The 144,179-nt window shown below is 41.8% G+C and overlaps 1 pseudogene; it reads left to right on the top strand.

Annotated features, from left to right (window-relative positions):
• Nucleotides 1–47,751: 47,751 nt before the first annotated feature.
• On the top strand, nucleotides 47,752–141,359 carry LOC115474645 (annotated as a pseudogene).
• The last annotated feature ends 2,820 nt before the right edge of the window (nucleotides 141,360–144,179 follow it).

Genomic DNA, 144,179 nt, shown 5'->3' with positions numbered 1-144,179 from the left:
TACAGTTAATCAAGATATAAGGGACTCGTCTAAGCTGCAGTGGGTGTAGCAAGCTAGTCCAAGTGCAGAATGGGTGTATAAAGTCTAGCATGCAAATTTTTGCACGAATAACTTACAGAATAAGGTCAGTTGCTCATGTAAGTGAATGAATTATCTGCTAATTGACCTAAAAAGCTTCAGTAGCTGGATAACAAGGCCAGTACCAGGCAGACTTCTATGGTCTGTGCCCTGAAAATGGCAAGGATAAATCAAGATCAAGTATACACATGTAATATCACATCAAACCTTATGCTATGAGGCAGATTGGATGGACTGTACAGATCTTTATGTGCCATCATCTACTATGTTACTATTGAGCTCATTTTCAAAAGAGAAAAACATCCAAAAAGTGGCATAAATCTGCATTTGAACGTTTTTCTCACAAAAATGTCCAAATTGGTATTTTCAAAACCAATTTTTAGACGTTTTTTCTATGAAGTCCATCAGAAGTGCATTCATATCACAAGGGGGTGTGTCGGGTGTGTTAAGGGCGTTCCTAACACTTGGTCATTTTTTTTGAAAATGGACTAAAAATCAAAAATGTCCAAAGCACAAAAACCTTGTTAGAAACAGTATTTTCGAAAACAAAATACGTTTTTCTTTTTTGAAAATGAACTTCTTTCCTATTCAGATTGTGGATGTTTTTTTGCAAACTGTCTAAAGTCGGACTTAGACGTCATATCGAAAATGCCCCTCCACATGTTACTATGTTACAAATCATGTGACTGTGGAAAGCATGCAACCCCCAGATAGTGCTGGACAATGATGTCCTATGTGGTGATCACCCAGCTAGTGACCCCAAACACGGGTTAGACCTACCCTGTCACTTTCCTTCTACCTGCAGTGTATGTGCGTGTGTGTGTGAGGGGGGGGGGGGGGGGGAGGGAGAGCAACTTGTAGCATTTCCATTCCTGTGAAAATTGCTTTGAAAATTGCTCCACAGATTTTGCAAATACTTCATTCTCAGGTCAAATGTATGTAGATTTTCCTGCTCACTATTTCTTATGGATATTTTGAAAAACTGGGTTGTGCACCTCTGCTGTAGCTACTGGATCACATGACATCAATACTGTAATCATGTACAAACTCTCTGAAAGTGTTAAGCAATTTGATGAATGTAGAAATATATCAAATTGTTCTGGAATTGTTGGTCAGACTTTTATTAGAAGAAAATCTAAAGTGGATAGAAAAATTGGAGATGTGCGTGGAAAGATTTGTGGTTTGCTTTTGGTTCATTTTGCAATTCAAAATACAGAGTGAGGAATAACCTCTCTGTGATCAAACAACATAAAGGAATGACGGGGGAAAAGTCCTCAGGTGACTATGGTATCCTTTCAAATACTGAAATAATATAATGTCACAACATCAAAACCACAGTTCACAGCTTCTATCATCGGTCACAAAACCCCCCAGCCAAACCAGTAAACAATTTTTAATGTAAGAATTATTATTGGTGCAAACAATTTCTATCAATAAAAGTGTAAGGTGATATATTTAGTTTTCATGTAACAAAGTCCAAAAAAACTGAAAGTTGAACTTAGCTTTTGTGGCAATCTGGGGCAATAAAATCCTGATCACAGAGAGGTTATTCCTCACTCTGTATTTTGAATTGAGTTTTGACATTTGAGTGAGTTTCTGTTGTTTTTTGTTATTTTGGTTCATTTTGGCCATTTTAGACAATTTTCAGATATTTTGTCAGTTTGTTTCAAACTTTTTCACACATCTTTCTGATATAAATAAAATCATTTTAACATATGGTAATGTCTAGGTTAACATGTTATATCTCTTTTGCATACTCTTTTTTTCATAGGTTAAATTAAATGAACTGAATGTGTGAATCCGTATGAAAACTCAGCTTGGAATTGTCCAAAAAAATAATCCCAAAGTAAATTTCATAGACTCCACTTTTAGGAATGTTTGAAAACCTGCTTTGTGTTTTAGGATTTTCTCAGACTTCTTCCAGATTTTCATGGGGAAAACCTAATTGATTTTCCAGGCAGATATGGGTAAAATCCCAAAATTCAGTCACACTTGACCCAGGCTGAAATCCACGAATACTCTCTTTCTGCCATTTAAAAGTAATACAAATAATTATAATAATGATTTAATATCACATTTTTGTCTTCCAAACAGGACCTCTGCACGCCTTGCAGCAGGAGCCCTGCACAAACAGATGTGCAGTGTCCTTTCACAGCTGCAATCCAGCCTTCAAAATGAGATCAGTGTCACTGAGTTGATAACATCAGAAGGCACCCCCACTTCTCCATCTGATATCATGGGCAGACAGGTTTGGAGTGGAGGAGTAGCCTAATGGTTAGTGCAGCAGACCTTGATCCTGGGGAACTGGGTTCAATTCCCACTGCAGCTCCTTGTGACTCTGGGCTAGTCACTTAACCCTTCATTGCCCCAGGTATAAATAAGTACCTGTATATACCATGTAAACCACTTTGAATGTAGTTGCAGAAAACCACAGAAAGGCAGTATATCAAGCCCTTTTCCTGACTTCAGAAATAGAACTGGGGGAAAACCTGATTGATTTTCCAGACAGATATGGGTAAAATCCAAAATTTCAGTCACACTTGAGCCAGGCTGAAATCCTCCTGCTTCTATGGTCTGTGCCCCAAAATTGGCAGGGAGAGATAGAGATCAGTATACCAGTGATAATGACTTAGAACCTGTGCAGAGTGCCAGATTTAACTCTGGCCACCTTGTTCGGCAGACCAGATGGACCATACCTGCTGACATTTACTAGGTTACTATCTGAACTTCATATTCCTTTGGAACTAGGACATAGCAGCAGGAGATTTACGCATAGTAGCAGTGATTACGTTACTTGAAGTGGATTCTAATCAGCAATCCCTGGCACTCCCTTCCAGTCATTGATAATATAGACAGTGGTTCAACTTTCTATTTTAAGATAAAGTATTGTGATAGTGACTGACAGGTAACTGATATAAAGGATACGGATGTAAGTTATTCTGAAGGGAAAGGGAGAGACAAAGCACTAGGAAGTGACATTTGTAGAAGTCACTCATGAATCAGCCAACTGGTATGCATTCAGAGATTAGCTACGTCAGCCCAGGGATCCAGCAGCACATGTTCATGTGGATGCTGACTCACTTGCATGTAGGCATTCTGTAGTCCAAGTATCTGTTCTGAACAGTTTTGCAAAAACTCACTGAATTTGATTCCTATCCTAGTTTAAAGGCAAGGAAGCGCATGATCCCAAATCCAGGGCTGTATATTTCTCTAGTGGGCTTTAGTTGAACATAATACTAAGTTGGGAAAATCCATATAGAGGGGCATAATCAAACATGGGCACTCATCCCTAAGGACGCCCATCTCCGAGGACGGCTCCGGGAAGGGGCGACCCCAACCGTATTACCGACCAAGATGGGTGGCTATCTTTCGTTTCGATAATACGGTTGGGGCCTGCCAAATCTCAACATTTAGTCAACCTAAATGTTGAGATCGCCGGACTTAGAGATGGGCGACTTCGGTTTTCGACGATAATGGAAACCGATGCCGGCCATCTCAGACCCGGCCAAATCCAAGGCATTTGGTCATGGGAGGAGCCAGCATTTGTAGTGCACTTGTCTCCCTCACATGCCAGGACACCAACCGGGCACCCTAGGGGACACTGCAGTGGACTTTAATAATTGCTCCCATATACATAGCTCCCTTTCCTTGGGTGCTGAGTCCCCCAAATCCCCCCCCCCCCAAACCCACTCTCCACAATTGTACACCACTACCATAGCCCTTATTATTATTATTATTAGCATTTATATAGCGCTACCAGACGCAGCGCTGAACACCTGACATAAAGAGACAGTCCCTGCTCAAAAGAGCTTACAATCTAAATAAATGGATGAAGGGGGGCACCTACATGTGACTCAAACATGATCTAAATGAAATCACCAACGAGATCAACCAAAGCCTTCAAATAATGCACACTTGGGCAGATGCATTCCAACTAAAACTTAACGCAGAAAAAACACAATGTCTTGTACTCACCTCACAACATAACACAAAAAACTTCACCACCATAATCACACCATACTGCTCCCTCCCTGTCTCAGAAAACTTGAAAATTCTTGGAGTCACCATTGATAGAAACCTCACTCTTGATACCCACGTGAAAAACACGACGAAAAAGATGTTCTACACCATGTGGAAACTCAAAAGAGTAAAACCTTTCTTCCCGAGATACATCTTCCGTACCGTGGTACAGTCAATGGTAATAAGTCATCTGGACTACTGCAATGCACTGTATGCTGGTTGCAAAGAACAGACAATCAAAAAACTCCAAACTGCCCAGAATACGGCCACCGGACTCATATTTGGAAAAACTAAATATGAAAGTGCAAAACCCCTAAGAGAGAAACTTCACTGGCTCCCACTTAAGGAACGCATTGCGTTCAAGATCTGCACGATTGTACACAAAATCATCCACCCAGATGCCCCAATCTACATGCTAAACCTCCCAGAAACGCCACAAGATCATCCCGCAAATTTCGCAACTTGCACTACCCCAGCTGCAAAGGACTTAAATACAAGCTGATGCATGCCTCTACCTTCTCTTACATGAGCACGCAGTTATGGAATGCATTACCAACAGACTTGAAAGCAATCAACGAAACAACTATCTTTCGAAAATCTCTGAAGACATTCTTCTTCAACAAGGCCTACAATGAGAACCTACAGCCTCACTAAGTCACCTCACCAACCCACTCAATTATGAATGCTTACCTTCTATAACTACCCTAATCACTCTCTTCCTTCTTCTTTTTTCCCTTCCTAATCACTACACATTACTAACTATCTGATCTGATATACTGAAATGACAATGTTAACAAATCTATGTAAGCCACATTGAGCCTGCAAATAGGTGGGGGAATGTGGGATACAAATGCAATAAATAAATAAATAAAACTTACCACCACAAGTGTAACAGGTGGGGGGGAGGGGATGGACCTGGGTCCGCCTGCCTAAAGTGCACTGCCTCGAGAGGTCAAATTCACTCCGGATCACCCGACCTTTAAGAAGCAACTCAAGACCTTCCTTTTTGGCAGAGCATATGCTGCGAGCCCTTCTGGTGCCACGCTCTTTTAACCCACGGCTTTCTCTGTGATAACTTATCACCTCCCCTCTCTTCCTTTTCCTCCTCAGTTATTTCTTTCTCCCTCTTGTGACCTTGCATTTTGTACTATTGTTTGCTTATTAACTATTGTACGCTACATTGAGCCTGCCCTGGGCGGGAATACTGTGGGATATAAATGTCATAAATAAATAAAATAATTAAAACTGCTCCAGGGACCTGCATACTGCTGTCAAGGAGCTGGGTATGACATTTGAGGCTGGCATAGAAGCTGGCAAAAAAATGTTTAAAATTTTTTATTTGGGTGGGAGGGGGTTGGTGACCACTGGGGAGTATGGGGAGGTCATCCCCGATTCCCTTCGGTGGTCATCTGGTGAGTTGGGGCACTTTTTTAAAGCTCGGTCCAGAAAATAAATGGACCAAGTAAAGTCGGCCAAATGCTCGTCGGGGCCGCCCTTCTTTTTTCCATTATTGTCCGAGTTCGGCCATGTGTTAAGAACGCCCCCGTCCCGCCTTTGGTACACCTCTGACACGCCCTCTTAAACTTTCGCCGGCTCTGCACTGCACTGCAGTTGAGGGTGGCCAAAATCGGCTTTCGATTATGCCGATTTGGCCGGCCCTGAGAGAAGGGCGGCCATCTCCCGATTTGTGTCGGAAGATGGCCGCCCTACTCTTTCGAAAATAAGCAGGATAGGTGTCTCCACTTTCACCCCACTGCTACCATCTCTTTTTACTCTTCTGGATTCTTCGATTCCTTGCCTTTTGTATTTAGATTTTACTGGAGCCTGCTTTACGCCTTTATTGACAGCTCCTCCATCTTGCTGCAGTGTCCAGGGTTTTCATTGTTAAATAATCAAAGCTATCTGGGCCTGCCCACAAATCAACAAATCTCCAGCATAATTAGTTTTACTTTCTCCAGCTACTTCTCTCTGTTCCTCAGGACGTGCCCTCCCCAAACTGTATGTTTTCTATTGTCACTCCTCAACTCTGGAATCTGCTTTCCCAAGGTCACTATCTTTTTTTCTTTCTTTCTTTATTTGTTGCACTTGATATACTGCTAATTGACCTAGACATAGGTATTTTGACAAAACAGTGGCGGGGGTTTAAACCTGTAAAACTGCCTTAATTCTTGAAGTGTATTTCTCTAGTTTGGCCAGCAGGTGGTGCATGTTTATACTTAAAACTGGTACAGCGAACTGACCTTTCCTTCCTTAGTTAACACAGATAAGAGGAAGTACCTGCAATGATGTGGCCAGCTATTTTCAAATGTTGTTGTTCTGGGCTCTGATTGGCCTGGAGTTTGAAGTTGCCCAGGAGTTACTGGTTTTGCCTCCAGTTTCAGCCAGGGAGGAGAGAGAGAGAGAGAAAGAGAGAGAGAGAGAGAGAGAGAGAAAGAGAGAGAGATCTTTGCTGAAGCCAGGAGCGGACTGACCATTTGGGCAACCGGGCAGTGCCCGAGGGCCAAGAGGCTCTAGGGGGCCCAGAGGCTCTGCCCGGATGCCCACCACACACTACAGCCCTCTCCAGTCCTACCTTTAAAGGCACGCCGCTGGTGATCTAGTGACCTATGTGGGGGGGGGGGGGGGGGGGAGACATGTTCTTTCCTGCCTGTTGTGCTACCGCTATTCCCCCTGCCCGACAAGCAGAGTTTATTGACTCTGCTCATCAGGACTGACTAAGAATTCTGGTTGTTTGTGTGTGGGGTCTGTGAGTGCTTTCTAGGAACTGTGGGAGCTCTGGGAGTGTGGCTTCCAGTAACCTAGAAATCACTGGGAATGCTTTGAGAGCAGGAGACTCACCCAGAGGTGGATAAATCCCAGTCGGTGGGAGGAGGGTGCTAGTGTACAGCACAAGCAATAGGTGCAGGCGGACCTGAGTTGTGCTGGAGATAGACCCTCTAAGTAGCCGCAGGGTAGCCCTAGGCGTTTCGTGACAGGCATTAAAGTGGTTAACAAATTAGAAGAAAATAAGAATAGAGGAGGAGAAAAAGACAAAAGGACATAAGATCAGAAGGTGAGAAAAGAGAAGAGAAGAGAGGTGGTTATGCAGGGGATGGGGTTATGGGGAATGATCATACGAAAAGATGGGTTTTAAGTGCTTGCTTGAAACAAGCGATGGATGGCTGAGTTCTGATATTACATAGCAGGTCATTCTAAAGTTTTGGTCCAATGTAACGTAAGTAACATAGTAGATGACTGCAGAAAAAGACTTGCACGGTCCATCCAGTCTGCCCAACAAGATAAACTCATATGTGCTACTTTTTGTGTACACCTTACCTTGATTTGTATCTGCCATTTTCAGGGCACAGACCATAGAAGTCTGCCCAGCACTAGCCCCGACTCCCAACCACCAGCCCCGCCTCCCACCACCAGCTCTGCCACCCAATCTTGGCTAAGCTTCTGAGGATCCATTCTTTCTGAACAGGATTCCTTTATGTTTATCCCACGCATGTTTGAATTCCGTTACCATTTTCATCACCACCTCCCGCGGGAGGGCATTCCAAGTATCCACCACTCTCTCCGTGAAAAAATACTTCATGACATTTTTCTTGAGTTTGCCCCCCTTCAATCTCATTTCATGTCCTCTAGTTCTACCACCTTCCCATCTACGGAAAAGGTTAATTTGCGGATTAATACCTTTCAAATATACCTAAAGGCAGAATCTTGTGATAGTTTGAGATGGAGAATGGAAAGGGGAGGTAGGATGAGTAAGTTGTGGTCAGCTGAGCAAAGGCATCAGAGGGGTGTGTAGGGGATGAGAAAATTATTGAGAAAGAGGGGAGCACAGGGATGGAGGGATTTATAAACCAGCAGAATAATCTTGTATTTGATATGTGTGACAATAGGAAACCAGCGTTCATAGCGAAGGAGGGGAGTGATGTGGTTCATAGCGGCTGGAATTGTGGAGTAGTTTGACAGCAGTCAATTAAATAAGTTGAAGATATTTGAGTGAGAATAATGGGAGGCCTACATAAAGAGAGTTGCAATAGTTGAGGTGGGATATGACAAAGTTGAGTATAAGGGGGCAAAGCATCAAAGAGAAGATGAGTGAATGAATGATACAGAGACAATGAAGAGCAAAAAAGGAGGACCGAATGACAGCCAATTTGTGGTTTGACGCGTGTTGTATGCACATAGGTGCTTACACGTCTTAGTAAAAGGGCCCCTATATGCGCATAATGAAAGCGAAAGCAAAGGGAAAGAATGTGCCTGGCGCATGCTCACAAGAGCTGCGCTTCTCACAAAACACTTGTGCGCATGTGCCAAGCAAGACTGGAAGTGCAAGCACACGTCAGCGCTATTCTTCTGCTCCTTTAAATATAAGCATTTTAAAAATTGTTTTCACTTGTGAAGCTCATATTTAAGCGCAGAAGAATGGCGCCGATGTGCACTTGCACTTTCGGTTTTGCTCAGACTCACACACATTTGTTTCTCACTATCAATGTTCATAGGCTGCACGGGCTTCCTTCCGCTTCTATAAGAACACAAAACTGGCAGTTTAAAGTGAGAAATTCTGAAGAAATCCTCTCTCGAAAACCTTCAACACCCCCCTGAGCTGGCAGTAAGTTTCCAGCGTCAAGAGCAGCATTTGTTTCTGCACTGTTTTCAGAGCATTGGAAGGGAATACCAAAGGACCTTATTAACATCCATTTGAATACATTTAAATACAATTTGCGGCCATCTTTGGTGCAGACATTGCTTCCTGCGCAAGAACCCTCTGAACATTCTGCACACAGTAACGTGTGCTCTAGTCCAGCGGTAATTGCCTCTAACACTGGTGTTAGTTTTTAAACATCGGTCCCTAGGAGCCTTATGTTGTGAATGGACTGCCATTGCCCTCAGGGTGAGTTTGTTCCTATAAGTGGGTGTCTCCATTACCCTGTCGAAGCCTATTCTATAACTGCATCTTCTTATAGAAATACCCCCCTTAACCGTGCATTGCCTCAGGTACAAACTCAGAGGTCAATGCAGACAGTCATAAGTACATAAGTATTGCCATACTGGGACAGACCAAAGGTCCATCAAGCCCAGCATCCTGTTTCCAGCAGTGGCCAACCGAGGTCACAAATACCTGGCAAGATCCCAAAAAAGTACAAAACATTTTATGCTGCCTATCCCAGAAATAGTGGATTTTCCCCAAGTCCATTTAATAATGGTCTATGGACTTTTCCTTTAGGAAGCCGTCCAAACCTTTTATAATCTCCGCTAAGCTAACCACCTTTACCACATTCTCTGGCAGTCACACGGTACATCTGCACGTGGATGGCTGAGCACGCAGCTTCTACCATGAAATTAATAAGATGATACCTTTTTTTATTGGACGTAACTTAATACATTTCTTGATTAGCTTTCGAAGGTTGCCCTTCGTCGTCAGATCGGAAATAAGCAAATGTGGTAGCAGATAGTATATATAAGAGAAACATCAAAGCATTACTTTGACAGTCTGACAGAGTGGGAGGGTGGGGGTATGCATGGGGACATCAAAGCATTTCATTGATATTCTAACAGGATGGATGTGGGTAGTCATAATATAGTGCTACACTCACACAAAAAATATCACTTTCTTTTTTTTAATCTTTTGCTCCTTCACTTTAAAACCCTGACCACCACTGCCTGAAGTAAAGATTTTACTAGGGGACTGAGCTGATTCCAGTTGCAAGGTCCTGATAGTTTGCTGTTCCTAAGAAAAGAAAATTGCTCCCCCTTTTCCTGCTATATAATGACATAATTCCTTCTGCCATGAATGCTGATTACAAGAGCACTGCTCACTGCACAATAGAAGAGGACATTTTGTCCTCTTTGATGACTAATTCTGACTGTGTTCAGTGTGAAACTTCCACTAGACACCTGCAATTAGCAAACAAGAAAGGAGCAAGAGTGAAAAGTGTTTTGGATTAATTACAATTTGTTAAATAGCAATTCAAAAGACAGCAAGAGACTTTGGACTCTTCCTCCTATTTATTAAAAGGTACATATTTTTTCGATAATGAAGTTTTACAGATTCTCCCCTCCACTCTCCCAATGTTGTGACTAGCTTGAACCGGATATGTGGTTTTCTCATATTTGCAATTGCTTCTGATGTAACACACCTTTCTGTAGCAAGCCACAATGACATCACAAGACAGCACATTTTGTCAAGGGTCATTGGATGTAAGGATTATAGCACACGAACATCAAACAATGAGTTGGGTGTGATAATGTCAATGAGGAAATGAAATAGGATAAAATATAAAGCGGAATGTACACAAATGGTTCTGTCTTTCTCAGAGGGGTGTAATTCAATTCTAACACTGTTTCAACACATGCTATAAGCTATAGCAAAATGCAATAAAATGGCAATTTTGCTGCAAGAGAAACTTGAATGACGTGGCCACCTTTGTCTTAATGTGATCTGCCATGTTTTTGAAGTTAATGTTATCTATCCTACCTATAGTTTCTTCGTAGCCTAGTACAGTGTTTCCCAAGTCCGGTCCTGGAGTACTCCCTGCCAGTCAGGTTTTCAGGTTATCCACAATGAGCAAGCATCATTAACTAGTTGCCATAGAGGGGCATAATCGAAAGGGGCGCCCAAGTTTCCCTGAGGGCGTCCTCGCAGGATGTCCTGGCGAAGGGGCGGGGAAACCCGTATTATCGAAACAAGATGGGTGGCCATCTTTCGTTTCAATAATACAGTCGGGGACGCCCAAATCTCAACATTTAGGTCGACCATAGAGATGGTCGTCCCCAGTTTTCAGCGATAATGGAAACTGAGGACGCCCATCTCAAAAACGACCAAATCCAACTCATTTGGTTGTGGGAGGAGCCAGCATTCGTAGTGCACTGGTCCCCCTGACATGTCAGGACACCAACCGGGCACCCTAGGGGGCACTGCAGTGGACTAACGGATGCACTAACTGAACGGAAAAAGCCCTTCCCTTACCTATCCCTTAGCGATTTGGAAAGGAACGGGCATGCATGAAGGAAATTGCATGCAAATGAGCTGCTCGCTGTTAGCTCATTTGCACATGATTTCCTTCCTAAGGAGGGGAAGTCAGTGCAGAGCAGCCAAGCATTATGCATGGCTGTTCTGCGCATGCCAAAGACGGCTTCATACACGCAGACAAGCTGCGTGTATAATAGCCGTCTAGAATCTTAAAAAACACAAGTCCAGGTGAAAATGTCCAAGTGCTTGTCAGAGACATCTTTTTATTTTTGAGGATGTCCAAAATGTGGATGTTTCTGTGAGAAGGATGTCCATGCCTTTGCTATGCCTCTGACACCCCCTTTATTTATTTATTTGGATTTTGGATCACAGGTAGCAGCAGTGGGATCTGAACCAGTCACCTCTGGATTGCAAGACCAGTGCTCTAACCACTAGGCCACTCCTCCGCACCCTTGAAATTTGGCTGGTACACCCAGGCCCATCCCCCCCACCTGTTACACTTGTGCTGGTAAATGGGAGCCCTCCACACCGCCCCCCCCAAACCCACTGTACCCACATGTAGGTGCCCCCCTTCACCCCTTAGGGCTATAGTAATGGTGTAGACTTGTGGGTGGTGGGTTTTGAGGGGGATTTGGGGGGCTCAACACCCAACGGAAGGGTGCTATGCACCTGGGAGCTCTTTTACCTTTTTGTTTTTTTTTTGTAAAAGTGCACCCTAGAGTGCCCGGTTGGTGTCCTGGCATGTGAGGGGGACCAGTGCACTACGACTCCTGGCCCCTCCCACGAACAAATGCCTTGGATTTATTCGTTTTTGAGCTGGGCGCTTTCATTTTCCATTATCGCTGAAAAACAAAAACGCCCAGCTCACAAATTGTCGAATAAAACATGGACGTCTATTTTTTCCCAAAATACGGTTCGGTCCGCCCCTTCACGGACCCGTTCTCGGAGATAAACGCCCATGGAGATAGACGTTTTCGTTCGATTATGCCCCTCCATATAAACTAAAAGACACTTTTATATTAGGCTAATATCCTTAATACTATAGCAAGTTTTAAATTATTGAAAAACTCAAAAACACTAAGATGGAGTCAGTAGTCCAGCAGCGAGAGGGGTGCTATCCAGTCTTTTGCATTGAGTGTCACATGTATGATTATCTCCCAGTTGGTGAGATGTCATATGTGTGTGCCCGATGCAAAGAGCTCCTAGCTCTCAGAGAATGTGTCTGTTCTCTTGAGGCTACAGTAGCAGACTTGGTGGAGCTGAGGGAGACAGAGAGGTACATAGAGGAGACCTACAGGGATGTTGTAGAGAAGTCCTACCTCCAGTCTGGTAGCCCCTGTGCTACCTTGGAGGAGGGAGGTCTCCTAGAAGGAGAGCATCACCCTGGTGAAGTAGGAAGTAGTCCTGTAGCCGGGACCTGCCCACCAGGGGATGTACTATCCTCTTGCACCGAGGAAATGTCTCCAAGTGTTGCCCGGGAGGGAAGGGTTAGGACAGCTGTTGTAGCTGGTGATTCGATCATTAGGCATATAGGTAGCTGGGTGGCTGGTGGACGTGAGGATCGCCTGGTGACTTGCCTGCCTGGTGCAAAGGTGGCGGACCTCACGCGTCACCAAGATAGGATTTTTGTTAGTGCTGGGGAGGAGTCAGCTGTTTTGGTACATGTGGGTACCAATGACATAGGAAAATGTGGGAGAGAGGTTCTGGAAGCCAAATTTAGACTCTTAGGTAGAAAGCTCAAATCCAGAACCTCTAGGGTAGCATTTTCTGAAATGCTACCCGTTCCACGTGCAGGGCCCAAGAGACAGGCAGAGCACCGGAGTCTCAATGCGTGGATGAGACGATGGTGCAGGGAGGAGGGTTTTAGATTTGTTAGGAACTGGGCAACATTCTGGGGAAGGGGGGGCCTATTCTGAAAGGATGGGCTCCACCTTAACCAGGGTGGGACCAGGCTGCTGGTATCAGCATTTAAAAAGGAGATGGAACAGCTTTTAAACTAGAAATGGGGGGGGGGGGGGGGGGGGGAGGGGGAGGGGGGAGGCCGACAGTCACTCGAAAGCATATGGTTTGGGATAAGGTATCTTTCAAAGATATCACCAAAACAGGAAAGATAAGGCATCCTGATAATGAGGATGCAAAAGAGACCGTAGTAGATAAGGTGTCCTGAAATAAAAATAAAAATCAGACAAGAGATTGCAAATTAATACTGTCAAGTACTAAACATGATGTAAATAGGAACAACAAACATAGTTTGAAATGTCTATATGCGAATGCCAGGAGCCTAAGAAATAAGATGGGAGAGTTAGAATATATTGCATGAATGAAAAATTAGATATAATAGGGATCTCTGAGACCTGGTGGAAGGAGGATAACCAGTGGGACACTGTCATACTGGGGTACAAATTATATCGTAGCGATAGGGTAGATCAAATTGGTGGAGGGGTAGCATTGTATATTAACGAGAACCTTGAATCAAATAAGTACATAAGTATTGCCACACTGGGAAAAGACCAAGGGTCCATCGAGCCCAGCATCCTGTCCACGACAGCAGCCAATCCAGGCCAAGGGCACCTGGCAAGCTTCCCAAACGTACAAACATTCTATACATGTTATTCCTGGAATTGTGGATTTTTCCCAAGTCCATTTAGTAGTGGTTTATGGACTTGTCCTTTAGGAAACTGTCTAACCCTTTTTTAAACTCTGCTAAGCTAACCGCCTTCATCATGTTCTCCGGCAACAAATTCCAGAGTTTAATTATGCATTGGGTGAAGAAAAATTTTCTCCGATTTGTTTTAAATTTACTACACTGTAGTTTCATCGCATGCCCCCTAGTCCTAGTATTTTTGGAAAGCATGAACAGACGCTTCACATCCACCTGTTCCACTCCACTCATTATTTTATATACCTCTATCATGTCTCCCCTCAGCCGTCTCTTCTCCAAACTGAAAAGCCCTAGCCTCCTTAGTCTTTCTTCATAGGGAAGTCGTCCCATCCTCGCTATCATTTTAGTCGCCCTTCACTGCACCTTTTCCAATTCTACTATATCTTTCTTGAGATGCGGCGACCAGAATTGAACACAATACTCAAGGTGCGGTCGCACCATGGAACGATACAACGGCATTATAACATCCTCACACCTGTTTTCCTTACCTTTCCTAATAATACCCAACATTCTATTCTCTTTCCTAGCCGTAGCAGCACACTGAGCAGAAGGTTTCAGTGCATTATCGACGACGACACCCAGATCCTTTTCTTGGTCTATGACTCCTAACGTGGAACCTTGCATGATGTAGCTATAATTTGGGTTCCTCTTTCCCACATGTATCACTTTGCACTTGCTCACATTAAACGTCATCTGCCATTTAGACGCCCAGTCTCCCAGTCTCGTAAGGTCCTCTTGTAATTTTTCACCATCCTCCTGCGATTTAATGACTTTGAATAACTTTGTGTCATCAGCAAATTTAATTACCTCACTAGTTACTAGATACGTTGAAACCTTCTGCTCAGTGTGCTGCTGCAGCTAAGAAAGCAAATAGATCCTGTTCTGGAATCTTGCCAGGTATTTGTGACCTGGATTGGCCACTGTTGGAAACAGGATGCTGGGCTTGATGAACCTTTGGTCTTTCCCAGTATGGCAATACTTATATGTACTTATGTAATATGCATAAAAGAGATTTGCATATAATGAAGGCAGTATATGGAAATCAAGTTCATGCATATTCATTATGGATATGCTGAAAACCTGACTGGCAAGAGGTACTCCAGGACTGGATTTGGGAAACACTGGCCTAGTATACTCAGGTACTCAGACTTCTTCACTAGAATCATCATTTACCTTCCTCAGAAGTTAGAAATGCGTTGCTCATGATGTTGACACCTCAACCAGCAAGACAAAAAAGCACAAAAGGCCTTCAAGAACAGCTTAGCATCGAGATGTGGCTTAATTAAAAGTCCCAACATGGTCTGTATTTTGGTACTTGCCTGCATCAGGAGTCTTAATAATAACTAAGGGTCATCTGCTATGGTCCAGTAGGTCAGAAGAGAAAACCAATCTGAATTCTTTCCAAAATGTAACAGATGCATATATCAGGGGCATAGCCAGACCTTGAGGTGGGAGGTGGCCAGAGCCCAAGGTGGGTGGGCACATTTTGGTTGCCACCCCTCTCCTCCGCTGCCCCCCGCCTTGCCGCTCCTCCTCTTCTGCCTCGCCACCCCCCCTCCACCGCTCACTGCCGCTGCTGTAACATCTTGGCTGGCAGGGGTCCCCAACCCCCCACCAGCTGAAGCACCACCACCGCAAATACCTTGGCCGGTGGGGGTTCCCAACCCCTGCTAGCTGAAGACTTCGTCCAGCGCTGGTCTCCAGTGCCGCCGCATTGCCTGCCCTGCTGTATCTTCCCCTCATGTCTGGCACACTTCTTTTAGTGAAACTGAGCATGCTCAGTTTCACTAAAAGGAGCATGCCTGACATGAGGGGAAGAGAGAGCAGGGCAGGTAATGCAGCAATGCCGCCACAGACCAGCGCTGGATGAAGTTTTCAGCTGACAGGGGTCCCCAACCCCACCAGCCAACCAGGGGCCCAGAGCAAATTTGGGGGGGGGGGGACCAGGCTCCCGTGGCCCCACCTAGCTATGCCACTGGCATATACAGCATCCGGTGTGAAACTGTAGCAACTCAGGGCAATTTGTTCAGTGCGTCTATTGTTTTGATGACACAAACTGACACTAGACGCCGTATATGCATGTGTTACATTTTTTAAAAAATTCATATTGTTTTCTCTTCTGACCTATTGGATCATAGCAGGTTGGTCCGGTCCAGAGGAGGTCCGGTGGCTGGGGAAAAGCCTAGTGGGATAGCTTGCCTGCTGAAGGAGCAGGAAGCCACATCCTTGGATTGTTCTGCCAGAAAAGATGGGTAAAAGTGGGCTGGATGGTACTGTAAATACATATACACTCTAGGATTTTCTAAATACATCAACTCAGTTATTATAAGCTCTCACCAATAGCATGGACTACTGTTAAGGAATAAGTTGAAGTTTGAATTCATAGATTGCTATTAAATGAAGGTAATGAAGTTTGGATATCTGCTTGATGCAGCGTTCTAGTAAAGGTATTTGAATTTACTATAAATCCTGACGTGGAGAGTTTCTTTGGAGTGTGAGTGAAGTTCCTTTGCTCAGAGACTAAAAGAGTGAGAAAATAATTAACAAGAGTGGCTATGGCTTACCGGGATCAAACCCAGCTTAGTTCTATAGTACTTTTGTTTGTGGCCCTGGTTTTGGGTACTTGACCCAAAGAGCAAGCTGGTGCCCAGGACTTGTGTGAGAGACCAGGGTTACACAAATTTTATTAAAACAGCAAAGAAAGTAAGAAGCCTTAAAATAATTGAATTGTAGCCAAGATGATAAATATTTGTTTCTACAGGTCTTTCCCATTACAGTATAGCTTAAAAACAGTAACAAGACAAGATTATGTTGTGTTGGGTATTTACGAAGTATGAAAATGTGTGGTTGCATAGCATATGTGCAAACATTAGATATTATTATTATCTAATGTACACAAGTTGCCTTTACTGAGTTAGAGAATATGGTGGTGGTAGTTCAAGAACTTTGAAGGGACAAAGAAATGCAGATATTTTCCCAGATATAATAGACCTATACTCTTCCAAGCTTTATATCCAAAATAAAGATTTCAAATTTAACATGATATGTAACTGTGAACTGTGCAGGTTTCTTAATATGAGAGTGATATGGTCATAAAGCTTGCTAGTAAATAGTCCGCTTGCAACTTCCTCATAATTAGAGCAGACGGTTGGAAGCAGAAGAGTTATGGTAGTGAATCTGAGGTTAGACAAGAGCATGGATTTTGATTCTACTGCAGAAAAAGCCAGTGTGATCCACTGTACAGCAGCAGCTCCGAGGGGATGGCAATGAACCCAACCTCTTCTCGCATCCTCCCCAAAAAAGCCCTGCTGGTGGTCTAGCAGCCCTCTCCCCTACCCCCTGTACCTTTGTTGGAGGAGGGAGGTAGTACACTTCCTTATATGGTGTGAAGCCCTGTTCAGCGCATCCCAGGATGCACTGGGCAGGGCTGGGCACCACCATTTTCAAGGTGGTGCTGAAAGAGGAGGTACAAGGGGCAGGGAAGAGGGCCATCAGATTGGAGGGACTTGATTTGAGGCCCACTGGGCCACCAGGGCTCTTTTTGGGGGGATGCAAGGGGGGTTGGGGAACTGGAGATCTACCAGATCTCTAGCACCCATGTGAACTTGTGTCGAGGAGGGGGTGTCAGGGGGACTGGAGGTCTGCTGGACCTCCAGCCCCTGTACTGCTGGCTTGCGGTGGGGGGGGGGGGGGGGGTCAGGGCTCCTGCTCCAGCGAGGGGACTGTATTGGGGGGAATGGGGGTCTGCAAGCATGCAAATGTATGCAAATGCATGCTGGACAGGACTCACCATTCCTCCCTAATGTTCTGCAAACCCTAATGCCAGCTCTGCTGATCATTGGGGAAGAATGCTGTGCCCTGTTTAGCATGCATTTGCAGTGGCCCTAGCTTATTCTCTTTTTTCCCTCTACTTTCCTTTATAGTATAGGCTCCAACTAAGTGCCCCTTAATATAATAACCCTCCACAACTATGACTCAAAATATCCCTCTCTCACTAAGGCCCAAATGCACTAAACTTTAACGACCCTTTAACGACCCTTTAATGAAGAATTTTTGAACCGTGGCATGCATTAAAGGCCATTTTCTGACGATGGTAGCAGAAAACGAAAACGGAATGCAGATGAGCAAATTGTGTAGAAACCCTATTGAAATGAGATGCACTAAAGTTTTCCGCCTGCCCTAACGCTGAAAAACTGCCGGAAAGCTAATGACAGGTCTGTACCTGTCGTTAGAGCTGTCCGACTAAAATCTTCAATGTAAACCCCCCCCCCAAAAAAAGCGAGGGGGTCGAAAACACGCGTCAGGGGCATCCTTTATTGACGCCTGAGGTCGCTGCTTCTCCCCGTTCCCCCTGCATCAATCTAAAAGTGAAAAAAAAAGGATCGGGAGGGGGCAAAGGCGCCTGTCAGGAGCGTCCTTTATGGACGGCCTTGCCCCCCCCCTGCCCTGCACGAGTTCGCCGCTACTCCCGCTTCTCCCCCCTTGAATTAAATAAAAAAAACAAAACAAAATTCAAAATGTTAGCAGCCCCGAGCCCCCCCCTTCCTTTCTCTCAACTCTTTCTCACAGCTCCGCCTCCGCCTCCCGCCATCCTCCGCCTCGTGCCCTGCCGTCACCCCTGAGGTCGTCGCCGCCGCTCCCCCCTCCACCGGTCCCCCCTCCTCCTTACTGGGCCCACGCAGTGCCTCTCACCTCTGTGTGAAGGAGCTGCATGAGCAGAAAGAACAGCTGATGCCTCCAGTCTTCGCGTCTCTCCTTTCCTCCTGGACCCGTCCCCGTCTGACGTAGGTTAATCCATGTAATCAAATAATTCACATAATTAGACCAGGCCTATACCAGCAGAGAGACGGGGAAATCTCAGGGGGAGGGCCAGAAGGAAGTAAGGTAGATCAGCTGGTGACTCATATCCCTCTATCTCTTCTCTCCTTTAGGTTATGCATATTTAGATCACTAGATCTCATCTCACAGGGTGCTTTGAGTGGATCTTCTTCCATTCAGGGAACTCTTTTTTGGACCACTCTTTAATTCATCTGCCTTCTTCCAAACTTAGATGCAATATCCCAGATACAATCTTATAAAACGTGTAGAAGCATTGCTTCCCCTTTCTATGTAAATCGATTTGTTATTTTTTTTTAACAGAAAGAGTAGCCTGATATGACCACCATGTCTGCCAGCCCACTCTGTAAGTATAGCCCATCTAGTACCTTTCAAACCAGTTTCATTCAAATTTATGGCACACAAAATAGAGTGGCCAGTGACCCCAGCTGACATGATTCATCATCTGTGTTGTTTTTCAGCTGTGCATTTGCAGAACAGGATTGCCAAGCATCTTGATTACTTTGGACTGAATAGATGTTTGGACTGTAGTGAAAAAAGTGGGATATCTAAAATGTTCAGAACATTCTGAGTTTAACTCTTCACCTGTAGCTTAGTATCCAATGCTTCCCTGTGATTGATCTTCACCCAGAATGACCAGCCCTCTTGAGCTCAGTCAATATCTCAGGACCACCAAAATCCAGTCAGACCCCAATCCAAGACCCAGTCTCATATCCTGGAGGTTTCTGGCACCCTTCTCCGGGTATATATCTTTTGCATGATATTTGCATACTATTAACATATATTTAGCATTACTTTTATATCCTACCACTACTTTTGTTTTAAAGAATATCACATTCAAATGGCACACTGATGATATGCAGATGCTATGCAAATGATTATGCTCAAAAATATACACATCTAAGCTACCTAAATTCCACCCAATTGAAGATTATTATATGCAAATAGCAGGGTTCATGATTATGACATGCAAATGAGATACAACACTCACATACCCACAGATTGTATCAACATGGGCAGATAGGAAATAACCTCATCAAAGCAGTGTTTCTCAAGCCAGTGCGGAGTACCCCACAGACAGTCTCATTTTCAAAATATCTTCAATTCAGTTTGTTTTCAAGCTACATTTTTCAAGATTGTCTTTTAATTATTTTGGAAGCTGGACCTTTCAGGTTGCACAGTCCTGGAACCTTAGCCTGAAACTGGACGTCAATACTGTTTCCCTGTCCTTAAGAGTTGTGCTTTAACCTTCTAGTCCTAAATTACAAGCAGAAGTAAATACTATCACTTTATATTGCATGCAAATTAATTTATTACCTTTGGTGAAACAATAGCAGTCTGTAAGGGCTACTAACTCTTAACAGAAAGAAAGACATTTTAAAGCTGCTTTGTCTGTTGACTAATTAACAGATTAAAGTTTGCTATCAGCTAGCAATAACCAGCTCCACTTTTACAAGCTTCAGCTTGTTTTCCTGCAGTGCTTCAGCTCTTCATAAATATATTGTACTGGAAACCTAAGAACAGTGGAAAAGCCATGTTGAGTCAGACCAAGATCCATCGAGCACAACTCTGTCTCTGACAGTGGTTAGCCTGATTCACAAGTACCCGGCAGATCCCAAAAAGTTGATATTTTTCTTATAGCTCATTTCCAGCAATGGCTTTCCTAAGTCTATTTGGCTATAATTTTTAATGGATTTTTCCATGTTAGTTGCCTTGATCACAGATTCAACGACTTAAATATGTACTGCCTGCCAAAAAACTTTTCTACTATTTGTTTTCAATCTGATGATCATTACTTTTGATAAGTGTACTCTTGTTTTTGTGTTGCATGAAAGTTTAAAGAACCATTCCATATTTTCTCTTAGGCTTCTGCGGCTGGTGTTATGATTGTCGCAGTTGCCCGGGTCTTATCATGTCTGAATAAGTGGAACTGACATGGAACTGACATTTCAGCAGCAGCCACTGCATGATGGCTGAAACATCAGTTTCATTTACTCAGACGTGGTAAGATCTGGACAACCGTGACAATCAATCATTCCATATTAATCTTTACTTGCTCCACATGATTTTATAAACTTATATCATAATCCCTTTCGGTCTTCTTTTCTCCAGGCTGAAGAGACATAACCAGGTCAGCCTTTCTTCATAAGGGGTTCTATTCTCTTAATTATTTTTGGTGTACTTCTTTGCACATTTTCAGTTCCACTATAGTCTTTGAGATGGGGCAACCAGAACTGAACACAATACTGAAGGTTTGGTAGCACCAAAGACCTCTTACAGGGGAACTTTAAATAGCACTGGAACAGTGTGGGGCTTTACTGCCCCTATGATCAGAGATAATAGCATGCAAATGTATGTGTGCTATTCTCTCTGGTCATAGGGTAAAGTGCAGGAGGATTGTGCCTGAGCACATCCTCCCGCACTTGATTGACAGGTTCGGGCTGTCAAAAGCTCAGACCTGTCAAACACTGGGGCTGGAGGACCGTGGGATCACCAGACCCCAAACAGCAAGGCCCTGGTGGCCTAGTGCCTGCACCAAACCCCCACCCCAAGCCAGCGGACCTCCAGTCCCTCTCCTCGCATCCCCCCCCCAAAAGCCCTGGTGGCCCAATGGGCCACAAATCAAGCCCCCCCCAACCTGGTGATCTAGCAGCCCTCCTCTCTGCCCCCCTGTACTTTGTTGGAGGAGGAAGGTAGTACACTCCCTTATATGGTGTGAAGCCCTGCTCAGCACATCCCAGGATGCACTGGGCAGGGCTGGGCACCACCATTTTCAAGGTGGCGCTGGAAGAGGAGGAAATGTACTATCTCCCTCCTCCAACAAGGGTATGAGGGGGCAGAGAAGAGGGCCACTAGACCATCAGGTTGGGGGGGGGGGGACTTGATTTGAGGCCCACTGGGCCACCAGGGCTCTTTTGGGGGGGATGCGAGGGGGTTAGAGGGACTGGAGATCCACCAAATCTCCAGCACTATGTGAACTTGTGTTGGGGGGGGGGGGGGTTGGGGGGACTGAAGGTCTGACAGATCTCCAGTCCCCATGTTGCTGGCTTGCGATGGTGGAGGTCGGGGTTCCTGCTAATGATGTTAGATAGGCTGGTTCTCCCTGATAGGGGATGTGCTTTTACCAAGCTGAGGGAAAAAGGGCCATTTTCCCCTCTCACCAGGGCCCTTTTTAGTGCAGCAGATAAAAAAAGCCCCCAGACACACATGGCTATTAGGTATGAGAACTCTTACTGCATGGCCATGCAGCTGAGAGTCCTTACTGCCACCCACTGAGGTGGAGATAAGGGCTACTACTACACTAACCTGGCAGTAACCAGGCAGCACGCAGCGATGCCTGATTACTATCAGGTTATTGCCATGCAAGCCATTTCTAGGGGTTTTCTTTTTCCCCTGGAAATGGCACGCGCTCGGGGTGGGACTACCCCTGGCGGCTGCGTTGGGCAGGCATTAGTCCCGGAAGAGCGAGCGGTAAGCCCGTGTTGGGCTTACCGCCGCTCTGTAAATGGTCTTCAGAGTACCTTGTGAGTCAAAGTCAGCGAAAATACAATGTCGATTACCGCCTGGTTAGCGCTGCATGCCGGAAAATAAAATATCATTTCCGGCGCACATAATGGACGCACATAAAAAATGAAATTACAGTCCGAGCCATGCAGTAGCTGGGTGGTAGTTCCGAATTGGCGCGCGTTGGGCGCACGTAGGTGCCTACGTGGCTTAGTAAAAGGGCCCCTAAATGAGGAATTAAGGGAGCCATTCTCCTTAACACCCCCCCAATTGTTTATTTTTGCCTCCAAAATGAAACCAAATTAAAATGGCAGCACTTACATGTGTAAGCTTGTAAAATGGGCAGCTGTACCTGGATGTGATGCCAGTCTTGTGCCATTTATTTTATGCATGTGTACGTTTCTAAAATGGCTGCTCCTGCTGTACATGCCAGCAAATAACTGTGCATTTCTGCAGGTATTTTAGGTTATCAATAGAAATCAAACAAAATAAAACATGGAAAAGAGAATAAGATGATACCTTTTTTATTGGACATAACTTAATACATTTCTTGATTAGCTTTCGAAGGTTGCCCTTCTTCGTCAGATCGGAAATAAGCAAATGTGGTAGCAGATAGTATATATAAGAGAAACATCAAAGCATTACTTTGACAGTCTGACAGAGTGGGAGGGTGGGGGTATGCATGGGGACATCAAAGCATTTCATTGATATTCTAACAGAATGGGTGTTGGTAGGTGAGAGGAGGGTAATAAACAGAGAAATAAACAGAGAAATACAGCTTATGGTTTATAATGGGTTAGAAAACCGAGATCCTTATTAAGTCCTGTTTGTTGTGTGTCAAAATATTCAATCATTCTTATTTCAAAGGTCTTACGTTCCTGTATTGTTTTAAAATTACCTTTCAGTATTCTTACTGTGAAATCACTGGTGCAGTGTTCTGGTCTTGTGAAGTGTTGGCCCACAGGGTTGGGGGCTTGACTGGCACCAGCTATTTTCATGTGATGTCTGTGCAGATTGAATCTTGTCTTAAGCATCTGGCCTGTTTCTCCAATATAGCATCCTTTGTTACATTTTTTACAGGTATTTTAAAAAGTACCACCAGAATTGGTTACATCCTGACTGGGGCTCTTAAATCTGGACTCTATGCTCTTTCTAAAATTGTGCTCCACATGTGGCATAAGCACCTCATGGAACCAAAAGATGAGCAAAGGACACATACAGTGGCATTTAAACAGCATAAGAAATTATGAGAACCAAAGCAGCACAAATAGAAGCGTGAACATTTCAAAGTTCCAAAAGAACAGCAAAAGAGCACACATGGTGGAATGAAGACCACATGGCAGCAAAAGAGGGGAAAAGGGAACCAACAACAACCCAGGCCACTAAAAGAGGGAGAAAGCAGCACCAACAGTGGCAGGAGTAACCTAATGGGTAGGACAGTGGGCTGAGAACAAGGGACGCCAGTGTTCAAATTCCACTGATGCTCCTTGTGGGCAAGTCACTCAACCCTCCATTGTCTTAGGCGCCAACCTGGATTGCACGATCTCTGTGCAAAGGAAAATCCAAGTGATGGTGGGAAAGGAGATCTTACAACAGGTATCTTTCCTTAAGATCATAGGGGCAATCTTAGAAGAGGATGGGATTGGGCAACAGCAAATGTCCTAGGAGATACGTCAGGTGTATGTTAAATTGAAATTTATTAGGAAACAGGCCATATTTGAAAGCAGATTTATCTACAGCAGTGGTGCATGTGATTATTTGTTCATTACATTATTGTAATGCACTATTGGATAAAATTTCCACTTGGAACTGCTGTTATAGAATACTACTGTAAGTCCGCATCTAGGTACATAGCATTAGGCACAAGCACTTACGCCAGCTCAAAGGCAGGCATAAGTGGTCACACCTACTGAAGACAGTTCGGCACATATATGACAGTATGATATAACATGCGCATCTAACTGCCTGACAGACCCCTGACACACCCATGCCCCTCCCATGTCCACACGACTTGAAGTTGTGTGCTCTGGAATTTGAGCACTTAACATAAAGATTAGCGACTAAGGGCAGTTACATGCATAACTGCTATTTGGTGCCAAATAGCGTCAATTAAGGCCAATTATAGCCAATAATTGGCTATTAACTCCCATTAGCAGCCATTTATTGACTTAAGTTGCACATGCAACTGATCTTATTCTATAAATTGCATGTGCAACTTTGGGTGCTAACCTCTGGATTCTATATAGCATGCCAAGTGATCTGTGCCAAAATGCAAGCACATTCTATAACAATGCATGTAACTTAATTGGCTTAACAAGTTAATCAGCGTTGATAACAGCTCTTAAAAAACAATAATGAGCACTAATTGGCACTAATTAGAATTTATGCACACAACTCGCTAAGCGCATTCTATAATGCAGTGCGTCTAACTTCTAATGTTCATGGGCAAAAAGGGTCATGGTTATGGGTGAGGAAATGGGCGCTTCATGGGCATTCTGAAATTTACATGCGTAGTTATAGAATATGGCCCAGTGTGCCTAAATCTACGCAGCGGAATTTATGCCACATTTTCATTGGTGTAAATGGATGCGTGAAGTTTTAGACACTAGTATGCCAACTAAGCATATTCTATATACTGCATCTAACTAGGCGCCACTTATAGAATACGCTTGGTCGGCACTGATTTCTGTACCGATCTCTTAGGCGCCATATATAGAATCTGGCCCTAAGTGTAAAGTTGGATGCCCAACTTTATAGTAGTAGGGGTTATATCTAGGTATTTCTGGGAAGTTGGCGCAAAAGCTTTAAGTTGCTAGATTTCTAACCACGAGTAAGAGAAGGACTAGAGCAACACAGCTACTGTCTCAGTTACACTGGCTCCCTATACGAGAGCAGTGTGTTTTAAAAATGTTAGTTTTAACTTCTAGGAGTCCATTGCATTCCTCACGAAAGAATTTACTGGTGGTTCTTGATAAGCCAGTTTTGGGGAAACCAGTGTGGAGAAAGAAAGCTTTTAGATTTGTTGCTGTGGACTGGTGTAATAGACTATCAGAGGAATTAAAAATTACTTCACTTATAGGATTTAGGAAAGTTTTTAAATGTTATCTGTTTCCTAAAGAGTAAGCTCGAGGACTAAACTCTTATTTTAATCTGATGTAATTTTTCTGGATCTTGTACACCATCTTGATTGGTATATCCAATTATCCAAGAAGAGGGTATGTAAAATTTTATAAATAAATAAATAAATAAATAAATAAATACTGTGCCTGAATATAACAGTTTTTGAGCTACAACTGAAAAAAGGTGTGAGCTAAATTGCAAATCCCTTTCCCCTTCCATTACCAGGAACCAGTGGCGTAGGAAGGGGGGGCGGTAGGGCGGTCCGCCCCGGGTGCACGCCACTGGGGGGTGTCGGCTCCACTGGTTCCCTGCTCCCTCTGCCCCGGAACAGGTTACTTGCTGTTCTGGGGCAGAGAGAGCAAGGAACCAGCAGAGCTGACGCAGCTCACAGCGACGTGCACTCGGGGGCGGATCGGCCCTCTCGCCCGCCCCTCGCTTCCTAATTGAAGTAAGAATGCGCTCTGGGGGGGAGGGTGTGCTCCGGAGGGGGGAGGGTGCGTGCCGAGGGGGGGCACCATGCTGCACCCGGGAGGGTGGGTGCGCAGCGGCGACCCGCCCCGGGTGTCAGCCGCCCTCGCTACGGCACTGCCAGGAACACTCCAAAGTGCTGTGAAAGGGGCAAGCAATAAGAGAGAGACTAAAACCACAAGACACTGAGCACAGAGCAAGGCAGTAAGAAGAGTGGCCGGCAGGGCTCACTTTGGAGTCAGGGTCACCCAATCGACAGTAGCAACACAACTATTGAGAAGTGAAATAAAGGTAGTATCAGTATCTGTACTGCCTTGTGCCCACCCATGTTAATCTCAGGCCCCACCAAAAAAGCCTTGGCTAAGACACTAGCAAAATGAAGACTGGCAAAAACATCATCAATAATCTCAAACTTACCAATACAACCATGCATCAGAGTTATGGTTTTTACAATTACTCTTGGACATGGCCTAATAAGAATGGGACATTGAATGATCTGCAGGACAGAAAGAAGGGGGATGTCAATGCAGCAAGGCACTGAACCAAGAGGATTGCAGGGCAGTAAGAGTAGGCTGGGCAGTAGGTGCTACAATAGCAGCAACAAGAGTGAAATGAACAGCCCAAGACACCCGCAGAGGGTCAGAATAAAAAGAAGACTGAGATGAATTGATCAAGGAACCAGAAGAGTAGTAAAGCAACACTAGCAGTGGCATAAGTAGCCCAAGGTATCATGAAAGGGGTAGAACAACACCAAAAGTAGCTTAAACATTGGAGCAAGAGGAGTGGCATTAATATAGCAAGACACTGAACTAGGAGAGCGAGGCAGGGCAGAAGGAGAGTTCAAGCAGCAGCAGCAAGCTTCTAAGATTCTTAGATATCCCCAGAGGAATGCATGAGTAGAAAGATTTTCTTTTTTTTTTATAAAAGGGGGAGGGGGGGGGGTGGCAGGGCAGGAGAGGAAGGCAGTGGCACAACAATACAGCAAGATACTGAGGCCAAAAAACATTGTTCCCCTTCCCCCATAGCTGAAAAGGATTTGGATTTTTTGGAGGATCTTGTCCAATCAGTTTGGAACCACAAAACCAAACCAAAAATTGTCTTTTTCAGATTCATTTCCCACTTGGGTCAATCCTATTGTATACCCCTAAAAAATGCCTCTTTCCATAGGAGTGAGCAGAAAAGATGAGTGACTTTTGCTTTGTATTGTTGCAACTCGGCAATGTGATATGTTCACAAGGAAAACAGGAGAAAACCTCTACGAAGAGCACAAGATGCAACATAAAGTAGAGGGTGACTCACGACTCTCAAGATAGGAGCAGTAGATGAACAGTCTACAGTAAGACACCGAAGTAAGACCTGACACAGGTCCATGTTTCGGTGGACTTGCCACCTGCCTCAGGGGTCACAGGACTTGGTTGAGCCACTATTCTGTGTATGGTACCTTATGCCAGCAGAGGGCAGTTCCATCAAAGAGTAGTAAGGTTCCAAGGCAATGTCGTCATTAGACGGCCCTTTTACGTTTGATGATGACATTGCCTTTGAACCTTGCTACTCTTTGATGGAACTGCCCTCTGCTAGCAATGTAATATGTCTACACATAAAGGCTACAGTAGAAGGAGGAATGGTGAAGGCTTCACCTGGCTATGTTAAGGTCATTATAATCAACTAGTTTAAAGAACTAAATATGGGTTTCTGCTAGATACTTGTGAACTGGATTGGCCACTGTTGTAAGCAGGATACTGGGTTAGATGGACCACTGGTCTTACCCAGTATGGATATTCTTATGTTCTTAAGTACCAATGAGAAATAAGGGTAATGCTATATCATAGGCCTTCTATTATACTCCATTACTGGAACACAGACCTGCAAACATGGAGACTCTTGGTTGATTCTGCTGTGTAGTATATACTGTGTGACCTTGAGCTCAAACTGCATTGAGTGCTCCAGCTCAAACTGTAAACTTCTTCGGGAATGGGACACTGGAATCGTGTGATTTACCTTGCAGAGCACTGGATATTCAGACCGTGCTGTATATATAATAAACACTAGTGTTATGGGAATCTGACACTTGTTGAAGGATTTGTACTGTGCTGGTAAGCTTTAAAACATTTTATGAGGACACACAAATCCATAAACCTTTCGTGTATTTTTTATAATTAGCCTTGACATTTCTGTTAATTATTAAATAGATTTATGTTTAAATGAGGACTTTATCCTTCATAGGCCATATCTTTTTCTCCTGGTCGATTCTGAAATAAATTCATAAGGCTGAATCTGTGACTTCACTATCATTTCAGCGGCAACAGCCTTGTACCTGGAAATGAAGAATAATATCATCACTTCACCCTGTGGCGCCTCAGGTACTTAGAGGTTCTTTTACTAAGTTGGTGGTAAGCAGTGGCATAGCTACATGGGGCCACAGGAGCCTGGGCTCCACCAGGGGCATAGCCAGACCTCGCGGTGGGAGGGGGCCAGAGCCTGAGGTGGGGGGGCACATTTTGGTCTGCCACCTGCTGCCGCCCTGCCGCTCCCCACCCACTGCTGCAGCAAATACCTTCCCAACCCCCGCTAGCTGAAGCCTTGTCCAGCACCAGTCTCCGGTGCTGCCGCATTGCCTGCCCTGCTCTCTATTTCCCCTCATGTCTTGCACGTTCCTTTTAGTGAAATTGAGCATGCAAAAACAGCCCCTCCCAGGTAGACAAAAGTCACGTTAAAATGGGCCCCTGTTGGACCCCTTCACCTTTACCCCCTACTCCCCAACCTTGACTTGGCATGGCCCACAATTGCTAGCGTATCCATGGTGGTTTGAAGAGCATTATCTCACTGGGGATCAGGTAACCCTATTTTGAAGAATAGTGAAGCAGAATCATGGTTTCAATCCCAGGGAACCTGCTAGTCCTTTTCAATTGAAACTACAATATTGCTGCACCACCCCTCATGGTCCATGGACTAGACTCCATGAAGTCCAGCAGCTTCTTCTGAGTCCAAGATGATTCCAAATAGAGGGAAAAAAGGACTAAAACACTCCTTTACAAGAGGTTGTATATCTTCGCCTTACATCATCATCTGTCCCTCCCACCTAGGGCAAGGAAATCTGCTTAATCACACCCTCCATCTCCTGTGTCTACTGCTACCAGACTATGTTAAAGTTCTGAAGCCTCTATGGGGTAGATATTCAAAGCAATTTAAACAGCCAGAAGAGGCTCCTCACTGTTTAAATCACCAGGGAAATTCACTGATAATTAACTTGACAGTGTCATTGAATATTTCTGCTAATCGACTATTCCCAAATTGGCTAGGTTAGGGTCAGACCGGTTGCAGAGTAGTTAGGCACAGTGGCAACTTAGTTAATTAGAAGCAATATTCAGTCCACCAACTGGCTAAACAGTTGCCTTATTTTATGTGCCAAGTTATCTGGGCACTGGTCTAGATATTGACTGTTGCCCAGTTATTGGTGGATATATCTGGATAATCAATGCCAGGAGCAATGCATACTTCAGCACTGAATACCCACATCTGGAAGTGGCTTGAAAACTGCTCACTGCCTTGGGCTGAATATTAACCCCTGCATGGATCCTTTCAGTATATTTGCAGTTTGCACACTCAATGCCTGCCATGGCCAACCCAGGGCCGCTGAGGGGGGGGGGGGGGGGGGGGGCAAGATTCCTGGGGCCCGGCCTCTAAGGAGGGCCTGGCGCCGGTGATCAGGTGTAAGCGCTATGATTCTATAAATTTACACGCACAATCAGTGCATTACTTAGAATGAGGAGGAAAGTCGGGGAAAAAAACCTTGTGCGAGTAGTAAGTACTCAGCATTGGTGTAGCCACAGGTGGGTCTGGGTAGGAACAGACCCACCCACATTGGACTGAGGCCCACCTGGCAGTGGCATAGCAGCGATGTTGTTGGTGGGGATCGCCAAGTCCCACCAACTGAAGACTTCTGGCATTTCTCCCCCAAGGAAATTGGGGGGTCACTTAAATTCACTCTCCCAAATCCTCCCCCCGGTATCTTTAAATCCTTTAGGTATTCACAGGCAGCAAGCAGCAACACATTCCCCCTGTTTGCGTCGGCCTGAGCCTTCCCTCTGATGCAACCTCCTGTTCAGGAAGTTGTGTCAGAGGGAAGCCTTGGAGCCAGAGGAGGGGGAGAGATGCCAGTCATGGGGGGGGGGGGGGGGGGGGGCTGGGTTGTTGTGCTCAGGCCCACCTAAAATTGGGTGTCTGGCTAAGCCTCTGGTACTCAGCACTGATCACTTAAAACTGATTGGTATCTTTGGCAAAAGGCTATGTCCTTTTCTTCCTCTGACTTACAAATATAAACTATAAATACACTTCTTCCCATGAAATTATTACACAATTGCTGTGCGTGAGTCCTGAAGAGCAGGCAGTACTTTTCCTCCACTTCACACTCACCAAACTGGTTTGGCTGCTCATGGAAAAGCAGATATAAATTTATGCACTCAAGCATTGTGCAACAAGGTAAACAGAAGCTCCAATAGTAAGCTGACCAACTGGAAGTTAGGCAGGTGGCCTACCAAAAAAGGTTTGGGTTGTATTCTATACTGTGAGGTTGTCTGCCAAGACTCCTCTTTATTTTGCTGACCATGGTTTTGGAGACAGTATTAGAGTTGAATTGTTTGGTTTTCAGAGATTTGTCAGCTAGAGATGATTATTTAAAAAAAAATATGGGAGCAATTCTATAAAGTGTTGCTTAAATTAAGGCAGTGGCATAGCCATGGGGGGGGGGGGAGGGGCTTGGGGACCTGGGCCCCCCACTCAGAGCTCAGGCCCCCTCCAGAACTGCAGCACCACTTTACCTTTGCTGGTGGGAATGCCAAAGCCCCACTAGCCAAATAAATACAGTGTCAGCACTCCCCTCCTACTCGCGCTGCTTCCTTAATGCAGAAGTCAGTGGTGTGTCTTCAGCTGCTAACTTCTGCATTAAGGAAGCAGCATGAGGAGGAGGGGAGCGGCTTGGGCACCTGTATTTATTTGGCTAGCGGGGTTTCGGCATTCTCACCAGCAAAGGTATGTTTAGCACACATGCATGTGCGCGTGGAGGGAGAGAGAGGAGGAGAGAAGAATGCATTGCCCTCCCCAGTCCACCCTTGGACACCCCCAAAATTGGAGGGTGTATTTTATTTATTTATTTATTTTATTTGGATTTTGCTCACACCTTTTCCAGTAGTAGCTCAAGGTAAGTTACATTCAGGTACACTGGGTAAACATTTCTGACTAAGCATATTCTATAAGCCACATCTTGATTTAGGTACAGTATATTTATTTATTTGCTGCATTTATATCCCACATTTTCCCACCTATTTGCAGGCTCAATGTGGCTTACAATATAATACAACAACAATCACATTAATGGGATAAGGAAATCAGAATATAGATAACAAATAAGGTGCATGAGAATGTCATGGTAATCATATTAGCGAAATAACAATTTCAGCCTTATTGCATTTGAGGTGCACAGAAATTTATGTATAATGAGAAGTAGGTAAATAGATAAAACATAACATAATGATAACAGGACAAGATATGTTCAATAATTTGGGTGTAAGTTAGGATAAACAAATTTGAAAAGTTCCATTAAACTTGTATCTAGTGAAGTTTAGTTGCCGGTTTTTTATTGGGGATCTTTTTTGTACGTTTTATTGAACAAATAAGTCTTCAATAATTTCCAGAAGGTCATCAGGTCATGTGTTGTTCTCAAGGAGGTTGGTAATTCATTCCATAGGTGATGTATGAGAAGCTGGATGCATGTATTGATTTGTATTTAAGTCCTTTGCAATTGGGGTAATGAAAATTTAAGTAAGTACGTGATGAACTTTTGTTATTTCTCTCTGGTAGATCTATCAGATTAGACATATAGGAAGGGGCATTTCCATACATAATTTTATGGACTAAGGTGCTTATTTTGAATGCAATTCGATCTTTCAGAGGAAGCCAGTGCAATTTTTCTCTAAGGGGTCCAGCACTTTCATATTTCGCCTTTTCAAAAATCAGTCTGGCTGCGGTGTTCTGGGCAGTCTGAAGTCTTTTGATGGTTTGAATCTTGCATCCCGTGTATAAGGAATTACAGTAGTCCAGATGACTCAGTACTAATGATTGCACTAGGTTGCGGAATGTCTCCTTTGGGAAGAAAGGTTTCACTCTTCTAAGCCTCCACATTGCATAGAACATTTTCTTTATAACATTATTCACGTGGTTATCTAGATTTAGATTACGATCAATTGTTACGCCTAGGAGTCTCAATTTGTCTGCAACAGGAAGAGTGTGGTTTAGTGTGTTTATATTGGTGTATTTGATTTTATTAAATTGCGATGATATTATAAGGCATTGTGTCTTTTCAGCATTGAGCTTCAGATGAAATGCATCCGCCCATGAATTCATAACCTGGAAGCTGAGATTGATTTTGTCTGCAATTTCTGATAAATCGTTTTTAAACGAAATATATAGAATACGCCTAGTTAATATTCTCGCTTCTAAACATATGCGTGTCCATTTACACCAACAAAAACATAGCATAAATCCCTGCATGTAAAATTACATGCACTGGACCTTATTCTATAACTAAGCATGTAAATTTTGGAATGCCCACAAAACTATACTATTGGTTTTCAGCCCCTATAGGGGAGTGCCCCTTTTATTTGACAGTTTTTTTCCCGTTATTAAGTAGACAATTATTGTGGGGCAGGTTTTATTAAAATTTCCATCTGTAAATTCGGTACAATATTTTAGACAATTATCTTCTTCCTTGCCTTACCGGGCTTCTTCAATATGGAACTCCCTTCCTATGTCTGTGCTTTCACTTTGAGACTATTTACTGTTTCATAAGCGACCTAAATCTTTTTTTGTTTAAGAAACATGTGGATGGAGCTATGCCTTAAAATGTGTATTTATGTGTAATTCTTGGATGATTGATTCGGTCTGAATTATTGTAATCCGCACAGAACTGCGTTGTAGTGCTATAGAAGTGATAAGAAGTAGTAGTTATTGCGGAATATAGAATAGAACATATGTGTACCCTCAAAGTGAAGACATGGTACATATTTATGCATAGATTAAGAATGGTGATACTAGATATTTACATCGTTTTGGATAATCAAAACTATGGAAGCAATTCCATAAATGAGCGCCTCCTTTTTAGGTACCCCAATGTTGTACAGCGAGAACCTGTTCTATAACACACCCAGATGCAATTACAGAATGCCAGGAGAGCAGGAGTCTAATGGTTAATGCAGTGGCTTGAAAATCAGGATAACTGGGTTCAATTCCCACTGCAGTTCCTTGTGACTCTGAGCAAGTCACTTGACCTTCCATTGCCACAGGTACAAAATAAGAACCTGTATATAATATTGTGAGACCCTGGGTGAGGGTTATGGGGTGACTCTCGAAATAACTCAGTCAGATAAGGGATATAAAGGTGAAAGTAAATGGGTTTATTCACCTGAGCCACGGGACTTGTTACCTCACAGGCCAGAAACCTCCGATGCAACAGTTTTTCTTATTTAGTTACAGTCTTGATTAGGCCTCTGGCTAGCAGGCCAAGCAGTCTGTGACTGGTGGGGCTGCCCCGCCCAAAACACAGCCTGTAGGTTCTTAGGGCTTCTGAGACTCAGCAAGGCTTACAAGTCTTAACATGAAACAGAGTTGGCTTACCTCAGCCAGGTCACAGGAGTTAAATACATTCAGTAAAGGCATAGACATGCTTCAGTTCTTTCTTCCCTGGGCCTCCTTAACCTTAGCCTGGCCCTGTCTTTTAGACTCCCAGGTATTGACTCTGCACCTCCCATGTTCAGGTCCTCCTGGGGCAGGATCAGTGCTCTTAAGGTGGCCCAGGCTAGTTAGAGAGGGACTTTTCTTAAGGATGAGGGACAGTGTTCTATAAACCCCCACACAAATATGTAAACCACTTTGATTGTAACCACAGAAAGGTAGTATATCAAATCCCATCACCTTTCTTGTCCCCCTTTAGCTTAACTCAGTATTTTTGTGTCTTACATTTACACACCAACAGTTAACACCTGCCATAGACTTACTTGATGTAACTGCAATCTCATAAATGGAACAGAGATGCAAATAACTTACAGTGTTCTGTAATTATGTGCATAAGTGGTAGCCCTACACATATGAATACTCCCTTGCATTTATAAACTTACCCCCGGATTCTATATATGGCTGAAATTTGCACGTCGATCAAAGATGCACATGTAAATTAATTGGCTTATGAACCAATTTATTGCAATAAACTGATGTTAACAATTATTGCAATTAATCAGCCCGAACTCTCTGTCTGAAGAAACACTGGGGACAAATTAAGAGCATCATTTGTATGCACATATCTGCAGGTAATTTTCAAAAAGAACTGTCTTGGGTCAACCGGTACCATTTCATCCAGTGACTGGGGCTCATATCTTCCCCATTTGGAACTCAAGGATGGCGTTAATTAAAAGGGGGAGGTTTAGGGGTGAAAGGAATGTTTTGGAGAATGGGGGGGGGGGAGGAAGTTTTTTTAAAATACATTTTTTAACACAGGTTTAATCTTAGAAGCTAGCTTTTGGTGCACACTGATGATAATGTGCACTAAAAACCAAAAGAATTGGAAACCCATCAAAAAAAAAAAAAAGAACCCCTTGCACATGTGAATCATTACTACTACTACTACTACTACTACTTAGCATTTCTATAGCGCTGCCAGGGTTACGCAGCGCTGTACAAGTTTAAACATGGGGAAGGACAGTCCCTGCTCAAGAGAGCTTACAATCTAAAGGTAACAAACTATGTAGTCAGTGTAGGTAACAATCTAAAGGTAACAAACTATGCACATGTGAATCAATGACATTGAGTTGGTCCCCAAATTCTGCTCTCTATGTGCATATCACCAAGCACCATCAGCAAAATCCTGGCACATGAGGAGAGGCAACTGTCACATCCGTCGCTCCCTCCGGCTGCTCCTCTGCGGGAAGCAGGAACCGGTGTCCATCGCAGCGAAGGCCGGCCTTCTTGAGGCTGCGACGGAGAGCTGGGGCTCGCCGCGGGGATAGCCGCCCAGTCCGGGGCTGAGGCCGTGGGCCGGCGATCGCAGCTGCCGGGCTCTCGATCACTGGCTATGGGGTCCGTGCTTGCGCCAGCATGGAGAATGGCGCCGAGACGCGATGGCCGGCGTCTCCTTCACTTTCAGGCGCGGGAACCCGAAGCTCCGCCTCAGAGGAGTTAGATTGGGAGGCCGGTGCTGTAGTCCCGCCTGGGAGGTCGGACGGGACCAATCAGAAGGATTTTGTCAGTAACCAGGTTCTGATTGGCCGGCCATGTCGGCTGGGGCTGGGCGGTTGAATGCTGATGGTATTTAAGGAGCGGGCCTGAGACAGGACATTGCTTCAGGTTCTGTTTCCCGAGGCCAGTCTTCGTGTTTCCTAGTTTTCAGTTTGTTTCCTTGCTCTCCTGGTTTTGACCTTTGGACTGTTTCTGGATTTCTCTACTAGCCGCCTGCCTTGACCTTTTGCCTGCATCAGACTATGCTGGGAGCTGCCTGCCCTGACCTGTTGCCGGATTTGGACTCCTCTGATTTCCACCTGCCCTCTTTGCTCCTGGTTCCAGTACTGGGTCAGTTCGTCAACCCCGCGGTTCCGGAAGTCCCGTTGGCCACCTGCAGCTGGGGGCTCAACCCTTGGTGAACGGCGGTCGCCGTGGGTGAAGACTTGGGGTTGCACGGCTGTCCTCTGAGGTCCTTCGGGGCCTTGCGGGACCTAAAGGCTCACCTTCTTTTCAGACAAGACAGCAACCAACAAAAACCGCAGCATTATTTTGACATGAATCTAGGATATAGTGGCTAGCATGATACTGTTGAATGCTGGTATTGCAAATTATTCTCTTATGTTGGAAGCATCATCGGTGTTTCAATGCACTGTGTAAGAGTATTTAGTAGCTTGTCTCTGTAGGTTATAAATGTCTATCCCAAGTTGAACAAAAGTGATAGATCAGCATTTTGTAAAGTATATCAGATTAAATGTTTGTTCGTCCAATCAACACCTCTTTAACATTATCAGGCTTGTTTGGTTAATCAGCAGCTTTTTCACTGGTGGAGTACTGGATACTCAGATAAATCAGCACCTTTCTATTCTACTCTTGTCAGGTAAATCAACATCTTGACAGTGTGATGTCCAGTGTACACTCCTTTGGTAAATTAGAACCTTTTCTGTTTTTTTTTAAACAAAATACACTTTATTGAGAAAAAATATATAGATATCCAAACTTTAATTGATCTCCCCCTCCCTGGTTCAAGAGATTATGTAACCCTCCACTATCCCAGTTACAAAAATGTGATCTACAAGTCAATTTACATGTCAGGATTCCTTTACCTCTGAACCAAATGGTGGAATTCCCTCCCAAAATTCATCAGATGGGAACCTAATTATTTGATAATCCAAAAATACCAAAGGGCATCTCTGTTTAAGCAATTTCTCATGGATGATCATAATGAATTTAAACCCCTAATTGTACAACTATTTCAATTTCTCAGTTCCACTCTAATTGTTATTATACATGGATGACTATAAATTGTTCCCTTTTTGCGTCTAGCGTTAGTTTCCATGTTACATATTGTAATTACTCAAGCCTCGTTTATTTTGTTATTACTATTTAATGTATACTATCCCACATCACTTTTAGTACTGTTAATTACAATAAGTTCTTAGCCACATTGAACCTGACCTATTGGGATAATGTGGAATATAAATGAAATAAATAAAATGAGTTAATTGGTTAGGAGAGGCACTTAATCTGGTTAGCTCATGCTGAGTGGGCCCTGATGCTTACCCAGACAGTGCCACTGAATATCCCCTCTAACTGCTAAAGCTGAAACCAGCCATTGTGTGGATGATCTGGTGGCAAAGTTGGCACATAACCGTATATGCGCTGATAAGTTGACCAGGCAAATAGGACCAGATAAATAGTAGTCCTATCTTTGTTTGGTTTATCTTATCTGTTTAAGGCAAAGGTTTTCATCCTAGTCCAGTGGTTCCCAAACTTGGTCCTGGAGGCATCCCCGCCAGTCAGGTTTTCAGGATATCCACAATGAATATTCATGAGATAGATTTGCATGAGGTAGAGGCAGTGCATGAAAATCTCTCTCTTGAATATTCATTGTAGGTATCCTGAAAATCTGACTGGCTGGGGTGCCTCCATGACCAGGTTTGGGAACCACTGCCAGGGCCGCCGAGAGACTGGGCCAGGCCTGGGACAAGGCCACCCCTGGCCCCCCCCCCCACCTGAGGTCGCCGGGCCCCCCTCCACCCGCCACCTGGCCCTCTCTCCACCTCCGGGCCCTCTGCACTGAACTTAGGTGCCTCACCTTCGAAAGTGCAGCAAGCAGCGGCAGACCACTCCTTCCTTCCGTGTCCTGCCCTCGCGGAAGTTACGTCAGTACAGACACAATAAAAACAAATCAATAATCCAAATCCATCCATATACTGAAAAGATAATCAGACAGCAGGAGATACCAAAGTTCCTTAAAGGCATGGATAAATGTCATAGCATGTGTAAGGGGTATGCACATGGGTAGAGCATGGGCAGGGCATGGGCGTGTCTCCCACTTAAATGCACAAATTATAGACTACTGTAAGTTGTACACACTTGTTACCCTACTTAGGTTCTCCCATTTACACCTGCTATAGACTTGGCCTAAGTGGGTGTGCCAATCTGGGCTTGTGCTAGTATTCTATAATGGAATCTTGGCACCCAGATGCCATTGTAGAATACGTACTCTCAGTGCTGCATTGAGGTGCCTATCCTGCTTATTTTCGAAGGAGAAGGCCGGCCATCTTCCGACACAAATCGGGAGATGGCCGGCCATACCCTGAACCCGGCCAAATCGGTATAATCGAAAGCCGATTTTGGCCGGATTTAACTGCATTCTGTCGCAGGGCCGGCTAAAGTTAAAGGGGGCGTTTTGGCAGGGTACAGAAAGCGGGAGAGGGGTATTGTTACGAGATGGCTGGCTTCTGCCAAAAATGGAAAAAGGAAAGGCCGGCTCTGATGAGCACTTGGCCGGCTTCACTTGGTCCATTTATTTTTAGGACCAAGTCTCAAAAAAAGTGCCCCAACTGACCAGATGACCACCGGAGGGAATAGGGGATTACCTCCCCTGACTCCTGCAGTGGTCACCAACCCCCTCCCACCCCCCAAAAATTTTTTTTAAACATTTTTTGCCAGCCTCTATGCCAGCCTCAAATGTCATACCCAGCTGCATGACAGCAGTATGCAGGTCTCTGGAGCAGTTTTTAGTGGGTGCAGTGCACTTCAGGCAGGCAGACCCAGGTCCATACCCACCTACCTGTTACACTTGTGGTGATAAATGTGAGCCCTCCAAAACCCACCACAAACCCACTGTACCCACATGTAGGTGCCCCCCTTTACCATTTAAGGGCTATGGTAGTGGTGTACAGTTGTGGGTAGTGGTTTTTTTTTTGGGGGGGGGGTTGGGGGGCTCAGCACCCACGGTAAGGGAGCTATGCACCTGGGAGGTATTTGTATATTTTTTTTAATTTTTAGAAGTGCCCCCTAGGGTGCCCGGTTGGTGTCCTGGCATCTGAGGAGGACCAGTGCACTATAAATGCTGGCTCCTCCCATGACCAAATGGCTTGGATTTGGCCGGGTTTGAGATGGCCGCCATTAGTTTCCATTATCGGCGGGAAACCAATGGCGGCGATCTCTAATGCCAGCGATCTCTAACGCCGGCCCAAATGTTGAGATTTGGTCGGCCCTGATCGTATTATTGAGACGAAAGATGGCTGGCCATCTTGTTTTGATAATACGGTCGGGTATGCCGCTTTCCGGGGCCGACTTTAGAGATGCCCGCCCATATAGATGGCCGGCCCCGTTCGATTATGCTCCTCTATATCTAAGTGCTCCTTTATAGAATTAGTGCCCTATAGAACAGTAAATAGTCATGTTCTAGCCATAAGTCAAGAGGGACACTATTTCAGACACTCTAGTAATTGATAGCTTAGCAGAAGTCAGTGAGGGTGTAGTAAACAGTGCTGGTTGTGAAGGCCTCAGATTTCTGCCAGGTTCCTGTGCTAGTAACAGATCCTCCAGACATTGTGGGCTAAACCCATTGCTTTAGTACTAAATGTCAACTCTAAGTGTTCCTCTGGGATATTTAGCAGTCTGAGATTGGTAAACATCTACATGCACCTTCCCACAGGTACAGTGGTGGAAATAAGTATTTGATCCCTTGCTGATTTTGTAAGTTTGCCCACTGACAAAGACATGAGCAGCCCATAATTGAAGGGTAGGTTATTGGTAACAGTGAGAGATAGCACATCACAAATTAAATCCGGAAAATCACATTGTGGAAAGTATATGAATTTATTTGCATTCTGCAGAGGGAAATAAGTATTTAATCCCTCTGGCAAACAAGACCTAATACTTGGTGGCAAAACCCTTGTTGGCAAGCACAGCGGTCAGACGTCTTCTGTAGTTGATGATGAGGTTTGCACACATGTCAGGAGGAATTTTGGTCCACTCCTCTTTGCAGATCATCTCTAAATCATTAAGAGTTCTGGGCTGTCGCTTGGCAACTCGCAGCTTCAGCTCCCTCCATAAGTTTTCAATGGGATTAAGGTCTGGTGACTGGCTAGGCCACTCCATGACCCTAATGTGCTTCTTCCTGAGCCACTCCTTTGTTGCCTTGGCTGTATGTTTTGGGTCATTGTTGTGCTGGAAGACCCAGCCACGACCCATTTTTAAGGCCCTGGCGGAGGGAAGGAGGTTGTCACTCAGAATTGTACGGTACATGGCCCCATCCATTCTCCCATTGATGCGGTGAAGTAGTCCTGTGCCCTTAGCAGAGAAACACCCCCAAAACATAACATTTCCACCTCCATGCTTGACAGTGGGGACGGTGTTCTTTGGGTCATAGGCAGCATTTCTCTTCCTCCAAACACGGCGAGTTGAGTTCATGCCAAAGAGCTCAATTTTTGTCTCATCTGACCACAGCACCTTCTCCCAATCACTCTCGGCATCATCCAGGTGTTCACTGGCAAACTTCAGACGGGCCGTCACATGTGCCTTCCGGAGCAGGGGGACCTTGCGGGCACTGCAGGATTGCAATCCGTTATGTCGTAATGTGTTACCAATGGTTTTCGTGGTGACAGTGGTCCCAGCTGCCTTGAGATCATTGACAAGTTCCCCCCTTGTAGTTGTAGGCTGATTTCTAACCTTCCTCATGATCAAGGATACCCCACGAGGTGAGATTTTGCGTGGAGCCCCAGATCTTTGTCGATTGACAGTCATTTTGTACTTCTTCCATTTTCTTACTATGGCACCAACAGTTGTCTCCTTCTCGCCCAGCGTCTTACTGATGGTTTTGTAGCCCATTCCAGCCTTGTGCAGGTGTATGATCTTGTCCCTGACATCCTTAGACAGCTCCTTGCTCTTGGCCATTTTGTAGAGGTTAGAGTCTGACTGATTCACTGAGTCTGTGGACAGGTGTCTTTCATACAGGTGACCATTGCCGACAGCTGTCTGTCATGCAGGTAACGAGTTGATTTGGAGCATCTACCTGGTCTGTAGGGGCCAGATCTCTTACTGGTTGGTGGGGGATCAAATACTTATTTCCCTCTGCAGAATGCAAATAAATTCATATACTTTCCACAATGTGATTTTCCGGATTTAATTTGTGATGTGCTATCTCTCACTGTTACCAATAACCTACCCTTCAATTATGGGCTGCTCATGTCTTTGTCAGTGGGCAAACTTACAAATTCAGCAAGGGATCAAATACTTATTTCCACCACTGTATGTCAATACAATATGCATATGTAATCTCATAACCTGGGGCAACACTATGTTAGAGTTTTCATGGCTTTATGATATTTCTTCCCTGTGATGAACTTATTAGAGGCATCTATGTTTCTGCAAAATTGTTTTGTATTCTGGTCTGGATGCTCGTGTATTCTGTTTTCAAGACATCTTGGAAGCTGCTGAACTCATATAACATTTACTAGTTCAATGACCCTTCTCTAATTCCTATAGAATGCAATATGTAGATCATAGCTCTTTTCAGAACAATGGTACGTGGCTATTCAAACGTTATGGGGAATATGGCTTAATTTGGCACTAGACATTACAGAGAGCTGTGATTCACCAATTATTTAAAGGTGGTTCTCAAGCTATACACAACACTGAAACCTTGTTGGTTTCTGTATTAAACTTAACCAAACTGTCTTTGATAAGGGGTCATCTTTCCTGTTAGTCACCTTAGTTGTTTCAGCTGCTTTTCGTCCCATTCATCGTGAAATCTTACCTAGGAGACTTGGATCCATTGACATTGGTGGTACAGTTTTATCACAATTTGCTTCTTTTCTGAGAGACATCCTTTTATGCAGTGAATCATTCTCAACACTCTGAAATTTTTGATGTACATTATGGGGTTCCACATAAGGTTAATTAGTGCTATGAGGTCCCTGACAAAATAGGTCTAAGCGAGCCCAAGTCTTTAGGACAGACTTAACCCTATGATGTTTACGGGCCAGAATTGTTTCATATTTTCTTATCACACAGACATAACTCCACCATTCATTGTAATTGAGATTCACATTATTTTTCAATTTGAAACAATTAAGTGCAGAGCGACAGCTAACAGTATATTGAACAGTTTCTTATCTGAGTCTAGAAGAGAGATATTAGGAGAAGAGGCTCGCAAAATCACAACTTCATAAGAGATTGCTGTAGACTCAGGCAAGTGAAAAATAAGACACATTTTTGCCCAAATAAGTCGCCAGTACGCTCTAACATTTTTACATAAAAAGACCATATGCGCTAATGATCCATCATTCTCCTGACAAGACCAACATTTGATTGTTGATATTGTTTGGTTTTGTGTTTGTGTTTGCTTTTGTATATTATGTTTTGAAAAAACCTTCAATAAAAATATGAAAAAAAAGAATGTCCATAATACCTGAAGCTGTCATAGAACCTGACATTCCCTTCTGGTTTCACTTTCAGGGGAGAAGGAGGGGGACAGCAACCACCAGGGGATTAAGGAGATGTCATGCTTTAATCCCTCCAGTGGACAGCTGCTCAATCAGAGCACCTTTCCATAACCTGGACATTCCTTGTAATAGGACTAAATATGGACGTCCTTGTTTTTAGACATGAATGTTTCTTCCCCTTCGGTAATCGCAGTTGGACATCCAGATTTCAGGCCCTCTGTAGTCCTGCACAAAACATGCCCAGAACAATCCTCCTTGTTATTTGGATGTTCCTATTCTGTGTTTGCAAAATTGAGATTTAGATATTTCAAACACATGGACGTCCATTTCAGCTTTTTGAGACATCCATTTGTTTTGAAAATGAGCGCCTTAATGACATCAATTTGTATTCTAGTTGTTGAACTTGATGGAGTGGATGAGTGTATGTGTGATTCTGAAGAGTGGTTGACTTTTCTATAATTTTTTGGTGTTCCATTATATTTTTGGTTTTTATTGTATTGCTATTATTGTATTGTAAACTACACTGACATGTATTAAAAGTAGTATGTCAAGATTTTTAAACTATTAAACTATATTGTGTTTTATTTATGCACATACAATTGTACCCTGCCTAGAAATGCAGATAAAAATTGTTGAATAAATAAATAAATAATAAATAACGGGAAAACCCCAATGCAATTTCGGTAACTAGTAACTGATGCCAGACTGACTTGATAAACATCACCAGTGTAGGCCGAGTTTATCAATGTAAGCATTTTTCCTAAATGGCAACTCTAAAAATTGGTATTATTGGTGTACAGGCTGTACTGTTCTCTCTAAGCTGAGCAGGAATCCTCCAACTGCATTGCTGCCAGTGGGTAGTGGTGCTTCAATATTGTGTTCAATTGCTAGGGACAGACAGGCTCTCTGGAGTCCTGCAGAGCTTGCCTGTCCCTCACTATTGAAAATGTGATAGTGAAACAGCGCCACCCACTGGAAGGACTGTAGGTGGAGGACTCCTGCTAAGCTTAGAGGGACAGTGGTACAGGACTGAACGAGCGTACAAGTAGTAAAGATACAAAATCTTCTTTCAGTACAGTTTACTGTTTCTAATGTTTCTTTTTCTTTTGCAGGTGTAAGATTGTATGACCTTCAGAACTTTTCCAGACAAGGGGAGAAGCATCCCTGTCCTACAGGGGGGTACCAGGAGATCTTGAAGGACACTGATTTGCTAATTCATCTGAAAGTTGGCAATCTTGGTAGCACAGTTCCTTCATATATATCATGTTGTGACATTGGTCCTCTACTGACTCAAAGAGAAGCGCCTCTTACTGAACCCCACAGTTCAAATCCTACTGTACCCGGTGTCCCTGGAAGATCTCCCATCCAAATGAGAAGGCCCAAGTTTTGAGAGCTTACAGGAGCAGAGAGCATGGTGCTATAGTTCAAGACTGCAATTTAAAATTTTTTTTTGAAGTTTTTGAAAACCTATAAAATTAGTGACATTTCTTATTAAAACGGCAAATACCTGCTTGTGTTGAACAGACTCTGAGGCTTATTGTAGTGCAACCCAATGCGCCACTTTAAGCTGCCCCATTGAAATAGCAGTACTAAATTAATTTATACTGTTACCATTGTCTTCTATTTAGGTGTCAACCTGTAACTAATTTATATTGAGAAATGTGCTGACAGCAGTCTCTCTTCCTATGTATTTGAGGGTTATCAAAGAGGCTTTACAGGTCTTGTGGTTCACCGTCCAATTGTTTAAAGAGACAATGCAAACAGTATGCATTAAGTTAGAAATGTTATTGTGATTTCAAAGGGGCAGGTGAGCATAGAGCTGCGAACTGCCTATTTATTAATTTGTATTTGACTCACAGCTTGCCAGCAGTAATTTAAGGTGAGTTATATTCAGGTATTTCCCTACCCTAGAGGGCTTACAATCTAACAGGCAGATGATCAAAAGCAAACACCGGCGCTAGAGGCTGTTAGCGGCATTTTAGCGCTGGCGTTTGCTACCACCCCATGATCAGAGCCCTCGAGCACGTGAAACAACATGCTCAAGAGCTCTTAGCTCAAGTAGCTTGCAAATGCATGCTAAACAAGGCTCTTAGCGCAAGTAGCCTGCAGATGTATGCTAATCAGCGCTTAACGCATTCATCCCCAATGATCAGTGTCCAGCGTGCCAAAGATTGGGTCGCTGGCTGCAACAAATGCTACGCCAGCTACGAGCTGGTGTTAGGGTTTGCAGATCATTGGGGAGGAACGGTGAGCCCTGTCCAGCATGCATTTGGATGCATAGAAATAAAGACCAATGCACAAGTTGTGATACTTTTTGGAGGAGTAAGAGGGCAGTTTTTAACTCTGTCCACATTGCTGCAAAGTCCTACAAAAATGAAATTATGCTCATACATTCCCTTTGAATACTGCACTTCCTTTTATCAGAAGCTGGCATCTTTTCTGATGAAAGCTATGTAGTTTTGAAACTGTAGTCATTCTTGCCCTAACCCCGACCCTAGGAATACTTCTTCTGAATGGCAGTAAAAGAACAGACATCGTGGAACAACAGGTACACTTGTAGATTTAGATTTGTTGACTTGATTGACTACCTTTCGTTAGCATAGCAGAGTTTAAGTTTAATAGAATTTGATTAAACACTGCTTGTTAAAAACAGCAAAGTGGTTTAAAAACACTTCAATGTAAAGGAGGAGGAGGAGGAGGAGGAGAAACACAGATAATACCTTAAGGATAAAGAATGATCCAAGGGTCAGGATACACCAGGATGCAAGTACAATCAATGTAATACTTCACCAAAAATAGCCAAATGAAGGAAACACAAGGAAAAGAGGGAAAAATGTAGGGAACACAAGGAATGGCGGGAAAGTGGTGAATTCACCAAAAAGAACTAAAAGTGGGAAGCACAAGGAAGAAAGGAAAAGTGGTGACCTCACCAAAAATAACTAAATGTAGGGAGGGAAAGTTGTGACTTCACCAAAAATAAACAAATGTGGTGTATGTTTTCAATGAAATGATTTGACTATACACCGTATTGGGCTTGAAGAAGCCAACCAGATGATCAATGTGGAATAATGAATTAGATGAGTAATATCTGGGGATAATCAGGTTAATACCACTTTTTTTCTGTTTACTGTTTAATTGATCTCCTTGTCTTGTTTCACTCTCCCTATTTAGTGGTCTAAGGAAGAGAATAGAATTACCTGACTGAAATAATTCCTATTTATTACTTTCTCTGTATTTCCGACAAGTTGTTTTATCACTTGTAAAAATTTAAATGGTTATAAATAAAAAATTTTAAAAAAATAACCAAATGTGGGAAATACAAGGAAGAAAGGAAAAGCGGTGACCTCACCAAAAATAACTAAATGTAGGGAACATGAGGAAGGGAGGGAAAGTGGTGGCTTCACCAAAAATAACCAAATTTTGGGAATACATGGAAAGGAGGGAAAGTGGTGACTTCACCAAAAATAACTAAAAGTGGGGAACACAAGGAAGGGAGGGAAAGTGGTGGCTTCACCAAAAATAACCAAATTTGGGGAATACAAGGAAGGGAAGGAAAGTGGTGTGCACAGGGAATAAAAGAGAGAGAACACTAAAACATAAACAAACTCATACACCAAGAAAACAGGATATATTATTATTATTATTAGCATTTGTAAAGCGCTACCAGACGCACGCAGCACTGAATACCTGACACAGAGAGAGACAGTCCCTGCTCAAAAGAGCTTACAATCTAAAAAATACAGACAGACAAGACAATTAAGGGCGAGGGAAGTACTGGGTGAGAAGGAACAAGGAGAGGGCAATTGAGAAGTGGCTAGAGGCCAAAAGCAGTGGTGAAAAGGTGGGTTTTCAGTATAGATTTGAAGACAGGTAGAGATGGAGCTAGACGTACAGGCTCAGGAAGTCTATTCCAGGCATAAGGTGCCACGAGGGAAAAGGAATGAAGCCTGGAGTTAGCAGTGGAGGAGAAGGGGGACGACAAGAGAGATTTGTCCAGTGAGCGGAGTTCACGGGGAGGAATGTATATATCAGGTAAGCTAATCCAAAGTTAATATCTAATAATGAAAATATATAAACGATACATCAGAGGAAGAAGAAATTGAATGGAGGGAAGAGAGGTTCGGTTTTTATCCCCCACAGTGTGAGTGATTTTCAAGGAGCTGTTTTTGCTCATGTAAATGCCATTTACATACATGAATGACTTTTGGAAATTGCTCTTCTCATGTGTTTTTATTCCAGTAAGAAACTATCACTTATTTGTTTGCTTGTGTTTCCACGAAGGGGTGAGGAGAGGATGAACAGTGCTATGGATACCATTATTTCATGGCCTACACAGGTAGCACTTCCCAGCAAAGACTGCAGCTGAAAATGAACAGGGGTCAATTTTATAAAGTGTGCAAAAATGTATGCACCAAAATTCAGCGAGCTATTCTGTAAAAGCATTGGAGCACCCAGATACCATTATTGAATGCTAGCATAAGTTGACATTTACATGCTAATGCAGTGGTTCCCAAACCTGGTCCTGGAGGCACCCCAGCCAGTCAGGTTTTCAGGATATCCACAATGAATATTCAACTCTCATGAATATTTATTGTGGATATCCTGAAAACCTGATTGGCTGGGGTGCCTCCAGGACCAGGTTTGGGAACCACTGCACTAATGTTTAAGTACACTCAATTAGATCATGCCAATAGCAGGAATAAATGCTCACACTTAAATATTTATTTATTTGTTACATTTGTATCCCACATTTTAACACCTATTTGCAGGCTCAAAGTGGCTTACATAGTGCAGGAGATGCGTTTGCAGACTCCAGTGTTAACAAATGCAGAGTGATGTTGAGATAAGATAAAGTTCATGTGGTACAGCCACATAAGGTCAACATACAACAGAATTGTGTTTTGTCCATTCCATATTTTAGTTTTGTTGTGTTGCAGAGATCAGGCATTTATGTTGGGTTGGTAGGGTATGCCTTTTTAAACAGATACGTTTTTAATGTTCTCCGGAAGTGTAGGTGGTCGTACGTAGTTTTCAAGGCTTTTGGTAATGCGTTCCACAATTGTGTGCTTTAGCCTGTAAATGACAAGATTCTATATTCTATGGGCCCGATACTCAGCTGGTGGTGATCAGTGTTTTGCTGATCACCAATGGCGTTAAACCTGGAAGTTTAATGCTGGGCTATGTCTAGCACCGAAACTGAAGTTTCAGGTTTCTGGAGTGCGATATTCAGCAGTTAACCGTCTGTGGGTTAAGACATAAAAATAGGACAGACTTACACACAGTCCTATTTAGGCAGTTAACCTGGCCAGTTAAGTGCTGAATATCGGCACTTAACCTGCCAAGTGCTGACTCCGCCCCTGGAATTCTCCACCAAATAGGCGGTTTTCAGTTTGGTTAACCCATTAAGTGCCGCTGAAAATTAGCTGTAAGCACCAAATGGGTGATTTAACCAGCCAGGAGCCGTTTCTGGCTGGTTACATTGCTTTGAATATTGGTCTCTCCCCATGTGTCTCCCCCCCGTTCAAGGCCCCTTGCATTTATATTCTCTGCAACTTACGCATTCACAATATAGAATACTGTTGTGCATGCCTAGCTCTTACAGGTATGATTGTTACATCCATGCAGCAAATGCTAGTATTCTCTAATACTAAGATTACAAATTAGGGGGACAATGTACGGCATGTAAATTGGGGCCCTGAATCCTGCCTTAGGTCCCAGCAATTTATGATTTGTGGTGTGCAGTATACTGCATTTCCATTCCTGTAGCTTCCTGTTAAGAGGACAGGACAGCAGGTATCAGGAAACACTGAACAGTGAACTTTGTAGAGCAGGTTTGAAGAGTAGCCCTATAATAGCATGGCAGACTTTTTCTTCTCCCTTTTTCTCTATCTCTTTGCTGACAGAGCTGCCTCAGGTGCTGTAACGTAGCTGGTAATAGCAGGACCAGCCCTCTGCCTTCACTTGTCTCTTTCAGAGCTCAAACAAGATGTGCATTGGCTGATTAGCCAGAGATATTCTCCCCCAGCTCTGATTGGCAGAGACTATCTGTCAAAGAAGTTTGTTAGAGTAGTGTGCCGCCTACTTCAGTACAGGTACACTTTCCTGGAGCAGACCAGACTTCTTAAGGCTACGGTGCACCTGGATTCCTAAGGATTAGCAACTGGATACTTGTGGACCTTGAATTTCTTGTAACTTTGTAGAAACTTTTCCTGTTTCCCTTTTCAGTTCTTGAAGTGAGGGCGGGGACGGGGGAGGGGGGCTCTGGTAAAGTGATGAGCTCCAGTCTAGCTTTGTGTACCCCAACAGCTGAAGACGGTGCTGTTTTTGCGCAACTTAAGCCTGTCACCATGTCAGGGGAGTCCGCCGAAGATACCTCGGTGTTTGAGGACATCAAACCTTCCATAAGGATCCTGGAAAATCAACAGGACCTCGTCCAGGTATTTATTTGTTTATATTCTTTTTTTTTTTACCCACCTATGCACAGCGCAGCGATATAAAGGGGAGTGAAAATCCAGCACCTTTTTATGCAACGTGGACAACATGAAATATACAGTACAGATACATTTTTGATCAGTTGCTACAAAATCAGTGACGTTTTACTAAATGAAATTTAAAAACAGGTTCAAGATTAATTTTCAGGAATGTCAAACTTTTCAAATAGTTTGAGTTGATTGAAATATTTTGTAATAGAAAGTATTGATACTAAACCTCCTATTCAAGAGCAGGTATTTACTTACCATATCAGTCCATGTTAAAGTTTCAAGGCAGTTCTTGGTATTAAAAACACATAATTAATTATTACAGGCTTTTAAAATCTTGAGAATGATCAGTTTTCTAGCAGATTTTATTACTGAGAGATGCTTAAAAATGTTCTTTAGAAAGTTTAAGGTGTTGCTTTTTGTGTAAGAACTGGGCTTTCTCAGCATGTGTGTGCCTGTGAGTGTGCGGCGTTCTATAAGAAACATGCAAGGAATGTGTGGATCAGCTATCATTCCAACTTTTAATGCATTTAAGGGCTGCAATGCCAGTGGACAGGAGAACAGAATCCTCCTTCGGTCAGCCAGATCCTTCCCTTCATTCTAGGAGCCATGGGAAGGTGAGATAATGATAGTAGCAAAGGTGATGTTGTTAGGGGAGAGAAGGGTGGACTGAACTGTGTGAGTGCCAAACCTTGTGAGAGAGAGAGCTTAACTCTTTGTGGAATTGTGTATTAACCCCACAGTTCCACTATGTTTTCTGGAGTTGGCCGACATGGTCAAATTGGAGCGAACAGCTCATCTATTTCCAGGAAATGGAACCACGATGCGCAGCCAATGCCTATATTTTAAAGCATTTTTCAAAAAAGTGTTGCTCGACAGAGAGAAAGGCTTCCTCCCCCACCCAGAACAAGACTCTTACCTCTTCCTATATTGTATGGGGAGGATCTGACCGCTTAACTCCAGGGAAAACACTGTACTACAGTTATCTCTATCAAGTGAATTCTTCTAAGGCAGCTCTTAACAGAAATGACTTCTTTCTCATGCAATGCCTGGGAGCTATGAAACTGGAGTTTCTCTAAGCAGACAGCCTTTGAATCAGGAGATTTTATAAACAGTAACAATAATAATGCTTTTAGAAAAGTCACTCATAAGTAGAATGATCTTTAATCTTATAGGTACAATATTCTTATTATAGCAGTTATGATAAGTAAATCAGAGACTCAGGCCTCACATTGAGCAAAAATAGAGCAGAGAAAAGGTTCAGGGTACTAGACAGGGTGACCATGTATGCTATGACTTACCAGCATTTGCCTGTTCAGTCTGTCCAAATTCTACCCACTTAATAGTTTCATTATAATCCCTGAACAGATTTCACTGCACATTCTTGTAAGCGAAATAGCTGTTTTAGGCTGGGTTGGTTCCACAATGACCTCTTCCAAGTTGTAGGTCATTATAGATTAATTTGGTTAAATGATTTGCTCACTGAGGAGTTTTAGCATTTTAAAACGTTCACAATGTTTGTTTCTGATGAAGATAGCAAAATGAGGATAAGATGCGAAGTATGTTAAACTGTGTACTTCTACACGTTTGGGTCAATTGTAGTTAAAGCCTATAAAGTGAGTGACAGTTTCCATGAGACCAAGACCCATATCACTAAGGGTCCCTTTTACAAAGCGATGGTACGAGCAATGCGGGCTTACCACATGCTACCCTGGAACTACCGCTGGCCCAACGCGGCCGCTGGCGGTAGTTCCGGCTTGAGTGTGCACTATTTCTGGTACGCGGTAAAAATTTGTTTTTCTAGTGTGGCGCTAACCTGGTGGTAATTGGGCATTGCCGTGTGTTGCCCAGTTACCGCCGGGTTACCACGGGAGCCCTTACCGCCTCCTCTATAGGTGGCGGTAATTGCTCCCCACCGCATCTCTATACGGTATGGCCATTTTTACCCGCTGCGGTAAAAAGGACCCTGGTGCATGGGAAAAATGGCCCCCGTTGCTACCGCAGGGCCCTTCTTCCAGCAGCTTAGTAAGAGGGCCCCTAATGCTCAGCATACCCGCTGTTCCCTGCCACTCTACTCATTATTCTCAAGCAGAGAATCCAAGGACTTGATGGACAGGGAAAACTGAACACTTAAAATGGGTGTTTGTGCCTCTTGCAAAGCAGCAGGAGTGAAGCATCTTGGCAGAGCCAGGGTACTGTGATTGCACACCCAATATCAGGAACATATTGTCCTATCAGTCTGGCTACAGGGGAAGACATAAATAATGAAACAAAAACAAACAGCAGTAGTAGAAAACATTTGGCTTCACTAAAAATGTAGTGGACTTATAGAACTGCTTACCTCTGAACCAACAAAGGTAAGAAATAAAAGCCCTTATCAGAATGCAAGAACGCACAGAGGATTAGAAGCAGGGCTTTTCTTGAGGGGGTACTGAGTACCGGCACCTTTTCCATTGTCTGCTAAATTTGACCCCTGGTCTCCAAGTTTTAATGAAAAACCTCAGGCTCTACACACCAATTCTGCCTTGTCATAGATTCTGTGACTGGTTGCAGGGGGCCTGGCTATTGTGGATTGGGTCCCTCGGTGATCACCCCACCCGTGAAGGGTGACCTAGCATTTGAGTACCAGTACTTTTTTCACTAGAAAAAATGCACTGATGGCAAGTAAGGCTACGGACTGATATTAGGTTGGATTTGCATAATTGTAGGAGTAGAAAATAAGCAGGCTGCAGAGGAGTTGGCACCTTCATGTTCTGTTATATTCAATAAAGAATTTTCAGCATGTACTAAATGTGAAAAGTCCTTTCCGAACAAGGCCCTTTTCTATGTTTCCTTCTGGGTAGAGACTAGCCAGTGGTGTTTTGACTTCAAAATGAAGCTTTCTGTTCCAGCTTCCTTGATGGTCTTCCATCCATTTACTCTGTAACCAAGCCCACAAAGTCATATTGTCCCAAGGCACAAAGCAGGGCTTCAAGGCTTGCTTCTGAGATTAAGACCTCTATTATGAATCAGCTAATGATTAAACTCATCTGCCTTGTAAAACTCTGTTTCTATACAGTACATGAACAAATCTAGCACTGCACGTACACGGAGTACCGAACCCTAGAGAGGCAAGGGAGGGACGCTGATAACCAATCATTGCTTTTAAGGTTTTGTACTTTCTTTTGTTTTGAGTAAAATGGAAAAGATTAGTTCCTTAACATGATCTTTTTTATTTGCTCCTAGGATAGGATGGATGGGGTAGATAGAAAAAGTGGCCTAGGTGTCAATCTTTTACCAGTTCTGAGATGTAATTGTACTGAAATGAGCCCTAAATACAAGGGAAGTTTGAACTGCCGCTATCTTTGCTGTACCGGAAGGTCTGTGGTGGAGCAATATGTAAATGAAGCCTACACTGTTTGAAAACTTTGGTCTGCACTTGAGTTTACCCAGCTTCTAATAATCAGAGAGAAAGTTCTGGAAAAATGTTTTGGACTTCATGAGCCTTTAACATAATTCAGCTGAATGAAGTTTTGGAATGCAGGAGTGACTGACCACATGGAAAGAAAGGGAACAGAGAGAAGAGGAATGGCAAGAGACTGCAGCCAAAACTCAGTGAGCACGAGAAGAGGGAGAAGTGGGGGAATGAAAGGATGGGAAGAGACTTTGGAGAATAACAGAAGGAACGGGGGGCGCGACAAAGCCAGGCCAAGGGCAAACAACCTCCTGGGCACCCCCGTGTGCACCCCCACCCCCATAGAATGGGCCCTCCACCCTCTCGTGGGCCACCCACCCCCTGGGCTTGCTTACTTGCTTGGATTGCGTTAACTCTGCTCTGCCACACAGGTCCTTCTTCCTGCCGCATCCCCTCCCATGTCTGTAGAAACAGAAAGTACTTCACACAGGAGGCAGGATGAGGCAGGAAGATGGACCTGTGGCCGGCAGAGCAGAGTTAATGCGATAACCCAACACTGTGGCCCACAGGAGCAGACCAATCAGCCATGCTAGTGCCGGGTGGGCCTCCCTTGGAGGCCGGGCCCAGGGGAATCTTGCCCCCCTGCCCCCCCCCCCCCCCGGCAGCCCTGAGAAGGAAAGGAAAGGTAGGGAGAGGACTGAGAGCAAGGAAGATGGAGAATTAGAAGAGGTGAGAACTCAGAATGTGATAAACAAGGAGGAAAAGAGGAGGGGGACAAGAACTGCAGAGAGAGGGAGATGTGGTGGTCACAGAAGAGAGCCATGAGAAAAGGAGGGGAGAAAAGTGGGGGAGTAAGAGGAGAATAAAAATAATATAGAGGGAGCAGTAGAAAGATTAATTGAAAAAAAATGAAAGGATAAAAGATAAGTACAAACAGAAATAAGCAACAAATAAAAGAGACGGGGAAATTACAGTTTTTCACAGTAATATAATACAGATATACTTGATTAGTTCAAATGGAAGAAAAAAATAATCACGTGTGTGTATCATAATGAGGTCTTGTCGTTCAAATCGATCCAAACTAGTCATAAAATATTTCTGTACTAATCTAGAATCTCTGCTTTGAAATATCTAATTATATGCAATTTAAAAGTTGTTAAAATCCAAGATTTAGGAGATTGTACATTTTGAAACAAGATTTACATAAATTTTTGCAGGTCTGGCTCTATTTGTTTGCAAATCTCAGGATGAATAAAACACAAGTATTCTCTGCTATATCTAAGGGCACCAGTAAAGCAAGTGGCAGAACATAATTTTAGAGGGAAATAATTCTGATTAACCACAGATGAAGATTCAGGGCACCTGACAGGGCCGCCAAGAGGGGGAGCAAGGCAGGGGGACAAGATTCCCCCAGGCCTGGCCTCCAAGCGGGCCTGGCACTGACAAGGCTTTCGGTGGCAGGCAGGCAGGCACACAGGCAGAAGGTTTCCATCCCTCGGTCTGTCTCTCTCCTGCTCCTGTGTACTGGGTCCTGGGTTATTATGTTAATGCATTAACGCAGCTCTGCCACCACAGGTCCTTCTTCCTGCCTCATCCTGTCTCATCCTTTGTGAAGTAATAGTGAAGTAATAATGTTTCCACATAGGCAGGACAGGATGCTGCAGTAAGAAGGACCTGTGGTAGCAGAACTGCGTTAACGTGATAACCTGGGTCCGAGTACACAGGACCAGGAGAGAAATAGACCAAGGAAGAGAGCAGATGCAGTGACTTGGGGGGGCTGTGGTAGCGGGAGGGAGTGGTCTGGCGGCGAGGGGGGAGGGGCAGCGGCAACAATGGCGGCGGATACACATGAAATTACAGATGGTCACAGACCTTCCAGTAAATCTGAAGTCTTCTAAACAGAATGCATTAATATGACATAGATTTGATCTGGAGCAGGATAATCATACGGAAGTGAGTCCCAAATCACAAGCAGGTTCAATTCACAATCCTTGCAGTCAGAGGGAAAACCGAGTGCCATCCACAAGGAGACAGCAGTCCTCTTTACTTGTAGGTTGAGTTAGGGATTACCCAGCATCGGAGATGCTAAAGTCACCCTTTCAGGGAATCCCTTTAGGAAATCTCTCACCCTCTGAGGCTGGTACAGGCTGATGGTGAGTGATCATGGCAGTAGAATTCATTTTCTTCCAGTGTGGGATCTGAATGTCGAGCAGCTGCTTGGCAGAACAAAGTTTGGCCACTAAAGCACTGGTAATATTTCTTATCTTTACCAAGTTACAGTTGGGTAAACAGGCACAGGGCAGGAGATGATCCAGACACTGGCAAAATAATTATGCTCTACAGTCTAAGCCAATAGACTGAACCCCCTATGCAGGTTTTGTTAAGCGCATTTTACAGCAAGTTTTTACCCCCTTTCCAGCCTCCTCCAAACTTTGCTAATGCACCACAGTCCTTGCTTGCAACACCTGTTTTTCCAGTACTGTTTTCGAGACCCTACACAGGTCTTCCAATGCCCTTCAGTCCTAAGTAGCAGCATTTTCTTTGTGTTAGATCTAGCATCTGGATCCCACCATCATACCTTGCCCTACGGGGTGGTTCGGTATTACTGCCTAGAGAATACTGATGGTACTATTGATTGTGGTGACTGTGGAAAGACTTGCTAAACTGATTTTACTGTTAATTCATACCCCTACAGAATTATAGAATAATTAAATGCCATACCTTTGAAAGCAGGTTAGAGAAACATATTTGCTTGACTCCCATACTTCCTACCACATAGTATTACACAGTTCACTAAAAGGCCCTTTCACTAAGGCACGCCGAAAAATGGCCTGCGCTGGTGTAGGCACGTGTTTTGGACGTGCGCAGGTCCATTTTTCAGCACACCTGTAAAAAAGGCCTTTTTTGCGACCGAAAGTGCATATGCGACAAAATTAAAACCAGCGCGTGTCCATTTTGGGCCTGAGACCTTACCGCCACCCATTGACCTTAGCGGTAAGGTTTCAAGCGTTAACCGGGCGGTAATCATCAGCACGAGCATACTCTGATTACCGCCGGGCAAGTGCCACAAGGTAGAAAATTTCTACTGCGTGTTTTGGACGCGCGTCACAAATTGAATTACCGCCCGGGGCACGTGGTAGCTGGGCGGTAGTTCTAATTTGACGCACATTGTAGAAGCATAGGCGCCTACACTCCTTAGTAAAAGGGCCCCTAAGGTATCTTAAAAATTTCATGTAGGCAAATCTCTCCTAATTGCACCCTTCTCCTCCATCGCTAACTCCAGACTCCGTTCCTTTTATCTTGCTGCACCTTATGCCTGGAATAAACTTCCTGAGCCGTTACGTCAAGCTCCATCCCTGGCCGCCTTCAAATCCGGGCTAAAGGCCTACCTGTTTGATGCTGCTTTTGACTCCTAACTTGTCACTTGCTCGTACCTTTATCTTGTCTTCCTCTCTTCAAAAATCCCCTTTCCCTATGTGTCCTATCTGACTGTCCTACCCTTATCCCTTATTTGTCCTGTCTGTCTTTCCTGATCTAGATTGTAAGCTCTTTTGGGCAGGGACTGTCTTTCTTCATGTTCAATTGTGAAGCGCTGCATACGACTGGTAGCACAGTAGAAATGATTTGTAGTAGTAGTAGTAAGCAAGATTCATGCAATACATATTAACTTATGAATTAATATGCCTACAATCCATTTCTGCACATTAAAAAGTTCTAATGCATGTTCAACATTTTTTGTTGATATGAATGTGCAAAACAAACCAAGAAAAAAAAATTAACAAAGTTGAGGAAAAGCCAAAATTTCTGAAAGCCAGTCAAAGTTTTTTTTTTTAACCTGTGTACATTCCTAATACACACAAGATTCCCTTATGTGATGCACTGTCACATAATTTACAGCAGTTTTAACTGGCACATTTACCTCTCCTAGTCCAGACTACAGTGTATTGAATAATTTGTGTAGATTCTTTTCTAGTCTAGTCATGGTGCTATTCAAAGCCATATCCTTGAGTAAACAGTGTTTTACCTGCAAAAAAATGGCCTTTTTTGCAGGTGCGCTGAAAGATGGACCTTTGCACTTCTAATACACTTGTCTACACCAGCACAGGACACTTTTTTTTGTTACATTTGTACCCTGTGCTTTCCCACTCATAGCAGGTTCAATGTGGCTTACATATTACATACAGGTACTTATTTGTACCTGGGGCAATGGAGGGTTAAATGACTTGCCCAGAGTCACAAGGAACTGCCTGTGTCTGCAGTGGGAATCAAACCCAGTTCCCCAAGACCAAAGTCCCCCACGTTAACCACTAGGCCACTCCTTTGGCACACCTTAGTAAAAGGATCCATAAGGGACTTGCAGCACTGATTTTAATGGCCAGAATCAGGAGCAACAAATCCCACACTGATTTGGGATGTAAGTTCAAAACCTGGACTGGCCAAATGTCTCAAGCCTGGAACTGAGTAACTTGGCATCTCTGAAATTTCTGTTTGCACTTTCTCAGGATCAGTAAAGCAAAAGCACCTATGGCATTTGCACCAACATAGTAACCTAGTAAATGATGGCAGATAAAGACCTGCATGGTCCATCCAATCTGCCCAACAGTCACATTCATTGAACCAACAACCCAACATGGGTAGTTTGATTATTGCCGTCAGCTTCCCTCTAGTATCTGCCAGTCCTGTTGTCCTAGTAGACTGTATTTCTGTGATGTGGCTAAATGTATACTAGGGAGTAAACCGAGGCAAACAGTGTATCTGGATTTTAAAAAGGTTTGGACAAGTTCCTGGAACAAAAGTCCATAATTGGCTATTGAGATAGACATGGGGAATTGGGATGGGTAGCATGGAATGCTGCTACTGTTTGGGATTCTGCCAGATACTTGTGACCTGGATTGGCCACTGTTAGAAGCAGGATACTGGGCTAGATGGACCATCAGTTTGACCTAGTATGACTATTCTTATGTTCTTATTTCATTTGTGATTTAACAGTTCTAAATCATCAACAATGTAGAGAGTTCCAGAATGACACAGCCTTAAATATACTATTGGTAGATACAGAAGTTGATCAATATGTTCTCCTGAGAGGGCAGAAGTTTAATTTTGCCAGTGTTATTTTTTGCCCAGTTATCTGTGGTCTTTCATGGACAGCTTGTTTAGGCATGTCAGAGTAATGAAAACAAAAGTGCATTTTTCCAGCTTGTTCTATGGTGTAAACAGAGCAGTTGAAAGTCAAGAAGATTCTGATTATGTGACTGGTGCATGGAGTTACAACGTACAGGAGTGGCCTAGTGGTTAATGTAGCAGGTTTTGATCCCAGTATTCTGGCTTCTATTCCCACTATAGCTCCTTATGTCAGAGGGCAAGTCATTTAACCCTCTATTGTGAGTTCTCTAGGGCCAGAGAAAGTACCTGCTTATAACCTGTGATTGTCCTCCACCTTGCACTTAATTGTTAAGCAGATTATAAATTCCAGAATTAAATATCTTAAGATGCAGTGGGAACTGGGGCTTGAACTAGTGCTAGAGTTTGCCATTACCATGTGGCAAGCAGTGATATTACAGAAGACGCTAGAAACGATGGTAGGCTTTTGAATTGTTATCCTCCTATTTTATTTTATTTTTTTATAGAGACCTTTATTGCTGATTCACATTCCCACGGATGGAAGGCTTCTTGGGAGGTCATCCTGCTTTCAAATGTCTGATACGGAATGTCCTTTTAATATTATAGTTTCTGAAAAGGCGTTCCTATTTTATTCACCTTTTCTCTTTATCAAATAAATCTTTTATGGATGCCTTTTTATTGCTTCATAGTCCCATGCAAATCATGCAGTTAAGTGAAGTTCATGCACCCAGAGACTTGGCAGCAGCTCCCTCTGTTGGCATTTAGTTGAGTGTCACATAAAAGGTCCCAGGTACATATCTCACCATTACTCCCTTAAATTGTATGGTGAGTCCTCCAAAACTACCAAAAACCTACTTTATCCAATTGTACACCACTACAATAGCCCTTATGCTTGCAGGTGTCACCTATATGTAGTTACAGTAGGTTTTTGGTGGGCTTATATTTTCCACCACAAGTGTACCAGTTAGAGTAGGATATGGGCCTGGGTCCCCTTCTATACAGTGCACTGCACCAACCACTAGGCTACTCCAGGCTTGCTGCTCTAATAGGACTGACCATAACATCTGAAGCTGTCATAGAGGCTGGTATGTACTGTTGCTTTTGCATCTTTTGGGGATAAGAGAGGGGTCAGTGACCACTGGGAGTAAGGAAGGGTTATGCCTTAAACTCTCCAGTGGTCAATTAGGACACCTTGTGATCACTTGGGGGGGGGGGGGGGGGGTCTTTTACTAAGATGTGATAGCATTTTTAGCTAACGGTAGAAATCAGCTAGCGGTAAATGCTGAGACATCCATTATACTCCTCATTATAATCCTATGAGCGTCTCAGCGTTTATCACCAGCTGATTTCTACCACGAGCTAAAAACACTACCGTTGCTTAGTAAAAGACCCTCTTAGTCATGATTGAGGCAGGTCTCCTACCTGAGCCCCTCTCTTCTCTGCTCAACAAGTTAATCAACACCAAACCAACTGTATTGTTAGTGTCTTGCTTTGTTTTTCAGTGCAGGTTTACCCATTTCTGCCTTTGCTGCACTGAGTGCATGAACTACAGCCTTGCATTTCTTAGGGAAATTAGAACTACGCCAGTATCCATGAAGTATGCAGCCTGCTTTAAAATAATAAAACCAAGTCATTGAAATTGATTTGTCCATTTCTTCTTCATGTTCCTTCAAAGGTAGCTGAGGAACAAATACACTTTTAGGCAATAGAGACCAGGATATCTTTCCCAGCTATTTGTTTTATGGATATACTGAACTAGCTGCCTTGTTGTATTGTAGTTCAAATACTGGTATACTGAAAGCTATCAAGCTAAGAATTATTGTTAGAATCTGTTTTTGGAGCATCCTGAAAATCCTGGATGGAATTTCTTACAATGGAAATGGAATTAGGGTTACTACTGAATCACAAGGCAATACATTTTTGTAGAAATTGATCTGGTGAGTGCAAATCAAATTTGTTCCTACTATGCTCCATTTGCCAATTTTGTCCTCTACCCCACTTCAGCGCTGCCCTTTCCATTTCAAGATGAATCCTTTTTTTCTGAAGGTTCAGTTTGATGGAAGTTTTCTAAGCATACAGAGAAAGATAGTAGCTAGTAAACAAAAAAATATTCCCCCCTTTCTCTTTGCTTTCACAGTCTCCATTTCGTTGCCCTTTGGTTTCCTTCTCTCTGTATTCTTACCTTGTCCCGTTGCCATACTATTCTTTCCTCCCTTTTCCCACCAGGCACTACTCCTTAGCTACTGGGTCAATGGTAACTTCTTTCCTTCTTCTTGTGATGGATAGGATGTTTTACAAATTATGATGTCATTCATCAGCAATGTTCTCCATTAAGAAATGAGAGTTTAACTTTGAAAGTAAAAAAAGGGAGTACTGGGCTAGTCTGCCAAAATCAAAATTAGTTAAAAAAAATCTGACAAAGCAGCTGGCTAGAGATAATCCCTTTTTGAGCCTAGTGAAAATTTTGAATTGCAAGCAAGGTAAGGCCCCCTTCCTCAGGCAAAAAAGCTTGTGTCTTAAAATATTTGTTAACCTTGTAAAGGGGTCCTCTCTGTTCAGCTACACTGGTGGTTTTTCTTTGAACAACCTTAAAAAAGAACCAAATGGCAGTATTTGTTTCTGTTTCATCACTGCCACATGATAGAGACAAAGTTAAGAAAGAACTGTCATTGGCTCCGACGTGCCTTGGTGTGGCTCATGGAAATAATTTTGTGATGAACCATGAAGGACTGTTGCAGTTAAAAGGAAATGATTTTCCATTTCTTGGATTTTTAAATACTACTTCAGTGAGAGCCATTTTGCTTGACAGTCATGTAATTAATGACTTTACCATAGCACAGGCCTGTTACAATAATGGTGTTTCTATTTGATTGTGCTCTGTTATGCTCGTCTAACATAGTAAATGTCGGCAGATCAAGACCTGCAGAGTCCATCCAGTCTGCCCAGCAAGGTAGCCGTTATTAAACACTGGTATACATAATCTCTGTCTCTCCCTGCCAGTTATGGGCAAGACCATAGAAGTTCGTGCCTGGCATTGGTCATACTTTCCAACCTCTGAAGCTACTGTCAAAGCTCACTCCAGTTATGAGGTTAAGTTTTGCTTTAATTGCATTCCATCCTTTTTCTATATACTGTTCCTCTATGTTTATCCCACGCATTCTTGAATTCCATTTTTGTCTTCACAACCTCTGCAATGCATGTATTTACATTTCTTCTCATACTCTAAGCGCATTCCTGGGAATGCTTTCTTTCAGTATAGCTAAAAGGATTTGTGCAAATGTTTAGCCATTTAAAGATAATCCTATAACACTGGCACCCCCAGTTACGCATATTAGGTGTATAAATATTTTAAAAGAATGGCACATACATGCAAATATGTGCACATATGCATGCAAGCACAAAAAATTCAAAGTGCTATTCTGCAAATACCTGCTTAATTACACAACATGTATTCTTTTTTGTAAATAACTTTATGAGGGTTAACGCAGACCTTGCAAGAGGGTGAACATAGCCGTGGTACTGTATTTATGCCCATCCCTGCTACACTTAGGGCCCTGTTTACCAAGCTGCGCTAAGTGTGTGGACTGGAGTGGAGTGGAGGACTGCTTAGTGGTTAGAGCACCAGTCTTGAAATCCAGAGGTGGCTGCTGGTTCAAATCCCACTGCTGCTCCTTGTGATCTTGGGCAAGTCACTTAACTCTCATTGCCTCAGGTACAAACTTAGATTGTGAGCTCTCCTGGGACAGAGAATATCCAGAATACCTGAATGTAACTCACCTTGAGTTACTACTGAAAAGTGTGAGCAAAAATCCAAATAAATAAGAGTGCACTAGCACTTTTAGCACGCTAAAGACACCCATTTTTCCTATGGGTGTCTCTACTGTTTAGCGCTCGCTAATTATAGCATGCGCTAAAAATGCTAGCACGGCTTACTAACTACTACGACTACTACTACTTATCATTTCTATAGTGCTACTAGATGTACGCAGCGCTGTACACTTGAACAGGGACCTTAGGCTCTCACATTTACACCAGCTCTATGGCTAGATGTTAAGTATGTCGATACCGGGTTATGCCATTATTCTATAATGGAATCTAGGCAACTTAGCACCATTATAAATAGGCTCTGACAGACTGCCCACTCTCAGGGTGCCTAAATGGAGGCACTCAGTTGTAAAATTGTCCCCAGGGAGGATAATTCTGTAAAGGCCCTAAGAATGTACCTATTTGGAGCGAGTTCTATAAAGAAAAGCAGGCCCTTACTTTTTCTTTATTGAACACTAGTGTAGCAGGTCAAATATGTGCCTGTATTTTAGGCGTGATTACTTATACCAGCTACACAGCTGGCATAAATGCTAGAGCGTAGATTGTTAAAGAACACAGTATATTATAATATTATTTAATCTATGCATGTTAATATCCACTCTGCCCATTCTCCACCCATAAACATGCCCACTTGCAAAGTATATAGAATAGCGAGTCATTTAAATATTTATGTGTCCACATAACCACATAAATGATTAGATTATTGGCATTTACACGCCTAAATCTATGTGGCCCCTTATAGAATTACTGTGATAGAGGGTGAATTTGTAACAGGGCACCTGGTCTGAGAGAATAAGTATGCACATACTGATACTTTATTTTATATAAACATATTGGCGCCTATGTCTTTATAACATACCTGCTGGCATAAGTCGCAGAAATCATACCTACCCTGCAAGCGCTGACTCTCAAGTAAGTGTAAATGTCCATGTTGAGATCATGCAAGTACACATGTAGATTAGCTCTGCCCAAACTTCACTTCTTGCAAGGTACGCATCATCATGTCATGGAACGTACGTTAATGCCAGTCGGTATTTTATGAGGCCTTTTATGTGCAAAAATGACTGATATAATTACCTCCATAGATGGAGGACAATGCTCACATAACTGGTTTATGTGGTAAAATTCTTTTTATCCACACAAATATGAAATTGACATCAGAAAGCACAAGTCACTATACACTGATCCTATGTAGTAAGGCCTTTAGTAATGTGTGTGTGTGTTTGTGTTTTAACTGTTTCCGTATAGGCGTTAATAGTAGTGGGTGGGGGGAGGGGGATTCTTCTATAACTTGCAGGGGCATTAGAAGGAGGGCAACTTAGAGGAAGTGTGAGAAGATACTACTTTATTCAGATAGACTAATCCAAGCATCTTTACTCTAACAGAAGAGGCAATTTATTCAGTGACCCTTCTACTAAAAAGCATTAGCATTTACCCCCAGAGTCTAATCAAGGCACCTGAATTTGGGCATGCTACTGAAATTGTGTGCAAATTATTTGGCTAATGAGTTCTTAACCATCAACAATTGAGTGACAACATCCAATTATTGATGTAATTGGCACTCATTAAAATTTGCATGTGCGTCTGGCTGAGTGCTAGTGTGAAAGGCAGGGCACCTCACTCCCATAGCATGTAAGCCAGAAAAGGGTGTGTCATGGGAGGGGCACAGGCATGTCATGGGGGGGTGTTCCAAAAAGTTAGGCATACAGTTATAGAGTACTGGGTAAATGCACCTAACTTGGGTGCCAGCATTCATACCAGGTTCAGCAGGCATAAGTCTGGTGCCTAGTGTTAGGCATGACAATTGGCACTACATACACTATTCTAGGAAGGGTGTGCACCCTTTATAGAATAGCACTTCATGCCGATTTTTTTTCAATGTCCATTTTTGAGCACTGGTTGTAGAATTCCCTCCTTAATACACTGATTAACACACATAAACAGGCAACCATGTGCCCGTACTGAGGGGGGTTTTGTGGTAGTTTCTTTCCATGTGTTTTAACACATTACTGAATTTTTTTGTTAGGGGCATGGGATGGGTAGAGAGTGCGGCATGGAAGAGTTAGCCTACTAGCACGTTCCACTTGCCAATAAGAAGTGCTAAGGGCTTCTGTGTTACCAGGAGCAGATACCTTGTGTTAATCTGAATGTTAATGCATTTAATGCACTAAAAAATAGTGAAAATACTCCTCCTTGATGCAGTGTTAGTTTTGGCCTGTTAAAGTTCTGTATTATGCCCAAGATGTAATGCATTTTGTACACAGGCCCTTTCTTTTATTTCTTATATGTAACCATTATTGTGGCACAGTAGGCATTTTTCTGTCACTGGAGAGTTTAGAACTTGAGTTTGTATGTGACTTGCCCAAGGTCGCAAGCAGCAGCAGTGGTGGGAATTGAACTAGGGACTGCTAGCTAACAAGCCCAGCTCTCTAACCACTAGGCTACCCCTCTTATGTTTACTATTCTGAAATAATTAAATAATAACATATGAATGCTTGGGACAGCTATTGCTGGCCTTCTTAATAACTGAGTGCAAACCAAAAATTTTGCTTTGTTTATTTTCTTACTTTGTTTATAGGATTTTTAATTTTAAGTAGGGTTTTCCTTTCTTTTTTTAATGATTTTTGGTGGCAATAGCTCAAGAGTGCACTATATGTTTTCAATACTGTATGTATCTATTAGGCCAAAACAGAAAGGAAAAAAAATGGAGATTTTGCGGCTTTTCCTCTTTTGTTTTACTTTTAAAATGATACGAAACCACTTGGGGACTGTCACAGATATTTTCCATGTCGTTACTTCAGGAAGCATGTAAAAGCCTGGCTCTTCTCCCAAGCCTTTAATACATTGGAGGGGGAGGGGGGTCCTTTACTAAGGTGCATTGAAAAAATGGGCTGCACTAGTGTAGCATGTGTTTTGGGCGCATGCAGAATCATTTTTCAGCACGACTGTAAAAAAGGGCTTTTTAAAATTTTTGCGGAAAATGGACGTGCATCAAAATAAAAATTGGCGCGTGTCCATTTTGGGTCTGAGACCTTACCGCCAGCCATTGACTTAGCGGTAAGGTCTCAGACGGTAAATGTGCAGTAATCATCTACGTGTGTAGATTGACGATAACTGCCCGGCTTTCTGCCTCGCGCGGGGAAAATACAATTATTTTCTGGCATGAGTAGCGGACGCACGTAAAAAATGACATTACCACTCGGGCCTTGCGGTAGCTGGGCGGTAACCTCCAAATTGACGCATGTTGGGTGCGTGTAGGCCCTACGTGGCTTAGCAAAAAGGGCCCCTGGGCGATTGACTATACACCTCTTCTGCACCTGGACTAGCTTGCTACACCCACTGTAACTTAGATCAGTTCCTTATATCTTAATTAATTGTACAAAGACATGCCTTTAGTTTAGCCACCCATTTATCCCAACTGACTTTGTACCACACATCTTGTCCCCATCTATATATCTGCATTTGGCCCCTCAGCTGGTATTGCAGAAAAGCATTAGTATCATAGCAATATTATTTGAATGTTCTAATTGTGTGCTTATTGGATATTCCATGTCTATATGCTTACATCATATTATATCTCTGTTATTGAATTTCAGTGCTGTTAAATGTGTATATAGTTGATCCTGTTTCATGGTAGTCCTATTATTAGGTTTCAATTTGCTGATAGGTATTGTATTTATATTTATACTTGTACATTTTACTATTGTTGTGCTGTTAACAAAAATTGCAAGTTTGATGTTAAACTGTATCTATTGTACACCACCTTGGTAAATGTCTTCATAAGCGTGGTTAATAAATCCAAATAACTAAACTAACTAAAACTAAATATTCATCCCTGTTTGATAAGGACAAGGAAGGAGATGAGCAGACAAAGGAGGCTGTTTTACTAAGCTGCGTTAGGCACTAATGCAGGCCTAATGCAGTAAAAATGGCCTAACACAGGACACACTAAAGCATTCTGGTTAGTTTTGCTAACTGCGTGCTAATATTTTTTGAGGGGGCATGTCAGGGGCGGAGAGTGGAGCATTCCTAAACTAACCAGTAAGTACAGCTTCATTACCGGGTGCTAACAGGTTAGTGCAGGGTTAACCTGTGGCTCTTATCACCTACAAAATAGTTGGCATAAGTATATAATACTGCCATACTGGGACAGACCGAGAAGGGTCCAGTCAGCCCAGATCCTGTTTTCAACAGTGGCCAATCCAGGTCACAAGTACCATGCAGATCCCCAAAAAGTACAATGCATTTTATGCTGCTCTCCTAATAAGCAGTGGATTCCTCCAAGTCCATTTTAATAATGGCTATGGACTTTTGCTTTAGGAAGCCATCCAAACCTTTTTTAAACCCTGCTAAGCTAACCACTTTTACTACATTCTCTCTGGCAATGATCCAGAGTTTAATTACATGTAAGGGAAGAAAATATTCTATGATTCTTTTTAAATTTACTACTTTGTAGCTTCATTGCGTGCCCCCTAGCCCTAGTATTTGGAAAGAGTAAACAAGCGATTCACACCTACCCATTCCACTCCACTCACACTGTAATTTTTGAAAATTGCTGCATAAATTTTATGGCTGTGGTAAACATGGCTTTAGAGCATGGGAAAGACGTTAAGACCAATTTTTACTGCAGCTTAGTAAAAAGACTCCAAAGGGAGGCCTGTGCTGACAATGTAGGCAGGGTTATATAGGAGTGTGTACACAATCATCTGATTGGCTGAACACTATATGGGATGTGGCAATCATATCTTGTCCATACAAAGATAGGTTTTACCTCCTACCTGTTTTGCTGTTTTGCCCCCCTCTCAACTCACCCCTGTTATATTCCACTGTTCGATCCCCTAAGAATATCCTGAACTTACTCTGTCTTATATAATTCTTCACAATGTAACCCATAATTGTACTGCAACCAACTGCACTTCCATCTTTTACAATGTATTGTAAGCCACACTGAGCCCGCAAATAGGTGGGAAAATGTGGGATACAAATGCAAATAAATAAATAAATAAATAAAATACCTAATTTTTCTTCCTTCATCTTTAAGCAGTCCTTTCACATAAGCAATAAGTCACACAGAGAATTTACTGGCACGAAAGCAATTGCTCAGTGCTTGAGGGTATGTGAAGCAAAAGCATGTAGTAATCCCTTTATAGGCCCTGTCACAAATCATCACATAGTTTTACAGGTAGAAGCCTTCCGTGTGAAGAAAACTTGATCCAAGGCATTCCTTTGATGTTAGAACTGCAAGGCAAAACCAACTGGTTTTGATATCAAAAGAAGGGACACAAGGCTACCCTCATGAAAATAAGAGGGACTCACTGACCATACTGTTATATTAACTAAAGGCTAGTAGTAAGTTAGAATGACAAAAAAATAATTATTTACAGTAACCCAGCTGGGAATTCATAAGTCTCAGAAGCTCATGCTAAACCATGTATGATAGTTTGGAGTCTCATTGTTCATACATAGTATTGTCTATAGAGTGATTTATCACATGGGCAGCAGGACACCTTTTGTTTGGGAGAGGTGACAAACAGGCCAACTTCCACCTCTGCTCCCCCCCAAACTGCCCAATTGCTGATGCTACATGGTGCAAAATGTTGGTTGAGCCATAGCTGCCAGTGACCCACCCCATTCCGCTGCCTATGAACTATTGAAATAAATAGCTCTGACTGAATAATAATGCCATCGCATATTTTTGTAAGATGATACAATTGTCTGTAGCAGGAGTACCAAGAAAATGCTTTTGGATGTGCATATCATTAAAGTTAATGTAAACAGAACAAATAATATACCATTTACTTCAAAATAATGGAAAAGTTTTTTGGATTTCTGAATCAATTTGGGAACTTTTTTTTTAAGGTTCATTTTGGACATCTATGTGTGTAAATATTTTAAATGTGCACAAATCAAATTTACTTGCTTAAGCTGGAAATTGTATGAACGTAAAGCATGCTTTAAATCTTACTGAACTTAAATGCAAACCCAATGTACAGTCCTGCAGTACAGAGGATTTGAGCCAAAGCCGTTAACTGATTAAAATAACGTTCTCTATCTGCCAGGCATTGTGAAAAATGCACTCAGAAGCACAAAGAAGCTTCTGATTTCTAACAATCACGATTCTCACTGCACTGTAAGTGCAGATGGCACCATAGATACCAGTTCATGCTGCCACAGTGTCCCTGCTCAACCAAATTTGCAGTCGGATTAAGAGGAGGCTAAAGTGACTTGCCCAAGGTCATACGGTGGATAAAGGAACTGAACCAAGAATTCTAATTTTACAGCTGTGTGCTCTTATCCCCCCAACACATTTTCACACTGCTGACAGGACAATTACAGTATTATCCTTAGGTGAAGGCATGTCTAGGTATTCTGGACTGTACCATTGCCAGACCGGGGGTGCTCCTCCCCTGGTGCATTTCTGCTTGAAAACAAAAATGCCTAGAGCAACACCTAGGTAGAGAAGATGTTAGAAGCACATGTGATCTTGTGAGACAAGGCCAGGTAAACACTTTAATGATTTGTACCATTATTTACTCAGATGAGCAGTGAACTATTTGTGTGACAGTGTATTAAGACAGCTTGAAGTTGAAATCAATTCACACACATAAGCCACAGGAAAGATGAAAACACACTTCTGAAAGGAATGGCGTCAGTTTTAAATTAAAAAAAAAAAAGAGAAAGTGCACAGTTTGTCCCAAGCAGTATTTCATGTTTTCTTTGTCCTTTTCTTCAAATAATTCTATAATAAAGGAGGGGGCTTTCAAAAAATTCACTTAAGTGTAACGTTTGTCAGTACTTTTTACCTCATATTTTTATATCAGTTTTCAAAGGCAACAATTTCCTTTCATAAAATCGAATAGGAAAATTCTTTTGGCACAAATGTGAATCTATTATGTCAGATATCTCTTATTTGTTTATTGGGATTTATTAACTGCGTTTATGAAGAGATTCATCCAAGGTGGTGCACAATAACTATAACTTGACATAAACAACTTACATTGTAGGTACAGTGCAACAATAGTAAAATGACCACATATAAGCATAAATACAATCAATGAGGTAAACTTGGAGATAGGCAAATTAAATCCTAGTAATATCAATGACATGAGACAGTTTCAGAAATATACATATTAAAATGTAAAACTTGTATATAACTAAAATATGATGTCAGTATAATGCAAATGATAATAATAGGCAATATGAAAGAACATTCATATAATATAAATATGATACTCATGATGTCAGCACAGTACAATGAACAGAAAGATAGCTGACCCTGAACCCACATTGACCCCTCCCCGAGACCAACCTGAGGGTCTCTATACTGGTTCAGTGGCCCAGGGCGGGAGCCCGGTCCCTCTCTGTTTCCAACCCAGTACTGCACCAAGCCCAAAATAGCACTCATGAACCCTAGTTGTAGTCTCATGATACTACCAGTAAGGGGGCATCCTTCTATATAAGGAAGATTTTAATGCCTTGCCACTCATACCCTGGGTCCTGGCACTCTTTTCTTGAATGCTGGCCACCCACTATTTTCTTTTTATCAGCTATTACATAAAACAGTGGATCCAGCTGAAGAATCAAAATGGCTGCCTTGGCAAGGGCACAAGAGGTATTGACATCAGAAAGACACAAAACAAAAAGAGAACGGTTTTGTAACAGAAAAAAAGAGAAATGACTCTTTTTGTAGATGGCAATATACACAAAAGAAAAGGGAAACAATGGTTCACTGTGCTTTTAATTTAACTTTTTTTTTTTTTTAGCAATTTCATTGTAAAACAAATTAGTATATCTTTGCTGTCTGTCCTCTTGTGATGTTCAGTTTTTGTTTTGCCTCCTTGATCAATATATGGATTTGGCTTATACCTTTTTCAGTAGCTCAAAGCAAGTTACATTCAGGTACAGGAGGGATTTTCTTGATACCAGAGGGCTTACAATCTATTCAAAATTGATTTCAGTGGGCGGGAGATCTTCCTGCCTGGTCAAATCATACTGAGTGCCTTGGAGAGGATATTCAGTGGCACTTAACCAGGCACTGATTGCCATGGCACTGTCTAGACAATAAAGCAATATAAATGGAAGAACAGATGTAGATACCCCAAGTCAAACTAATTACCTCAAACAGCAACTTGGACAAAATATATATTTTTATACCTTTTGTCCACGTTGTTGTTTGAGGTACTGTCTAGACAATGCCAGAGCAGTCCTGGAGATGAGTTGGAATGGTCTCAGAAGTTATGTGGGCATCAGCATTATTTATTTAGATTTTACTCACATCTTTTTTTTTTTCAGTAGTAGTTCAAGTTGAGTTACATTCAGGCACACTATCAGGCTTATTTTTGAAAGGGAAGGACGCCCATCTTCCGACACAAATCGGGATATGGACGTCCTTCTCCCGCAGTCACCCAAATCGGCATAATCGAAAGCTGATTTTTTGCGTCCTCAACTGCTTTCCATCACGGGGACGACCAAAGTTCACGGGGGCGTGTCGGCAGTGTACCAAAGGTGGGACGGGGGCGTGCTGAAGAGATGGGTGTCCTCGGCCGATAATGGAAAAAAAAAGGGCGCCCCTCACAAGCATTTGATCAACTTTACTTGGTCCCTTTTTTTTTTCACGACCAAGCCTCGAAAAGGTACCTGAACTGACCAGATGACCACCGGAGGGAATCGAGGATGACCTCCCCTTACTCCCCCAGTGGTCACCAACCCCCTCCCACCCTAAAAAAAAATGTAAAAACATTTTTTTCCAGCCTCTATGCCAGCTTCAGATGTCATACCCAGCTCCATCACAGCAGTATGCAGGTCCCTGGAGCAGTTTTTAGTGGGTGCAGTGCACTTCAGGCAGGCAGACCCAGGCTCATCCCCCCACCTGTTACACTTCTGGTGGTAAATGTGAGCCCTCCAAAACCCACTAGAAACCCACTGTACCCACATGTAGGTGCCCCCCTTCATCCCTAAGGGCTATGGTAGTGGTGTACAGTTGTGGGGAGTGGGTTTTAGGGGGGGTTTGGGGGGCTCAGCACCCAATGTAAGGGGGTTATGCACCTGGGAGCTTTTTCTGAAGTCCACTGCAGGGGTGCGTGGTTGGTGTCCTGGCATGTGAGGAGGACCAGTGCACTACGAATGCTGGCTCCTCCCACGACCAAAGGGCTTGGATTTAGTCATTTTGAGATGGGCGTCCTCGGTTTCCATTATGGCCGAAAACCGGGGACGACCATCTCTAAGGTCGACCATCTCAACATTTAGGCCAACCATATCTAAGTTCGACCTAAATGTTGAGATTTGGGTGTCCCCGACCGTATTATCGAAATGAAAGATGGACGTCTATCTTGTTTCGATCCCTTCGCCGGAACATCCTTAGAGATGGATGCCCTTAGAGATGGTCATCCCCGTTCGATTATGCCCCTCTAAGTATTTCCCTATCCCTGGAGGGCTCACAAAATCATTTTGCACCTGAGACAATAGAAGGTAGACAATAGACAAGATCACAAGGAGCAGCAGTGGGATTTTGAACCAGGTACCCTTGGATGTCAAGTTCAGTGCTCTAATAACTAGGCTACTCCTCCGCTGCCTATGCACACCTAGTAGTCCTATCTTTGCCTGGTTAGCTGTGTTGGTATGACACTGAAAATTGGTTGTATTCTGTGCCAGTGCCCGGATATGGCCTACCGTTAAATATCCATTAAATGGTCAGTATTTAAAAAAACACTTACTGCCACTGGCTTAATATTACCCATAAGTTTGCACCTGAGGCAATAAAGGGTTAAGGGGCCCTTTTACTACGGCATTTAGGTGCCTACGTGCGTACAAAGCGCATCAAATTGGAACTACCACTCGGCTATTGCGTGCCGTGGGCGGTAATTCTGTTTTTGATGCACATCCAAAACACACGGTAGAAATTTTCTACTGTATGGCGCTTACCTGGTGTAATTGGCCGTGTACGCGCGCTGATGATTACCGCCCGGTTAACGCATGAGACCTTACCGCTAAGTCAATAGGTGGTGATAAGTTCTCATGCCAAAAATGGGTGCACGTTGGTTTTAATTTTGCCAGGCGTCCATTTTCGGTCACAGAAAAGGCCTTTTTTTGCAGGTGTGTTGAAAAATGGACCTGCGCACATCCAAAACATGCACCTACATCAGTGCAGGCCATGTTTTGGTGCACCTTAGTAAAAGGGCACCTAAGTACTTACCAAAGCTCACAGGGATAAGCAGTAGGATTTGAACCCTCTTTCTCAGCTGCTGTAAGGATTCCTCCATTGCACTGCTCTTGTTGTTAGAATATGGGTTGCTTACAGTAGCCACGGTTCACATCGCTTCTCTGCTATGTTGCCCATTTCTCAGTAAAACTACCTACAAATTTTAGTTTTCACTGTCTTTCAAATGACACTTAGGGGTCCTTTTACAAAGGCGCACTGAAAAATGGCTTGCAGTAATATAAGCGTGGGTTTTCTGCGCGCACCGATCCATTTTTCAGCAGACCTGTAAAAAAGGCCTTTTAAACATTTTTGCCAAAAATGGACGTGCGGCAAAATCAAAATTGCTGAGTGTCCATTTTGGGTCTGTGACCTTACCGCCAGCCATTGACATAGTGGTAAAGTCTCACGCAGTAACCGGGCAGTAATGACCTACGCACACCAAATGCCACTTGACGCGCATCCGATATGCGCGTCCAAAAATAACTGTTTGGCTGCATGCCAAAAATGAAATTACCGCAACAGCCATGCAGTAGCTAGGCGGTAACTCCATTTTGGGGAGCATTGGGCACACATAGAGCCTTACACGGCTTAGTAAAAGGAAATTTCCCTTAGGAAATTCAGAAAAATAATTATTTCTGCAGTGTACTGGTGCATAATATAAATAGTTTACAGCGCACAAAATGGGTTTTCTGTACATTCATATTATTGCAGACTTATTTGGACATGTATGTATAGAGACCTACCAGTGAAGTAAACAAAAACATGATTCATGGTGCTAACACAAGTTAGAATGTTAGAACGTGCATGGAATAAAAAGAAAGACGACCCCACATTTAACGCCTGGAAACAACCCCAAAGAAAATACAAATATACCATAAGACAAACTAAAAGACTATATTACAAAACTGAAATTGGACCAAACTACAAGGACACACATAAACTCTTCCAACTCGTGAATAAACTACTAGATACTACACCCATCACAGCCAACAGCAAAGATGCACCAGGAGCTGACAATCTCGCGAGATACTTCAATAAGAAAATCGTACAATTGCGACATAAGATACCTGCCAGTACCATCGACTATGCCGAATTCCTTGACTGTCTGGACCCAGACCCTGGCGAATACCCAGCAGACAGAACCTGGACCAACTTCGAGACATTATCAGAGGATATCATCTCCCAAACTCTCAAAAGATTTGCCAAATCTCATTGCAAACTAGACATATGTCCAAACAACCTTATGACATCTGCTCCTCAACAATTTATAACAGACATAACGAAACACTTGAACTACATGTTACAAATTGGACTCTTCCCGAAGGAGAAAGGAAACATTCTACTCACCCCCATACCCAAAGACGCAAAGAAAAGTGCCAGTGAACTAACCAATTACAGACCAGTAGCATCCATTCCCTTAATAACCAAACTAACGGAATGGTGACCAAACAACTCACAAACTATTTAAATAAATTCTCAATACTCCACAACTCCCAGTCAGGATTTAGGTCTAACCACAGTACTGAAACAGTACTAGTTACGCTCATGACTAAATTCAAACAAATGATTGCAACTGGAAAAAACATACTACTCCTACAATTTGACATGTCAAGCGCTTTCGACATGGTTGATCCTGGAATACTACTACATATCCTTGAGTACTTCGGAATTGGAGGTAACGTTCTCAATTGGTTCAAGGGATTCCTAACCACACGATCATACCAAGTGACATCTAACTCGACTACTTCAGCCACATGGATACCTGAATGCGGAATCCCACAGGGTTCCCCCCTCTCGCCGACTCTATTCAACTTAATGATGATACCCTTGGCCAAACTATTATCAAACCAAAACCTCAATCCATACATATACGCAGACGACGTAACGATCTACATCCCATTTAAACAAGACTTAAAGGAAATTTCCAATGACATCAACCAAAGTCTCCATATCATGCATTCATGGGTGGATGCATTTCAGCTGAAACTTAATGCAGAACAAACCCAATGCCTAATATTTACCTCTCAACATAACACGAACAAATTCACCACCATCACACACCAAATCTGAACCTTCCAATTTTGGATACCCTAAAAATTCTTGGAGTTACCATCAATCGACACCTAACACTTGAGAACCACGCAAAAAACACAACCAAGAAGATGTTCCACTCAATGTGGAAATTAAAAAGAGTAAGACCTTTCTTCCCAAGAACAGTTTTCCGTAACCTGGTACAATCAATGGCGCTAAGCCACTTAGACTACTGCAACGCACTCTACGCTGGCTGTAAAGAGCAAATAATCAAGAAACTTCAGACAGCCCAGAACACTGCAGCCAGACTTATATTCAGAATGTTATGTTACATGTATGTTACCATGTATGTATGTGTGCAACTTAACACATTACCATTTGTAATTTTGTAATTCTGTTACCCGGAAATGGCAACCACCATTACGGCAAATGTAAGCCACATTGAGCCTGCAAATTGTTGGGAAAATGTGGGATACAAATGCTACAAATAAATAAATAAATAAATAAATAAAATATGAAAGTGCTAAACCCCTACGAGAAAAGCTACACTGGCTCCCACTTAAAGAATGCATCACGTTCAAAATATGCTCCCTAGTTCACAAAATCATTCACGGAGAAGCAGTAGCTTACATGTCAGACCTGATAGACTTACCACCCAGGAATGCTAAAAGATCATCCCACACATTCCTTAATCTACACTTCCCCAACTGCAAAGGTCTAAAAAACAAACTAATGCATGCGTCGAACTTTACCTACTTGAGCACACAGTTATGGAACGCACTGCTGCGCGACTTAAAAAATGACTTATGAATTAACCAACTTCCGCAAACTACTGAAGACCCATCTCTTTAATAAGGCATACCACAAAGATCAACAAATGTGAACATACACCACTCCTCCACATATTTTCAGAACTGTCTTATAATATCCGCTTGTTATGTTACTATCATGTTCTACCTTTATCATGTTACCCAAGATTCTTCTGTAACACGAAATGTTTACTTTCTAATATATATCCACCACTCATGATGTATTGTAAGCCACATTGAGCCTGCAAAAAGGTGGGAAAATGTGAGATACAAATGCAATAAATAAATAAATAAATAAATATAAATAAACTATGAGCCCAGAGCTGATATCTTTGTACAAAGGTAGACATGTCAAAGCGCTGTTTTCAATAGAACAAAAAAAAAAGTGAGGACAGCTGAAGGAGGATGTCAAGAAGTCTGTTTTCAGCAGAAGTACTTCAGGTATTGTAATCTATCTGTCACAGCTCAATGTATCTGGATCTGCCACTTTTAAAGACAGGCATTTGTGAGGGATTACAGAAAACTAGAAAGCACCTGCATGCCTGCATGACAAGGCCAAAGGAGATTCTGACAACCAGGCAGTTACAGTAGGTTCTCAGCATTTTATTCCCTGCTAAATGTTTTTCATTTCCAAAGCTGTGTACTGAAACAGCACATGAATGACAGTTCTCATTCAACTTTTTCCCAAAGAGTGAAATGCATTCCAGTGAAATTGCATCTGAGTAAATGCATCTAAAACTGAAATGGAACAGATGTTCTATTACTGGACAGCCACATTTACACACCACTTCTGCACATAAATGCTGGAAACTTGGAAACTACAAATGTCAATCTTTTAGGACATAAAACTTACAGTCCCCTTTTAGAACATAAGAACAGCCATACTGGGTCAGACCAATGGTCGATCTAGACCAGTATCCTGCTTCTAACATTGGCCAATCTAGGTCACAAGTACTTGGTAGAAACCCAAATAATATCAACATTCCATGCTACCATCCTGGGGCAAGTAGTGGCTTTCCCCTTCTCTATCTCAATAACAGACTATGGACTTTTCTTCCAGGAACTTGTCCAAACCCTTTTCAGGGCATTTATTTATTTTTGTTACATTTGTATGCCACGCTTTCCCACTCATGGCAGGCTCAATGTGGCTTAAATGGGGCAATGGAGGGTTAAGTGACTTGCCCAGAGTCACAAGGAGCTGCCTGTGCCTGAAGTGGGAATCGAACTCAGTTCCTCAGGACCAACGTCCACCACCCTAACCGCTAGGCCACTCCTCCACTCCACACATTCTCTGTAATCATGCATAAAACAACCCTTTTTAAACCCAGATCACTAACTGCTGTTACCACATCCTCTGACAACAAGTTCCAGAGCATAACTATTCTTTGAATGAAAAAAAATATTTCCTCCTGTTTGTTTTAAAAGTATTTCCATGAAATTTCATTGAGTGTCCCTCGGTCTTTGTACTTTTTGAAAGAGCCAAAAATCAATTCACTTTTACCAGTTTTCACCATTCAGGATTTTATAGACCTCAATCATATCCCCCTTCAGCTGTTTCTTTTCCAAGCTAAAGAGCCCTAACCTCTTTAGCCTTTCCTGATATGAGAGGAGTTCCATCCCCTTTATCATTTTGGTTGCTCTTCTTTGAACCTTTTCTAATTCCGCTATATCTTTTTTGAGATACGGCGACCAGATTTGAACACAATACTCAAGGTGTATAAATGTCTATTAACTTGTCACACTCTTGTCTTATCCAAAACATTCCAACACCACTCCCCCTTGCCATTTGCATGCACTTGGGTTTGAGACATGCATATCACTTTGGAAAATGGGGACTTAGATGAATAGCCCTCTAAAATGACTGCTACAGTGCATACATGCAAGGGGGAGGGATAGAGGAGATCAGAAACTCTAGGGGAGGGAAGTATGGAAGGAGGGGTTGGGGAGCAGAGTAAATGACAGATTGAAGGAGTCTGGGAGGAATTTGTGTGAGACTCACACATATGTGCACAACTTATAAAATAATACTAGTTATGTATGTATCTCTGGCATGTAGGTGCAGGCATTTACCCCAGCTCCATGGCTCGCATAAGTGTTCATGTATAAATTATAGTTGTGTATTTCACCTATTATGCTAGTATTCTATAAAGAAAAGTATGCATCTATTTTCTGTTATAGAATAGGTGCCATATATTCTATTAAGTGGTATATTAAAGTGTTCATTTTCAAATAGACTTACATAGTTACATAGTACTTCTAGATGTACACAGTGCTGTACGCATTATCCCCTGGATTCTATATAATGCGACTTGGGTTACGCACATGAATCTGGTCATATTCTGAATTTGCGCATGCAACTTAATTAGCTTAACAAGCCAACAGCGCTGATAATTGAACATAACAATTAATCATTGATACTAATTGGCTTTAATTAAAATTTATGCACACAGCTGCCTAAGTGTCTTCTATAAAGTGATGCATGTAAATTCTAAGACGTGGATTCTGAAAAAAGGGGCGTGGCCATTGGAGGAGCATAGGTGGGCCATGGGCATTCCTAGAATTTATGGGTAGTGTTTTAAAATATACCTCCACCCTCTTGGTGGTTTGGCTTGCTTGTCTCTACTTTTCGTAGGAATTTGTGTACCTCCACCCTCTTGGTGGTTTGGCTTGCTTAAAATATGCCCGTTCCATGTGTGATTTAGGCATTGGCATTTACACCAGGTTTTCATTGGCATAAATGGCCATGACTAAACATAGTTGTACAAAATGGGTGTTGGAAGTGTTCTAAACTACGTCTAGATTTAGGCGTATTCCATAAACCATGCCTAAATTTAGGTGCGATTTGTAGAATACGCCTAGATATATATTTTTTTGGTGCTGATTTTTTTTAGGCGTGATATATAGAATCTAGCCGAATATGCAAGTCCTTTCTCTATCCCTAAAGGGATCACAATCTAAGAGGGCATTTTACAAAGCCATGCTAGCATTTTTAGCTCACAGTAAATGCTAAGAAGCACATCCTATATAATAATTTGCACCTCCAACGTTCCATGTCTGGCTGCCTGGGTTTGTAACATCTCCTGACGTCAGCCATCCTCCAGCGTTCCATTCCCCCTCACTGTCCCGCCCTCGCATCAAGACGTAATGACATCAGAGGGCGGAACAGTGAGAGGGAATGGAATGCTGGAGGCTGGCTGATGTCAGGAGATGTTACGAATGGAACGGAAGCCAGCGCCAGCCAGCCAGAGAAGGTTCAGGTACAAATCGAGGGGAGGAGAATCATGGGACATCGAGGGGAGGGAGAGGTGGGCAGGGCACAGGAGAATTGATGGACATGGATGGGATGGGATGACAGTAGAGGAGAGAATCATGGGACACGGATGGGAGGGCAGGGAAGAGGAGAATATTTAGGCATGAGCACTTATACCAGTCACAGAGCTGCCATATTCTGTAAGTTACATGTGTAAGTTTGAGCCTCACCCAAGCTGTGACCATATGTGTGCCCCCTTTGAAACTGCACATACAAACCACTGGCATGTGAATGTTAACACCTATGTTATACAATTACCCCCTTACCCCCTATTTCTATTAAAGGCGCCAAAACTTGTGTGTGCAAATTTGCCCAACTTAATTGCATAACGAGCTAATTAGCACCATTAATTGGCTTTTTAACAAGCAATTATTGGCACTAATTAGACTGAATTGGCATTTATGCATGTAAATTTTGGTGTAGGATCCACGGCCAAAATTTTACACGTGATTTAAAAATGGGGGCACGGAAATGGGAGGGTCATGGGTGTAATGGGGGTGTTCCTAAAATGAATGTGCGTTTTTATAGAACAATGGGGATGGTATGCGCATTTGCACTACGTTTCAGTTGGTGCAAATGGCCAAGCCTAAGTTAGGCATGATTCTCGGGTGTAAGTGCTATTCTATAGACCGCGTCTAACTTTAGAATAGCGCTTTTTTTCAGCGCTGATTTGTTTGGCGCCATATATAGAATGTAGCCCTTAACATATGTAAAAATAAACACTTTGTGAAACAGCTCTAACACTTTTGCCTGCAAACTGGTTGGATGATTTTCAAAGAGCACATTTCCACAGTGTTTTACCCACAGAAATAGTTTTAGAAAATGTCCTCCATATATAATGTGCAAGACTAGAATGAGGAAACATTTTCAGTACACAGGTTTGTCTTTTGTCAGAGGCACTGAGATAGCCACGTGTAGCTATGAGTGTAAGAATGAAATGCTGTATGTGCCCCCATCCAGGGGCAGCAGAACTCCGTTTTGGTTGAAAGGGCCAAATAGATCAATCTCTAGCTTTACCCCCGAGCTCTCTATTTGCTGATGCTGTGTTGGACAAAATAGTAGTGTGGTCATGGCCACTGAGGCCCACACATTTCCATTGCCTATGCCCCCATCCTCTTTCATAGCTGTGCATCTCAAAGGCACCTCAAAGACTTTTACCAAACATTGAGAAATAAAGAAAATTTTGCCATGTTCCCAGCTGGAAAAGTCACAAGACAATGTGTATCTCTTCAAAAAATATTTAAGGGTGAAATTCACATTCTTTCAGGACATTTTCTTTAACCATGCATAAAACAAGCCTTTTCAAAGAACTTTGTATTCTGTTTATCTAGACTCTTTAGTATGACCGAACTTTCCAGTGAACTGTTTATTTTCAGACTACATTTGAAGAATTTCCCAAAAACTGTGCCTAGGGTTATGGTTTAATCTCTATTTTGCATGTGACATTCCTCTATTTTCTGAAATCTATAATCCCCCAGAGAAAAGTTGTCATTGGCTTTTACTTGGGCAAATGGGGCTTTACCTGAGTGAAATGACCTGTCTATACATTTCCATCCTGAAAGGACATGTGGGTTCCATAGTTCCTGGGAAAGAGAAGCACTCTTGTGGGTCTGTTGGGAACAGCATGCATACAGTAAATTCGGTCTTCAAATATAAATGTGCAGCCTTGTGTCCCCTCTGCTACTCACAACAGGTACAAAGTACCCAGGAGTTTTTAGTAAATGTGCTAAAATTTAAAGAGAAACAAACTGGGTGCTATCTCTCTGAAAATGTTCTTAAAGCAACCATGTACTTGCTATGCAAACTATTTGAAAGTTTCTTCCTGAATGGCTAACTTAGTACAACAAACATGAGGAAGGAGAGGGGTTCTGTTATCCTGCTATAGGACAAGTTACAACATAGCAGTAGCTGGAATGTCAGTGTTTCAGGCCTCTAATGTAAATGAGGACTTCAAAAGAGTCTTTACCAATACGAACAATTAAAGAGGTTTAAAAGATGTGAGGTATTTGTGAATGAACGTATGGAACAGGGATCAGTAGATGAACCAGTGCACAGTGGTATATTGAAAAATAAGACTGGAGACACGGTTATTCAGGAAAAGGGCAGTGGTTTATTTATTTATTGAATTTATAACTGCCCATTCTTGGCCTCCTGGGTGGTTTACAGCATACGTACAACATACAAGATACAACATGTTCAAAACATTTCTAGATCCAGATGCCAACAATAATACTATAGAGATCTGTTGAGGACACAGCTGGGGAGATGTCAATGAATACCTTCAGTGCCGTCAAAATCTTTAATAATATAGGCAGAACTGATTCCCCTGAGACATCTGGTGATGCCCCCTGTGCATGGGAATTCCATATAAAACTAGCTATTTGTCAATGTACAAACATTTTTTTTTTTACAAAAAGTACGGACTTTGCTCTCACAATTTATGAGATTAGAACATAAACACCCTTTGACTGATTTATAATTTGATAACACATATTATCTATTCCTTATCCTTAATGTTAGGTATTGAATTTGCTGTTAATTTTTAACCAGCTCTGCATCTGATAATAAATGTGAGTTAAAATTAATAGCAAATGTATTGATTGGCCATGAAAATTATTACAGATGTAAAGAGGAATTTTGTTTTGGTTCTTTAACTAGCTCAACACTACTTTTGAAAGGTATTCCTATGTACAATCTGGCACCCATATGGCAGTGAAGCTGTTATACAGTCCTGGTGTTTGACTCAACCTAAATCTTGTAGAAGCTCAGGCATTATAGTATAAAACACATCTGGATCATGTATGAATGTGTCCTGTATACATTATGAAGAACTGTATTACTTTTGTTGTGTTTAATATTTCATAGGATTGCTTTTAGCAGAATGATCTCTTTGACAAGGGTATTGTGGGGGTAGCCGGAAGGATTTCCTTAATAAAAGTTTTCCCCAAGTTTTTGTTTTTGACATACAAAATGGCTCCCTAAGTACTGGAATGGAAAACAAAATGGTCTATTTGCTTAACGTGTCTAAAAGTCATGTTTCTCCAACCTTTTATGGTCTTGGGTGTACTTTGAACCTATTTGTCCAGTAAATTCAAACAACCCAGGATTTAGCTTGCAGCTATAAACCTATGCTATGACAGGTGCTGTAGTTTTGAAACATACCTTAATATATAATTAACAACATTCTGCACCTCTCTCCTCCTTATCCTTTCCATATACTCAGTTCCATCATTTCTGTGAAAATCTATTTTTGACTCCGCACAACGCCCTATCTTGCTTTTTAGGAAGTTCCATGAATTTTTAAGTTTATTGGTCACTGTAGAAAAGAATAATTGCAATAACCTTTGCTTCCTATGCATATATTTCTGAAGGCCTGAAGCATAAAACATGAAGACAAATACACTGAAAAGCCATGTAGGTTGCTCACTACAATATTGTTGACCTTACTTAGTTTGTCACTTCGTTCTCCATTCCCTTCAACTAAAGATTTTCTCTGATTTTCCCATGCTTTCTTGAATTGTGATATTACTTTGTTTCCACCCCCTGCATTGGAAGACTGATCCACGTACCCACCACCCTTTCTGTGAAATATATTTCTTATACTACTTCAGTCTCCTGCACCATATCCTGATCCTTGCTTTCAAACAGCTTTTCTGCTGAACAATGTTTACTACTTGCACATTATTTAGACCTTTGAGGTATTTGAATACGAGCGCTCTTAAGGTTTAACGGTTTAAAGGTTTAAGATTTAAATCGATGACGATTTGTGTCCATGATGCAGGGCACCAAATGGTTTTAAAAACACATTCTTGAGTTCTTTTCTGGGGCTAATCCCGAGCCTCAGTCTTTAGATAACTGTTTTGTCTAAAGTAGTTTAATGGATTCTGGAAGCAGTGTAGGTCATACCCCAGTTTTTCAATAGTTTCTAATCCGTTTGGTCTTGAGAATGCAGCACTGTGTGACAACTATATCTTAAGCTGTCACCTTGATAAGAAAGGACAAAACTATGATCTATTTTGTATGCTCTTTCAAATTACTTATTGGCTATATGACATATAAGCACATAAATAAGAAATCATCAGTATGCCAAGTTTATAAAATAGAATTAATAGAGCACCAGGAAGACATTTTGTACCTAAAAATGTCACTGTATTAACATGAGACAGACAGTGGAACAACCACACTAGGTAAAGGAACACCAATCCCTATGATTGTAGCACAGCGACCCAAAGGAGTAGGGTGAAAAATAGGCACTTCCAAAAACCACTAGGGCTTCTGTGTCATGTCTTTTTGATGTACCTTCAATAAACGTCACTTCATTGGACAGATATGTTGCCCTAGTGGTTTTTGGAAGTGACTACTTTTCACCCTACTCCTTGGTTTGCTTAACATGAGACAGAAACATAAGGTATGATAAGATCAGGGCTTTTTTTGAGGGAGTACTTGGGGGTACTGAGTACCGGCACCTTTTCCAATGTCTGCTAAAATTGACCCATGGTCTCCAAGTTTTAATGAAAGAGCTCAGGCTCTACACAACAATTCTGCCTTTTCATAGGTTCTGTACTGGTTGCAGGGGGCCTGGCTATTGTGGGGTGAGTCCTTCGGTGATCACCCCCTCCCCTGAAGGGTGGCCTGCCATTTGAGTATGATACTACATATGCATCCTTGATCTAGGTTTGTCCTTCCCATTTTCAGGGCACAGACTGTAGAAGTCTGCCCAGCACTGGCCTTGTTCTCCAGCTACTGAAGCTGAATCTGTCCAGCCACAATCAGGGCACAGACCGTAGAAGTCTGCCCAGCACTGACTACTATTGCCATCCAATCACCGCTAAGCCTCTTTGGATCCATTCCTTCTAAACAGGATTCCTTTGTGCTTGTCCTACACATTTTTGAATTCTGTTACCGTTTTCATCTCCATCACCTCCCATGGGAGGGCATTCCAGGTACCTACCACCCTCTCTGTGAAAAAGTACTTCCTGACATTATTCCTGAGTTGGTCTCCCTGCAACCTCAATTCATGTCCTCTAGATCTTTCACTTTGTCATCTCTGGAAAAGGTTTGTTTGTAGATTAATACCTTTCAAATATTTGAATGCAATCTTCCAAATGTGCCTTTCCTTTGTTCCTTGGCCCATCTACATCCCATAACGATTCCCTATTATGTACTAAATACACAGTATAGTTTCACTCAGAATTTCAGTCTCTCTATATTTTCCATTGTTTTACCCTCTATTGTTACTATTTTAGTGTCAAATTTCTTATTATGTCAATATTCAGAATGATTGATATGGTTAGCATTGAAGTTAATTGCATAAATCTACTGTATACCGCCTTGGTTGAATCTCTTCATAAAGATGGCTAATAAATCCCATTCTATAAAGATCAATGTCCAACCCGTAAAGGGGGGGTGGCTAGGGGAGAGGCAGGGGTGCGCCAGGGCGCAGTATTAGAAAATGTGGGGGCTGCATGCCCAACTTGTGCACCACGATTTACATCAGGGTTCAGTTGGTGTAAGTCCTTGCATCCAAGGTTGGGCTCCGGAATACACACTGTGTTATTCTAAAAAGAGCAGTCAGCCAGGACGTCCTTTATAGAATAGCGCTGAGACAAATTTTTCCTGGTGCCTAACTTTTGGTATCATTTACTGAATCTGGTTCCATCTCTATATCTTTATTTGTATCTTATCACATACATAGCTGTCCTGATCCATTTTAAGTTTACGACCACATATTCAGTGGTCCTATTTAAATGGAAATGAGGCTGAAAATATGATTAAAGATTTATAACTGAACATTTATCTCAGTAGTTATAGGTGCTGGGGAGTCCATCTATTACAGCTGTGGAATTGTTTTTTTTTAAGTCTTCTTCCCAGAAGTCACTGGATTCATATTGTTCTATCCCTTAAATGGTAGTTAAGCCCCACCCAGTGCATCCCAGGATGCAACGGGCAGGGTAGGATGCTGTCATTTTAAGGCACCCAGCAGGAGGAGGAGGGAGTCTTAGTCCCTTCTCCTTTTTTGAGGTAGGAGGGGGATGGGGGCTGCCACTAGACCACCAGGGCTAGCCCTCGGGGGCGGGGTTGTCAGTGTCCCAATGGACCACCAAGGTGTTATTTACTTTTGGGGAGGCCTGCGGTCAACCCGACCACCAGGCTTTCATGTCTTTGGGGGGGGGGGGGGTCTGGGGTCCAGTGGACCACCAGGGATGGAAGTCTGGGGTGAGGGATTGGAGGTCTGTTGTCCAGTGGACCATCAGAACTGTGACAGCCAGTCTCCCTATTCTTCCCCTGCTTGGCAGAACCCTAATGCCAGCTCCAAGCTGGCGTAGGGCTTGCCGTGGGAGGAGCACCCTTGTTTGGCATGTTGCCTGCTGAGCATTGGAGAGGAATAGGTAATGACCCACTTAGCATGCATTTGCTTGCTCATTGTGTTCAGAGCAGGTGAGTTCATTATTTCATGTGCTTGCTGGCTCTGAGCATTTGACAGGAGCAAATGCGGGTACTAGTCTAGTGATTATGGCCTCTAGCCTCCGCATTTGCTTCTGAGCATCAGGGCCTCAAAGTCTCTGGACAATGAGTGATCCAGTAGAAATCTACACATACCCAATACAACGGGTGTGATACAACCAGAGCAACTTCAAAACACTTATTTTAGTGTTGAAACAAAACAGATTCTTGAAAGAAGTAGGTATATTATCTTGTTTCAATACTTTATGAGTGATCTGGGAGCAAATTAGTGTTCTAAGGGTTGAAGTGACTCTCCTAATTCAATTTGATCTATTCTGTTGTCTGAGGGTAGCTGAAGACTGCAACAACTTAGCATAGAAAAACAATTTGCTGGCTGAAATAAGCTGGTAGCAAACAGAAGAGAAAAGAAACTCAATGTAGAATGGCGTATTGAATGGATGTATAACCTTACTGTTTGGAAGGGAAATTAGTGGAGTGACCTCATTATTTCCATGTACAGCCAAATGGATGCATTTATTTATTTAGATTTTTTTTACACACCTCATAACTGAATCAGAGAGTTATAGAATAAAAATACACCGGCTGATATTCACAGTGAGTTAACTAGCCAGAAATAGCCGCCAACCAGTTAACTCACTTATCGGTGGCTAGCTGGTCATTTTCAGCTGCATTTAACTGGTTATCTTTGTTGAAAATGACCAGTTAGTGTTGAAGTGCAAGCTGGCTATTTCGGAGGCATTTAGGGGGTGTTTCATGGGCGGAGTCTAGTTAGCTCCCGATATGCACTGTGGATTGAAATTCCATGTGCAAAGGGGAAAAGGATAGTGATAGGAGTGTACTACCGTCCGCCTGGCCAGGACGAACAGACGGATGCGGAAATGTTAAAGGAAATCAGGGACGCAAACAAACTGGGCAACACAATAATAATGGGGGATTTCAATTACCCGCATATAGACTGGGTTAATGTAACATCTGTAAACGCAAGGGACATAAGATTTCTTGATGAAATCAAGGACAGCTTCATGGAACAGCTAGTTCAGGAGCCGACAAGAGAAGGAAAAATACTAGACTTAGTCCTTAGTGGTGCTCATGATCTAGTGCAGGGGGTAACGATACGAGGGCCGCTTGATAACAGTGATCATAATATGATCGGTTTTGATATTGGCATTGAAGGAAGTGAAACTAGGAAATCAAGTACGCTAGCGTTTAACTATAGAAAAGGTGATTACGACAAAATGAGAAAAATGGTGAAAAAAAGACTGAAAGGAGCAGCTCGCAGAGTAAAAAACTTGCATCAGGCGTGGATGCTGTTTAAAAACACCATCCTGGAGGTTCAGGACAAATATATTCCACGTATTAGAAAAAAGGGAAAAAAGACTAAACGTCAGCCGGCGTGGCTAAACAGTAAGATAAAGGAAATCATTAGAGCCAAAAAACAATCCTTCAGAAAGTGGAGAAGAGAACCAACTGAAAGTAACAGGATAGATCATAAGGAATGCCAAGCCAAATGCAAAGCGGAGATAAGGAGGGCAAAAAAGGACTTTGAGAAGAAATTAGCGTTGGAAGCAAAAATACACAGTAAAAATTTTTTTAGATACATTAAAAGCAGGAAACCGGCCAAAGAGTCGGTTGGGCCGCTGGACGAAAATGGTGTTAAAGGGGCGATCAAGGAGGACAAAGCCGTAGCGGAGAAATTAAATGAATTCTTTGCTTCGGTCTTCACCGAGGAGGATTTGGGGGGGACACCGGTGCCGGAAAGAATATTTGAAGCGGGGGAGTCGGAGAAACTAAACAAATTCTCTGTAACCTTGGAGGATGTAATGGGTCAGTTCAGCAAGCTGAAGAGTAGTAAATCACCGGGACCTGATGGTCTTCATCCCAGAGTATTAATAGAACTAAAAAATGAACTTGCGGAGCTACTGTTAGAAATATGCAATCTGTCCCTAAAATCGAGTGTAGTACCGGAAGACTGGAGGGTAGCCAATGTTACTCCGATTTTTAAGAAGGGTTCCAGAGGAGATCCGGGAAATTATAGACCGGTGAGTCTGACGTCGGTGCCGGGCAAGATGGTGGAGGCTATTATTAAGAATAAAATTGCAGAGCATATACAAAAACATGGACTGATGAGACAAAGTCAGCACGAATTTAGTGAAGGGAAGTCTTGCCTCACCAATCTAATGCATTTTTTTGAGGGGGTAAGCAAACATGTGGACAATGGGGAGCCGGTTGATATTGTATATCTGGATTTTCAGAAGGCGTTTGACAAAGTGCCGCACGAAAGACTCCTGAAGAAATTGCAGAGTCATGGAATCGGAGGTAGGGTATTATTATGGATTAAGAACTGGTTGAAAGATAGGAAGCAGAGAGTAGGATTGCGTGGCCAGTATTCTCAGTGGAGGAGGGTAGTTAGTGGGGTCCCGCAGGGGTCTGTGCTGGGTCCGTTGCTTTTTAATGTATTTATAAATGACCTAGAGATGGGAATAACTAGTGAGGTAATTAAATTCGCCGATGACACAAAATTATTCAGGGTCGTCAAGTCGCAGGAGGAATGTGAACGATTACAGGAGGACCTTGCGAGACTGGGAGAATGGGCGTGCAAGTGGCAGATGAAGTTCAATGTTGACAAGTGCAAAGTGATGCATGTGGGTAAGAGGAACCCGAATTATAGCTACGTCTTGCAAGGTTCCGCGTTAGGAGTTACGGATCAAGAAAGGGATCTGGGTGTCGTCGTCGATGATATGCTGAAACCTTCTGCTCAGTGTGCTGCTGCGGCTAGGAAAGCGAATAGAATGTTGGGTGTTATTAGGAAGGGTATGGAGTCCAGGTGTGCGGATGTTATAATGCCGTTGTATCGCTCCATGGTGCGACCGCACCTGGAGTATTGTGTTCAGTACTGGTCTCCGTATCTCAAAAAAGATATAGTAGAATTGGAAAAGGTACAGCGAAGGGCGACGAAAATGATAGTGGGGATGGGACGACTTTCCTATGAAGAGAGGCTGAGAAGGCTAGGGCTTTTCAGCTTGGAGAAGAGACGGCTGAGGGGAGATATGATAGAAGTGTATAAAATAATGAGTGGAATGGATCAGGTGGATGTGAAGCGACTGTTCACGCTATCCAAAAATACTAGGACTAGAGGGCATGAATTGAAGCTACAGTGTGGTAAATTTAAAACGAATCGGAGAAAATTTTTCTTCACCCAACGTGTAATTAGACTCTGGAATTCGTTGCCGGAGAACGTGGTACGGGCGGTTAGCTTGACGGAGTTTAAAAAGGGGTTAGATAGATTCCTAAAGGACAAGTCCATAGACCGCTATTAAATGGACTTGGAAAAATTCCGCATTTTTAGGTATAACTTGTCTGGAATGTTTTTACGTTTGGGGAGCGTGCCAGGTGCCCTTGACCTGGATTGGCCACTGTCGGTGACAGGATGCTGGGCTAGATGGACCTTTGGTCTTTCCCAGTATGGCACTACTTATGTACTTATGTACTTATGCAGAGCTAACCGGCAACTGTTAGTGCATAAATAGGATTGCATAAATAGAAGTTCTATCTTTATGTGTTAGCTCTGAATATTGAGTTAACCAAGCATGTGCTAGCCAGCTTTAAATAATCGGATATGGCCCGGAATTGGATAGCCGGGTTCATTGCAGGTGGTAGACATTAAAAGCGCTGCCCACTGCTGGCTGAATATCAGGAGGATATGGGCAGATATTCAGAACAATTTAACCAGGCAGGAGAAGCTGGCTATCCACGGATTTTCAATGGTATTTAAACAGTTGCTGATGCTGAAAATCCAGTGAGACCACCATAGCACTATCCAGTCAGTACTACAGAAGCCTTTTATTGTAAAAGGCATAAAACCAACCCGACACAGCCGTGTTTCGGCACAAAAGACATTGTTTGCATCGCAGAGGGGTTTTCCACTTGGGACCACCCATTGTGTTTTAACAGCAAGGATCTTGACATCTCTTTTAAGTCAAGTTCCTTTCAACACAATATAACAGCTTGGTTTGACCCCTGAGGCAGGCCTTTTCTGCTGAAACCCGTCCGTGTCGGATCGGTTTTATGCCTTTTACAATAAAGACTTATACAGTTTCATATCCTTTCTGAGTCAGCCTCATGCTTTTGTTTTGCTATGAACTAGATATTCAAAGCTGGTGCCGGGGTCAGATTCAGCCTATGACAATCAGTGCCTTTAAATTGCTAACTGCCATAGGCTAAATATCAGGGGACACATAATTTAAGCATACAACAGCATAAATGCATATGACCAAAACAATAAAAACAAGTAAAACCCAATCCACATAACATCTTAACAATCAAGATAGTCCTGCTTTCTACTCACCTCTGGCCTGCATATGAGCATTGGCAAGATGGTGATTACTTTGGGAATTACAAGGCTACAGCTTAAAGAAATTCAAAATGAGTAACAAAGTAAAATATGCTCTTTTTATGTGGCAAGAAGATTAGCACTTATCTTGCAAAATCTTGAATCCTTGCCCAAAGTTGCATCTTCTTTTAAGGAAGACCAGGCCAGGCCATGAAGCAATCCCTCACTGCCCTCAGGGAAATTTAAGAACCTAAGAACTTAAGCCAGAGTTATGCAAAGGAAAATAACCTTTGCAGGCAACTTGTCAAACTGGTTAGGGTATCCCTGTATTAAAGAAAAACAAAATGAACACATGAATGCTTGTGTAAAAGGTCAGTGTAAACTGATTTTTTTTCCCTCTTGAATTCCTAACATGATTGTGTCTTGAAATGAAGTTTCTACTTTGATTTGTGAATGTTAATGACAGACTTACTGATGGTCCCATAGAGATAAGAAAAATTAAATCACAGTTATAATGGAAAGCCTAAGTTCTACCAGAACAAATGTTTGAGGAAATTAGACCTAAGGATAGGAGAGAACCTATTTTTTGCAGTCTTTTATGAAACCTATGCAAGTTTTGAAAATGCTTAACTGATTTGTAGATTACTTTGCTTTTTAATAATATATAGGGGTTAATATTCAACTGGCAGCATTTAACGTCTTTTTGGCTTCTGCCAGCATTGTGCCCAGATTTTCAATGCTGAGCTGTGTCCGTGCAGTGGCATTGAATTTCCAGATTTGTGCAGCTGATTATCTCATATGCGGTTAAGTGCAATATTCAGCTCTTAGAGGCCCTTTTACAAAAGCACAGTAGGGCTACCACGTGGGCAGCACATGCCGAAACAGCCCTACCACTGGGGTAGCACGGGAGCCCGACGGTAGTTCTGAAGTTGGCGCAGGTCGTTTCTGATGGTAGAACCTAATTTTTTATTTACTACCACGGGGCCATTCATGGCAGTAATCAGCAGCGCAGCCACATTGTCGCGTGCTGCCCGATTACCACGGGGTAAGCGCATGAGCCCTTACCACCTTCTAAATAGGTGGCAGTAAGGGCTCAGGCAGTAAAAAGCCACACACTAATTTTTTTTATTAGCGCATGGCCATTTACTGCCCGATTAAAATAAAACAAAAAAAAGGCCTTTTGCCCACCGTGGTAAAAAGTGGGCCGGCGTGGGCCAATTTCACAGGCCAAAACTAGCGCAGGCCACTTTTTACCACAGCTTAGTAAAATGGCCCCTTAATCACCTAAGTGAAACTAGATAAAGATAGGAACGAGTTTTATGTAGTCCTATTTGTCTGATTAACCTACGGGGTTAAGTGTTGAATGTTGGCACTTAACCATATAAGTGCTGATTCTGCCCCTGGACCACCCACAAAATAGCAGGCTACAGCTTTAGCAGTTAGTACAGATATTCAGCAGAATTAACCATTTATGTGTTGCTGAATATCAACGGATAGCTCTGTACAAGCAATTTAACCAGCCAAGAGCCTCTCCTGGCTGGTTAAATCACTTACTCCTGTGTTTACAAAGGCTCGCTATAGGCATGTTAGCATTTTTAATGCATGTTAAACACTAACACATGTCAAACGCTAACGCGCCTATGGGAATGTATTGGCGCATTAGCGTTTAACATGCCTTAACTTTAAAGATGTGTTAAAAATGCTAATACCCCTTTGAATACTAACCCCAGAGAATGTATGATGATCCTGAGAGCTAAGGGGCCCTTTTACAAAGGTGTGTAAGGGCCTACATGTGTCCAGCATGTGCCAAATCAGCATAACTTCCCGGCTAGCATGTGCCCCAGGCACTAATTCCGAATTTGGTGCATGCTGAAAACACAAGGTAGAAAATAATTTTCTATTTTCTACCGCGGGGGCGTTCCCGGCAGTAATCGGCAGTTGGTGCTCGCTGGACAGTTACCCATGCGGGTAACACATGAACCCTTACCGCTAAGTCAGTGGGTGACATTAAGGCTCAGGCCATAAATAAACCCACGCTGGCTTTCATTTTGCCTTACATCCATTTCCCGGCCCCAAAACCCTCCTTTTTCCAGATGTGGTGGAGAAATGGTCCAGCGTGCATCCAATATATGTGCCTACATTACCGCAGGCCACTTTTTCGTGTGCCTTTGTAAAAGGGCCCCTAAATCACCAGAGTGTAAGCTCATGGCAGTGGTACCCCTGCCAAACAGATGCCAAACATAGAGCCAGACAAATCATGGACCGTGGGCCACTTGAGTTGGATGCTGTGCTTCAGGCATAAAAATGTACTTACTCCTAAACATCAAAATACAAGGAGGAATGGCAAACCGCGATTCGAAAGTGCCAAACCCCTCCAAGAAAAACTACACTGGCTTCCAATCAAAGAACGTATTACCTTTAAAATCTGCCCCCTTGTCCACAAAATTATCCACGGCCAAGCTCCAGGATACATGACGGACCTCATAGACCTACCAACCAGATTATCTCGAACATACCTAAATCTCCATTACCCAACCTGCAAAGGACTTAAATACAAAGCAACCTATGCATCCAGCTTCTCCTATATAAGCACACAACTATGGAACGCACTGCCAAAAGCTATGAAAACAACCTATGGCCACCTAAACTTCAGGAAATTACTAAAAACCAACCTGTTCAAAAAGGCATACCCCACTGATCCAACATAAATACCTACATCCTGCAACACAGTAAAACCAAAGTTCGTAATGGACAATATATAACCTTCCTCCCCTCGATCCCATTGTACCTAAAACACATGTACCATTATTCAACCACTATATCACATTGTATTTGTTTCTACCGGTCTAGGCGAATGCCTTACGGTACTATGCAAGCCACATTGAGCCTGCAAATAGGTGGAGAAATGTGGAATACAAATGTAACAAAATAAATAAATATATTTAAGACCTTTTGGCTTTTTTGATTAACTGTTGTATTATGTCTATACTCAGATTCCTTGAGATACCGGTGTTTTACAAATGCTTGATAAAATGAAATTATTGCTGCTCAAGCAATAATAGATACTGGATAAATGATGAAGCCTTTGAAAGGTATACACTGTTATTGTAGAAACTCTGTTGATGATTTGAATATGTAAATATTAACATTTGCATATCAAATAAACATAGAAAGCTGGGATTTATACATGCAAATTGTGAATATTTACTTTATTATTTGGATTTTGCTCATACCTTTTTCAGTAGCAGCTTAAGGTAAGTTACATTCAGGTACACTGGTTATTTCCCCGTCCCTGAATGGCACATACCTGAGAAAGTGAGTTGCCCAAGATCACAAGGTGCAGCAATGGGAATTGAACCTGGTACCTCTGTATGTCAAGACTAGTGCTCTAACCACTAGACCACTCCTCTGGAAGTGCATAGTGGTGGGGATTGGGCATGGTTAGGATGGGATTAGGACATGTGTACTCCCCATTTCATAAGGGAATGTGCGTCTATGCTCACTGTTCTGAATATCGGTAGTTACAGTTGCTGCTGGAGTGGTAGCAATAGCTATGCATTGATTTTGGGCTTTAGAAAGCTCCATACTGACACTGACATATAAGCACACGTTTTAAAGTCACAGACTACTGATGTAGGCAACATACACCAAACACGGCCATGGCATGTAAGTATAATGTTATTTCAATAAATTGTGATGGCATTGAATTGTTATTGAAATGGACATGAGGGAAGCCACTGCTTGACCTGGGATTGGTGGCATGGAATATTGCTTCTAATTGGGTTTCTGCCACGTACTTGTGATCTGGATTGGCCACTGTTAGAAGCAGGATACTGGGCTAGATGGACCGTTGGTCTGACCCAGCATGGCTATTCTTATGTTGTTAACTCCTAGGTCACTTTTCATCTTCATTTGATGGTTACCGCTGTCCTTTTGTTGAAATTCCACCAAACAAATAAATGCAGACGCATATGTATGTTGCCATGTTGCCTTCATTGATATTTGTAAAATGTATGCCTCACAGAGCCAGACCATTCTTATACATTACTGCATATATTTTAGAGAAGGCTCTATGTTGGCAGATCCTGTTCTAAAATAATAGTGGAAATTGACACATCCTAACCTAGATGTCTCAGTTCCTATTTTTATGCTCTATCTAAAATGGGGCTTATAATGTATACAGACTCATAAAAATTGTTGCACTGGCCATCCACATAGGACAGAGCTAGAAGGTTCTGCAGAGGCAACATTCATAGGCCCCAAAATGAAAGATCAAAGGATAGTGATCTTCAGTACCTCACTTGCAGTTGGTTGAGGGCTTTATGATTGAGATGAGTCTTATTATTATTCTTTATGCTGGTGCAATTCGTGTGACTTTGGTTTAAGGACATCAATTTATCCAATATGGTTGCTTCATTATATATTTTTGCAAAATAGTTGGCTCCACAACTTGTATACATAAGTGGTAGTTATAATTTCATGAATTGTTACACTTTATAGCACTTGGGGAGAACACAGATGATGTTAATGAAACTGTTGTGATCAGGTGCTCTTGGCGGTGATTTCATAAATCTTAATTCCTAGAACTACTGGGATGATTTTTCTAAACTCAATGTGATCTCCCTTCATATATAATTAATTACACATACAGCACTTTGTGGGGTCTACTTTATTAGTTGAGGTGGCTGTTTTTGCTATAGTCTTTGCTTGCTTTCCTCTTAAGGGGTTTATACACTTTTGAACTGAGTAGTTAATATGGCACCATGCTATTAGCATGCATTAAAACAACAATAAACCACATCTAAGTAAACAGGCTTCAGGGTGAATTCAGTGTTTTGCTGTTGGTCAAAAGTAGAATGAGTTGCACGGCAGCTTTTCCATTGGTACAAGTCAAGTCATTGCTTTCCCCAACAACAGCTGACAATACTTGCAGAGGGAATAATGGAGCATAAACATGTTTTGCTTTTGTAAACAGATAAGCTCATTTCTAGCCTAGTCTAATTCTAAATTTCGCAAAATACAATTCCACCACTTGTAATTAGTGCCCTCTGAACTTTATAAATTACCAGCAGAGATCAGTGACTTAGGCATATGTAATAGTACTTTTTTATGATTGCCCTTGAATAGATAGCCCTATATCAGGCTGATTTCGCTCCCCCTGTCCCACAGAGATCACGTTGCAGGAGGAGGAGAAAGTGAACCGCTGTATAACAGGTCACTTCCTCCTCCACTGCTGGCTTACACACCACTGTTTAGGTGAACTGTGGGGCTGTAGGGAGTCCCATGTGGTTCACCTAAACAGTCAGGTCTAAGCCTGCAGAGGAGGAGGAAGTGACTTGATATGCAACAATTCACATCCTCCTCCTCCTGCCATCTCTGGGGGGGGGGGAGGGGTGAAAGAGACCCAGTGCTGGCACTTTGCAGAATTCTGGGGGGGGGGGGGGGGGGGAGGGGAATTCTGCATAAATTCTGCACTGTGCAGTTGTGCAGAATTCCCCCAGGAGTATATAGAATCCGTGGGTTAACATAACAAATAGTACAAGAAGCAATGTGAAATCAGAGATCAAGTGTTTATTTCAGTAGGATTTAGCACAGCAGAGCCCCAGATTATTCGTATTCAAATTTAAATCACTATTTGGCCAAATATGAATAATGTATTTGGTGCACTATGCAGGGCTGAAGCAAATCAAATATGAATATTCAGTACAGCCCTGACACAGTAAAATGATTACTTTCCCCAGAAAATCGGTGCTATTTGGATAGTGGTAACCCTCCCCGCTCTGCCAGGATATTCAGGGCTGCTCATTATCTGGATAGCTGCACTGAACATCCATGTACAATTTAAACTCTATGGCTGATATAGAAAACAAAGCTGTCTGTGTAGTTTAAATATTCACCTAGAGGATTTTTGATGAGGATGACATACATGCCACAAAGTACTCTAAAAAAAAAAAAGGCTGGGCATTCAAGCTTCTAATTATTTACTTTCAGTGAGTTCTTTTTTGCAAGCTGCTGTAGCATAGTGAAAAAATCCTGAAGCTAAGTTTTATAAAGTATAATTACTTATCACCTGGCACAGACTGTGTTTCACCATATTCAGTGGATGTCTCAAGGGACAACTTGAACTGCAAATGCCATTTAAGCCTCAAACCAGGAGAAAACTTTGCTTTGAACACAGCGGTCTCCGAAAACAATTCTACTTTATTGTATCTCTGATAATTTAACGTTCACATGAATCTTCTGATAAGTGACTCTGTAAAATTACCATCATTATTTCTAATCGGTAAAACAAAATTTTTATAACCTTACACATGCTTCAAAGGCAGAAAATTATACAACCAGATCCAGAGGTGCCAAGTTACCCATTCCAGGAGGAAGACGTTTTGGCCAGTCCTAGATTTCTGCCAACCTCATCCTGGTGCATTATGGGTCCTGCAGCACTGATTTTAATGGGTAGAATCATGGACAACAAATACTCCACTGCTTTGGGATGTACGTTTAAAACCAGGACTGGCCAAAAAGTCTCCTTCCTGGAATGAGTAACATGGTAGCTCTGCAGATCACCACAATAACGGCATCGATCTTCATTCGGTTTGCTTTTTTTGTAATGCCAAAGTACTTCTTCTTTACCTTTGCTTAAATATAATCTCATGTGAACATATGGTGAAGATGATAATTTGGCAATAAATTATATAGAATTTGAGTTGATCTGGTTTCACATGTGCTGAGGTCCTTTGAGGCCTTGTAAATATGTCCGTGTTAGGCAATATAATCTATATTATCCGTTTGAAAAATGATTTTACCAAAACTGGTATTCTTAAATGTTTGTCTTATGCAATGACTTTAAAAAGAAGCAGTCCAGAAGATGAGTGTAATATAGAAATGTTGCATTGTCTGAAACCCACAAATAGTCAACACATAACAATTCTGCTCCCATTCTTCAGCATGGCAACTTTATTTTTATTAGATTGGCAGACAGATTGAGAATTCGTTCTACAAGGGAATATACATTTAGAATGACAAGCATTATAGGATCTTGGAGTCAGACAGAGGTGGTAAACAATGGCATGGGGTGTTCATAGTATATGTGGAGAGAGCCACAGTTAAAATTCAATAATAGCATGTAATGGCCAGTCTTAGGGTAAATGCATATCAAGTTCCAAAGTGACCTGCGCTTTGTGACCCATGGCTGATGATTGCTACTGTGATGCTGATCTACACAGAAAGAACTTAAAAGTGGGGGAAACCTACCAGACAGCCGCTTGTGAATGATTCTACCATCAGTGACTCAGCAGGGACAGGTTTGGAACTAATTGGAGGTATGAAGGGCCACAAGAACACTCATAAGAACATAAGAAGAGCCAGACTGGATCAGACCAATGGTCCATCTAGCCCAGTATCCTGCTTCCATCACAAGTGCCTGGCAGAAACCCAATTAGTAGCACCATTCCATGCTACCAATCCCAGGGCAAGCAGTGGGATTGGTAGCATGTTTGGGATTGTCCATCTCAGTAACAGACTATGGACTTTTCTTCAAACAACATTCAAAAATTGTCTCTATCATCTACGACAGCTACAAAATATCTCTCAATGTATTGAAAAGACAAGTCTAATCACAGTGGTCCATGGCATAATAGCATTGTAATGCCCTGTACACTGGCCAAACCAAAAAGAGTTTGTATCAGCTCCAACTAATTCAGAATGCTACAGCACGACTGATAGAAGGCTGCAAGTGGTGTGACCACATCACACCCTTCCTGCAAAAGCTACATTAGCTACCAGCACCTTACAGGGCTAAATTTCAAACTCTGTGTTTGATTTTTCAAGGTCTTCAGACAAAATAGGCCAGAGCACTTAAAGAATAAGTTAGCCCTATACACACCTTTAAGACATCTAAGGTCCTTTCAAGGATCATCATTATCTGTACCCTCGTCAAAAGAAATTGTATAATGTGATACCCACCAGCGAGCCTTCGCAGGAGTAGCCCCCATGATCTGGAATTTACTCCCAGAGGGGCTATGTATAACTCAACAGTACCTCTACTTCAGGAAACAGGTGAAAGCCTGGCTGTTCTCCCAAGCCTTTAATACATAGGGTGACTGACTATACACTCATTCTGCACTTGGACTAAGCTTGCTACACACACTGTAAGATAGATCAGTTCCTTATCTCCTGCTTAACTATACAATGAACTTGCTCAAATTGTTCTTTGTGTATTACTTCTCTAAAAAGCTCAATAAATATGCAGATACTATATATATATTTTTTTCTCTTTACCTACAATGCACCTATTACATAAACCATTCTACCTGAAGTAAAACAACTGTAAACCCACAAGAGTGGGAGATCAAGGTTCTTAAGAATGGGCTACTATGCCATGTTGAATAATTATATTATTAGGTATCAATTTTACTGTTTTCGAGTTTACCTCATTTATTGTATTTATGTTTATTCTTGGTTATTTTACTATTGTTATGCTGTTAAAATTATAAGTTTTATATTAAACTGTTCCTCTTGTACACCACCTTGCGATTAATAAATCCCAATAAATAAATACATTTTGCTTTGATTTTAAAAGTAGGCATGCACGAATAGCCTTCCAATCCAACCACAGAGACATAGATAATATTTTATTGATAAATATTCGTGAGTATGCAAATAGAGTCTACTTGCATTCTCATGGATATTCATCAATAAAACTTTTATCTACACGATCAACGTCTCTGTGGTTGGATTGGAATTCTATTCGTTCATCCCTACTGTTTCTTGTTTGGACTTTATACATAGGGTTGCTTTTCCTTTTTGCTGCATGCTTTGATTTTAAAGTCAGGCACAACATCCTAGCCCAAGTAATGTTACCCTAAATGAGCCTGAATATGTTAGAGCTTGAACCCGAAGCAGGTCAGATCTGGATATTATTTGTATAACACTGAGGGAAATTTTATAACAGGGCTCCTAAAAAATATTGAGAAAATGCATTTATTTTTAGTTTCTTTTATAAAAACAAATCTGATGCACTAATGTGGTATAGACAAATTATTTTGGTGAAAGAAACAAATATAACCAATCAAATCAAGCCTTCAGCGTAACAGATTTTTAAATGTAAATCAAACCATCAGAAGGTGGACATCTATCAACATAATTGGAAAATACATGTGACTTTGATGTCCATTTTGGACGTTATGAGCTGGATGTCTCTATTCTGACTTGGATGTCCTTTCAGAAATGCTCCTCAGTCCAAAACTCTGCTGCACGACTCATTTTCCACCAAAATCGCTATGCTCACATTAGCCCTCTCCTCAAATCACTTCACTGGCTCCCTATCCGTTTCTGTATTCAATTCAAACTTCTCTTACTGACCTATAAGTGTATTCACGCTGCTGCTCCCCAGTACCTCTCCACTCTTGTCTCTCCCTACACCCCCCCCCCCTTGGGCACTCTGTTCTGTTGACAAATATCTCTTGTTTGTCCCCTTCTCCTCTACTGCTAATTCCAGACTCTTTTCCTTCTATCTCTTGGCACCACACGCCTGGAATAGACTTCACGAGCATGTACATCTAGCCCCATCTTTGGCCGTTTTCAAGTCCAAGCTAAAAGCCCACATCTTTGATGCTGCTTTTGAGTCCTAACCACTGCTCACTTGCCTGTACTTTTTATCCCCACCTCTTTAATTCTCCTTACCTCTTAGTTGTTCTGTCTGTTACCTGTCTTATTTAGATTGTAAGCTCTTTGAGCAGGGACTGTCTTTATGTGTATGGTGTACAGCGCTGCGTTTGCCTTGTAGTGCTATAGAAGTGATTAGTAGTAGTAGTAGTAGTACTAAGCACCAATCAAATTACACCAGATAGTGTTTCATCCAAAAACCTTTGGCATAACAATATTTAGTAAGGATGGGTTGCCATTTCCAATCATATAGGAAATGTCAATGACATATCCATGTTGTTACATGTCATTAACAAATAAAAACAGCAGAAAAATGCATTTTCCCCCAAACTCTATAAATTTATTTATTTATTTGTTACATTTGTATCCCACACTTTCCCACCTATTTGCAGGCTCAATGTGGCTTACATAGTGCCGGAGATGTGATTGCAGACTCTGGTGTAAACAAATATAGAGTGATGTTGAGATAGGATAAGGTTCATGTGGCATAGCCACATAGGGGCATCGTGCACGGAAGAATTGTGTTGTGTCCATGATGTATTTTGTTATTATTGTGTCCGTACTGTATTTTGGTTTTGTTGTGTTGCAGCGGTCAGGCTTTTATGTTGGGTTGGTAGGGTATGCCTTTTTGAACAAATACGTTTTTAGTGTTCTCCGGAAGTGTAGGTGGTCATACATAGTTTTTAAGGTTTTTAGAAGTGCGTTCTACAATGGTGCCTTAAGTTGTGCACGCTAATTTGGCCGCATGGCCAAATAGCATGCACAACGTAATTGATTAACAAGCTAAATCAGTACTGATAATTGGTACTTAACAACCAATTAACTTTTGGCTTTAATTAGAATCTACACATACAGCTTTCTAGGCATATTCTGTAACATGGTGCATGTAAATTCTGATGCATGCAGCTGAAATGGGGGCATGACCATGGGTGTGGAATGGACAGGTCGTGGGCATTTAAAAAAACTATGTGCACTATTATGGACTATACCTAATCTGTGCCTAAGTTAGGCATAGGTATTTAGTCCTGGTTTTAGTTGGCCTAAATAGGTGCGGCTAAATTTTAGTTGCAAGAATGACAGAAGCATATTCTATAAAGTATGCCTAACTTTAAGCATAGTTTATAGAATCATGCTAAGTGCATGGCTTTTCGGCACTGATTTTTAAGACACCATTGATAGAATTTGGTCCTTTGTGGGTTTTCATTTACCAATAATAGTGCACATAAAGAAAACAAAAACAAAACCCCTCAACCCCCCAAAATAAACAAACTCCAAAATGAAATTCCCATAAGTGATATGTGAAATGACATGAAAGGTCTAGTATGCATTGTATAATGACCATGTTGAAATTCATGCCTGAGCCGATAGCAGATATAGACAATATATTATCCCATCAATTCATGCCTGTTCATGTAGTATTTGATTGCAAGTCTATGAGTAAGTTATCCATTATTTTCTTTTCTTGTTTTTCTTTTTTAAGTTTCCATAGGACAGAGGTAGGCAATTCCAGGCCCGAGAGCTGCAGGCAGGTCAGGTTTTCAGGATATCCACAATGAATATGCAGGAGATAGATTTGCATACCAAGGCGGCAGTGCTTGCAAATCTATCTCCTGCATATTCATTGTGGATATCCTGAAAACCTGACCTGCCTGCAGCTCTCGAGGACCAGAGTTGCCTACCCCTGCCATAGGACATTGCAATTATTTGTAAAGGAATTAGATTAAAGTAGGTGTAGCACTATGAAAGATTATTTCATATCTAGGAGGTGGCTGGCCTAATACAAATGCTGGAGTGGAGGAGTTGTCTAATGAATGGTGCACACTCACAGTAACTATTGTAGCCAATAGTGTTACTTAAAGGAAAAATTAAAGGGATGCTTCTACACATGCAATCAACCACTTTGGTGGTTGGATGTCTGTCTATAACTCGGTGGTTCCCAAACCTGGTCATGAAGGCACCCCAGCCAGTCAGGTTTTAGTATATACACAATGTATAATCAAGAGATAGATTAGCATGCAGTGAAGGCAATACATGCAAATCTCTCTCATGAACACTTTGTGGATAACCTGAAAACCTGACTGACTAGGGTGTCTCCAGAACCAGGTTTGAGAACCACTGATCAGACTTAGTTGAATGAATCCTGTTAAAGTAGCAGGACACTCAGTGGTACTTCAAGACAGGGTCAATTGTATTTATACTTGACAGCTGGTTAGATCCAATTAAGCTTTGACCTGCAGCATACCAGCCTTTTAAGGACATTACTTTAGCAGATTTTATAAGTTATTATTGTGTAGCATCCTTTGCTATATTCAATATAAAGGTAGGTTTGGACTAGATGAAGAAAAGCCCTAAATCAAAGGCTGAATCTTTATTGATATGTGAAGACAGTTCATACATGATATAATGAATGAGTAGTAATAAGCTGTGTTTATTCCACAGCTGAATCCAGTGAGGATGGATCACCGATTATTGCTTCCATTGGAGGTGAATGTTATTTTATTACTTTTACTAACTGCAAACACAAAATGTTGCTACTACATGTAATCATAAAGCAGAGACAGTTTAAAGCAGTCCTTAGACATTGCATTCCAATTTTCTTTCCATTTGGCTCCTTTTCTAACTCTTGCTGTGCTCATTTTGATCTATGCTTATGAATGGTGATGGTGGGTGCCTCAATGAGAATTGGTAAGAGGATTATCTTCCCAGCCAAAATCTTTCATGTTTCTAAGCTAAGACTAGAGGATCACAATGTTCAGCCTCTAAATGGTTAAAGCAACATGTCCCAAAGGAACATGGCACGCAGTATTACATTAATAAAGCTGTAATTCATCCACTGACATTAAATCCTATGCACTTGTGTGCTTGGTGATATCATGGGAAGACATCTTTTCCTCAGGGTATATTTTGGGCAAGCTTGTCTCTGTTTAAACTTGCTGATGACTTTTCTTTTAGTCTGCTGTATCATCTACTTTTATGGTAACTTAATCAAAATTAGTAGCAGTTAAAATATTTACAAGATAATGTAACCAAGAAAACACCACAACAATAATCTGAAAAACTCAAAATAAATAATAAATTATAAACTTTAGATTTAGTGCTTATAAAACCGAGATGTAAACGGCGCTGAAGGTGTCAAACACCACATCTCATGTATTTTTTAAAATCATCGCACAAGTCAGTGGTTCCCAAGCCTGGCCTGGGGGCTTCCAAGCCAGTCAGGTTTTCACAATATCCACAAAGAATATTCATGAGAGAGATTTAAATATACTGCCTCCATAGGTTTGGGAACCACTGGCACAAGGTTTGTTTGTTTTTTTTAATGTATAAAAAGTGTCCAAAGTGAAAATCTCAAAAACCATAATCACAAAACACAAAATAAAAAAAAAAAATCAAAAACCAAGCACAAAGTTAACATTCCAAAGTCTATAATCAAAAACATGGATATATCCACAATACTTATCTTAGGGCCTTGTTTATTAAGCCGCACTAAAAATTAGCACGTACTAATTTTTAGTGCACCCTAAAAAGTTAGTGCACCTACAGCATGGCCTAGTAAATAGAGCCCTTAATATGTATCCTAGACATTTGCTGGGAAATATGTCAATAATATTATGATCCAGGTCCCTGACATGAGCCATATTTCTCAAAAGCTGCTTCCAGGAGACCCTCCACTACTGTCCAAAAGGAGTTCAGATACCTGTATATAAGTCTTGTGAACATTATGATATGACTCCATGTTAAGTTGTGGTTGTGTCTTTAATGTTTTTGGAAAATGGATAGCAGTCTGCTGGAATTATACAGACATCTGAAATCCTTTTGGACAAATGTGAAGCAGCTTTTGTGAAACATGGCCCATGTCAGGGACCTGGGATGATATCCATGTTTTTGATTATGCACTTTGAAATGATAACTTTGCGCTTGTAAGCTGTATGGTGTTGTGAACTGTATGGGTTTTGAGATTTTCACTTTGGATACTTTATACATAAATCAGCTTATTTTCGAAAGAGATCGCCGGCCATCTTCCGACACAAATCGGGAGATGGCCGGCCATCTCCTGAAGCCGGCCAAATCGATATAATTGAAAGCCGATTTTGGCCGGCTCCAACAGCTTTCCGTCACCGGGATGGCCCGGGGGCATGTCGGAAGGGTAGCGAAGGCGGGACAGGGGCGTGCCGGGGCGTGCTTAAGAGATGGGTGCCCTCGGCCGATAATGGAAAAAAGAAGGGTGTCCCTGGCAAGAATTTGGTCCACTTTATTTGGTCCCTTTTTTTTTCAGGTCCAAGTCCCAAAACAGTGCCCAAACTGACCAGATGACCACTGGAGGGAATCGGGGATCACCTCCCCTGACTCCCCCAGTGGTCACTAACCCTCTCCCACTCTCAAAAAAACAGCTTTAAAACCTTTTTCTGCCATCCTCTATGCGAGCCTCAAATGTCATACTGAGGTCCATCGCAGCAGTATACAGGTCCCTGGAGCAGTTTTAGTGGGTGCAGTGGACTTCAGGCAGGCGGTCCCAGGCCCATTCCCCCCTACCTGTTACACTGTGGTGTAAAATGGGAGCCCTTCAAAACCTACCCGAAACCCACTGTACCCACATGTAGGTGCCCCCCTTCACCCCTTAGGGCTATGGTAGTGGTGTATAGTTGTGGGGAGTGGGTTGGTTTTTTGGGAGGGGGTTGGGGGGCTCAGCACCCAAAGTAAGGGAGCTATGCACCTGGGAGCTATTTTTATTTATTTTTTTAATTTTTAGAAGTGCCCCCTAGGGTGCCCGGTTGGTGTCCTGGCATGTCAGGGGGACCAGTGCACTACAAATGCTGGCTCCTCCCATGACCAAATGCCTTGGATTTGGCCGGGTTTGAGATCGCCGGCCTCGGTTTCCATTATCGGCGAAAACCAATGCCGGCCATCTCAAACCCAGCCATCTCTGACATTTGGCCGGCTCCAACCGTATTATCGAAAACGAAAGATGGACGCCCATCTCGTTCAAAAATACAGTCGGCCCTGCCCCTTCGTGGTGCCGTCCTCGGAGATGGGCTCCCTTAGAAATGCCCCTCAAAGTGTCCAAATTTTATTAGCACAAAATCTGAAGTTTATAATTTATAATTTATTTTTTATATCATATATTTCCTCCAGTTTATATATTCTCTATTGCTCATGTTTTTATGGGTTAAAATCTTTAAGGCACATGGATGATATCATTGTGTCATTATCACAGGTCCCATATATAAAATGCTTCAAGGCTAGTTTTATTTTCTCTGCTGCATGTGGGAGGACAGATTCACTTCTTACATCTGTCCTTCGGCCATTAATTAACTTGCTTCCATCACTGCTTTCCTAGAATACTTTGTGGATTTCTGGCATTACATTAATATCTCCTTCAATTTATTCAAATATTGGAGTGGTGATTGTGTGCCCAAGAAGGATGAATTCAAAATATGAGTTCTGTAAGATGCCCTTTTTGTTAAAGAGATTTGCAGATGTCATATGATAGAATAAGTCATCATAAACCTTATTTTGTTAAAATGATTGCATTATGATGTCTCCCTGCATATGGCTTAAATACTGGGAAAAATACTATAATGACCTACAGTGTATTTATGGCTAAGGGATCTCCAGGGTATAGGCTCTTCTCTAAATTTACAAATGCAATGTTGAAATGGAAGGGCCAGGTAATGTTGTAAAAGCAGTTAGCACAGCAGTGTTAAAAAAATGTTTGGACAAGTTCCTGGAAGAAAAGTACATAAACTATTATTAGGGTGGACTTGGGGAAAGCCACTCATTATTACTCGAATAAGCAATGTGGAATTTATGACTCTTTGTGGATCCTGCCAGATACTTGAGACCAGGATTGGCCATAGTAGAAAACAGGATACTGGGCTTGATGGACTTTCAGTCTGGCCCAGTATGACCATGTTCATTTAATCAAAGGACTTTTTCTAATGCAATTGGCTCCTGAAGGTGCAATCATAAGGTAGAGGATGGAAAACAAGATCCTTAGTTGTGTAATTCATTAATATGGACCCTATGAAAAGTAACCAGGATATCCATCAACATGTTTATCAAGCACTATAGTACAGAACCTAGCCAGGCCAGAACACTGTAAAGGGACAATTTTACTGTACAAAAGCTGCATGTCAAAATGGAGACCTTTAAAAACAAATCAGTTTGCAAACACATATTTGTACTGAATGAAACTGATTTCAATCTAAGATATTCTTGCTAGCTAAAAATATAACTGAATATATGTTTAAGAATAAAGCTTGTCCAAATTCATAACAGTTTAAGATTAATTTGTTTATGTTAAACTTTTTTATCCTCAAAATCCCACTCACTGGTCAAAATATTCTCCTCCAAGACTTTGTAATTGTAATTATAAATACTATGTAAGCCGCCACTGAGCCTGCAATGTGTGGGAAAGTGCAGGGTACAAATGTAATAAATAATAATAATAATAATAATTGTTTAGCAAAGTGTCCTAGAATGAGGGAAGGAGAGTGAGAGAGATAGATGAAAAGAGAGAGAGAGAGAGAGAGAGAGAGAGGGATAGGGCTAGGGATGAGGGAAAGAGAAGGTGAGGAAAAGATTAACTAATGACTCTGGAAAAATAACTGAATAGCAAAGCAAATTACGAGGGCATGCAGGTAGTTTAAGGAACAAATATTTGATATGAATCCTCTCCATGTCCACAAGCATATTTTTGAGAAGAATTCATTAATATTCATGTAATTTGGTTTGGAAAACAAATCATCTGTCTTTGCCTTCTGGCAGGCTTTCCCCCTAATATAACAGTTGCACCCAGCAGCAATGAATTTCCAAAGAGCCATACAAGAGTTAACATGAATGAGATTGTGAGGTTTCATATGATAGTAGGAAACTAGAACAAACTTTAGGATTAACAGAGTTTAATTTCAAGCAGACTGCTTAGGAGAAAGGGTGGCCATGACTCTTGCAAGAAATGCTCTGTTTTCAATGACTTGACAGTTTGTAATGTTCTTAATAATTGCTTCTTAATAGATCATAGAAACAGAAATTCCAATGCAGCACTGTTTAACCTAAGATGCTAGTTTGGAGGTTCATTCCACGATAAGCTTCTCTATATAAGACGTTATTACCAGAAATAATTAAAAGTAGATATTTCTAACTCTATATTGAATAAAGCCTACACTGGGCCAAACAATGTGGTCAGAAAAGCATGTCCTCCCCCATTCTATTGTTCAGCCTAGTAGTGATCCACCTACCATCTAAAAATAACAGCTTTGACAAGAGCAGTTAGGAAACCTCCCCATTGCTGACATTCCAATGTATTTTCCCTGTTTATGGTGAAGTTCTTTGCTCCTAAGTTCTTAGGAAAAAAAAAAACAACAACTTGGAGCAAAGCTACTGGTCATGCCGATGAGGATAGGATCCAGCAAGACCATTTTTTATATCCCAGTTCATCATGCCTGATGTCAAAAGTTGAACACTGGGCAGGATTTTGGAGCCAACATGTTTTTATGTGCTTGTTAGTTTTACTTTCCACTCTCTACATCATAGAGAAGGAAGAAAGAGAGAGAGAGAGAGAGGAAGAAGCAATCAGATGAGGAAGTCAATCTAAGGGCAATTCTATAACTGGGTGCCTGCATTTACAGGCCTTTTTGCATGCAACTGTACAGAATACTAATGGCTAGATTCTATATATATGGCACCTAAAAAATCAAAGCCGAAACCCCCTGCTTAAGCGTTTATTCTATAAGCTGTGCCTAAAGTTCGGCGTGGGTTTATAGATTAATGCTTAGCATTATGGTCACACATAATTTAGAAGTATAAGAACACTGAATATGAAGAATGGTCTGCCAAATCCTGACCATTATTGTAGAAATATAATCAGTAATACCAGATTATAGTGTGTCAACTTCATATATGAGCATTAAAATATTGCAGAGTATTCCCAGTGCATAACACTGTTATAATGGTAGCATTACCTTAGAAATGCTCCAGTGATCTCATCTGTTCCTGGCATTTGCTAGTTACCATGATTTGTTATTTTGGCTTCAGTTTATTATTGCACTGAAGTGTTCCACTCAGACCTCTCCCATGCTCAACTGCTTGCTCAGACACATATCTTGAGCTGCAAGTGCTGCTGAGAAACAACATTCTCTTTATAGTTTCCAAGTTTATTTATACTTGATATACCGTATATAGCAAACATCTATGTGGTGTACAATAGAATTAAAATAGGCCTGTAAATAGATAAAAGTAGGAACGCCAATAAAACAGTATAAGAAAAGAAAATTCAGTTCTGCTTGCTCTGATACTACAGGTTATAGACTGTCCCTCCATGTCTCTTAATTACAAAGAAAACCAGTCATTAAAGGTCCTTTCAAAGAAGTATGTTTTAAGTTCAGTCTTAAATCTTTGATAAGTAGACTGTAAGGGGGTGTTTTACTAAAGTTACCTTGAGTTATCTGTAGCAGGGCCCTTAGGAATAAAATGGGCCCTGCTGCAGATAACTCAAGCTAAGCTTTAGCAAAAGACCCCCTAAATGTGACTATTTTGGACAAGTTGTTCCAAAGTGCTGGATCCACCATGCTAACTGTAGTCATGAATGTCAGTTAAATGAATGTAGTAGAACTCAGGGGAGGGTTACTTCACTTATACTGACACCTAATAGGCTGACCAATATCATTTTGAAAGTTGTCCTGCATTGCTCTGAGTCACATGAGGCCATTCTAGTACTTGGTCTACATGTGAGTGACACGAAGATCAAAACTACTGGAAACAGTACTGTGCATAGCCTTAAGACTAGAACCATCAGGCATCTGCTAGACACTATCAAACATTTTTGTAGCTACATACATTTTTGGGGAGACTTGAGAATATCACATAGAGTTCAGGTGTTGAAAATGTTGACATCGCCAGAAACATAATAGTGACTTGAAGATATATAAAGGTTCACAGTTGACTCCTGATGCAAGTGTAAAGAGAAGGGAGCCAAGACTGACTGTCCTTGCTCTACTTACTGTGTTTTTTTTCATTCCTAGACACGATCTGAAATGGATAAGTATCTTCTCAGTCAGATCCCCCCAGTGCCGATGATGACAGACAAAAAATATAGAAGAGAGAGTGCCTCAGTGGTAGATGAATTTTTTGAGTCAGAGAAGCCACCTTCTGCCCCTACAGTGTGAATATCAACGTGATACTACCAGATACCACACATCTACGTACAGGACTTTATCGGCCAGCAAAGCAGTCACGCTCTACCCACAGATCAAAACAGAACCTGGCACCAGCTTTTCTCAATCATGTTCATCCTCCCTGATGCAAACCTTGCCAGATTCACAAGTGTGTTCAGCATGCCCTCAGTCTGTGGCAGTCAACAATATCTTTATTAAGCAGGAGATGCCCAGTGAGGGTGCCACTGTCTGGCACCAGGCCCACACCAATCTCAGCTTTATGAGTTGCCAATCAGTAATGATGCCATCAGCATGGCACAGTCCACTGGCAGCACTACAGTCATTAATACACTCAGTGGCACTACTATGACAGCAGGAAGTACTGGATCCAGCTCCCTCCTCCGACAACCCAGATCCGTTCAGGTGAAGCAGTTTCAGAACGTTGCCCAAGGACAAGGAAACTTCAACATTTCAGGGCAGTTTTACCCTGTCCCCGGGGTTACTTTGCCCCCCTTCACCTCCAAACTCACAGCCTGGCAGCCCAGAAAATCAGCCTGAGTTGATCAATACCATCTCACCCCCACCATCCTATGAAGCTACTTTTGGACTGAAGCTGATGCCATCAGCTCAGATTCATAATCTTTCCAATGCTCTAGGCACCCTATCTCAAGGGCAACTCATCATGCCAGGATCAAAATTCAACAGAAGGAACAATCCGGAACTGGAAAAAAGAAGAATCCATCACTGTGATTACCCAGGTACTCTACAGCAATAGGTTCAACATCCTGCTGGGTGTACAGCTTTTTAGTCTGGGCCTTATTGATGGAACTTTGAGGTAATATAAACTCATGCAGATAGGGGCTTCTTTACTATGACGGGTAACCTATTTGGACTACACTTTCAGGTCAGCACTCTGCTCTTGATTTAGAAGAAGAGGGTTTAAAATTTGATTATAGAGACCCCAGTTCTTTACTACCTCTTAGATTTCTTATGGAGAGTTTGGGGTGGACAACGGACATGTACTAGCACATAATAACAGTCTTTCTTCTGAAATTTCCTTCTAGGATGCACAAAAGTTTACACCAAGAGTTCCCACTTGAAGGCACATCAGAGAACCCACACAGGTATGTGCTACTCTTGTTTATAAATTATTCGCTACTCGGTTAATGAGCCGGGGGAACTTTCTAGCAGCCTTAATGCATTGGTGTCCTAGGAGTCTGCAAGCACTGATATGTTGTGTTATTGTATATCATAATGAGATCGGCTAGTGACTAATGTGTGTTTTATCCCTGAACGACTAAAAGATCAAAAGTTGTTATCAATAATATCAGCTGTAGTAAGGTAATGGGGAATAAGCATTAACAGGTTTTTCAGCATAACACTAGCACTTCATTCTGTGACTGGAATTATTGTCATTAAACAAAGTGGAAACCATGGTTTTGTTCTAGATATGTCCTTTCTAAAGGACCAATGGACTAGAATGCACCAGGGGTAACACAGTATTAATGTACATTAAATATGCATGAACGGGAGCTAACACTGCATTAGCATTAACACACTTTTCAGTAGTTCACTGTTAACGTGGACTTTCATCATACAAATGAAATAATCTATGTTGCATGTAAATGAATGCAAAGCTCATTAATACTCACAAATTGGGTTAAGGAACAAAATTTTAATGAACTTGCTGGTAACACAAAAACTTAAATACACCTTTCAAAAGCGCAGTTAGATTTTTGCATTATCTTCTGGAGCCTACAGCAAGGATTACCATAAGCTGTGATGTTTCTTTCCCCACCAGACAATAAGGTAAGACCCCTCCCCAGTATCTGAACCTCCCAACTTCTTTGCTCAGTCCCCTTCCAGACTGAGACCTGGCTGTTTACCCCATTAACTGCAGTATAGATGCTCACTGGAGCAGGAGTCCACTCTTACCCCACTGGCTGCACCATGCAGAATGGCACCTGCTGATCTTACCTATTTTTCTGCATCTGGTGGTGAGGGGGAACTTCAGTCCAGAGAACATTATTTCTCTGTCAGACAAGGAGAGAGAGCCACTGTGCCCACAGTGGGGGCTAACACAGTACTATAATCTCCTGCAAAATAATTTGGGGCCCTATTACTAAGCTATGCCAAAAAGTGGCCTATGCTATGATTTGCACATGGGTTTCTCGCGTGCTGATGCCATTTTAAGTGCATCTGTAAAATGGCTACATTTCTTATTTCCCCCATTAATGATCATACTCTAATTTCCCAATTAGCGTGTGGCCTTTAGTGCATGAGCACTTACTGACACCTATTTTCTAGGCGGGAAGGGCTCCTGTGCTAACCACACACAGATAGCAAAACTACCATGGGACGCCTTATCGCGGACTGGAATAGTGATTTTTAACCTGCAGTAAGCATGCATTAGTGCTTACCACAGCTTAGTAAAATGGCCCCTTTATTTGAGGACATGTCTCATCAAAAAGCCAAAGCAAGTAACAAAATAAAAAACTAAATACCAAAATAAAAAAATAATAACAAGTTACCTTGTTAAAAAATATTTAAAAATATAATTTGAAAACAAAAAAATTACAGCAGGTAACCCTTACTTTACGATCCCCCTCAACACAAAAGTAAGAGTCGCAATATTTTTATAATACCATAAAAGTTTTGAAAATACCATGCCTTGAAGTATTTTTTAAAACAGGATTAACACTGAATTTGTTTCAAATTAGTAGGAATATCATAACCGGATTTAACTGCCATTATTGTATCAATTGTGATGTTTTACGAGAAACAATGCACATTAATAGCTGGTTTTAGCTCAGCTTGCATTCTTTTTGTATGAAATCAGTGTATAAAATTAAAATATCTTTATATGACTTCTATAAAAATGAAGGAGTTCTCTGACCTTCTGAAATCTTTGATAGTCATACTTATCTGGCTCCCACTGATTCTCTTGTAGAGCACTTTATGCCAGTAATGATCTGTCCAAGCGAAAGTTATTATGTGCTTGGAATTTCTTTCTTTTCTAAACAAAAAACATTGCAAATGATGTAAATATAGGAATGCTTTTTAACAACTGATTTTGATCTTATCTTCTCAACCTGTTTAACTATGTTCCTGCGTCACTGGGGTTTTCTTTATTCACTTTAAAAGGTATAAAAGCATAAATGGGAAATAAGATACAAGTACAAACACAGGTGTATGTGGCTCAGAATATTCTATTCTCTATAGGTATGCTTTTTCTCTATTGCATAGGTAGAGATGTGCAGCCAATCAATAACAAGAATGTCTTGTGCAACAAAAAAATTTAAATACCATCTATAGAACAAAATAAGTGCTGTCCCATGTTGCATCTGAAGGGCAATTCTACAAAAGGGTGATCACAATGTGCATCACCTTGCATTTGTCCACATTAAATTTCATCTACCATCTGGATGCCCAGTCTTCCAATTTCCTGAGGTCTTCCTGCAAAACTTCACAGGCCGCAAGTGTTTTAACAAATTTAATCACCTCACTCGTTGTTCCGATTTCCATATCATTTGTAAATATGTTAAAGAGCACCGGTCCCAGTACAAATCCCTGTGGCACTCCACTGTTCACTCTCCTCCATTGAGAGAAATGACCATTTAATCCTACCCTCTGTTTTCTGTCCAATAACCAGTTCCTAATCCACACCAGAACCTTGCCTCCTATTCCATGACTCTTTAATTTTCTCAGCAGTCTCTCACGAGGAACTTTTATCAAAGACTTTCTAAAAATCTAGATACACTACATCAACCGGCTCAGCTTTAGCACACGTTTATTCATGCCTTCCAAGAATGAAGCAAATTGGTGAGGCAAGACTTCCCTTGGCTGAACCCATGCTGACCCTGTCCCATTAAACCATGTCTATCTATGTGTTCTATAATTTCAAGGATCTCACTTATGTGTATAATTTACAGAATACTGTCAGATATGTGCATCCCTGCTGCATTTACATGACCACAGTTACTTCAGGTCTTGGGTAAGATGCACTGATGCCAGGTTATGCTAGTAATCTATAATTCAATCTAGGTGCCCAGATACTGTTATAAAATAGGCCCTATAGACTAGGCTTTCACCATGTGGCATCAGGACACCTAAATGATGACACTCACTTCTAGAATTGTGCCCTAAATGCATAGATATTTTGACCAATGCTTTCATTATGCAACAGAAAGAGGGAAAATGTACTCCCTTGCTTGTTACTTGAAAATCGATTAAATGTTGCATTTTAGGATATAGTAAATATCTAACCTAGAATGTTGCTGTAGTTCTTTTAAGTTTGTCTTGTTTATTTTTTCATATGAATCAAGAGCCCTATTTACATAAGTGCATTAATTGCCAAAATTCATACATAGTAACTGCAAAACCTCTGCGTTAACTATCTGTTGGAGGACTGTCAAGAGAAGTATTAAGACCTTCATTTCCAGTAACAGACTGGGTGCTGGCTTTGTTGTTTGTTCTTTTAGAGGTAATAAGAGTTTTGAAAATATGAGAAGAATGTGCAATATTGATGAGCAATAGTACTAGATGAATGTGTTGTGTTTTAGAAAATTGTATTAGAGATTTAAAAGGTGCAATAAGATTTTGTATATGTTATAGTTGCTAAGGAATAGTGCTTATGAAAACTTGAGAAAAATGCACTTTGTAGAAACATAATTTTCCAAGTACTTATCTTTGAAACTGCTATTCCAAGCTGCTCCTGAAACAATTAGCACTGGACGTGGACAGGTTTTGGTTTCTTCCTCAGGGTAGCAGTCCAAAATATGTCATAGTGATTCTTTTTACACATTGGCCAAGAAAAATACTAGAAAACTATGTTTCTACAAAGTACAGTTTATTTCAAGATTTTCATAAGAAGATTTGTTCACATAAAAATCAGAACCAGTGAGAAAAGACTACTCTAGCATTAAGAGACATATGCTGTGCTTTGGGTATGCCATTATTCTGAGGATCCCTAAAAAAACACAAGACTACCTCTACTTCAGGAAGCAGGTGAAAGCTTGGCTCTTCAACCAAGCCTTTAACGGAAGAAGTAACTAACTTGTTAGTCTGACTCACACACACAAGGATTGACTCGGGCTGCACATACTGCAGTGGGACATGTTTATCCACTCCTACCCTAGCTGAGATAATATTTAATCATCTCTATGACCTCATCTGCAACTTTCTTCAAATCAATCACTTCTTCCTACTTTCATAATCATCTATATGTTACAACTTTGCCTTACCCTTCACTACCAATTATAATGTTCTAGTACATATTGAGGGGCATAATCGAACGCGAACACCCATCTCCATGGACGCCTATCTCCGAGGACGGGTATGCGAAGGGGCGGGATAGACCGTATTTTTGAAAAAGATGGGCATCCATCTTTTGTTTCGATAATACGATTTGTGCCGGGCAAATGCATCGCATTTGGGCGGATTTGAGCTGGGCGGCATCGGTTTTCAACGATAATGGAACAAAAATGAACAAATCCAAGGCATTTGGTCGTGGGAGGGGCCAGGATTCGTAGTGCACTGGTCCCCCTCACATGCCAGGACACCAACCAGGCACCCTAGGGGGCACTTGTAACAATTAAAAAAAAATTAAAATACCTCCCAAGTCCTTAGCTCCCTTACCTTGGGTGCTGAGCCCCCAAATCCCCCCCAAAACCCACTGCCCAGAACTCTGCACTTCTGGGGGACTTGTTCGTGAAAAAAAGGGTCCAGAAAAAGTGACCCAAATTCTCGCTTCTTGCACACTTCTTTTTTCCATTATTGGCCGAGCGCGCCCATCTCTCCTCGGCCGATAAACACGCCCCAGTCCTGCCTTCACCTCGCCTCCGACATGCCCCGTCAACTTTGTTCATTCTCGCGACAGACTGCAGTTGAAGGCGCCAAAAACGGCTTTCGATTATACCAATTTGGGCGCCCATGAGAGAAAGGCGCCCATCTCAATACCCAATACCCAAATACCCAAATACCCAATACCCAAAGACACAAAGAAAAACGCTAGTGAATTAACTAACTACAGACCAGTTGCATCCATACCACTAATAACCAAAATAACAGAAGGAGTGGTAACCAAACAATTCACAAGTTATCTCGACAAGTTCTCAATACTGCATGATGCCCAATCAGGATTCCGTTCGAATCACAGCACAGAGACAGTATTAACTACCCTACTGACCAAATTTAAACAACGGATTGCAACTGGCTCCAATATACTCCTCCTACAATTTGACATGTCAAGTGCCTTCGACATGGTTGACCACGGAATCCTATTACACATTCTTGAATATTTCGGCATCGGAGGCAATGTCCTAAATTGGTTCAAGGGGTTCTTAACCTCACGCTCATACCAAGTCACATCAAATTCAACCACATCTGCTGCATGGACACCTGAGTGCGGAGTACTGCAGGGATCTCCCCTCTCACCAACAATTTTCAACCTACTGATGACCCCACTAGCAAAACTTCTATCAAACCATAACCTTAACCCTTACATATATGCCGATGATGTAACGATATATATTCCTTTTAAACAAAACATCAACGAAATCTCTAACGAAATCAACCAAAGTCTACACATCATGAACACCTGGGCAGATGCATTCCGACTGAAATTGAACACAGAAAAAACTCAGTGCCTCATACTAACCTCCCAATACAATACAACAAAATTTACTACTATCAACACACCTAAACTAAACTTGCCAATTTCAGAAAATTTAAAAATCCTTGGAGTAACAATCAGCCGCCACCTTACACTTGAGACTCACGCGAACAACACAACAAAAAAGATGTTCTTCTCCATGTGGAAGCTGAAAAGAATAAAACCATTCTTTCCAAGATCTGTCTTCCGCAACCTGGTACAATCACTCGTATTAAGCCATCTGGATTACTGCAACTCATTATACGCAGGCTGCAAAGAACAAATAATGAGAAAACTTCAGACAGCCCAGAATACAGCAGCCAGACTCATCTTCGGAAAACCAAAATACGAAAGCGCAGCACCATTACGCGACAAACTACACTGGCTCCCACTCAGGGAACGTGTCACCTTTAAAATATGCACATTAGTGCACAAAATCATTCACGGTGAAGCCCCTGCATACATGTCTGACTTGGTAGACCTGCCACCCAGAAACGCCAAAAAATCATCCAGAACTTTCCTCAACCTTCACTTCCCTAAGTGCAAAGGCCTAAAGTATAAGGACTACATGCATCAACCTTCTCCTACAAGAGCACGCAACTCTGGAACGCACTGCCACGCGGCCTGAGAGCGGTCTATGAGTTGACAGACTTCCGCAAATGATTGAAGACCTATCTCTTTGACAAAACATACCGCAAGGATCAAAACATATAAATCCCATATACATCATAACAATGCCTCAAGATATTACCCTACGTACTCCACGTCCCCGTACTCTCTCCCATTCAATATCTACCCACAGATAAAAACTGTCTACCCCATCGCTCACTTGCTATTATTCGATCAGTGTAGTAATTCCCCTACACCATATCCTTTAGTTTCTACGCCCCAAAGGCGACTGATCTGACTCTGTCTTCCTTAACTATTCACAATGTAACCCATAATCGTAATGTAAGAAACTGTATTTCCATCATTTACAATGTATAGTAAGCCACACTGAGCCCGCAAATAGGTGGGAAAATGTGGGATACAAATGCAATTAAATAAATAAATAAATCTCCCGATTCGGGTCGAAATATGGGCGTCTTTCTCTTTTGAAAATAAGCTGGATTGTGTTGTCATTGCAAGTAGTATAACATGCCATACTTTGTATTGTTGTTCGAATATTTTTACTGCTCTAATTGCCTCCTGCTTATATTTGATCTATTGTTACTGTACACTGCCTTGAGTGAATTCCTTCAAAAAGGCGGTAAATAAATCCTAATAAATAAAATGTATTGAAAAAATTAGAGTTGAATGATCAAGTGACATATTTGACATCTTATCATACTTCATGGATTGCTGGGTTATATTTGTAACTTTAGGTGCAAGCACTTACAGCAGTTCAATGACAGGCGTAAATGTTCACGCTTAATTGTAGGCAGTTGGGTGCCATGCGTATAACTGCCTGACATGTCCCTGACTCACCCCCTGACCTGCCCATTCCCCTCTCAGGTCCACACCCCCATTGCATACTCTGGAATTTGAGCACACAACTTATCGAATTGCAACTAAGGACAGTTACGTGCATAACTGCTAATTGGTGGCAACTAGTGCCAATTAAGATGAATAATATACAATAATTAGCTGTTAATCCCAATTAACAGCCAATTATTGAACTGTGATGTGAACAACTGACCTTATTCGATAACTTACATGCACAAATTTGTACACTAGTTAGAAATTTGACTGTGCAAGTTTATAGAATTAGGGGGAAAATGTATTAATGGATATTTGAAGGTCATAGCAGCTTTATAATAAGTGAATTTGTATTGAGTTAGATACCTCTAATGGAATACAAATACCACACTGGGTGGAGAGATCTGTTGACTTTGATTTGCTTCTCTTATGATCTACTTGTATGAGGTAATGTCTTTATCTCAAAATAGGTAACTTGTGTATAATGTATTAACTTACATATCTGCTGTTTGGTATGCTTTAATGCTTCCTAAATGAAGAAATGGAACTAGTAGTCTGACCTCTTCAGGAGAAAGACAAAATGTGTGATAAAGGAAGAAGATGAAAAAAGGAAAAAAAAAGATGGGGGAAAAAAAGAGTATAAAAATGGAAAACAGTCAAAATGGAGACAAAGAGAGGGAATGAAAGAGAGAGGAGGGATGATTAGTAGAAAGTGCTGAGGGACTTGGAAGAAGGTGTAGTGGAAGGCAGGTGTAGAACAGTGAGAAGAGGTATGTGAGGTTCTTAGTCACAGACAGTTCCATTCTCGGGATCCTTTACTGGTAATCCTTCCAGCTGAGGGAAAAGAATAAAACAAATGTGTCTATAATATAATCCAAGCCTCTTCAACTCAGGTGTACCTGTAGTGGTAAAGTGGATTGAATTTCTGTCTGTTGCTATGACAATCACATGCTTATGAGGAAATAAAAGAACTACTTTTGTCAAGAAGTTAATGCTTCAGTGCTATACTTCTTACATGAGAACATATATAATTGCCACACTGAGTCAGACGAAATGTCCATCTAGCCCAGCATCAGAAATTTGCAGGTGAGTTACATGCAGGTACACTAGACATGTCCGCATGCCTGGAGAGCTCACACTCTAAGGGCCCTATTTATAAAGCTGTGCTAGAGGCACATTAGCGTTTTTAGTGCACGTTAAGCATTAGGGCACTCTAACTGTGTTGACGCCCATAATATTCCTATGGGCATCTACACGGTTAGTGCGTGCTAATTTTTAGCATATGCTAAAAACACTAGCGCACCTTTGTAAACAGGGCCCTAAGTACCTGACGCAATGGAGTGTTAAGTGACTTGCCCAAGATCACAAGTTGCAGCAGTAGGATTTGAGCCAGGCCTTGACCAAAGAGTTACCATTTTGTCACCTGGCACTGAAATATCATAATTTAAACCAAGCAGTTCAAAGCACCAGTCAGGGCCTGGCTTGCTCCTCCTCCTTCCATACTGGGTTAGTGTTGGGGGGTGGCCAAGAGGACTTGGCAGTAGAAAAATGCAAAATTCTGTGTTCATGCTAGGCCAGCCCCCTTGACCAAAGCCCTGGTCTTCCACAATTCTATGAGGACCAGTCTATTTTGCAGCTCTTGCCATGCAATGGAATTATAGGAGAGTGTGGGCTCTGCTTCAAAGATACTGGAGAACGGGAACATGAAAGAAACTTTGAAAATACATTTCATTAAAACTTTCTGATATGAATCGTTTGTCTTTATAGATTTGGCGGTATATCAAGTTTTAATAAATTGTAATTGTAATTGCAAATGGCCAGAAAAAGTTATTTTTTGGCTGAGTGGAGGGAAGAGGGAGGAGAGATCAGTGCTCCAGAATGAAGAGAGCTATTTTTACTACCTGGACTTCAGTGAATTTCCTTGAGTGAGCATAATTAAGATGTTGCAGCTTCCTACAGCAAAACACACAGGGATTTAATTGATAGTAAATAAGATTAGGTCTATGTCTTATGAGATCAACATTTGATTTTCTTTTGAATCACTTCAGTTAATCAAGCCCATCTTTCTTTTATATTACCGTGAAAATGATAATTTCTTAAATAAAAGCAACAGGAACTGAAAGTTGTGCTTTCTGATTCAGTAAACTGTTTTTCAGAGCTTACCCTACCCTCCTCCTTCTCCAAGCTTTTAATCACAACCATATCTCAGGGTGAGCAAGACTCAAATTTTCCAGGTATTTTTTTTTTCTGGTAACGGAGTACGAACCTGAATTTGAATACTGTACACAATGTGCGAAGAAGGGAAGTGACCTAGGAACCTGATCTAAACTGTCTGAAATGTTCAATGCATTTGCCGTGGCTCTCAAGCTGATGTGTTAGGAAGTGTTAACCTCCAAGATACTCCTTACCCTCCCTTCCTGCATGGTACTATTGTGAGATTAAATATATAACTGCAGGCTCTACTGACCCATTTCCTTGGCGAGTGGATTGCCAGCTTCACCCATTGTTTGAGGCTGCCCTGCCGTGGTGTCCTGGGAAAAGGAGCCAGAACCCAGAACAATGGAGAACATTTTTCTACACATTGACACATCATTGTTCTAAACCAGAGAGCCTTGGTGGGACTGACCCAAGGGACACCTCATGACCTTGGAGAAACAATGACTAGTCTTGCAGGGTAAAGCTGTCTTTTCTCTGTTGTGATAGTCTGTACCGAGGTAGCGTGCTACTTGATGGATAGCCAGCTGCTAGAAATAATGCCTATAGTATTAAATAACATATAGCTGTAGCCAGTCCTTGGGGTGGACTGTGGGTTTATGGCTCAATTAAAGTAGTGTAATGCTGCGGGATCTGTTGGGTGGGGGAGGACATAGATCTGTCTCCAAAACTCTAATTTCAATGGACATTCACTCACCCCCTGAAGTGTCTGTCACCCACTCTTTACACTTGCCATTAACATACAAAACTGGCACTGTCCAATGCAGTAGGCTATAGTTATGTTATGTTATGTTATGTTATATTATATTATAAAAAATGTATCAACTGAGATTCGAGGCGAGATACAATAAATCAAAAAGCGACTGATACAATCATCAGGAATTACAAAGTATAAAAAGAAGAAAGTTAAATAATAATATAATCTCAGTAAAACTTATTTTTTTCAGAGTTTTGTGGAAATAATAATATCTCACAGACCATAATTCCACCGGAAGGTCATTCCATAATTGAACAGCTAAAAATAAAAAAAGAATGAGAAAATAAAACACAGGTCAATATTTAAACACCATCACATGCTATGTTTTAAATTCCAGTCACAGCATTTAAATACCTCATGCATATTCAGTGCTGTAATCCATAGAAATGGAGGTGTAGAATATATGTTTAGCATGCCAACTGCTGTTACTCTACAGATAGTGGCAGTAGAGGGATTGGATTACCTGTCCTTTGTGGAGAAGTTTCTAGAAATGTTTGAGATGCCCTGAGCTTTAATTGGCCATGTGAAGGGCAATTCTATAACTGGACACCCACATTTATGTGTCCCTTGGACATGTAAATATACAGAATATTATCTCTTGTGCCTATTCTGTAATAGAGTGTGTAGGTGGCAAGGGGGTGTACACATGGGTGGAGCATGTCTGTGACATAGGCACATGAATGACTTAACAGAATACTATAAGTTACACACGTCTATGGCTGATGCATAAATGTAAGGCATAATGACACTGGATTTCACTAACATTCTATAATGGAATCTGGGGGCTCAGATGGCATTCTAGAATAGGCTCTCACTACGCAGCATCGAGGTGCCTAAATAAAGGTGTCCACTTATAGAATTGCCCCCATGGTGCACATTTATATTCCATGAGCTCTAGTTGCCACATAGAATTGCCCTCATGGTGCCTATTTATATTACATGACATCTAGTTGCCACTTATAGAATTACCCCATGGAGTACATTTATATTACCTGAAATCTATTTACGGGACCATGCTCACTACCTTAACTGATCTACGTCTGATCTTCATTTACTTCTAAAAATAAGAGATGGTAAGGAATTAGTTTTCAAAATTTTTATTCTTTGAAAAATAAACTGGGGGTCTTGCTATTTTTGTACATTGTTTTGGATACAGTAGCATAGCTGCCATATTGATCTACTTAAGCAGCACGGCAAACTGTGGCCTGAGAAAGAGAAACTCAGCTCCTAAAAGTTTGTCATGAAATGTATTTAATTCAGTGGAAAGGTATCACCATATATTAAGTTTTCTTATTGTTTACCTTATAAATGTATTAATTAGGGATAGCTATGCAGTCAATGGCAGTCAGAGTTTTTTTGGCTGTTACCAGCCTGATCCTCGGATATTCAATACTGGGCCGTGTCCGGATATCTGTATTGAATATCTCGGCATATGGGCAATATTCAGCAGTTAACCACATATGGGGAACCGCATACAGAAAGGACTGCATTTTATGCAGTTCTATTTATGTGGTTACCTTATGCGGTTAAGCGCTGAATTTAGGCACTTAACTATATTAGTGCCAATTCCACCCCTGCTAACACAAATTAAGGGCCTCTTTTACCAAACCGCTTTAGCAGTTCCCGTCGCGGCAATGACAACAAAGCCCATTCACTTTGAATGTGCTTTGTTGGCATTGCCGCATGGGAATCACTAGTGCCGTTTGGTAAAAGAAGCCTTAAGTGTTCTTTTATAGACATACTCTTCCTGTGAACAGGCCAGAAACTTGGAAGATGTGGAGGAAAAATTGACCTGTGGTGAAAGCTCTAAATTTTCTTAATTTCTGATTTTCTTTGTGATCTTGAGCAAGTTTTTACCGCATAACTGCTTTGGGTGAATCTCTTCATAAAGGTGGTTAGTAAATCCTAAAACATAAATAAAAGTCTCCCAGTTACCAACTACAATTGGATGACAATAACAGTCACAGTGTTGTATCTTACCCTTCTTCCATTTGGAAGCTCACATACAATGTTTTTATATGATGGGGTATGGCAAATTTTTGTAGCTCTGTGCCAAAACACAGCAGTAGTAGTATTAGCTCTGATGTGTTATTTTGCAAGATATGTGTTGCCTCCCCAGCACCCCCCCCCCCCGATTCCATATTAAAAAGGATGGCATTTTCCTTGTGAGTGTGACTGACGTGGTGAAGGACCTACTCTCCTCTTGTCTGTAAGTGATAGGGTCATTACCCTACAGTATTGACTGCTGATCTTGATGCACCATGTCAACCATGGCTCACCGCAAAATGATGACACTATAGAGATTTTCAAAATCTGTGGGCTGGCTCTTCTTGTCTCATGAATTGAAATATCAGCAGCCAGCCCTCAGGGCTGTGAAAATTGCTTGCAGAACTGACATTTTGTAGCATAGTAATATGCACACTAAAATTTTGCGTGACGTGTACAAGGCATTGCCAACTCAATTGAAGGGCTTCTACAGCTTAGATGACTGCCTATATATTTTTGAAGAGCTATAACTGTATTTTATTTGAATGAAAGTCACTACACAAATCCAAAAGATTGCTATCATTGTAATGATAAATAGGCCCAGGAAAATCGTTGATTATTGATGAGTTTGGGGTTTTGATTGTTGCACCTGTGTACATTAGCATGCCAGGGTTTACCATCACTCAACTGAAACAAATGAACCTGTGACAAGATGTGTATACACTTGCCACACACATGATGCAGTTTGCTCTGGCGCCTTTGTGAAGCGGGCTCGTTGTTAATCTTGTTGGGGCAGTCCAAGCATGGGCATGTCAAGCAACAAAGCCTCTGAATGATTGGCTATGTCAACAGAGTTGCAGAAGAAATACCTTCCTCAGTTGCTATTTGTTGTTTATTGTGTATTAGACTACTCAAGCATGATGGAGTCAAAAATTCCAAGGTTGATATTTTATGTTGCTACAGGTATTTGAACAAAAGAGAGAAAGTGTGTTAATAGTAACACAGTAAATAATGGCAGATAAAAGCCCGTACGGTTCATCCAGTCTGCTGAACAAGGCGGACAGAGCTGCACCTGCCACTGCATGCAGGTTACACTCCTTCATGACCAAATACTGGCATTACAAATAGGACAGACAACAATTCCCCACAATACCAACCACAAATAGGCAGTTATATCTGATACAATCTTGGAAGAGAGGTTTTATAATTTTGGTTGCAGCATAGTCACATTCATTGTCAATACTTGATTAAACCAACAATTCAACAAGGCCACAAAGTGACAATATTATACTTACTATCAACCTTAAGGTGTCATACCCTTCCACTCTGAGATTCATGGGCAGATGCGCAAAAAGTAATGCCTGCGCTAGAGGCGATTAGCGCCAGACTAGCACCGGCGTTCGTGAGCACAGAATGCTCAGAGGGCTCTAGCGCAAGAGACAATGTGTGGGCCAAAGATTAGCGCAAATAACATGCAAATATAGTCAAACTGATGTTAATGAGGTCATTTCCTATTCCCTCCCAATGCTCAGCGAACAGCGCACAAAACAAAGCTGCCCTTAACGCTGAAAATGAATGGCAGCTCGGAGCAGGCATTAAGGTGTTTGAAGAGAGGATTTCCCATCATTCTCTCTCTCTAAAATCTGCTGGTTTTTATTTAATTTGGAAGCAGAAGGAAACCCGTGCAAGCCCCAAAGTGCTGGTAGTGAGAGAGGAATGTGTGCGAATCAGAGCAAACCCAAAAGTGAACGCGTACATTGGCGCCTGTTTCCTGCGCTTAAATATAAGCCTTCTAGTAAAATAAATAAATATTGAAAAGCTTATATTTAAAGACGCAGAAAACATACACTAATGTCCGCTTCACTTTCTGTTCCAGTACCAGTGTCTGTTTTATAATTCCCACCTTAAGTAATTTCCTTATCCCTTATTTGTATTGTTTGTCTTGATTAGATTGTAAGCTGTGTTGAGTAGGTACTGTCTCTTTACATGTTCAGTGTACAGTGCTGCGTACATCTAGTAGCGCTATAGAAATGATAAGTAGTAGTAGTAGGCTTGCCTGATGCATGCGCACAAGAGCTGAGTTTACCGTGAAACTCTTCTGTGCATACACCAAGCACATTCTCACCCCTTGCTTTCTCTTTTACAGTGTGCATATAATTTGAATACCATTTCCTTTGAGCATTGGCAAGCTAGTTTTCTGTGCTGTTACGATGGTATGGGTTCTGCGCTGTTGGCTTTACTGCGGGAATTCTGAGCATCGGGCCATCAGAGAGGGGTATTTGAAAAGGAGGCAGGTGTAGCAAGGGAGTAAGATATGGGTGCATGAATAATAGACTTCTTATTTCCTCTGATGCCACATTGACTTATCCACCTTCTCTTTTTCTCTATGGAATTGTGGTCCTACTTTCCCAAGAGGAGTTTGGATCTATGAGTTCATGTGTGCAATGGCGCAGAATTAGAACTGAATCATCCTGCTAGGGTTGGCCTGGATCAAGTTGCAGCCCTGCCTACCTGCATTTATTTCCTCATTCTCTCCAACCTTTCCTTGCCACTACCCTCTATTTGTCTTCTCTCCCTTCCTCCACTCCTCTTGCTGCATGAGTCCCCCACACTCTACTTATCATGTAGTGAAAAGATTGAGGGTCTGATATTCAAAGGATTTATGCTCCTAACTTTGATAATTATGTTCTCCTAGGTTGGCATCTTTGAAAATGAACTAAAATTTGCCTAAATTTGTACTCAGAAGTTTACTAAATTCCTACATTTAGGAGAACAAAAAGTGAGTGGCAACAGATGCAGACTTAGGGTGGGGGAAAAGATAGGAGCTTAGCACTGCTTGTTAGCATTAGCCCCTGGATTCTACATAGGTCACTCAAATTTCGGTGCAGATCCAGATCTACGAACAAACTAATTAATTAATGGGTTGTTAATCAATAATTGATGTTAATGGGCAATCATTTGGGTTTGTGTGCCTACATTTTACAATGTGCAACTCAAAGTGGGTGTGGCCATGGAAGGGGCATTGAGGGGTCAAGGGTGTTCCCAGTATTTAGGTACAATGTTATAGCATAAGGTCATTTACGTGCCCAACTGTCATTAGTTGCGCACTAGCATTTACTCCAGGTTTCAGCAGGCATAAGTGCCAGGCCCAGAGTTAGGTGTAAGATCTGCGCTAAGCTAGTAGTCTATAAAGAGCACTCTTTGCAGAATATTAGTTTAGCGTGGATCATCCCAGTGCCTAACTTTGGGTGCTATTTATATAATTCCCCCCTAGGCTCATAAATCTAGCAAATGAATGTGAGACCTAAATAGATACAACACACAACAGATGAATCCACAGAGATTAATACTCAAAGTGAAACTCTTAAAAAAACAGATCGCAAAAATTTTTTTTTTACTTGTGCTCATGTATCTTCAAAGGACACTCACAGACCAGAACAGTCTAAACTGTAGCCACCATTAGTAATCACTGAACACTTTTTTACATTTTTGAAAGAACTTTATCAACAAACAGCAAAATGCAAGCACTTAGCTTTTTTTTGAACTTCTTTCGGGTTCCAACACGGACCATGTTTTGCAATGGAGCTGTCTCAAGGAATCCAATTAACAAGTGCTCTGGCTGCGTTTTATTCCTAACAATAAATACATGTATAAAAGCATTGTACAAATTCTCAAACATAAACATACTCCAACCTTAAACTTTAAGGCAAGATTCCCAGAGTGTTCCTCTCATAATCAAGTTGGAGTTTCTTAGACCTAAATTGATAAGCATAGGGCCTGATATTCAAAGTGGTTTCGGTAGGCTGGAGAGACTCTTGCTCAAATTGTACTCAGTGGGCTGGTCATGTTGAAAGTGGGCAGGAGAGAGGCATTACAGGGCTTGGAGTCAGGGAGGAGCTGGGAGTTTTATAGATGCCAGCAATATTCAGTGCTTGAGCCCACAATAGCCAACTGGGCATATAGGACTGCATAAATAATAGAGCTTGTGTTTGTTGATTCATTTATTGTTTTTATGTTATTAATCTTTTTTTTTCTTTTCTATCCTTGAAGTATTATTTTTATCTGTAAACCATTTTGAATGTTCTTTCATCATAAAAATGGTATAAAAATTTTGTAAGTAAAATAAATACCAATCCTAACTTTGCTTGATTAGTTATGTGGATGCCTGCAGCTCCTGTTAAATGACTGGCAGGGATGCTGAAGGCCCACAAGCCAAAGAGATTCACTGCTTGAGTGATTCCCCTCCTGCTTGTGTTGCAGCAGTAAAGAGAAAGTTGGTGGTGTGCCTTGAGCCACTGACATTGGAACTCCTTGCACATGCTCAGTTCTTGCATGAACAGTGCATGAGCGAGCAGTCCAGGGTTAGTGGATGGAGGCACGCCGCTGACTTTCTGCTTACTGCAGTAGCATGACATGAGGAGAGGAGCTGCTCGGGTAGCAAATTTCTTTGGCTGGCGGGGCTTCGGTATCCCCGCCAACAAAGGTAATGTTTTTAAATGTGTTGTCCCCCCAGTTCACCCCTGAGCCCCCCCAAAATGGACGGCTGGCAATGCCCCTGCCTCTCACCCCCTACTTAACATAACTTTTGATCCTCTCTCCTGCCTCCACAAGCACCATCATGTCCCAGTCAGACTACTACAAGAGGGTGTGGCGTATATTTTCACTTAGGGACAGTGGGGGTAGGATATACCTCTGTTCCAAGGATGACTAGACCACCAGGACTGGTAGGTAGGCCAGGGGGGCATGCTGGGATTAAGAGGGGGTGAGAGGGGACGGGAGGGGCGTGGGAGGGGGGATTGGATCTACTCAGGAGGGAAGAAGGAGGATTGGATGGTGTTTTGGTGGGGCAGGAGGGGGAATTGGATGGTACTTGGGAGGGCATGAGGGGGAATATGTGGATTTTGCATACGCAGGTCCTGGCCAATATTAAACCTTGACTTATATATGTATATGCGGCTGAATATCGGCCAGGACCTTCGTAGGTTCTGGCTACTAGCTTCAGTCCAATTAGGCCTGGTTATTCATTATTGGTGCCCACACATGGCCCAGCATTGACTATCCAGAGGTAATTTAACCAGTGACGTTCAGTGTTTAAAATAACATTGACCTCTACTAGCTCAATATTAACTAGGTAGCTTTTAACCTTCTAAATTAAGAAGAATTTTCAGCTGAAACCCCTCAGTCTGCTAAGTTTTGCTGAAAAAGGCCACAAATTTAGCAGCCTAACTTAGAAGCATAAATATAGGGGCTCAACATTTTTAAGCATCAGGCCCTAAGCAATTAATCATGAGATGAAAATCAGCAGAACCCAGGATTCATGGGTTCTTCAACTAACTCTACCAATAACTCGGAAGCTGTTGTGCAAATCAGTGTGCTGTTAGAGTTTTAAAGATACACTGTACCTAGGATGCCTTTAGTGCAAATTAGTGTATAGTTGCACAGGCAACCTCTAATCGCAATTCATTTCATTACAAAGAAACAGTGACTTCTTCATGGCTATATAGTATGTTATTGGCCGAGCCAGGAATAGAACACAGAAATCATAGCATTACTCCAACTTTCACTCTTGTAAATCCTATGATTTTTCCCACTGAAACATAGGCAACAGAACACGGGACCAAAGACAGCAGCTGTTCAGCCATCTGTTGACCCAGTGTAGCTTGGCCTATGGAGAGGGATGGGGACTGGCCATCTCCTGGAGGGGTGCTATATAAAGGAACTGCAGCAAGTCTGTCCTCTTAAAGGTACAGGGGTTTGCAGGCCAGCAATATAGCAATAACTGCCAGCACCTGAGCCCCTGTGCCTTTAAGAGGGCAGATTCAGAGGGGACTAGTGCTGCTGCAGTTTGCTTATATCATTTGCAAACATGGTCCATGCATGGAGTGGGACCTCCCCCCCACCCCCCCCAGCAATAGAAGCCAGAGACTGAAGCAACAGAGGATGCATCATTAAGGTAAGGCGGGAACTGGAAGGGAGTAGGAAAGAGACTGAGGGGATAGGAGAGGCAAGAAACAGAATCCTTATGCCCATTGCCCAGGCTAATTTCTGGCCACAATCCACCTCTGTGTTGACTTCTCAGGAATCTGTATTCTCGATGTAATGTTTGCAAACCGATTTGGCTGTACTAAGCTAGTACAGTACATAATAAACGGAGATGAAATCAACCCACTAAGTCAATTTAGGTTTTCTTTTATTCAGACTTGTTTTCTTTATTGAATATTCACTCTCTGTCTGGATAACAAGTCCAGACAACACCAAAACTGATAATAGAAGCTGGAAGTAGCCAGTGCAAGGCAGTAAAATGTAGAAGTGTTGTGCAAACAGTACCTGCCAGGTGAGCAGACACAAGGCAGCAGTTCAACATGGTCAAAAATATTTTAAAAACCACACCCAGTTCTTAAAGCATTAGCACTGTCTATCACCTCAAAATGTCAGTTTTAAGTTTTGGGGAGGGGAGCAGATTCAGTAGTTTCCCCTAGTCCTGCATATTTCCAGCAGTTAGCTAGCATGCTTTAAACAAATTTAGTGCACCCAAGATTGATTTAACAAGTATTAACCTGCAAATTCGAGTGCCTACAATTGATCTTTGGATGTTAAAAATCACAACAAGGGATAAGAAAGCACTTGTTTAGGCTGAAAATGCATGACAAAACAAAAGTAAGGCATCCCTGAAGGGATGGCAATAGTGAAAAAGAGGGGTGTCCCTCTAAATCACCTCTGTCTAATCTGCAGGATGCCATGAAGCCAAAAGAAGGCAGCACAGAAGTTAAAATGTGTGCAGGTAGTTAAGGGGCCTTGTTACAAAGGTGTGGTAGAACCAGGGCTTTTTTTGAGGGGGTACTTGGGGGTACTGAGTACTGGCACCTTTTCCACTGTCTGCTAAAATTGACCCATGGACCCCAAGTTTTAATGAAAGAGCTCAGGCTCTACACACCAATTCTGCCTTGTCATAGATTCTGTGACTGGTTGCAGGGGTCTTGGCTATTCTGGGATAGGTCCATCAGTGATCACCTCACCCCTGAAGGGTGGCTTAGTATTTGAGTACCGGCACCTTTTTTGCTAATAAAAACACACAGGGTAGAGCTACTGTGCAGGTAGCGTGCACCAAATCAGCCCTACCGCCAGGGTAGCGCAGTATACCGGAGGTAGTTCCGAAGTTGGTGAATGTTTCCCACAGTAGAAAATAATTTTCTATTTTTTACCACAGTGGGTGTTCCCAGTGTTGATTGGCAGCTTGGCCACATTTCTGCATGCTGCCTGATTGCGTTGGGGTTAGCGCGTGAGCCCTTACTGCCAAGTAAATAGGAAGCGGCAAGGGCTCATACTGTAAATGACCAGGCACTAATTTGGAACTTAGCACCTGGCCATTAATGCCGTAAATATATGGTCTTCAACCTTGCTTGAGTGCTTAGATTGAAGCGGAGAGCTGCACCAATAAACTGGAAAGCTAAATACCCTCTTATTAAAGAGGTTCTTATTGTTAACCAAATCTTAAACAATTCTTTAAGGAAAAAATTGAAAAATATATAATATTGAGAATAAAGGATGGAATAAAAGTTTAATTTATAAAAATGGGTTAATGACGAGTACGTGCCTCTCCTACTGAATGCCTGGCTCAAAAGTTTTAGCCAAATGGATATGTGCACGTGTTGCTGATGATCCAATATATATATATACAAAAAAAAAATCTTTTCATGATCTTAATGACAGTTAATGAATAAACCTGTAAAACTGTATTTAAAGAAGTTGGGCATACATGTGTGAGTAAATAGAATTTCAACATTTATGAAGATGAGCTAAGAGGTGGCCTAAGCGCGCAGGAAAATCAGTCGCTAAAAGTAGCACAGGCCACCTCTTATAAAAGGACCCTCTAAGTCCTGAAAAGCCAATGTGACTGTTTCTGGGAAAAGGTAACTAAAGTAGTGGATCCAAACTGTTGAGAATGGCCAAATTTTCATGTCATGGGTCCATAAGCAATCTGAGAAAGCTGTATGTTTGAATTTCTGTAACTTAAAAATTTTTTTTTCATATAAACGGATGGGGTTTGGAGTGTTCTATTTTAAATTGTTTGCTCTAACAGAATTCATTAAAGCCTCATTTTTTTTTGTTTCTGGTGACTTTAGGGGCCATTTTAAGCCGCGCAAAGCACCAAAATGGAGTTACCATACGAGTACCATGTGGCTCGTGCGGTAATTTTATTTTTGGCACGTGTCCAAGACGTGCATTTGAAAAATAATTTTTATTTTCGGCTGTGCGTATCGGCCGTGCGCCAAGGGGCACATGTAGGTCATTACCACCCGGTTACCATGTGAGACTTTACTGCTAGGTCAATGACTGGCGGTAAGGTCGCAGATACAAAATGGACACGTGGTAATTTTCATGTTGCCGCACATCCATTTTCGGCAAAAATATTTAAAAAATGCCTTTTTTACAGGCGCACTGAAAAATGGATTGGCGCGCGCACAAAACCCGCGCCTACACTACCGCAAGCCATTTCTCAGCATACCTTAGTAAAAGGACCCCTTAGTCACCTTTTCCCAGAGATGGTCACAAATGTTGTGAAATTTGGAGACATCATATGCTCTTAAGTTCAAAAAGTGTGGAAGAATTCACCAAAGGTTTTCAGAAGCGCAGGGAAGTCAACAACATTCTCATTAGTTACAGTATAGCAATGATTTCTTTTTGACATTTGAAAAATATTTTGAGTTGTGATATGCATCCTTGGTCAGTTGTGATATATTAATGTTAAACAGTTGGGGCTGCTGCAGAGCATGCCGTGTGGATAGATTATTTTTGAAGGTGTGGTACTGAAGTTTGTTGATAATGCTCATCCTAATTTGTATGTTATGGGATAGTTTGTGGTTTCTTTGATTCCAAGTATCTGCGCAGCAATGACAAGGAATTGCTATACAGCTACTCGGGCATTTGTATTTAGGGAGCTTGTCACATCTCACTTTTAGTTTCTCAGAAAACAGAGGTTGAGATCTTGTTTGCTAGCACGTAAGCCAATTGCTTTATCAGCGACTTTGTTGTGTAGATTGTGATAAGCGTTTTGAAGTACTCTGACCCTTTCTCAGCTCAGCCAATGCACCTGATGTCTGCATATGAAGGACGTGTGATTAACCAGTGGCTCCAAAAGCCTCTATTTTTTGCTTCATGAGTCCTGGTGACCAGACAGACTTCTAACCTGCTCATTCACTAATGAGAAGCATTGATCAGTTTTACAGAGAAAGAGATTAAATACACGAGTTTGATTAACTAATTCAGTATTTGTAAAGGTGAAAAAAAGGTAAATAATGAGGGTAGAGGTGACATGCATTAAAAAAAAAGAATCATTTTGACTATTGGTCCTCAAACATATTTGCATCCTTTTAGATTGTGACACCATTTATTTGTCCAACAGAAAAGATGTTGTGGTACACAAGCCTTCAAAACTACATGAAAGGAACTTTTGGGGTCTCTAAAATTAATGGAAATCAATAGCTTTTGTGTTGGGCCAAAGTTATCACAACCTACAAAGATTCCTTGAGAAGAGGGCAGGTTAGATGAGCAGAGAAGGTTTACATCCTGGTGATAATTGCTGGTCCTAACTTCTTATATCTGACTTGACAAAGCAGTTCCCTCTACTGCCCCCCCCCCCCCCCCCACACACTGCTTTTACAGAAACCCCACGGAGGTCATTACTATTTTGAAATTGTGCACCAGTGGGGGCAGGAGCAAAGGTAAATGGCACCTGTTCCTAATTCAATTGGGCAAATGGGGGAGAAGTCAATTGGGTGGGCAACTTGGTGGGGGGTAGAGACTTTTATAACAAATAGAGGGTGGGAACTCCTTTGATTCATTTTAACAAAGGAAACAAAATAAAAAAAAAATCCATCAACATACCTGCAAAAGGAACACAAATATTGAAAAATAAAACAAATTGAAAATATTTTGCATGCATTCCTCTAGAAGAAAGAGTTGTTTCCCCCCAAATTTATACCCACATTCCCTAACACATGTGGAGGGACATTTTCAAGTTGACATCTAAATCCAGTGTCAAACATGGCCATTTTTGAACCAGAAAAACTTCTTTTTGCTTTGAAAATTGCCCTGTTTTAGATATGTTTGTGCTCAGTGCATCTTTCTTTAAGAGCCATTTTCCAACAATAAATGTCCAAGGGAATAATGCACAAAACAAGCCATTTGGATATCTGAGGGCCAGCAGTCTTACTAGATTGGCCACACAGGCATCCCAGCAAAGCAGTGGGGCAGCTTGAAAGGTCCCAGGTACACATCATATCACAATGAGCCCTCCAGGATTAGCAAAAAAAAAGTACTGTACCCAACAATGTTCTCTGTAAGCTGAGCAGGAGTCCTTCATCAATAGTCCTGCATGTGTGTGTGTGTGTGGGGGGGTGGGGGGGGGTGGGGGGGGGTGGGGTGTTATTTCACTATCTCATTTTCAATAGTGAGGAACAGGAAACCTCTGCAGGACTCCAGGGAACCTGCCTGTCCCTAGCGATTGAAAACACAATATTAAAGTATCATCCCCCCCCCCCCCCCCCACCGGCAGCAGCACAGTTGGAGGACTCCTGCTCAGTTTAGAGGGAACAGTTGTACCCACCTGTACACCACTACAATAGCCCTTATGCCTGCAGGTGTCATCTATATGTGGGTTCAGTAGGTATATTGTGGTTTTTGGGGCACTCATACTTTCCACCACAGGTGTACCAGTTAAAGTGGGATATGGGCCTTGGTCCCCTTCTCTACAATCCACTGGGCTGCTCAGGGACCTGAGTATTATATCTGCAGTTTTCATAGAGCCTGGTGTGTTCTGATACTTTTACCTCTTAGGGAGTGGGTAGGAGGGGGTCAGTGACCACTGGGGGATTAAGGGGGGTTATGCCTTTATTTCTTTCAGTGGTCATTTTTTTTGTTACATTTGTACCCCGCGCTTTCCCACTCATGGCAGGCTCAATGCGGCTTACATGGGGCAATGGAGGGTTAAGTGACTTGCCCAGAGTCACAAGGAGCTGCCTGTTCCTGAAGTGGGAATTTTGTCAGTGTGAGCACCTTTTTAGCACTATTTTTTGCTCTGGACGTTTTTACAAAGTTCCATTTTCGCAGAAAAATGTCCAAATTGTAAGCCCACCCTAGTCCTGCCCAAAACACAACTCCAACATGCCCCCTTCAGATTTAAATAAACTGCATAGAAAAACGTCTTAAAAATGAGTTTCAAAAATAGTGATTTGGACGTTTTTGAGAAAATAACCATCCATCTGCCGCTTTGTGACGTTGGTTTTTTTTTTTTTTTTAAACATTTTTCTGTTTCGAAAATGAGCCCCATTGCCTACTCATTGCAGAATAGGTGCTACTATTTCAAAATGATTAGGGGTGCCAAACACAATACAAGTGATCTCTCCCTGGGCACAGCAAAGGAGCTTGCAGAGTATTGTGGGTGCTCAGAGCTGGTTCCTATACATTGCAGTGACACTTCTCTCACTGATACTCCTTATCACATGGCTTGGTCTCCGTCCCCACGGAGGCAATGAATGTTATGCTGCCTGTAAAGAGTTCTTAGCCTTGACTTGCATGAGGAGCTGATACCGGACTGGAATTGACATTTTAGGTCATATCCCCATAACACTTCCTCAACATTTATAGGTGTCCCCGTCAGTCAAGGCATCCAGGAAAAGGAATAACTCACCTTCTACAAGATAAATATTTAGGGCTTTGTTTACTAAGCCATGCTAGAAGTACGCTAGTGTTTTTAGTGCATGCTAAAAATTAGCACGCGCTAAATGCTAGAGACATCCATTGGAATATATGGGTGTCTCTAGCGTTTAGCGCACATTAAAAATGCTAACGCACCTTAGTAAACAGGGACCTTAGTATTTAGAGAATAAATAGGCCCAGCTCTGTTTTTATTTAACATAAGCCAAAAAAGATTCTGTGATTTGTAATCCTGTGTCTTAATCTGAGGAAAACGCTGTGCTTGTGCAAAGGGTAATACTTTGGCCACTCATTTCCTGTTCACCCCCAGTGTTCAGATTTTTGTTTAAGTAATTTGATTAGATATTCATCTTGTTTAGCTTTTCTTCAGTTATGAGTGGGTTATGAATGATTGGGGACAGTGACTCAGAGAAGGCAATTTCCTTCTCCAAAAGAACAATTTGCATTTCTTCATCATGGACTGTAGGTTCTTTCCTAATCTTTAGTCCTTGTGCCTAATGAGGCAATGTATCAGCAACTGCTATCGCATGGTTCCTTGTACCAACAAAAGAACCAAAATAATCATATTGAGTCTTAAGTACACATTGCTGATTGCCTGTATTATTTGTTCCTGTTGGTTTCCCAAAGCCATCCTACTACTGCTGTGAATCTTGCACCATGCTAAAATCCATACCATAATGTTGAGTATCCATATTATTTAGTAACCAAAGGTGATACAAATTAATAGGTGAATCCTCAATGTCATATGTACCAGTAGGTTAGAGGACATTGTCCAATGGTTACTATTGGCGATTTTCTTTAGAGGTGAAGCAACCTTTGTTTTGGGTAGATTGTTGCTTTGCAACCCTTTCCTCCTCAATGCATTAAGGATTTGAATAACAATGTACATAATTTTCTCAGACTCCTGAGGCATGCACTGTCCCACCAAAACGCAGCTGCTGTGTTGAGTCACTTGATGAATTTTGAATAAATCCTTATGTATTAGTTACATCACATCTCCCTAGTGTCTTTTGGAAGTGCCAATTTACCTTACTCCTGGATTGGTGAGGAGCATGGTAGGAGCATTCCAAAAATTTGTGCATAGAATTATAAAATACCACCATTCCCAAACCCAAATGCCAAGAGCTGGGTGCCAACATTTACACCATAAATACCAGTGCCCAAATTTGAGCATGGGAATGGGTTATAAGTGCTATTCTATAAAAAGCACTCAACTTGGATTGCTCTTTATAGAATAGTGCTGTGTACCAATTTTTTTCTGGCACCCATTTTTCTGGCAAAGTATTATAGCAGAAGCAAGAAGTAGGAAAGGTAGGCTCTTCTAAAAACTGGAGGAGGCGTCTATAAAGAAACAATTCTTTATTACAAGCGAAGTGTCACTTCGCTTGTAATAAAGAATTGTTTCTTTATAGACGTCTCCTCCAGTTTTTAGAAGAGCCTACCTTTCCTACTTCTTGCTTCTGCAACCTTTTATGTAGGAACCAGTGTACCTCTTTGCTAAAGTATTATAGCAATCAGAGCTCGAGGTAGAAACTTGAGGTGCATTTGCAAGCTGTGCAAGTCCATGTATGTTTTGTTTTCAGCTAGATTAGCCAACATGAAACCACAAATATTTAAGGTTTGAAGTTCAGTCCATTCCCTGAACTCTACATGTGTTATCCGTGCTGTTAAACACTAATGCTAATATTTGAGTGTGACACACCCAGCTCTCTAAGGAAAGCTTTCCAACGTTCACTCATAGTTGAACTCCGCTCTAAACAAAGAGTTTGCCTCTCCGTGCTTATATTAATGATGGAATTGATGTTTCCTTGTCTGGGACTCTGATGATTTCAACTTGTTGGTAACTGTGATTCTGAGCAATTACCCTAACTATATTTTACGAAGTATGGCAGGGTTTCCCAAATCTATTCTGAGACCACACAGCCAATTGGGTTTGGGGATTTATTGGGATTTTGCTTACACTTATTCCATTTCCTTTTCCATTTATTTAGTCTTATATCCCACATTATCCATATCAAAGGCCCTGTTTACTAAGTTGCTCTAGCATTTTTAGTGCGTGCTAATTTGTAGCACATGCTAATGCTAGAGACACCCATATATTCATATGGGCGTCTTTAGTGTTAGCGCACCTCCAGTGCAGCTTAGTAAACAGGACCCCCAAGTTTGGTTCTATGTGGCTTGTTCAAAACCCTTATTTTATCACTCTCACTTTAATATTCCCTTATCTCTTGTTTGTCCTGTTTGTCTGTCCTAATTAGATTGTAAGCTCTGTCGAGCAGGGACTGTCTCTTCATGTTCAAGTGTACAGCGCTGCCTACGTCTAGTAGCGCTATAGAAATGATAAGTAATAGTAGGCTTACAGAATAACAGGAATCTGTGAAACATGGATTACATTGTGATGGGGAGCTGTAATCGACAGGTTTACAGCATAGCAAAGGATTTGCTATGATAACTGGCTAAACAGAGAACTACGTAGCTTTATATTTCCAGGGCAACTGGGAGCCTGCTCTAATGACGTATCTACTATGTAAGTTAAATAGAGAACTGCCAAACATCGTGTTTAAATGGAACGTAACTAAACACTAGCATCTAGGGCTCTTCAGCTTGGAGAATAGACGGCTGAGGGGAGATATGATAGAGGTCTATAAAATAATGAGTGGAGTGGAACAGGTAGACATGATTCGTTTATTTACTCTTTCCAAAAATACTAGGACTAGGGGGCGTGCAATGAAGCTGCAAATTAGTAAATTTAATACGAATTGGAGAAAATGTTTCTTCACTCAATGTGTAATTAAACTCTGGAATTCGTTGCCAGAGAATGTGGTAAAGGTAATTAGCTTAGCAGGGTTTTTAAAAGGTCTGGACGGCTTCCTAAAGGAAAAGTCCATAGACCATTATTAAATTGACTTCGGGGAAAATCCACTGCTTTTTTCTGGGATAAGCAGCATAAAATGTATTGAACTTTTTTGGAATCTTGCCAGGTATCTATGACCTGGATTGGCCACTGTTGGAAACAGGATGCTGGGCTTCATGGACCCTTGGTCTGTCCCAGTGTGGCAATACTTATGTATTTAAGTAACCATAACATCGAGTTTACAGTGTATCAGTTTTGTTGTAGCGGCTCAGCTACATTTCAGTTTGCTGGTTAGTAACGGAGCATAGAGCTATTGTTTTAGCGAGTCAAACAATAGTGGAGAGTAGTCGGGTAACAGTACAACAATGTGTTCTGGGGGGTGGGGAGCAGAAATCAGGATCTGGTAGAGAGGGAAGTGATAACATATTAATTTTGTTGAAGGGTAAATAGGAACTGTGGTCAGGGTGAATTCTCGATTCAGTAGTAGCTCAAGATGAGTTACATTCAGATACTGGATATTCACAATGAATATGCAGGAGATAAATTTGTATTTTGGAGGTAATTCTATAACTTAGCATCTCAAATCAGGTAACAAAATGAGGCACAATGAACACCAATTCTATAATAGCAGTCGTGACTATGATGTTATAAAATGCTAAAGATAAATATGTTGTCTCAAAAAATAATAAAGGTAACCCACTTTAATACTAGCAACATAAAAAAAGTTCCTTATAACTATAATTCAAATATTTTTGTGGACAATCAGAAAGTGGGTGAATCAAATTTTCCAAGTGTGAAGCAGAACTCTTGCACATCACACTCAAATATTATGTATACAAAATTTACTATGAAACTACTTCCATTGAATATTATTATTATTATTTATTGCATTTGTATCCCACATTTTCCCACCTCTTTGCAGAATTTCAAGTCTCTTATATGTAGAAAATTCAGCGTTGCCTCTCACAATCGAAGCTTAGAATAAGTTATACTGATGCGCAGGATCCATGCCTAAATTTTACATAAAAGGGGGCACAGAAATGGGAGAGTCATGGACGGAATGGGGGCATTCCTAAAATTTACACGGGTAATTATAGAATAATGGGGATTATACACCTGATTTAGGCGTGAAGATTTGCACCACATTTCAATTGGTGCGAATGGCCATGCCTAAAGTTAGGTGCAAATCCCAGGCATAAATGCTATTCAATAATCTGTGCCTAATTTTAAGTGTGGTTTATAGATTAGCGCTTTTTTCAATGTCGATTTTATAGGTATCATATATAGAATTCACCCCATGGTGACTGATACTGCAACTTTGATCAGTTCTTAATATCTTGTTAACTGTACAAAGAACTTGCTTTCAGTTTACGCACTCTTCTGTTTATGCCAACTGACTCTGTACTACTCATCTTGTCCCAATCTATACATATACACTTGGCTCATTGGCTACATGGTATGCTGCATTGTAGAAAAGCATTGGCATCTTATCTATGTTATTTGAATGTTCTAGTACTTGCTTATGAAGTATTCCATTGGTATTATGCTGACATCGTATTATATCTATCTTACTCGAATATTCTTCCATGCTGCCTATTATGGAATTGTTTTTATTGTACTGATGTTTATCATATTTCTGTTATATGGCTGTTTTGCAGTGCTGTTAAATGTGTATAGTTTTGATTCTGTTTCATGATAGTCCTTTTATTATGTTTCAATTTGTTGTTTCCAAGTTTACCTCATTTAGGGGTCCTTTTACTAAGCCGCAGTAAAAAGTGGCCTGCAGTAGTGTAAGCCACATTGAGCCTGCAAAGAGTACTACTACTACTACTATTTAGCATTTCTATAGCGCTACAAGGCGTACGCAGCGCTGCACAAACATAGAAGAAAGACAGTCCCTGCTCAAAGAGCTTACAATCTAATAGACAAAAAAATAAATAAAGTAAGCAAATCAAATCAATTAATGTGAACGGGAAGGAAGAGAGGAGGATAGGTGGAGGCGAGTGGTTACAAGTCAAAAGCAATGTTAAACAGGTGGGCTTTCAGTCTAGATTTAAAGGTGCCAAAGGATGGGGCAAGACGTAGGGGCTCAGGAAGTTTATTCCAGGCGTAGGCTGCAGCGAGACAGAAGGCGCGAAGTCTGGAGTTGGCAGTAGTGGAGAAGGGAACAGATAAGAAGGATTTATCCATGGAGCAGAGTGCACGGGAAGGGGTGTAGGGAAGGACGAGTGTGGAGAGATACTGGGGAGCAGCAGAGTGAGTACATTTATAGGTTAGTAGAAGAAGTTTGAACAGGATGCGAAAACGGATAGGGAGCCAGTGAAGGGTCTTGAGAAGAGGGGTAGTATGAGTAAAGCGACCCTAGCGGAAGATGAGACGGGCAGCAGAGTTTTGAACCGACTAAGTGGGAGGCCAGCAAGAAGCAGATTGCAGTAGTCTAAACGAGAGGTGACAAGGGTGTGGATGAGGGTTTTGGTAGAGTGCTTGGAAAGAAAGGGGCGGATTTTACGGATGTTGTAAAGAAAGAAACGACAGGTCTTGGCAATCTGCTGGATATGAGCAGAGAAGAAGAGTCAAAGATGACCCCAAGGTTTCGAGCTGAGGAGACAGGGAGAATGAGAGAGCCATCAACAGAAATAGAAAATGGGGGGAGCGGGGAGGTGGGTTTGTGGGGGGGGGGGGGGGAAATGAGAAGCTCGGTTTTGGTCATATTTAATTTCAGGTGGCGTTGAGACATCCAGACAGCAATGTCAGACAAGCACGCTGAAACTTTGGTTTGGATGCAAGGTGAGATATCAGGGGTAGAAAGGTAGATTTGGGAGTCATCAGCATAGAGATGGTAGGAAAAGCCATGGGATGAGATTAATGAACCAAGGGAAGAAGTGTAGCTAGAAAAGAGGAGGGGACCAAGAACAGAACCCTGAGGTACGCCGACAGGCAGAGGGATAGAAGTAGAAGAGGATCCACCAGAGTGAACACTAAAGGTGCGGAGGGAGAGGTAGGAAGAGAACCAGGAAAGGACAGAGCCCTGGAATCCAAGTGAGGACAGGGTATTGAGAAGTATGCTGTGATCGACAGTGTCAAAAGCAGTGGAAAGATCAAGAAGAAAGAGGTGGGAAAATGTGGGATACAAATGCAATAAATAAACAAATAAATAAATAGGTGCATGTATTGGGCGCTGGGCCAGTTTTTACTGTGTTTGCAAAAAAAAGCTTTTTTTTAATGGGACAGGATAAGGGCATGCGGTAAAACTGAAACTGGTGTGCATCCAAAACTGGCTAAGCCCTTAAGCCACCCATTGATTTAGTGGTAAGGGCTCACGTGCTACACATGCGGTGACCAGTCAGCACGTTCCAACTGCCAATTACCGCCAGAAATGCCATGTATGGGAGGAAATAAATAAATAAATAAATAATACAGGCGTTATGGGTGCATGCCAAATCTAAAATTATCACCAGGGGGCACTGTAGCCTGGCGGTAGTCTCGTTTAGGCATGCACTGCATGTGCGTAGCACCTAAAGTGCCTTTGTAAATGGGACCCTTATTATATTTATGTTTATATTTGATCATTTTACTACTGTTATGCTGTTAACAAAACTGTAAGTTTTACATTACACTGTACCTGCTATACACTAGCTTGGGTGAATCTCTTCATAAAGGCAGTTGATAAATCCCAATCAATCAATCAATCAATCAATAAAACTGTACTCTAAATGATATCTCACTAGAGATTTGTACAGAGACGCTATCACCTACTTTTTCCTGCTAGCCATTCATCTCCCCATGTACTCAAGCATCTTTCTGGTTTTTGCTTTCGCTTGTTCTAGTGTTAGGCCACCTTAAGATCATCAGACATGATCACCCCGAAGTCCCACTCTTCCCTTTGTGCACAGAAGTACTTCACCCACTATACTGTACCACTCTCTTGGGTTTTTGCAGCCCAAATGCATGATCCTACATTTTTTAGCATTCAGTCTTAGCTGCTAAATTGTAAATCATTATTCAAGCTTTGATAGATCCCATGTTAGCTATGCCTTTCAGAGTATCTACCCTATTGCAGATGTGGATGCCATCTGTAAAGAGGAAAGCCTTACAAGGCAACCTTCTACAATATCACTTACAAAAATGTTATAGGACTCAGACCAAGGACCAATCTGTATGGCACACCATTGGTAACCCACCTGAAAATTGGACCCCCCCCCCCACAAAATAGCCAAAAACAGGGGAAAAAAAGTTGAAACTAACCAAATAGGAAATATACCTTTATCGGCAGCTCCGTGATCATAGAATCTAATTTCAATATTATCTAAAACCTTATTTTCATTCAGTGGATGTAAATACAAGACATTCTAATCAATAATACATTGTTCAGTTTCATCATATTTATTTATTTTATTTATATCCACATTATCTCAGTAGAACAGGTTCAATATGACTAACAGCTTATTGTAATTGACAGTAAAAAAAACTGATGCGGGATAGTATACATTAAATAGTAATAACAAAGTAAATGAGGATTGAGTATCACGATATATAATGTGGAAATGAATGCTAGATGCAAAAAGGTAACAGTTTATAGTCATCCATGTATAATAACAATTCAAGCATCAAGTAACAATTGTATATTATTTATTTATTTATTATTACATTTGTACCCCGCACTTTCCCACTCAGAGCAGGTTCAATGTGGCTTACATAGTAACAGGGATTACAGAGTATTGATGAAGAAAAAAAATAGGTTAAGTATATCAGAATAATAAAAGAAATAAGTAGGTAGAGATGGGCAAGAGTGAGGGGAGTAGAAGAGGTATGAGCAAGGGTAGGTGAGCAATTGGAGGAGGAGTAGAGGAGGCAGAAGGGGGATGGGACATGGGATAAGCATAGGGAAATTAGGTAGAAGTGGTCTAGGTCATTGTCGTTGTCTCCTGGAAATGTGATGGGTAGATGGATTCATAGGATTAGTCTTGGTCATTTGGGTAGGCTTGCTTGAACAGATGGGTTTTTAGTGATTTCTGGAAGGGTAGATAGTCACTGGCTGACCGGATAGGTCTGGGGAGGGCTTTCCAGAGTTGGCTGCCTAAGAAGGAGAAGTTGTACTTCTAAACTAAGATCTTCACTGTGGTACAGGAAATCAAGTAGATAAAGGTTTAAGGGTATGTATGGATAATACATAAGGAATTTTAGAATAAGTGCTACTTCCATCTTGGAGCTCAGATAATATCATTCACTAGCATCTCTGTAATGACTTATCTTGATGGCATTTTAAGCTTGAACTAATAATCATCATTTTTGTTTCAGTATACGAGCAGTTTGTCCATTTTGTAAGTGCAGCAATCACTTGGAATATGAAAGTTTTCAAAGACAGATGCAAAGTATGACTCATATCTTTTGTTCCTGTTCTCTTCCAGGTGAAAAACCTTACAAGTGCACATGGGAAGCCTGCGACTGGCGTTTCGCACGCTCTGATGAACTTACCAGACATTACAGGAAGCATACAGGTGCAAAACCCTTCAAGTGTGCTGCTTGTGGGCGCTGCTTCTCCCGCTCAGACCACCTGGCTCTCCACATGAAGAGACATCAAAACTAAGGAGGGTTCCTCTTCCTCCATGACTGGCAATGTCTCTTGTACATAAGAAGACTTGTAGTGCCATCAGTCTACAGATTCCTCATTTCAGACCCCATGTGTACATGCACAAGCCTTTCTTCATGGCATAACATTTTGTTTAATTTCCCATCAGTGCATAAAGATTTGGAATACACATCTGGTATCATATCACTATTGAGAAAATTATCGATGTGGTCCACTCCGAGACAACGTCTCTCTAGAACTGCAAGAGATTGCTTAAGAAACCAATCAAAGACTTCTATTTCAATAATTTAGAGTGAAAAAAAAAAGAAACCATGAGCCCGTTGGATGTATTCCCATTTTCTTTTTGAACCAGCTTGCCATACGATCTCCACAAGCTCTCCAACAAGTTTTCTAATTGATGTAACTAGTAGAACAAAGACATCGACAATGTGTAAGGAACAAACTCTGTATAGAGCATTCAATTAAAAATAAAAAGCTGTTTTAGCAAGAAAGTGATGTAAATCGTCAACTGAAATGGTGATCAAGAGCTTCCAAAGAGAAAGAACAAAACCTAAAGTAAGCTTCTGGTGTTTGCTATAATTCAAGGCCACCAAACTGAGGGTAACGCTATGACAGCAAACAGACCAGCATTGCATATTGATTTCAACATATCTGATGCGTGTGACTTTATATCATAAGGGACATTCATGTTAATATTACTAGTAAGTAATAATGATTCATGTTATAGTGTATAGTTCCTTCCATTCAGTTGGTACTCCAGACAAATGTGTCATTTTATGTATTTTTGTGCACTGTGTGACATTTCTGAAGTCACTATAAGGTTTTAACGAGGTTTATTCCTGTCCTGCCTGTCTCTGAGTTTTGCTTTAAATTCAGGCTCTGTAAAAATTAACATGCAGTACATTTCCTGTTGGATAAACATTTGTATATTAGATCTCTTTTTTTAAAGTATTTCTACCTATCTATAGATTGATATATGACAGTCATCTGCAACAAAGAGGCAGTTGTGCTTGGTTTACTGTCATATGTGACACTGAACCCTGTTTTAAAGGACTCACCGTTCTTCTGTGTCCCTTTGAATGCAAGACCCGTTATGTAGTGTCTGAGATGGCAACCCTACAGTTGACTCTGCAAGACTGATGTCGCAACTCCTGGTTGCTGTTTGTATCTTAATTCTAGTCTGCTGTTTTTATACTATTTTGAAAGTGTGCTTTTGAAACGAAGTTGGTTTACATTCACCAATTCATTTTTTTTTAAAGAATTTATAATCATTTTATTAAAGCAGAAAAATCAGGTTCAAAATTCTAGTGATTGGTGTGCTATTGGTCCACCATGTGGTGGAGAAATATTCAGTGTCTGTACTTCATATTGTAATACTACGTATAATACTCTACAAGGGTTCCTGGTACCCATGCTTAAGAATTCAGTCTTCACCAGACTCTGTCTACTGTACTTTAAAGTGTACAGCGCTGCGTACATCTAGTAGCGCTATAGAAATGATAAGTAGTAGTAGTACTTACATATCCTATACATGCAAAAGCCACTCCAATAAATAGTGCAGAATGGGAAGTGGACCTTTCACATGGACTTGTTTAAGATTAACTTATCCAGGTGTCCACAGAAAATTCAGGGGTCCTTTTACTAAGGTGCGCTGAAAAATGGCCTGCGGTAGTGTAGATGCATGTTTTGGGCATGCACAGAATTACCTTTTAGCGCACCTACAAAAATGCCTTTTTTTGGTCGAAAACCGACGTGCGGCAAAATGAAAATTGCTGCGCATCCATTTTGGGTCTGAGACCTTACCGTAAGCCGTTGACCTAGTGGTTAAGGTCTCACGCAGTAACCAGGCAGTAATGGTCTATGTGCGCCAAATGCCACTTGACGTGCATAGCTGCCGCACGCCAGAAAATAAAAATTATTTTTCAGACTCACGTAGTGGATACATGCCAAACTTGAAATTACTGCAAGGGCCACGTAGTAACCGGGCGGTAACTCCAATTTGGCACGCATTGGGGGCACGTGGGCACCTACGTGGCTTAGTAAAAGTTCCCCTCAGGGAGTAGACAACAGGTGACACAAAAGGTATACTTTTGGTGAAATCTCTTGCATACCTGAGAGTAATCATAATTATAGGCTCTGTATTTTTCCCTGAGCATTATGTAGCTGGACACTAGTACCTAGTACCACAGATTTATGTGTGACTTTTGCATGCTTTCATTGCTGGCTGTGGCAAAACCACACTTCTTCCCTTTCTAGTGGTAGGCAACATGCACTGTGAGTAGTTTACAACATACAGAGTTTAATTCCAAGCAGTGGCGATCCTAGGTCGTCTGCCACCTGGGGTGGATCACCGCTGCGCATCCCCCCCGGGTGCAGCAGTGTCCGTGCCCCCAGGATGCAGCATGACAACCCCCCCTGGCGCAATGACACCCCTGTCCCTGGTGCATCAAGCCCCCCCCCCGGCGCAATGACACACCCCTCCCTGGCGCATCAAGTCCCCCCTGGTGCATTCTTGGCTGATGGAGGGTGCAGAGCGCAGCCGCGCACCTGTCGGCTCCACTGGCTCCCTGCTCCCTCTGCCCCAGAACAGGAAGTAACCTGTTCCAGGGCAGAGGGAGCAGGGAACCAGTGGAGCTGACAGGCGCGTGGCTGCTCTCTGCATCCTCCAGCAGCGTGCACCTGGGGCGGACCACCCCACCGCCCCGCCCTTGGTACGCCACTGACTCCAAGCATTGTATATAGTCCATATACAGTATCTAATATAGTACATACATTATAATACATATATTTTATATCATATACTTACTATACATAAATTATGAACAGTGTAGCATAATGCATGCATACAGAGGACTATTTTCAATGAGACGCTGAACACTCAAAGACACTCCTTTAACTTATATGAATAGTTTTATTTTATATTCAGTCTGTAAAATAGACTACTGAATACACAAGATATCCATTTAAAGATAAGATCACGATTTATGTGGCCCGCTTGTACAGAAAACTTTATCTGGAGAATGGCTGAATTATTTCCATGTTTGGAAAAATTTAGATCTCACTTCCGGAACTCCCCCGGCCCCTCCTAATACTATATGCATAAATTGTAGTTATATATCAACTTATACCCAACTTTATCTATTTAGCACACCAGGAATTTTAAATAAAAGCACTTTTGTAGTCAGCCTAAGTGTTTTTGATTATCAATCCCATTGTAATATATTTATATCATAAAGTATATGACAGTACATATCTATGTAGTTGTAAATACACACATCACATACAAATAGTATGATCATGACAATACATATTGTATAGTATGGGTCTATATTTTAAGAATGCTGTTCTCCCTCTCACTAAGCAATGGTAGGACTAAGGTACGGATAGTGCGTGCCAAATCGGCACTAACACCAGGGTAGCTTGAGCACCCGGTGGTAATTCTGAAGTTGGTGTGCACTGTTTCTCATGGTAGAAAATAATTTTCTACCGCGGGGACATTCCCGGTGGTAATCAGCAGCGCAGCCATATTGGCGCTCGCTGCATGATTACCGTGGGAGTAGCGCTTGAGCCCTTACCGCCAAGTAAATATGTGGTAGTAAGGGCTCAGGTAGTAAATAGCCATGTGACATCACAGTAAAAAAATGGCCCAATTTCACGCATTCCACACTAGCGCAAGCCACTTTTTACCACAGCTTTGTAAAAGGACCCCTAAGTTAGGATCCTAAATTTCTGCCCAATTATTGACTAAATGTAGAATCCTAAATTTTGAGCTGAAAATTCATCTTAATTTTGGAGCTTAAAAGCTATGCTTATAAATGTAGGCCTACCTCTCATTTGCTTAGATTCATGAGTCTAATTTATGAGTGTAGTGCTCAAAAATCAGAGCTAAGTTTCTGACCTTTTTCCTGCCCTGAATCTACCTCTGTTGCCACCTGATTTTTATGCTCCTAAATTTAGGAGTTTAGTGAAAATTTGAGTGTAAATTTAGGCACGCAGCCCTAGTAAATTTTCAAAAAGACCAATATAGGATCATAAACACCAGATTCTAAATAATATATCACAGTGTACTGAATATATGGCCTAATGTATACATAGGATACAAGTTCTATGCATATGTACATTAATATACAAACTGCTTTTCACACAAAAAGGTGTAGGTGAGCCGGAAGAATTAGATTCATATTAGTGAGTGGTATGGCTGTAGTACCCACCAAGGGCCCGATTCTATATATAGCGCCTAAAATTAACACGCACTAGGCAATTACGCCAAAGCATATTCTAAATACTGCCTTTAGATTTACGTGCGGCATTTAGAATATGCTTATACGTAGTTAATGTGACTGAATCTATGCACGTCCATTTACACCAACAATAAGCTGGTATAAATCCCTGTGTGTAGATTTACATGCACAGGCCCATATTTTATAACAACGCGCATAGATTTTGGAACACCCACAAAATGCCATTTCCACACCTCCTAACCACACCCCTTTTTGCCTGTGCATGTTAGAATTTAGGCGCAG

The sequence above is a fragment of the Microcaecilia unicolor genome, chromosome 7 (genome assembly GCF_901765095.1).
Source record: "Microcaecilia unicolor chromosome 7, aMicUni1.1, whole genome shotgun sequence".
NCBI lineage: Eukaryota > Metazoa > Chordata > Amphibia > Gymnophiona > Siphonopidae > Microcaecilia > Microcaecilia unicolor.
This window is presented reverse-complemented; position numbering and strand designations above follow the sequence as displayed.